The 138443-nt window shown below is 51.7% G+C and overlaps 4 protein-coding genes and 2 long non-coding RNA genes across 22 annotated transcripts in view; 3 read left to right on the top strand and 3 right to left on the bottom strand.

The window, feature by feature from the left end:
- IFT46 (intraflagellar transport 46) overlaps nt 1–6711 on the bottom strand; it is a 17870-nt gene extending 11159 nt beyond the window's left edge. Inside the window, exons 1-3 of one of the 2 annotated variants that reach the window (XM_046014128.1) lie at nt 6520–6711; nt 5748–5844; nt 2620–2694 (exon numbers count right to left, since the gene is read on the bottom strand). In XM_046014128.1, the coding sequence (XP_045870084.1) occupies nt 2620–2659 (40 nt within the window). In that variant the 5' untranslated portion in view covers nt 2660–2694; nt 5748–5844; nt 6520–6711. Of the gene's footprint in view, nt 1–2614; nt 2695–5747; nt 5845–6519 lie in introns of both variants that reach the window. The other variant, XM_046014127.1, reaches the window with a different exon arrangement.
- A 5674-nt stretch (nt 6712–12385) lies between these two features.
- Nucleotides 12386–41135, top strand: ARCN1 (archain 1). Its single transcript, XM_046016112.1, has 10 exons — nt 12386–12532; nt 23612–23875; nt 24391–24570; nt 24701–24906; nt 25731–25895; nt 30130–30295; nt 33703–33850; nt 34209–34317; nt 36741–36945; nt 39331–41135. Exons 1-10 carry the CDS (start codon nt 12530–12532, stop codon nt 39418–39420), a joined length of 1536 nt encoding a protein of 511 aa, XP_045872068.1. The 5' UTR covers nt 12386–12529; the 3' UTR covers nt 39421–41135.
- Nucleotides 41136–45913: 4778 nt separating this feature from the next.
- Nucleotides 45914–91005, top strand: PHLDB1 (pleckstrin homology like domain family B member 1). Of its 14 annotated transcripts, none has more exons than XM_046016911.1 (27): nt 45914–45993; nt 51508–51588; nt 52242–52365; nt 53323–53493; nt 60462–60587; nt 62023–63371; nt 65779–66051; nt 66475–66615; nt 66730–66867; nt 69457–69585; nt 69951–70106; nt 73499–73609; nt 73799–73888; nt 74463–74606; nt 76148–76318; nt 76732–76872; nt 78658–78798; nt 78946–79048; nt 79485–79529; nt 80107–80401; nt 80486–80576; nt 82313–82459; nt 84300–84416; nt 84655–84757; nt 88673–88758; nt 88894–88926; nt 89645–91005. In XM_046016911.1, exons 2-27 carry the CDS (start codon nt 51529–51531, stop codon nt 89783–89785), a joined length of 4626 nt encoding a protein of 1541 aa, XP_045872867.1. In that variant the 5' UTR covers nt 45914–45993; nt 51508–51528; the 3' UTR covers nt 89786–91005. The 14 variants fall into 14 exon arrangements, with proteins under 14 accessions (XP_045872867.1, XP_045872864.1, XP_045872863.1 ...); XM_046016908.1 differs by lacking the exon at nt 45914–45993 and adding an exon at nt 48120–48239; XM_046016907.1 differs by lacking the exon at nt 45914–45993 and having other exon boundaries at nt 62026–63371.
- A 194-nt stretch (nt 91006–91199) lies between these two features.
- TREH (trehalase) lies at nt 91200–106709 on the bottom strand. Of its 3 annotated transcripts, none has more exons than XM_046016925.1 (16): nt 106553–106671; nt 101273–101327; nt 96217–96317; nt 95939–96083; nt 95771–95858; nt 94901–95001; nt 94657–94749; nt 94413–94529; nt 94183–94305; nt 93925–93974; nt 93633–93827; nt 92861–93078; nt 92448–92559; nt 91955–92067; nt 91628–91685; nt 91200–91385 (listed from the first exon to the last, which is right to left on the bottom strand). In XM_046016925.1, the coding sequence occupies exons 2-16, from the start codon at nt 101323–101325 to the stop codon at nt 91249–91251; spliced, it is 1704 nt and encodes a 567-aa protein (XP_045872881.1). In that variant the 5' UTR covers nt 101326–101327; nt 106553–106671; the 3' UTR covers nt 91200–91248. The 3 variants fall into 3 exon arrangements, with proteins under 3 accessions (XP_045872881.1, XP_045872880.1, XP_045872879.1); XM_046016924.1 differs by lacking the exon at nt 106553–106671 and adding an exon at nt 102049–102102; XM_046016923.1 differs by lacking the exon at nt 101273–101327 and having other exon boundaries at nt 106553–106709.
- Nucleotides 106710–114116: 7407 nt separating this feature from the next.
- Nucleotides 114117–115443, bottom strand: LOC123949527. Its single transcript, XR_006820055.1, has 4 exons — nt 115373–115443; nt 114877–114989; nt 114545–114602; nt 114117–114302 (listed from the first exon to the last, which is right to left on the bottom strand). It is a non-coding gene; the product is annotated as an uncharacterized LOC123949527 (long non-coding RNA).
- Nucleotides 115444–117082: 1639 nt separating this feature from the next.
- Nucleotides 117083–118160, top strand: LOC123949944. The gene is made up of 4 exons (XR_006820102.1): nt 117083–117431; nt 117583–117675; nt 117797–117912; nt 118020–118160. It is a non-coding gene; the product is annotated as an uncharacterized LOC123949944 (long non-coding RNA).
- The last annotated feature ends 20283 nt before the right edge of the window (nt 118161–138443 follow it).

Below are 138443 nucleotides of genomic sequence, written 5' to 3'. Positions count from 1 at the left end.
ACACAGATTTATTATACATGGATAAAAATATATGTTAACTACTCTGTAATATGTGTGTGACAAATAGTTACACAATTTATTTAGTGACTACGACCTACTGGTATACATGGATAAGCATCTCTTAATGTGTTCCTTTCTTTTTTTCCTAAAGAAGAAGAATGGGGACGGGCAGAAGAAGAGAGAGAATCTTAAGCAGACTCTGGGCCCAGAGCAGGGCCGGTGGTGGGGGCCAGGGTTCCGATTTCACACCGAGATTATGACCTGAGCCAAAATCAAGAGTCTGATGCTTAACCAACTGAACCACCCAGGCACCCCAAATTAATCTTTCTTAATTCAAAATCTGTCAAAGCTATCCTTGTTTGGCAAAGGGATCTTTTTAAGAATACTGATGGTCAATTTAAAGGTCATTCAGAAATATATCCTTCCTGCTGATTCTGGTTGCACACTGAATTAGAAAGATAAATGAGTCTTGAATATTGGCCACCGCATGATGCAGACTAGTAAATTTAGGGTGAATATGCAAAATTAGGTCAATTTAGGAAAACTGCTCAATTTTTTTTTGTCTGCTTCTTCAAAACTGTGCTTTACAAAATCTCTGATCTAAAGGCTTTACATGGCATAGACTAATGCCTAAAAAATTACTTTGTGGGTAAGGTGTTAAAACAGCACACTAATCACAAGTGGGAATACTTTATCTACTTAAAAAAAATTTATTTATTTGAGAGACAGAGAGAGAAAGAGAGAGAGCATGAGCGGGGAGGAGAGGGAGAAGCAGGCTCCCCATTGAGCAGGGAGCCTGATGTGGGGCTCAAAACTAGGACCTGCGATCATGACGAGAGCTAAAGGCAGATGGTTAACCGACTAAGCCACCCAGGTGCCCCTACTTACTTCTTAAAAAAGATTTACTTATTTGAGAGAGAGTGCATGTGCATATGTGTGAGTGGGGGGTGGGCAGAGAGACAGGGAGAGAAGCAGACTCTGCTGATCAAGGAGCTGGAGGCCGGGCTCCATCTCACAAACCTGAGATCATGACCTGAGCCAAAATCAAGAGTCCGAAACTCAAATGACTGAGCCACTCAGGTGTCTCTACTATTTTTAAAAATACCTTATTTAGGGGCACCTGGATGGCTCAGTGGGTTAAAGCCTCTGCCTTCAGCTCAGGTCATGATCCCAGGGTCCTGGGATCGAGCCCCGCATCGGGCTCTCTGCTTGGCGGGGAGCCTGCTTCCTCCTCTCTCTCTCTCTGCCTGCCTCTCTCCCTACTTGTGATCTCTATCTGTCAAATAAATAAATAAAATCTTTTAAAAAAAATACCTTATTTATTATATTTTTTAGTAATCTCTACACACCCAACGTGGGGCTCGAACTCAGGACTCTGAGATCAGGAGTCACATGCTCCTCCCACGGAGCCAGGTAGGCACTCCAAAGTGGGACTCCTTTAAAATGTGACCTTTCAGGCTTTTTATGCTATCAGTCTACATTACTACAGCTTTTTGCCCTACTTCAAATACCCTTCTTCGCTTGTTTGCAAAACTCTTGTTGTTGAAGGACAATTAAAATGTAACCATTGGGGTCGCCTAGGTGTCTCAGTCAGTTAAGCCTCCGACTCTTGACTTAGGCTCAGGTCATGATCTCAGGTTTATGATCTCAAGGTCATGAGATAGAGCCCTGTGTAGGGCTCCCTGCTGAGCAGGGAGTCTGCTTCTCTCCTTCTCCCTTTTCCTCTGACCCCCTTCTCTCAAACAAATAAATCTTTTTTTCTTTTTTTAAGATGCTACTTATGTATTTGACAGAGAGAGAGAGCACAAGCAGGGGGAGTGGCAGGCAGAGGGAGAAGAAGGAGCCCGATGGGGGGTTCGATCCCAGGACTCTGGGATGATGACCTGGGCCAAGGGCAGATGGTTAAGGACTGAGCCACTCAGGTTCCCCCTCGAATAAATAAATCTTAAAAAAAAAAAAAAAAGTAATCCCTGGATTACGTGCTAAGACCGAACACAGTGGCAGTCAAGCAGAGCATGTACACAGCTTCAAGGGCCTGCCTAGAGCCTGCCTAGAGCTGTAGATATCTTTCCAGCTTTCGTTCAGTAACCTCCAGGTTCACAGAACAACAATGAAGAGACAACTTCAAAATTAAAGTCTCTTTCACAAAATATTGGCAATATCCCAAACGCTGACAAGGAACAGATGCTAGACCAATAATTCCAAACTTGCTTTACCATAAGACTTACTTGGGGTGCTTGCTAAAAATACAAATTCTCAGGCTTTTACCTTCAAGATTCTGATTCAGTAGTTCCAAGTGGGAACTACTGGAGAAAGTATTGTTAAAGATAAGTATTCTACTTGATTCTTAAGCCCACTAAAGTTTGCAAAACACTGGCCTGTATCATATGAAATTCTTCACCAAAAAGTCAGCTGTAACAGTAGGCTTTACTCCTGAAGAAATCACAATCTTAAGACTCTTGCTCCTGATTTTCCCACATGAGCTCAAAGGTACCCAATCCAGCCCCTGGAGTTGAGGATCCAAGAAATGTTTACTACTGAACGACTGTCACCTCAAACTAGCTACCAACAGCTCAAAGCAAGAAAGTGCGAGAAGCTGTGGCTTGTACTATACCTTGTTGTTGTCGTCTTCATACTCATCACTGCTGTTGTCAGCCATAGTCTTGTTAGGAAGATCGGTGGAATGAAGAAGTCCTTAGAAGACAAGTTTTCCCATTAAATTATTAAGATTTTATTTTTTTTAATCCACTGAGCTACCCAGGCGCCCCGGGATTTTTATTTTTTTTAAAGATTTTATTTATTTATTTGACAGATAGAGATCACAAGTAGGCAGAGAGGCAGGCGGAGACAGGAAGGGAAGCAGGCTCCCCACTGCAGAGAGCCCGATGCAGGGCTCGATCCCAGGACCCTGAGATCATGACCTGAGCCGAAGGCAGAGGCTTTAACTGAGCCACCCAGGCGCCCCTATTAAGATGATTTTTAAAGAAATATTTTTAGTTTATAACATTTTATGTTCTGTTTTATGGAACAGTGTCTATAAGAACATCTAGTTAAAGGACAGGGGACTGAATTCTAGCCATGGCTCCGTCAACTCAATTCAGAATACATTTACTAAGTATTACTGTGTGTAAGGCATTAGATTAGACATCATACTAGTCAATTATCTGCCATTACATAAATCATAAAATCTTCCCTTGGTTTACACATTGGTAAGATGAGGTTAGTAATTAATAAAGTGACAAGAGGGCTGGGTTGATGGTCAGAAGACTGAGATTAAAGAATAAATCTAGGGATGCCTGGGTGGCTCAGTCGGTGAGGCGACTGCCTTCAGCTCGGACTGTGATCTCAGGGTCCTGGGATCGAGCCCCGCATTGCATTCCCTGCTCAGCAGGGAGCCTGCTTCTCCCTCTTCCACTCTGCCTGCTTGTGCTCTCTCTGTCAAACAAATAAATAAAATCTTAAAAAAAAAAAAAAAGAACAATTCTCTGACATGTATAAAATGACTTAGCCTGAGTCTCAGTGTTCCCACATCTGAAGGGAAGCACTAATATTTATCACTCTGAACTGCTATGAGGATCAAACGACAAAACTCAAGTGAAAGGAACTGACCCAGGAAATGGCAAATAATAGTCACAGGTATAAATCTGAATCAGCATCCATATGATAAGAGGAATAAAAATATTCTGAACAATTAAAAGTATAATCAGATGTAAGAGAGTAACTTGCATGAAAACCATGTTCAATGATTGCTTTTTTAAAAAAGACTTATTTATTTATTTTAGGTAGGGGCAGAGGGAGAAGGAGAGAGAATCCCAAGCAGACTCCATGCTGAGCGTGGAGCCCAACCTGGGGCTCAGTCTCATGACCCCGAGATCATGACCTGAGCCGAAACCAAGAGTCAGACACTCAATCAATTGTGCCACCCAGGCGCCCCATGTTCACTGAATTCTAAATCAGATTAATGCAAATTAAACACCACTTTTCAGCCTACTACATTACCCAAACTGAAAACAAATGATAATGTCCATGGCGGCAAGCTTATATACATGCGCAAATCAAAAACCTTGTCTGTGTGTTTATGTGTATATCTCCCCCAAAAGACTGAAAGCAGGAACTCAAATAGATTGTATGCCCATGTTCATAGCAGCAGAGTCACAATAGCCAGAAGGTGGAAAAACCCAAGTATCCATCAACAGACAAACGGATAAACAAAATGTGGTTATACATACAATGGAATATTATTCAGCCACAAAAAGGAAGCAAATGAACACAGGCTACAGCATGGATGAACCATGAAAACATTATGCTAAGTGAAATAAGCCAGGCAAAAGGGCAAATGTTGTAAGATTCCACTTTTGTGGAGCACAGAATGGATGAAGTCATAGACACCAAGGAGAACAGAGGCTACCAGGGCCTGCCAGGGACAGGGGAATGGGGAGCTATTGTAGAACAAGTACTTTCTGTTCAGGATGATGAAAAAGCTCTGAAAATAGATAGTAGAGATAGTTACACAACAATATGAATGCATTTAATGCCACTGCAATGTACACTGAGAAATAATTAAAATGGCAAATTTTATGCTGGGTATACTTACTGCAATAAACAAGCAACCCCAGATGTCATCCTTGATTTCTAACTCAAGAGCCAAACCCAACCCATCAGCCATTTACAACCCAAATACATTTCTTGTATTTGCCTCCACTCTTTATTCTTATCTTCCTCACCATATCCAAGTCACTGTCACCTCAGCTCAGCCATTGCAACAGTCCTTCCAACTGCCTCCTGACTTTCATCATTGCACCTTTCAATCCAAGACACACACACCAGCAACATGACCTCAAAAGCTCCTCTTGTTAGGCCTCCTGCCGACCTCTCGTCTACCTCTGCCTACCTCTTGCCTGCCTGCCTTTGATACCACTCCTTCCTACCATATGCTGGTCTCTGTCCTCAAACGAACCCAAGTTCTTTCTGGCCTGAGGTCCTTTTCCCATTTCACTGCTGCTCCCTTTTCCTGGCCTACTTCTCCTCAAAGTCTGTCTGGATCCTTCCTATCTTTCGGTCTCAAGCGTCAGCTCCTCAGACCTTCCCTGCCCAATCCCATTAAAGTAGGCCCCCCTCCTCACCATTATTCTCCATCACATCAAACCCTGTGCCTCCATCAACGCACTTACCACATTTGTAATTATGTCTGTTTACTCATTTGTCATCGATGCTTGTCTCTTACAAGCATCAGGATGGCAAGGTCAAAGTCTCTTTTAATACTGTATACCTAGTGCCACACATAAAGCTGACATATGGCAGGCATTCAAGAAATGTCTGCTGAATAAATGACCGTGTCAAGTCCTGTTAAAAGATTCTACTGAGATTTCCATTGGGATTGCAAGTTAAGGGCAGGTTACAGAAGCATCTTCGAAACTGAGCAAGACAGTTTTGATACGTTCAAACCAACCAATCAACCAGCCAACCAACCATGAATCCCTGGCAGATTGTGAGCAGAGCATATCATGAAGCAAATGGTAATAGGGAACACTGGTCATGTTGGAGGAAAATCCTGAATCTGGGGGGCTGTGTTTTCTCCCCCCTTAACTAGTTAGAAAACACAAATAATGGCAAGTGTTTGCCAAACTGGACTCTGAAAGCCAACATTTGCTATTATAAAATGGGAACTTCTTGGAGACCATCATGGATCCATCCTATTCTTTGTTCTGAGAACCATTTCTCTTCTTTCCTCTTTATTCCTCTCTTACCTGTGTGTCTTGGGGTTGGAGTATGAATACTTGCAACCTCTTCAGAGTCGTTAATGTCTAGACGCTCATCATACGTCTGGTTTTCAACAATCTTGGTCTAAATGAAAGGAGACATGACTACATAGCTCATATCACAGGATATGAGCTGATTCCTGACCAGCCTTGGTTCCTCCTCCTTACCCAAATAACCGGTTTTACATGTAAACTTCACCCCCATTCAAACCATTCTGCTGCCGCTCTTATTTAGCAACTGCTGGCAGGCAGGCTGAGGAAGGAGGGAATCGTGGAGGGAAACGACAGCTAACTTAGGCAGCAGCTCCCCAAAGCTGTAGATATACGCGCAAGGGCGGTACAGTATTCGTCTTAGACCGCAGCTTTCTCCTTAGGTTCGGTCAGTTTTCCCAAGGATGTTGGGGTTTCTCGGGATAGGCGGTGGGGTGAGAGGGGGCTGCAGAGGCTCTAGAAAGGGTTCTGTCTCCGGAGTCACCTGGTTTACCAGAAGAGAGGGTGAACTCCGGTCTCTCGGTCCCATCCATTAACCCCAAGAGCATCATCCCCATCTCCGCCCCCTGTCTTGGGAGTCGGATCCCACTTAAGTTTCTTGGGGAGTGAAGGAAGCAGAATTATTGCTGGTGGCGTGAAGAACGAGGAGAAGGAACGGTTGTCAAGGAGATGGGAAGAGATGGGGAGAGTTGGAGGGAAGGAGTCCCTTAAGATTCCTCTTGGGAGGGAGAAAGGCAGTGCGGTTTCTGCTAGGGAGAGTACGAATTACCTGTAGCCCCTCTGAATCCGTCTCCTCTATATGGGAAGAACCCCAGCCTAGGGCCGGGGTCTCACTCCAGTATTAAGCCACTTGAGAGGCTTCGACGTGGAGCTACCGGCCTTGTTGTCAGTCGCTAGGCAAAAAGAAAAAAAAAAAAAGAGAGAGAGAAAAAGAAAAAATCGCGAGACTTGCTTTCAGTCTCGTGAGACTTATCCACTCGCGCTTTGCGTCTCTTCCAGCGGCAAAGGGATCCGAGAAGGATCTGGCGGCGTTTGGATAAAGCCTCTCTGGGCAGGCTAGTCCCGTTTTTCTATGGTTTCAGGAAATGCGTTTGTGGCGGCATCTAGCGACCACGTCTTGGCAAAGCCGGCTGATGAAGCCCTCCGATCGGGAAATGCGGTGCACGTCTCTCCCCCAGGACAAGGCAGTTTTTCCTCAATCAGTCTCTTAAGAATTGAGGCCGACTCTCGAGGGAGCATCCCTACAGCCCTTCGTATGTCCCTTTACAGCGTTTGTATTACAGTATAGTCCGTTCCTTTCACGCTGTCTCATTGTTTGGGACATGTCATACATGCTATATCAAGAAATTATTCGTTATTTGAGATTTACATTTAATTTAGTTTCCTATATTTTTATTTGCGAGGAAGACAGCTGCTTTAGACAGGGTCTGTGTCTCATTTTTAAGTTCTTTGTAGCAACAGTGCCTTGCATAAGTTAAGCACTTCATGCTCGTTGGATGGGAATGAGTGGATGAAGATGTAAGGAAAAAATATTTCAAAACTAGAGGCCTAGTTAATTTGGGGAGTCAGAGAGAGAGAGAGAGAGAAACAAAGAAACAAAGTATTGAAATTTGACCCTGAAAACCTGCCAGAGAAAAATGGGATGTCACTTTAAAAAGGAAAATGAGAGACACCTCTTCTGAGATATTTCGCGTTAAAAATGGAACTGCAAAAAGTTTCAAATTTTTGTGTCACCTGTTATTGCTAATAACAATGCATACGTCTTGTTGAGCACTTACTATGCAGGAGCCCTTAGATGATATAATCTTATTTATTAATATATTATCTAACTTCACAATCTTATGGGATAGATGTTCCTGACAATCGACAGATTAGATAAAAGTTACTTGCCTGGAGTCGCTGAGCTAGTAAGCGGGCAAAACGGAAGCCCAACACAAGTCTAATTCCCAAGTCTTGGCTTCTAACCATTATGACATACAGCCTCTAAGGCGCTCCTCAGGAAGCACTTACAGGGGTGCTATTCTTATGCAGTGTAATTTAGCTAATGTCTTATTTCAAAAGAATCAGCATCAGTTGGTCTTGGCTGAGCTTCGGTGGTCCATATCCAAGGCCCCTGGAAGCTGCCACAATAAAACGATAATTCCAGGCAAGATTTTTACTTTTTTTAAATTAAGAATTTGTCTTTTTTACAATATATTTTTAAAGATTTTATTTATTTATTTGACAGAGAGAGAGATCACAAGTAGGCAGAGAGGCAGGCAGAGAGAGAGGGGGAAGCAGGCTCCCCGCTGAGCAGAGAGCCCGATGTGGGGCTTGATCCCAGGATCCTGAGATCATGAGATCATGACCTGAGCCGAAGGCAGAGGCTTTAACCCACTGAGCCACCCAGGCGCCCCATCTTTTTTACAATATTTTTTACAATATTTTTATTTTTAAAAATTTATTTGAGAGAGGGAGCATGACAGAGAGATCAGCATGAGAGCAGGGAGGAGGGGTAGAGGAAGAAGCAGACTCCCCACTGATCAGGGAGTAGAGTGTGGGACTCCCATCTCAGGACCCCGGGATCATGACCAGAGCTGAAAGCAGACACTTAACAGACTGAGCCACCCAGGTGCCCTACAATATGTTTTTTTTTTTTTTTTAAAGATTTTATTTATTTATTTGACAGAGAGAGATCACAAGTAGGCAGAGAGGCAAGCAGAGAGAGTGAGAGGGAAGCAGGCTCCCTGCCGAGCAGAGAGCCCGATGCGGGACTCGATCCCAGGACCCTGAGATCATGACCTGAGCCGAAGGCAGTGGCCTAAACCACTGAGCCACCCAGGCGCCCCTACAATATGTTTTTATAACAAAAATATAAAATACAGTTTGACATATATCCTCCCAGACATGCCAAGTTTTAAAATATGTGAGCTTCTATAACACAGTGCTTAAGAGCACAGGTTCTGAAGTTGAATAGCCTTTGTTTGAATCCTGGCTTTGCTACTCTGTAACCCTGACATCTGTGATAGAATAGTTTTCCTCTTTCTGTTTTTGTTTTTGTTTTGTTTTAAGTAGACTCTGCGCCTACTGTGGAGCCCAGCTGGGGCTTGCACTCATGACCCTGGGTCAAGCGTTGAGCTGAGATCAAGAGGTGGATGCTTACCCAGCTGAGCCACCCAGATGCCCCTAGGTTTCCTCTTTATGTCTTGGTTTCCCCACCTGTATCTCAGGTCATGATCTCATGATCTCAGGGTCCTGGGATCAAGCCCCACATCGGGCTCTCTGCTCAACGGGGAGCCTGCTTCCCCCTCTCTCTGCCTGCCTCTCTGCCTACTTGTGATCTCTCTCTCAGGTGGGATAATCCATGAAGACTTTAGAGTAATGCCTGGCTCATTTTAAATGTTCAGTAAGCATTAAGGAATACACAAGAGATAAAGACAGTGTCATCAGGAGAAAAGCTGGCTTTGAATTCTGACTCTACCATCTACAGGCTGTTTGAGTTTGGAGAGGTGTTTAACTTCTTTGATCCTCAGTGTCTTTATCTGGATTGTTGTAAAGGGTTGGAGATAACGTATAAAGTACCTGACATAAAATAAACACTCAATAAAAGAATGCTGTTTATCCATTTCAGCAGTGGATGAGTGCTGTAGAGTCAAGCCAATGATACGGGATGAAATGACATAGGATGTCTGAAAGAACTGCTTAATCAGGTCTATTCAAAGTCTGATTTTTGGCTTTGGAGAATTGCTGACAGAATCAGAAAGCTGGATCTAAGTTTTATTTCCATTATAAACTGGCTTAGAACTTTGTGTAAATTTCTTTTCTTTAAAAATTTTATTAATGGGGAGCCTGGGTGGCTCAATGGGTAAAAGCCTCTGCCTTCGGCTCAGGTCATGATCCCAGGGTCCTGGGATGGAGCCCCCATTCTGACTCTCTGCTGGGCAGGGAGCCTGCTTCCCCCCACCAATTGCCTCTCTGCCTACTTGTGATCTCTATCAAAAAAATAAATAAAATCTTTTAAAAAATAAAGATTTTATTTATTTATGTGAGAGAGAGCAAGAGAGAGAGCATGCGCTGGACAGAGGGAGAGGGAGAAGCAGACTCCCCAGTGATCAGGGAGCCCAATGCAGGACTCAAATCCAGGACCCTGGAATCATGACCTGAGCTGAAGGTGGACACTTAACTGACTGAGCCACTCAGGCATCCCTGTGTAAATTTCTTAAACTTGTCGTCATCTTCTTCATCTACGAAATATCCTTTTTTTTTTTTTTTTAAGGGATAGAATTTAGGAGCACCTTCTGGCTCAGTCTAGGAGCACCTACTGTTGGTAGAGCATATGACTCTTGATCTCCGGGTTGTGAGTTCAAACCCTACATTTATTTAAAAATAAAATCTTTATTTTTAATTTAATTTTATTTTTAAAATTTTATTTATTTGACAGAGAGAGACACAGCAAGAGAGGGAACACAAGCAGGGGAAGTGGGAGAGAGAGAAGCAGGCTTCCCACAGAGCAGGGAGCCCGATGTGGGGCTCAATTCCGGGACTCTGGGATCATGACCTGAGTCGAAGGCAGACACTTAACCACTGAGCCACCCAGGCACCCTAAAAATAAAATCTTAAAAAAAAAAAAAAAAGATCTAAACCATAAAAATTCACTCTTTTTTTTTTTAGATTTTTTTTTTTAAATTTAATTTTTTTTTTTTTTTGACAGATAGAGATCACAAGTAGGGAGAGAGGTAGGCAGAGAGAGAGAGAGGAGGAAGCAGGCTCCCCGCCAAGCAGAGAGCCCGATGCGGGGCTCGATCCCAGGACCCTGGGATCATGACCTGAGCGAAAGGCAGAGGCTTTAACCCACTGAGCCACCCAGGCGCCCTTTTTTTTAGATTTTATTTATTTATTTGACAGATAGAGATCACAAGTAGGGAGAGAGGCAGGCAGAGAGAGAGAGAGAGAGGAGGAAGCAGGCTCCCTGCCAAGCAGAGAGCCTGATGCAGGGCTCGATCCCAGGACACTGGGATCATGACCTGAGCTGAAGGCAGAGGCTTTAACCCACTGAGCCACCCAGGCGCCCCCAAAATTCACTCTTTTAAAGTGTATAATCTGTGTGCTCGCTTCGGCAGCACATATACTAAAGTGTATAATCTGTGGTTTTTAGTATAGTCACAAAGTTGTGCAACCTGCATCTCTAATTCCAGAACATTTTCTTCCCTTGAAAAAACAAATCTTACTCCCCATCCTTTCCCTCTCCTAGTGTCTTGAAGCTCTATTTCCTGTCTCTATGGATTTGCCTACTGTGGACATTTCACATAAATGAAATGGACATTTTCAGAGCAAGTCCTCCCATATCAGATATGGTCTTTCATGACTGCCTTCCTTCACTTAACATAATATTTTCAAGGACAATCCATGTTGTATTACGTATCAGTATCTTTTTATGGCTGATACTCCACTATACAGATATACCACATTTTGTCTTCCATTCATCTATTGATGGACATTTGCATTGTTTTCACTTTTTTGGCTATTATGAATAGTTTCTAGGAACATCATTGTAAAAATTTTGTATGAACATATTTTTTTTTAAAGTTTATAAGTCATCTCTACATGCAACATGGGCTCAAACTCACCACCTGAGTCACATACTCTTCTGACTGAGTCAGCCAGGCACCCCTGTATAAACATGTTTTTAATTCTCTTGAATATATACCAAGGAGTGAAACTGATAGGTCATATGGAAACTCTATGTTTAATTTTTGAAAAACTGCCCAACTGTTTTTCCAAGCATCTGCACTATTTTACATTTCCACCAGCATTGTGAGAGGGTTTTAATTTCTCCAAATTCTCACCAACACTTATTATTAATAGCCATCCTATTGGGTGTGAAGTGGTATCTCATTGTGGTTTTGATTTGCATTTCCCAAATAACTAAGGATGTTGAGCATCTTTTCATGTGCTTTTTGGTTATTTGTATACTTTCTTTGGAGACGTTTATTTTGCCCATTTATTCATTTATTTATTTAATATGTATGTATGTACGTATGCAATGTCTACAGCCCGCATGGGGCTTGTACTTAGGACCATAAGATCAAGAGTCACATGCTCTACAGACTCAGCCAGCCAGCCAGACATTCCTATTTTGCCCATTTTCAAATTAGCTTTTTTTTTTTTTTTTTTAAGATTTTACTTATTTGAGAAAGAGAACAAGTAGGGGAAGGGCGGAGAGAGACAAGCAGACACCCTGCTCAGTGGGAAGTCCCACAGTGGGCTTTCATTATGGCCTTAGCCAGAGTCAGAGGCTTAACCGCTTAACCCACTGAGCCACCCAGTCACCCTAAAATTACCTTATCTTTTTATTGTTGAGTTCTAAGAGTTCTTTATATATTCTGGATACTAGTCCGTTAGACACATCAGTTTGTTTGTAGATTAAGTGATATAGTGGCTATGAGAGCTTTATAAACTGTAAGAGGTGTCACTAATTAAACGAAGGTGATTACAGACAGTGAGAGGACAACAACATGAAGTCCCACCGCTATAGACAGAGCCCCCACACCTCCTCGGCAAAACCTGCCCAGCAGCCGGGTACCGGCACATTCCCCACCCCACGGAGCTCCGCCTTCCGCCCTTTGACCCGCGCCATTTCCGGTTGGAGACGTGGCTCGAGGCCGCCATCTTGGCAAAAGGCAAAGCGGTAGCGGCTCCTGATAGGGGGGCAGCTGGTCTGGAGCGGCCGGTGCTCCCCTTCCCCTGACCCCAGCCTCAGTGGAGCGGGAAGCGCGGGTGAACCCCCCACCGTCCTCACCATGGTAAGACCCGAGCCAGGCCGAATTCCGAGGATCTGGCTTCGGTCGGCCGCTCTGCCTGCCGGACGGCCTGGTGCTGGAGACGAGGAGTCCCGCCCCGAGGGCCTGGAGCCGGGCGCTTCCCTCAGGGATCAGCAAGCAGTGTGGCCTTCCCCGCCCTGTGTCCGACCTCCCGGGAGATCCGAGGGACCTGCCTGCAGTGCCTCTCCCGTTGCTCCCACACCCCTTCCCCACCCCCACCCAACTGGGCACCCTTCTCTGCTGGGCCCGGGGTGTTTGCTGTTCGAGAACCTCTCGGTGGTGTGGCTTGGACCCTCGCGCTGCAGACCTCGCCCCTCGGCGCTAGTGTCCACCGGGTTTTATGGGCGCCGGGCTCGGTCATTGGGCTTCTCTTGTGGGGGTGGGGGTGGGGGCTCCCTGTCTTAGGGAATCAGCTCTCCTTTGGTAGGCCCGGGATACTCGAAATCCAAATCCATTGGTGTTCAGGGCTTCTTTTGTTTGCTCGGAAGGGGGAAATAGAGGAAAGTTGGAAAGGAGGCGTAGAACAGGAAGGAGTAACTTCTAACACGAATCTGTAGGACCCAAGTGTCCCTGAAACCTTCCACTACTACAGAATTTAGGTGTGTCCGTTTGTCAGTGTTAGTATCTGCGGTGTATGGAGCGTTGGGAAAAGGTGAACGAATCCTAGAGAACACGGGCTTTCTGTTTTCAAGGAACCTAGGGTTCGGGTGAAGTCAGATGTGTTGTTGGCATATCGTGATCAGAAGTCTCAGAGAGGAGGAGGAGGAGTAAGAAGGATTATACCGGGGGACCCGTTACTTGCCTTCAGATGCGTGATCTTTGTGTTCTCATCTGTGGTAGAGGGGGGAAAATTAATGTGTGTGAGGATGGGACCGACAAAACACAGTGCTGACTCCACGAAATCTTGCTTTATCACAATTTGCGGGCATCTATGAAGTAGGAGAAATTCTTTGGTTTCAAATGAGCCAGTAATTTATGTGTTTAATGTACTTTATGCCTTTCAATCTTTTGAAGGATTTTCTTATTTTCTAGTTAATAGATTAATAGTTGATTTAAAGCATCTTCCTACATACTTGAGATGAGGTGTAATTTGCTGCTGGTCATATTAAGTTCTGCTGACACCCTTTTTTTTTTTTTTCCTTTTTAAAGATTTTATTTATTTGACAGACAGAGATCACAAGTAGGCAGAGAGACTGGGAGAGAGAGAGGGGGAAGCAGGCTCCTCGCCGAACAGAGAGCCCGGTGTAGGGCTCGATCCCAGGACGGTGAGATCATGACCCCAGCGGAAGGCAGAGGCTTTAACCCACTGACCCACCCAGGCGCCCCAGCTGACAACCTTTCTAGATGGGATGGTGGTGAGGTGGGATTCATGCTTGGTCTTTCAACCACTGAAAGGTTGTTTTCAGCTTCAGGCAAATAAATTGCATCTAGACTGTTTGCCTCATAAAACTTTACTGTTGGACATAAACTTTCCAAAAACTCCTTTGTTCATTTCCACTAGGAGTCTCAGTATTTGGATGGTGATTTTTAAATTCCTTTTCTGTTTACATCCTGGTTGTATTTGTAGTACATTTTGGAGGATATTATAATTTTAATAGCAAAATTAAACCCTTGTATTATATAAAGCGGATATAATCTTTACAAAAATCTTGTTTGTTGAAAAGTTCTTAAACTTAATACTTTTAATTCATTGATAACTGAGAGATGGTAAAGCCCTAGGTGTTAAGTGATAAACATAAAATATGTTTTGCATGTCATTTGGATATCTGTACATACACATACAGTTGTGTCATGTATAAATATTCATTTTAAAAAAATTATATGGGACTTGACCCAGATTGCTGTATTCTGGAGAAAAACCCAGTACATTCTGCTCTGTTGCGTCTTAAAAGTTACTAAGTAGTATTTCTGTGTAATGTTTTTGGGTCTTATTCCTTTACAGAGAGATCCTTGGACAGTGGAATTGTCCAAATAGGGTGACATTTTGTAAGATTTCTTGGATCTAAAAGTTGTATGAAAACTTCTGAAAGTTGGGGTGCCTGGTTAGCTCAGTCGGTAGAGCATACGACTCAGTCTCGGGTTGTGAATTCAAGCCCCACATTGGGGTGTGGAACCTACCTAGAAAAAGAAGAATAATAATAAAATAAAACTTCTGAAAGTTGATTTTTCCTCAGCACTGTATTATAAATTTTAATTTTTTTTAAAAGATTTTAGAAATTTATTTGACAGAGAGAGCAAGAGCAGGAGCACAAGCTGGGGGAGTGGGAGAGAGAAAAGCAGGCTTCCTGCTGAGCAGGGAGCCGGAATTGGGGCTTGATCCCAGGACCCTAGGATCATGATCTGAACTGAAGGCAGACGCTTAGACTGAGCCATCCAGGCACCCCAAATTTTTCAAACATCTAGAAAAGTTGAAACAACTTCACAGTGAACACCCATATGAGGAGTAGCTAGATTCTGTAACATTTCACTATGGTTGTTTCATCACTCATTTAATCATCTGCCAGCCAAGCCTCTTTTTTTTTTTTTTAATTGGATTTCAGAGTAAATTGCACATATCAGTACCTAAATGTTGTGTGTGGGTTTTTGTTCTGTAGCTATATCATGTCCTTATTTCAAATTTGTAAAGTTGGTACACAGTGGTAGCATAAGTTTCGAGTCGGGGAGTCTAGGTCGTGCGGTTGGTTGTGTCCAGGCCTTGGTTTCTGCTTGGGTCATGATCTTGGTGTCCTGAGTCAGGCTCTGTGCTCATTGTGGAGTCAGCTTGGGACTCTCTGTCCCTCTTCCTCCTGCTCCCTACTGCTTGTGCACTCTCTCTCAAATACATAAATCTTTTTTTTTTTTTTAAGATTTTATTTATTTATTTGACAGACAGAGATCACAAATAGGCAGAGAGGCAGGCAGAGAGAGAGGAGGAAGCAGGCTCCCCATGGAGCAGAGAGCCCGATGTAGGGCTTGATCCCAGGACCCTGGGATCATGACCCGAGCTGAAGGCAGAGACTTTAACCCAGGTGTCCCTCAAATACATAAATCTTAAAAAAAAAAAAAAAAAAATTAGTTTCAGATGTAATAAATGTTGATTTTTGAAAAATAAATTACCTTTGGCTTTAGCCTAAGATCTTACCTTAGCTGAAATTAAGAGTTGGATGCTTAACCGACTGAGCCACCCAGGCGCCCCAATAAATTTAAATTTGAGTAAATGACATGAAGTCTCATGGTAGCAACAGTTTGTAAGATCTTTGCTTACCTACAGAATGCTGTTCTTATTCACTCAGTAGAGCAGTGAATGAACTGGAGTGGACACATTCAATATAAATAATAGTATTCAGTTCCAAAAGTCATTAGTTATTAGAAAGCTAGATTTGGGTTTGTGTGGATGATCTGTACATACTGAGGGAGAAACTGAAATCCTACACAGTAATATCAGTCCCCAATTAGGGGGTTGTTACTGCTTTCATTTTCTTTTGTATATAATACAGCAGCTGCACAGCTTTTGTTTTCTTTATGTATCTTTTTGATTGTTGTTTGAGAGAACAGGAAAGAATGAAAATGATTTTCTTGAGTTTCCATTGATTTGCCATCTACTTATTCTCCAAATAGAAAGTTTACTGCAGAAACGAGAACACTGTCCTTTTATTTTTATTCTCTACCAGAAACTTGTGATGAGCTTAGAACTCTCACTGAGTAACTTTCCAAGTTTTAGGTTTTGTATGTGATCTAGATTTTATTGTAATTTTCCCTCTGCTTCTCTCATGCAAACAGGAAAGACAAAATGGCCCTCTATGACACTTGTAAAAACTACCCTTAATATGATCATGAATCATATATATGAATATACATATATATGACATATTTATATACATATCCTTATTATAGTGAATTACAAAGGAGAAAGTGACTGCCTAAATCTGAAAGTGAGAAATATGAAAGTATTTAGAGCTTCGAGGAACTCTTTGGCTTTTTTTCTTAAGAGAATCATGCGTGTTTATGCTGAATTACTACCTGTTATTTTCAGGTCTCTGTCACTAGTGAGGATGAAGGAATGGTATACAGCAGCTTGTCTCACATACCTACTGTGCACACTCATGATTTGTTTAGATGAGGTACTTGCTTTTAGCAGCTTAGTGTTGCCGCTGGAGCAGTGGGTGTAAAGTGGAGGTATTGTACATTTTTAGTTGCTGCAAAGTTTTCAGATGCTTAACTTGTAAAATCATAAAGATGGGAAATCACTTTAGATTCATATGAACTAATCTCGATTTTGGGGAAGCAGTTAAGTGACTTATGCAATACACAGTGATAGAGGCAGAACAGAAACCTAATTCTTAGGTTTCTTTTCTTTCTTTCTTTTTTTTAAGATTTTATATTTATTTATTTGACAGACAGAGATCACAATTTGGCAGAGAGGCAGGCAGAGAGAGAGAGAGGGGAAGCAGGCTCCCAGCCCAGCAGAGAGCCTGACATAGGGCTTGATCCCAGGACCCTGGGATCATGACCTGAGCAGAAGGCAGAGGCTTTAACCCACTGAGTCACCCAGTCGCCCCTTAAGTTTCTTTACTCAAAGAACTTTCTGATTTGTGTAGTTAAATCTGGGTGTAAGAGAGTTGTTATTTAATCCAAACATAAATTATGATATATTCAAACTGCTTAAGTATTAATAGAAGAAAATTTGTCTGACAAAGCTCAACTTAATGTTTTGTTTTGTTTTGTTTTGTTTTTATTAAACAGTCCTGGAGAGATCATCTAACTTTTGGGCCTTCAGTATCTACATCTATAAAAACAATCAAGGGCTCTTGATGGGTCCTGTTATGTCTAAATGTTCTTTTCCAAAAATGAAAAAAAATTAAAACAATTTTATAGAGAATCATACTTACTCTTCCCCAGAGAAAATCAGATCAAATTACATTTGGAAAAATTAAGTTACCTTTTAGTGTATACTGGATTTTAATAATCGTTAAACACTGGTAAACCCTGATGTAAAGGGAAGCTTTATTATTTCAAGGCATTTAAGGAAATGAATATTAACTTAGAATAGGTTAAGTTTATCTTGTTTAGAGGTGACCTTATGTTCCAGAGGTGACATGAATAACATAGTGAATAGAAACCTGTGTCAACTTTATGGTCTCTCTGATTGTGGTATCTTGGGTATTTCGAGGCTTAGAGCCATACTTAAAGTGGGCACTTTGATGCTACTTTGGGAGCCTTATTTTGCTTGTAGCTGTGTAATGGAATGACTCAAAGTCTCAGAGTTTTCCAGCTTAGGTCCTACTAAAACCCCAGTGTTTCTTCATCTTTACACACTCAGATCCCCTAGTTAATCAAAGCATAATTCTTTTTTTATGGGAGAGGCAGGGGAAAAGGGAGAAGTGGACTCCCCACTGGGCAGGAAGCCCAACAAGGGACTGGATCCCAGGATCCCTGAGATCATTACCTGAGCCAAAGACCGACACTTAACCACCTGAGCCACCTGTGTGCCCCAATCTTGTGACCAAGAGTCACAAGCTCTACTGACTGAGCCAGCCAGGTGCCCCTGCCCTCCTTTTTGTTTTTAATTGAGCTATAATTTACATACCATAAAATTTAGCCTTTTATTTTATTTATTTTTAAAGATTTTATTTATTTATTTAACAGAGAGTGATTACAAGTAGGCAGAGAGGCAGGCAGAGAGAGAGGGGGGAAGCAGGCTCTCTGCTGAGCAGAGAGCCCGATGTGGGGCTTGATCCCAGACCTGAGCTGAAGGCAGAGGCTTAACCCACTGAGCCACCCAGGTGCCCCAAATTTAGCCTTTTAAATTCTATGATTTATAGAATCATTATAAAATAGATGTTTTAATATATGCACAAAGTTGTACGACCATCACCACCGTCTAAGCTTAGAACATTTTCATAACCCCAAAGAGAAACTCCATACTCATTAGCAGCCACTCATTTCCCTTTCCCAGCCTCTGGCAACCACTAATCTACTTTCTTCTCTGGATTTGCTATTCTGGATATTTCATATAAATGGAACCATGTAAGATGTGGTCTAGTTTCTTTCATTTAGCACAATATTTTCAAAGATCATCCATGATTGAGTAATATGCCATTGTATGGATAAGCCACATTTTGCTTATTCATTCATGATACAGTAGACTTGGGTTTTCACTTTTTAGCTTATTTTCATTATTATGAATAATGCTGCTATGAACAAGTCTTTATACAGTTACAGCTATTTTCTCAGGGATAATTTTGGAGCAAAATTCTTACCTTCTTTGGACATAATGTGGCATAACGTAAGCCTTCATTGACCAGCACAGAGACTTACCTGTTTGTCAAGTGTAAGCTTGAAACAGTGATGGGATTTTTACCTAAAAGAATTTTTTTTTTTTGCCAGAAATATGTAGATGGTTGAAACATGAACCTCCTATAAAAATTAATGTGAAATTGAATTTCTTGAGTACATTTGGTTTTAGCCTTCTGAACAAATAACTTGGCCTGGTTATAATTTTAGGTCAGTTTTGTCTCCTTAGTGATTAAAATATTGCCATTATTTGTGTACCAAAAATTATCCCTCCCCTTATCTGAAGAAATATTTATTTCGTATTGCTAATTTAAAGTTAAAGACAGGGGCGTCTGGTTGATTCAGTTGAGCGTCTGCCTTTGGCTCAGATCATGATCCCAGGGTCCTGGGATCAAGCCCCACATTTCGGAGGGTGGGGGGTCCCTGGTCATCGGGAAGCCTGCTTCTCCCTTTCCCACTCCCCCTACTTGCTTTCCCTCTCTTGTTATGTCTGTCAAACAAATAAATAAAATCATAAAAAAAATACAAAATTTGGGGCGCCTGGGTGGCTCAGTGGGTTAAAGCCTCTGCCCTTGGCTCAGGTCATGATCCCAGGGTCCTGGGATCGAGCCCCGTGTCAGGCTCTCTGCTGGGCTGGAAGCCTGCTTCCCCTCTCTCTCTCTGCCTGCCTCTCTGCCTACTTGTGACCTCTGTCTGTCAAATAAATAAATAAAATCTTTAGAAAAATATGTATATATAAAGTTAAAGACAGGGAATTGCCACAATGTATACTTTAAATATCTTATGCTTTTATATGTCATTTATATCTTTTTTTTTTAAGATTTTATTTATTTATTTGACAGAGAGAGATCATAAGTAGGCAGAGAGGCAGGCAGAGAGAGAGAGAGGGAAGCAGGCTCCCTGCCAAGCAGAGAGCCCCATGCGGGACTCGATCCCAGGACCCTGAGATCCTGACCCGAGCCGAAGGCAGCGGCTTAAACCACTGAGCCACCCAGGCGCCACTGTCATTTATATCTTAATAAAACCAAATTAAAAAATAAAAATCTAAACCCAAAATAAAAATAAAGACATAGAATGGAGGATTTCTTTTGAGAAATATGTGTTATAACCATTTTGCATTTTTATTCTTTCTCTGATATCCTCTACTATACTCAATATATCCTCTTTCCTCATACAAAGGTGATGGCAAAAACCTCCCAACTGATTAGTGATGGGAAAACTACATTTCTTGAGTACAAAACCATTTATTTTAAATAAATATAAATATCTGGGGGAAAGTGACTGGTTTTGGGCTTTTTTTTTTTTTTAAGATTTTATTTATTTATTTGACAGACAGAGATCACAAGTAGGCAGAGAGGCAGGCAGAGAGAGGAGGAAGCAGGCTCCCTGCTGAGCAGAGAGCCCGATGTGGGACTCCATCCCAGGACCCTGGGATCATGACCTGAGCTGAAGGTAGAGGCTTTAACCCACTGAGCCACCCAGGCACCCCTGGTTTTGGGCTTTTAAACTAGCTTATTTGCCCTTCTTAAAGTAATCAACTGGTAATTTTTATTCTCTGTACCTCTCTAAAGGCCTAAAACATTTTCTGCTCTTTTAATTTATTTTAATTTTAATTTTAATTTATTTATTTGACAGAGCGAGCACAAGTAGGCAGAGCAGCAGGCAGAGGGAGAGGGAGAAGCAGGCTGTATGCTGAGCTGGAAGCCAGGATCCCAAGACCCTGGGATCATGACCTGAGCCGAAGGCAGCTGCTGAACTGGCTGAGCCACCCAGGCGCCTCTGCTCTTTTTAAAAGTAACTGATTTACAAAACAAGATTCTTCCTAAGAGTATTTATGATCTAGGACTTTTGAAAAATGTATTTATTTGGCAGAGAGAGAGCACAAGCAAGGGGAGTGGCAGGCAGAGGGAGAGGGAGAAGCAGACTCCCTGCTGAGCGGGGAGCCCAAATCAGGACTCGATCCCAGGACCCTGGGACCATGACCCAAGCTGAAGGCAGACGCTTAACTGAGCCACCCACTCCCCCTGATTTAGGACAATTTAAAAAAAATTTCCTGTACTTTTAATTCCTTTTCTTCCTGCTTTTGGTTTTATTTGCATTTATTTTGTGCAGAATTTACTCCCAGGCCCTAAGTCCTTGCTTCTTCAGGGGTATTTTTTTCTTCTTTGCAGCCTCCTTTTCTGGTTTAGGAACAGCCTCCTGTTTTTCAGTAAGGATCATCTCAGTGGGGCAGAGTGAGCTCATGTCTGGGTAAATCCGACCATGGGCTCTATAAGTTTTTTTTTTTTTTTTCCCCTAAAGATTTTATTTATTTATTTGACAGACAGAGATCACAAGTAGGCAGAGAGGCAGGCAGAGAGAGAGGAAGGGAAGCAGGCTCCCTGCTGAGCAGAGAGCCTGATTCGGGGCTCCATCCCAGAACCCTGGGATCATGACCCAAGCGGAAGGCAGAGGCATTAACCCACTGAGCCACCCAGGTGCCCCGGCTCTATAACTTCTTGCTGCAACTTGGGGGCTTTGTTCCATTGGATGTGCTCAGTGACCAGATAATCTGTGTCTAAACCCTTAAGTTCAGTATTACTCTGCAGTTTTTAGCATTTGTAGTAAAAATTCAGCACTCTTTGGGCCACCGACCTTGTGTCCAGCCCCACCCACTGTTTGGCTTGGGCACATCTACCAACTCCACCAATACAGTGACAGGATGGCACACATTGCTTCTGTAAAGTGACAGCCTTCAGGTACTTGGTGGCTTTCAGATATACATACCCTTGATGACTTGGAAGGTTTCACATGTGTTCTTAAAGTGAACACAAAGATGTAAACCTCTTGATTTCCATGATTTTGTAGGGTTGTCTGGGTCAAGTGAGTAGTGAACCATTTTCAGAGATCACCTCAGGCTGCTTATGGGAACATCTAAAAACTTTTTTATTTATTTATTTTTTATTTATTTATTTATTTAACAGGCAGCGATCACAAGTAGGCAGAGAAGCAGGCAGAGAGAGAGGAGGAAGCAGGCTCCCTGTGGAGCAGAGAGCCCGATGCGGGGCTGGATCTCAGGACCCTGAGATCATGACCTGAGCCGAAGGTAGCAGCTTAATCCACTGAGCCACCCAGGCGCCCCTCTAAAAACTTTTTAATTCTATGCAGCATAAAAGTAACTTTAAGCTGGGATAATTAAATTTCTGTGTAGAGTTGATAGTAGCAAAACCAAAAATCTATTTGATAGAGGGAAATTATTTGTACAAGATACAGATCACTTTTCTAGTATAAATTTTTTTTTTTTTTTTTTTTTAAGATTTATTTGACAGAGATCACAAGTAGGCAGAGAGGCAGGCAGAGAGGCAGGCAGAGAGAGAGGCGGGGCGGGTGGGGCGGGGAGCAGACTCCCTGCTGAGCAAAGAGCCAGATGCAGGGCTCATCCCAGGACCCTGGGATCATGACCCCAGCCGAAGGTAGAGGCTTAACCCACTGAGCCACCCAGGCGCCCCAGTATAAATTGTTTTTACATAGCTGCTTGGAAAGAAACATGATGGTAGTTATCTCCCAAATACCTAGTTACCTATTCTTGATGGATAAGGACATTGTGTTCTCCTATTATTATTATAGAACTATTTTGGCGTACTTAGACTATAAGAATATTTGAATTGACTAGTTTTTTCTTCCCGTTGCTCACCTGTAGAGGACAGGTTTCTGTATAGCTGAGAAGCCTGACCAGTGGGATGTGGATATTTCAGAGGTTGTATTGTAGCATTGAGGCTCCAAAATGTCACTCGTATTTGTGAATTCTTGGGATCCTGCACTGCAGAGACGACTAACACTGTACTTAATTTCCTTACTCCCTTGCTAATGACATTTGAGGTCTCTTGTTCTTCCTTTGGTGCTGCCTTTTTTTTTTTTTTTTTTAAAGATTTTATTTCTTTATTTGAGAGAGGAGAGAGCAGGATCGCACAAGCAGGGGGAGTGGCAGAGGGGGAGGCAGGCTTCCTGTCGAGTAGGGATCCTGATGCGGCTCAGTTGCAGAACCCTGGGATCATGATCTGAGCCAATGACAGACACTTAACCGACTGAGCCGCCCAGCCTCCCCTGGTGCTTGGTTTTGTTTAATGAATGCCAGAAAAAAGGCAGTTCGTCTTTATCATTGACCGGTGTCAAAACCTGTGTGAAACATTGAGTCACTTAGTTTTTCATTTTATAGATTGTTTACATATGTAGAAGTAAGATAGTGGGATGGGGTTTATTAATCAAAGAACAAAAGATAAATTTGGACGTGCTAGATTAGTTCCATGTTCTAGAAAGAAAAAAAAAAAGAAAAGCTCAGGGGCATATTTATGAACCTTTAATCTGTCTGGTCAGACCTCTTTTTTTGCTGTGGAGATTTCTGTTCCAAGAAAAAGTTTGAACTATTCTTTATGGGTCTGCCAAAGCAGAAAGCAACCTATTTCTGAGTCATAGGAAATGTGTTAACAAATGTATTTGTAGACTTGGCAAAAGTTTTGTTTTTTTTTTAAACTAAGTTTTTCTTGAGGTAAGTTATTGAAAAATAGGACTGATAGTTCCATTTTGCTTCACTGTAGTTTTATGAATTACGTACTAGAATTAAAAGAGCAATGAAGGAGAGTTTGAAAGTCAGCATTCTAGTAGTCATATCACTAGGTAACTGCGTGTGTCATCCTTTGGACGATCTGAGGGTGCTAAAAGAGAACAGATGTGAAGAAATAATTATATGTGCTGCCGAAGCGAGCACGTGAAGAAATAATTAGTACTTACTTAGACGTATGTTCCTGGCAGGTGCTGTTGGCAGCTGCGGTCTGCACGAAAGCAGGAAAGGCTATTGTTTCTCGACAGTTTGTGGAGATGACCCGAACTCGGATTGAGGGCTTGTTAGCAGCTTTTCCAAAGCTCATGAACACTGGAAAACAACATACATTTGTTGAAACAGAGAGTGTAAGATATGTCTACCAGCCTATGGAGAAGCTGTACATGGTGCTGATCACGACCAAAAACAGTAACATCTTAGAAGATCTGGAGACCCTAAGGCTTTTCTCAAGAGTGGTAAGAGTCTTTTTGTAATCGTGGGCATAGTTTTCTGCTTTAAATTTTCACTGTGAAGCTCTTCTTTCCCCAAGCAGCTGATGCTTACCAGTTTGCATGCTGTATACTTCCCACCCCAACAGTTTATTGTTACAGCTGTTTATTCATTCAGCGGACACTGTGTGTCCTCCTAGGCTAGGGTACCCCAAAAGAGAATGTGCAAACTGACCTTCCATTTCTTAAGCTGTTGCTTCAGTCTGTTTTTGTGGTTCTGACACTTGTTTGTCCGTATTCTTAGATAATATTCATTAGGTAAGCCTTCTTGATACAGACACAACACACACAAACACACACTCACACACTTTCTCTCTCTCTCTCTCTCTCTATGTCAAAGTCTTGCTAACTTGCTATTTGGGTTCTTTGAAATTTGTGTATTTTATTTTATTCTAAATTTCTGTATTTTAAAGGATAAGACTTAGGGAACATAAAGGCTACTAAGTCTTAAATGTTTCCTTTCCATCTCTGCCCACGATTAGATCCCAGAGTACTGCCGAGCCTTGGAGGAGAATGAGATATCAGAGCACTGTTTTGATTTAATTTTTGCTTTTGATGAAATTGTTGCCCTGGGATACCGGGAGAATGTTAACCTGGCACAGATCAGAACCTTCACGGAAATGGATTCTCATGAGGAAAAGGTGTTTAGAGCGGTTAGAGAGGTAAATACATAGGGTCTTCTTTGGAACTTCTTGTTTGTGTGTCTTTCTTTTAGGCTTTACTGTTTTCCTGTTCTCATTTGCTAGTCTAGACTGTACTCAAAGCCACGTCCACGGATGTCTCTTTTTGTAGACCCAAGAACGTGAAGCCAAGGCTGAAATGCGGCGTAAAGCGAAGGAATTACAACAGGCCCGAAGAGATGCAGAGAGACAGGGCAAAAAAGCACCAGGATTTGGAGGATTTGGAAGCTCTGCAGTGTCTGGAGGCAGCACAGCTGCCATGATCACAGAGACCATCATTGAAACCGATAAACCAAAAGTGGCACCTGCACCAGCCAGGTATAATTCAGTGTATCACTGGCAACCCTAGACAGGCAGATGAAGGCTGTAAGTGTCTATTTTGGAGTGATACCTCATTTCTGGGCAAGTTGAAAATAATGAGTGACTTGATGTAAGATGTAATACTGAATTTGGCTACATAATAAAGGGATAAGGGAGAAATGTGGTGGGGGATTTTTTGTGTAAAAGAGACTTCTTTTATGGATTATACCATGAGAGTTGGCTTATATATTTTGGGAGAAGAGGGGATATTTAACTGTTCATAGAAAATGGATTTTTTAATCTTGGTGTGAATAGATTCCTGGGAGAATCTGTCAACTACCTGGAAGTATATGCCAGAGTTTTTTAATGCACGGGTATATTTATCAGGATGGAAAGTACAAAGTTTTCATCCAATCATGCATGCTTTTATAAATATACCTTTGGTCTTTAGGTCTTTGAAGCTTATGTATTATTTTATTTTATTTTATTTATTAGAGAAGGAGAGAGAGAAAAAGAGGGAGAATGAGCAGAGGGGAGAGGGAGATGCAAGCTTCCCACTGAGCAGGGAGCCCAGTGTGAGACTCAGTCCCAGGCCACTGGGATCATGTCAGTTAAGCCTAGGCACCTGAAGCTTACGTATTAATAGTGACTCAGCTGCCAGTTTGGGCAGGGAATAGTCTACTGTTCCACTAAACCCTAGGATGCTTGAGTTTTTCCTTTGATATCTTCACTTTGATCTTAAAGAACAGTTTCAGGGAAACCTTGAATGCTATGGGGTTATTAATTAATGCTTTTAGTTGTGATGTTTTTCTTATATTGTTATTTCTTCTTATTTCACCTAGGCCTTCAGGCCCCAGCAAGGCTTTGAAACTTGGAGCCAAAGGGAAGGAAGTAGATAATTTTGTGGACAAATTGAAATCTGAAGGTGAAACTATCATGTCCTCCAATATGGGCAAGCGTACTTCTGAAGCCATGAAAGTGCATGCGCCACCCATTAATATGGAAAGGTAAGCAGGAACTTTTTAAATAAGAACAGATCACATAATGTGTAAAAATGTTTATTTCAGTGCATTACAAATTTTTTGTGTATCTTTTAATTTTTCCTGATTTAAAAGACTTAGAGTATGTCCTAGATTTAACATGGCATCTTTTTTTTTCACTCCCATTACCATGATCGGGGGCTCTCAGCTATTTATTTTCTGTGGAATTTAGAACTTACCTTTCATTAAGTCTCTGCTGGCTACGTTTTTGTTTTTATTTTTCTGGTATGTGTATGGAGGAATGCAAAGGGAAAGGGAAATTGTTTTTTAAGATTTTATGAGCGAGAGAGTTCATGGGCACAGGTGTGGGGAAGGGCAGAGGAAGAAGGAGAGACTCTCAGGCAGGCTCGGCGCTTAGTGCAGAGCCCCACTGGGGGCCGCAGGGGGCTCGATCTCAGGACCCTGATATCATGACCTGAGCCAACAATAAGAGTCAGACACTTACCCAACTGAGCACCCCAGGCCCCCAAGTATGCTGGGTAAATTTAGTAATAACTTGTCGTGGGACCCCTGGCTGGCTTAGTTGGTGGAGCACGCAACTCTTGATCTCAGGGTTGTAGTTTGAGCCCCGTGTTAGATGTAGAGATTACTTAAATAAATAAAACTTTATTTAAATAAAAACTTGAGATAAAAAAATAATAAAACTTAAAAAAAGAAAAGTAATTTCTTGTTATGCCAAGTGTATGCCTGTTCTCTTAAAGTGTACTTGAATTAGAGCGCTAGAGCTGTGGTGTCCTCTGTGCTGTATTTTGGCAAGTCTTCTTTTAATTAAACTTTAAGGGGACCCAGTCTTTAATACAAAATTTATAAATATCTCTAACAGCAAATTAACATTATCTTTTGCCTTTTCAGTATTTAAACCCAGTAGAGAGGTTTTTTGTTTTTTTTTTTTTTTTTTTTTTTTTTTTAAGATTTATTTATTGGGGGGCGCCTGGGTGGCTCAGTGGGTTGAAGCCTCTGCCTTCGGCTCAGGTCGTGATCCCAGAGTCCTGGGATTGAGCCCTGCGTCGGCCTCTCTGCTTGGCGGGTGGGGAGCCTGCTTCTTCCTCTCTCTCTCCCTGCCTCTCTGCCTATTTGTGATCTCTGTCTGTCAAATGAATAAAATCTTTAAAAAAAAAAGATTGATTTATTGGACAGAGAGATCACAAGTAGGGAGAGAGGCAGGCGAGGGCGGGGGTGGAGGGGAAGCAGACTCCTTGGTGAGCAGAGAGCCCCATGGCGGGGCTCAATCTCAGGGCCCTGAGATCATGACCTGAGCTGAAGGCAGAGGCTTAGCCCACTGAGCCACCCAGGTGCCCCGAGAATTTTTTTTTAAGATTTTATTTGTCAGAGATAGAGAGCAAGTGGACGGGCAGAGGGAGAAGCAGGTCCCTGCTGAACAAGGAGTCTGATGCAGGACTCGATCCCAGGACTTTGGGATCATGACCTGAGCAGAAGGCAGATGCTTAACTGACAGCTACCCAGGCATCCTGAGTTTAGAATATTTTGATTTGTCTCTTATGTCAGGACTGGTCCATAACATATTTAGTTACCAAGTTCACATATTCATGACTCAGATTTCTTCACTTGAAGCCCAGGCTTCTCTGTTGCTGATAGTTTTGGGGTCAAGTGAAAGATGAGTCTGAGGGGCGCCTGGGTGGCTCAGTCGGTTAAGCGGCTGCCTTCACGCTTAGGTTGTGATTCCAGGTCCTGGGGTCGGACTCCCTGCTCAGCGGGGAGCCTGCTTCTCCCTCTCCCTCTCCTTCTTCCTCTGCCTGCTGCTCTGTCTATTTGTGCTGTCTCTCTCTCTCTCAAATAAATAAAATTGTTAAAAAAAAAAAAGAAAGATGAGTCTGAGAGGGTACTTTTATCAGGTGTGTGCAAGGTTATCTTGTATTTCCTGTTCTGTATGAGGTCAACAGGGCATGGATACAAATCTGAAGTCACTACAGCCCCTGTGCTGCTCCTAGTGGCTTTGAGTGAGACAGAGGCTTGACACTGTTTAAAAAAGATGTTGGAGGGGTGCCTGGGTGGCTCAGTGGGTTAAAGCCTCTGCCTTCAGATCGGGTCATGATCTCAGGGTCCTGGGATCAAGCCCTGTGTTGGGCTCTCTGCTCAGCGGGGAGCCTGCTTCCTCCTCTCTCTCTCTCTCTCTCTCTCTGCCTATTTGTGATCTCTGTCAAATAAATAAATAAAATCTTTAAAAAAAATAAAAAATATTGGAAACCATCATGTATCAGAAAGGGCTTGATACTCTTTTTAAATGATGCAATGTTTCTTGAGCATGGAGCAAACTCTTGTGAAAGTAAATGGGATCCTGTGTGTGTGATCAGGGGAGGGGGCGGAGATAGAGGGGCAGAATTGTAAGCAGACTTGCTGCTTCGTGTGGAGCCCAGTATGGGGCTCGATCTCACGACCTTGGGATCATGACCTGAGCTGAAACCAAGAGTTGGAGGCGGAACTGACTGAACCACCCAGGTGCCCTGCGTTGTTTTAAGATACACTCCTTTGGGGCAGTCCTGTTGGGACAACTCTCACTCTTGAGAGCTTTTTCTGTATCTCCACCTAATAAACTTCTGTGGCTTTACTCACTAAAAAAGCCAAACCAAAACAAAAAGATACACTCCTTTGTGGTCTTATGTATCATGCCTTTGTTTCTGGGAAGACTTTTATATGTTGGAACAAAGTAGGATGCCAGAGTATTCTTTTTAGTGTCTGCAGTTCACCCAGTTAAAAATAGCTTTAGTAAAAAAAAAATATGGATAGATTGTAATTAGTAATTGCCTAGAGCAGTAACACTTTGCATTTTACTGATTTTTTTATTAGGTTATACATTCATATAGTTCAAAATTTTGAAGGTTCAAAAAGTATCACAGAGGCCCCTGGGTGGCTTAGTCCGTTAAGTGTCCAACTCTTGATTTCGACTCACGTTGTGATCTCAGGCTCGTGAGACTGAGTGCCGTGTCAGGCTTATGCTCAGCATGGAATCTGCTGGTCCCTCTGCCTCTGCTCCTCCCCCTTCCTATTTAAGTAAATTAATTAAATTAAATCTAAGGGGAGAAAAAGTATCACAACAAAAAGTCTTTCTCCCCCCCCCATCCCGGCAAGTTTCTCTTTTTGGAGGCAACTAGTCTTAACTAGTTTTTTGGTATATTCTTTGGAGAAGTATAGTCTGTATGTAGGTGAATAAAAACATGTTATCTTCTTTTTTTTTATACCTAAGTGGTAGCATACTAGACACATTTTCCAATTACTTTTTTTACTTCCTTGTTTTGGAGATGAGAATATCCTTATTTGAAGCTATACAGACATGACATCTAATAATGCTTGATCATAGATTGGATCTTGTACTACTTTATTTTTTTTTCTTTTACAGCTTTTGTCCCTTTATTTATCTCATAGAGACACTGAACATGCTTGAGTGGGGGGAGGAGCAGAGGGGGAGAGAAAGAGAGAAAATCCCAAGCAGACTGCACTGCGCGTGGAAGCCAATGTAGGGCTCGATTCCAGGACCCTGAGATCATGACCTGAGGCGAAATCAAGAGTCAGACACTCGACCGACTGAGCTGTCCAGGCGCCCTGGGATCTTGTACTACTTTGAAGGACATTATTAGGTCAACTGACAGAACTGGCATATGGATGGTAGAGAAAGTATCGATGTCAGTTTGCGAAGTTAGTAACAGTGCTGTGGTTATGTAAGAGAATCTCCCTAGTCTCACACGATGTACTCTGAAGTGTTCAGGGGTAAAGGGCCAAGAGGTGTATAATCTGCCTGTGAGTGAATCAGGAAGAAAATAGTAGTTGCAGAGAGTATGCAAATGGTAAAACAAATAGTGGGATAAAATGTTAATTTATATTTAGTTTAATTTTAATTTTTTAGTTTTTGAAATTATTTTCAAATGAAAAGCATTTTTTAGTTTTTTACCTCTTTTCACAACTGCTTAGGATTCATTTTTGTGGATATACCTTAATGTATTTAAGCAGCTCCCTATTAATGGACATCTGTTTCCAAACTTTTGTAAACAGTTCTTCAGTGAATAACTACTATTGTTTGCACAGGTGGGAACTTTTCCGTGGGATAAAAGGTTTAATGTTTTAAATTCTGGGTATACAGCAACAGCATCTTAAAATAAGTTGTTGATGGCTAATCACTGTTAAACGCTGAAGAAAGGGAATTCTGGTTTCTGCCTTTATGAACAAATTTATTACTTTTTCTCTACAGTGTGCACATGAAGATTGAGGAGAAGATCACACTGACTTGTGGACGGGATGGAGGATTGCAGAATATGGAATTGCACGGCATGATCATGCTTAGGATCTCAGATGATAAATTTGGCCGCATTCGTCTTCATGTGGAAAATGAAGATAAGAAAGGGGTGCAGCTACAGGTGTGTAGAGGCTTTGGATAAGGGAGTATTAAGACTTCGGTTTGTCTGGGATGCCTGGGTGGCTCGGGCTAAATGTCTGCCTTCAGCCCCCGTCATGATCTCAGAGCCCTGGGATCCAGCCCTGTGTCAGATTGCCTGCTCAGCAGGGAGTCTGCTTCCCCTTTGCCTTCTGCCCTTCCCCCCAACCTGTGCTCTTTCTTGCTGTCTCTCTGTCTCTCAAATAAGTAAATAAAATCTTTTTTTTTTTTTAAGATTTTATTTATTTATTTGACAAAGAGATCACAGGTAGAGAGGCAGGCAGAGAGGGGAAGCAGGCTCCCCACTGAGCAGAGAGCCCAATGCAGGGCTTGATCCCAGGACCCTGAGATCATGACCTGAGGCAAAGGGGGAGGCTTAACCACTGAGCTACGTGGGTGCCCCTAAATAAAATTAAAAAAAAAAAAAATCACCTAATGACTTCAGTTTATTTGCCTAGCACAGTCTTTTTCAACTGGAGTTTCTCATGTGAACCACAGAACACAGAAAATTAATTTAGGTAGCTAGTGCCATTCTAGATGCCTAGGAAAGAAGTTAATTTATTACATACAGCAGATACCTTGAGGCAGTATATCTATTACCAGGTGGGTTGAGAGCAACTGACAGTTGTATTATGATACACTTTTAATAGTAGAATTAAATGAAAGGTCATTTTGAAATTGAATTAATGACTTCAAATCTTTAAGAAAGATACAGATAGATGCTTTTTTGTTACTGTTATGCAAAGAGTAAAATAGTTCAGGATATTGCTTGAAATACAGTTTTTTAAAAATGGCAAAGTTTTTTAGATTTATTTATTTACTGAGAGTGCGTGTGAGAGCAGGGGGAGGGGAATAGAGAAGCAAACTCCCTTTTGAGTGCCGAGCATGCTTTGGGTCTCAGTCCCAGGACCCTGAGATCATGATCTGAGCTGATGTCAGAAGCTTAACCAAATGAGCCACCCAGGCGCCCCTGAAGGGCAATATCTAGTGGTGTTTTTGAAAAGTTAATAAATATGTATGTTCTTCTACCTGGGTATGTATGAAGCTTCTTTGTATTATTACAGTTGTTTTGTCACATTTTATTTAAATGGTTGATCTTGTATTTCTTGTCATAAAAACAAATCATTTTCAGGGAAGGATATCTTTTTGTCTGTTTTTCCCCCATAATCAGCACAAAGTTGCCTTTTGGAAGTACTGCTTTATAGTTCTGATAACAACTTTGCTAGCACTTAAACTATATGTAGGCTACTGTCCAGGAGTATTTCTTTTCCCTTTTCTGTCTGTCTGTCTCTTTTTTTTTTTTTTTTAAGATTTTATTTATCAGAGAGAAAGAGAGGGTACAAGTGGAGTGAGGGACAGGAGAAGCAGACTCCCCACTGAGCAGGGATCCGTCACTAGGCTTGATCCTGGGACTCCAGGATCATGACCTGAGCAGACGTTTAAGTGATGAGCCACCCGGGCGCCCCTCCCTTTTCTGTCTTAATCTGACTTCTTTTAAAAGAACAACTTAGGGGCGCCTGGGTGGCTCAGTGGGTTAAAGCCTCTGCCTTCGGCTCAGGTCATGATCCCAGGGTCCTGGGATCGAGCCCTACATCGGGCTCTCTGCTCCGCAGGGAGCCTGCTTCCTCCTCTCTCTCTGCCTGCCTCTCTGCCTAGTTGTGATATCTCTCTGTCAAATAAATAAAAAATATTAAAAAAAAAAAACACAACAAAACAACTTACTGCTGTGCGCAGAATTGCAACTAACTTTCCACAGAGCTTTTCTCTCTCCTGCCTTCTGACTGTAGGGCCAGGACTGCTCTATGACCCAGGCATCTGATCAGTTGTGTTCTAGTTGGCTTGCTTGGCTCTACCAGGATGTTGCTTTCTATGAAGTATTTTTAGAAAGGACTTGGTTACAGGTTTTTAGCCTTTTAAATTACAAAATTATTAACTTGTCCAGTTACAAACAAAACACCTTAGAGTTGAAGTTACTTTTTTAAATTACTATTTTTTAAAAGATTATTTATTTTATTTATTTTTTAAAGATTTTATGTATTTGATATAGCACAAGTTAGTGGGTAGAAGGAGAGGGAGAAACAGGCTCCCGACTAAGCAGGGAGCCCAATGTGCAGCTTTGTCCCAGGCCCCTGGGATCATGACCTGAGCTGAAGGTGGATGCTTAACCAACTGAGCCATCCAGATGTCCCTAAAAGATTTATTTTATTTATTTATTTTATATAGAGAAAGTGCACTTGTGAGAGTTCAGGGTGGGGACGGGGACAAGGGACAGGGAGAGTGAGAATCTTAAGCAGACTCCTGTCAAACACAGAGCCCGATGCAGGGCCTGATCCCGTGATCCCAAGATCATAAACAGAGCTGAAATCAAGAGTCAGCCACTCAATGAACTGAGCCACTCTGGTGCCCCCAGTTCCTATTTTCAAAATGTCTTAAATCTTTTTGAAAGTCTTTAAAGAAGGGACATCTCTCTTTAAATCAAAAGAAATTGACATTCTGGGGCGCCTGGGTGGCTCAGTGGGTTAGGCCGCTGCCTTCGGCTCAGGTCATGATCTCAGGATCCTGGGATCGAGCCCCGCATTGGGCTCTCTGCTCGGCGGGAAGCCTGCTCCCTCCTCTCTCTCTCTGCCTGCCTCTCTGCCTACTTGTGATCTCTCTCTGTGTGTCAAATAAATAAATAAAATCTTAAAAAAAAAAAAAAAAGAAATTGACATTCTTTTAGGTACTCTATTTTATTTTATTTTTTTATTTTTTTAAAGATTTTATTTATTTATTTGACACACAGAGAGAGATCACAAGTAGGCAGAGAGGCAGGCAGAGAGAGAGAGGAGGAAGCAGGCTTCCTGCTGAGCAGAGAGCCCGATGTGGGGCTCGATCCCAGGACCCTGAGATCATGACCTGAGCCGAAGGCAGCGGCTTAACCCACTGAGCCACCCAGGCGCCCCTCTATTTTATTTTATTTTTTTTTAAGGAATTTTTTTTTTTTGAGATTTATTTATTTATTTGACAGAGAGAGAGAGAGATCACAAGTAGGCAGAGAGGTAGGCAGAGAGGAGAAGCAGACTCCCTGCAGAGCAGAGAGCCCAATGTGGGGCTCGATCCCAGGACCCCGAGATCACGACCCGAGCCGAAGGCAGAGGCTTTAACCCACTGAGCCACTCAGGTGCCCCCCAGGATTTTGTTTTTTAAGTCATCTCTAACACCCAGTACAGACCCTGAAATCAGAACCCCGAGATCAGCAGCTGCGTGCTCCACCACCAGCAGAGCCAGCCAGGTGCCCCGTGGTCCTCTATTTTAGATGTTTAGATTATGGACCATGTAGGACCAGAGGGAGTTTGTTTCCTATCTTGTCATGTCTGAACTCAGAAGTTTTTCTTTTACTTTTCATTTCAGACCCATCCAAATGTAGATAAAAAACTTTTCACTGCAGAATCTCTGATTGGCTTGAAGAATCCAGAGAAGTCATTTCCAGTTAACAGTGACGTAGGAGTGCTAAAATGGAGGCTACAAACCACAGAAGAATCCTTTATTCCACTGACAAGTAAGTGCTTCTGGTCGGTCCCACTAAGCTGGTCTGCACGGAGAACAGAAATAGCCCGGCCTGTGCATGCTTATCTTCATTGCTGTAGCAAAATTCTTGTTGACAAAATGGCTTTCTTTCAAAATGGGCTCAGTGCTGCATTTTGTGTATTTTAATCACAAGTTTTCATTTTTTAATAGCTTTAATTTTGAAAGTTTTTTATAATAGTTTATATGAAGTTCTGCAGCTAGCTGTCAGCTTTCATTTGCCATTTTAACTTTTCTCCACTTTTTTTTTTTTAAAGATTGAGCCACCCAGGCGCCCCACTCTCCACTCTTTTTCTAATATTCAAGTATTCCTGCTTTGCTTTTCTTCTCAGTTAATTGCTGGCCCTCAGAGAGTGGAAATGGCTGTGATGTCAACATAGAATATGAGTTACAAGAAGATAATTTAGAACTGAATGATGTGATTATCACCATCCCGCTCCCGTAAGTGGTATCCCCCACATAATCATTTTTTCCTGTCCTGGGTTCATAGAAATAGTCTTTTGGAACTTGTTTTGGAGACAGCATTTAGTTGGCCTTCTGTTCTAAGATATCTGCTTCTTAAAATGTCCAGTTGTAGAAGAAACCAGTTACAAAAGTCCACAGTACCATATGCTCATATGACATTGGGACAGTGTTTTTCTCTTGGAACAGAAATCAGGAGGTGGAGGGGAAGGTGGTTGACTGCAACAGGGCACAAGAGAACTTTCGAGGACAGGGAAATGTTCTGTGATTTGACTGTGATGGTGTTTACAAGCTTACATACATTTTTCAAAGTGTGTTGAGCTGTATATGCTAAAAGGAATGGAGTCTACTGGTTTTAAAACCAACTCAAGGCCCATTGTAGTAGAGCTGTGTTTCCAGATGTTGGGCCTGTGTTTGTTCTTGTAGTAATGAAGACTTCCAGAAGGAGGAGCCACTTCTCAGTCCAAAAAAAAAAGGTCTTGGTTTTGTTTTGCAACTGAGAAATTGAGTCTGTCAGACTGAATTTTTTCTCTTTCACTTGGCTCACTAAACTTTCAGCTAAAGATGAGAATATGTTTTCAGGGGAACTACTGATTCTTGCTGGAGCACATATTTACATTAGTTTTCATAAATTTTCTAACAGTTTTATTGGTGTAACTGGCATACAGTAAACTACACATATTTAAGATGTACAGTTTGATAAGTTTTGACATGTATATACCTGTGAAACCGTCACCACAGTTAAGATAATGAAAATGTCCAGCATCCCCAGAAGATCAGTTCCAATAAGTTTTTATTTTTTATTATTATTTTTTTAATTCCAGTTAAGTTTTTAATGTGTGCTTAAATGGCCTACTTTGTAGGATCATCTGGAAATACTCTTTCCTTCAAGTTTATCTCACTAGCATTTCCAGTGAGTGGGCCCTGTTATTATGTCCCCGGTGAATCCGGCTCCTTTCTTCCACCTCTCAGCACCTGCCCCTCCCACGATTAAGTACAGGGTGTAATTATGAACACGCAATAAATGTATTCTTAGTGTATCTTTACTGTTATATTGCTTAATTATTATTGTAGAGAAAATGATATTGATTGGTCATTTTGTTTCACTTTTGATAATTCAGCCATTTACACGGCCAGGTCTGGTTTTTTCCTCATAATTTTCCATTTTAAAAAATATGCTCTATTATCAGTCTGTCCTTGATTGGAGTAACAGTCTTATTCTTCACAGCTTGGTTACTCTTTCAGAACAATAGGTGGCTGCCTTGAACCATTGTAGGGCTTGGGCATTGCTGACAGGTGTGGGTTTTGTTTTGTCAAGATTTATTTTACTAGGCTATTTTTAGGATGCCACAATTCTTAGGCCTCTCCATCTACCCTATAATTGTGGTTATGGTGGTTTCCTGTGTCTTAGTTTACTTTTGCAATAGTCTCCAGAAGAGACCCTTCCTTACACAACATTTTACCCTGTTATCCAGAACTGATCAAATCTGAGAGATCAGAATCGGAAGAAGAGCAGAGAGAAGAAACATGTATACAGTTGGGACCATAGAATTGAAAGGGGAGAGCTGATCATGTTGTTAAGTTCTTCTCTTTGTCTTCCTTATTTACTCTGCCCCTAATACAAGCACTGAATGGCACTGGGGAATGAAAAGATGGTAAATTTGCAATGTGTAGGAGTGGGTGACGCCGCCTGTCAGCCACATGTGAGGGTGCAGAGTACATCCTAACTAGCCCTGGGTCTCCGGCTGATTAAGGACAGCTGTGTGTCTCTTTTTCCCATCATGTTCACATACTGGGCAGGGCTGATTGTGTTTTCACTTATCCTGTAAAAGTCCACTTACTGGATTGTAAATCAGACCCACTGGCGTCAGCTACAGGTTTTGAAACATTCTAAAATCTTTTGAAGACATCTTCCCACAGGCCCAAATTCATCTTCATTTTAATTCGCCATGTAATGATGTGTGAGGTTTTGCCCTGCTACTATCAACCTGTTTGCCCCCATGATCACCAAAGAGAGCTGCAGTATGGTGAAATTCCTTCTTGACAAGGCAACAAACCCTTGGTGCAGAATTTTTGAAAACATATCCTACTTCACACATTTGTCAGTTTCAGTCCCCTGCTAGGTCGGGATCTAATCCACAAGCTGGAGCTGCCCATGGATATCTCTGCCAGTTACCTGTGGTTGCATGTGTCTGTATCTATAAAGCCAGTGAGTGAGATCCTTGGCCAAGGTGCTAGGACTTTGTTTGATCCTTGAAGTTATTAGGGAGCCTCATTTTTTTCTAGAACCATAAAAAAGTGGGCAGAATTTGAGGAACATAATCAAATTCAGGGCTGATTTTCCTTGGCAGAGTTCTTCCAGCTTTGGACAGCTAAGGTGACACAAGTGTTTCTCATGACAGATCTGGGGTGGGTGCCCCAGTGATTGGGGAGATCGATGGCGAGTATCGACACGACAGCCGACGAAATACCTTGGAGTGGTGCCTGCCAGTGATTGATGCCAAAAATAAGAGTGGCAGCCTCGAGTTCAGCATTGCTGGGCAGCCCAACGACTTCTTCCCTGTTCAAGTCTCCTTCATCTCTAAAAGAAACTACTGTAACATACAGGTATTCCCTTTTAATCAAGAGCACATAGTAGGATGGATGCCAGATAAACAGAATGGCATCAAAAGTCAGAAAAGCTGGGCGCTTGCCTGGCTCAGTCCATAGAGCATGTGACTCTTGACCCTCAGGTCATGTGTTCAGGTCCTGTGTTGGGCTCAGAGCTTACTTTAAAAAGAAAAAAAATTAGAAAAGCTAGTATTCCCTGTGGATTCCATTATTGAATTTCATTGTATGATCTTAGTCAAATTCCTCTCCTGCTTTAACTCATTTTTTTTCTCTAGATTGGACATGGTAAAGAAACTGAATATGAATACATGTAAAAGTATTTATGGATTGTGCAGGATTTGTATATCTTAGTTGCCTATTTTAAGAAAATAATCTCATGCATTTTAAAAGCTGTTGACCAGAACAGCCAACCCATGGTTTTATAATGCTTCTTATTTTTAAATTTTATTTATTTATGGTTTTATTTATTTATTTGACAGAGAGTGCACAAGCAAGGGTAGTGGCAGGCACAAGGAGAAGCAGGCTCCCCATGGAGTAAGGAGCCCAGTGTGGGGCTTGATCCCGGGACCCTGGGATCATGACCTGAGCCATCCAGGCACCCCTATTTTTTAATCTTTAAATTTTTTAAATTTTTGTTTGTGTTTTGTTTTGTAATGTCTTGTATATGTTACTTGGTTTGAACCCAAGGATGGAAAGAAAGTTTTGTTTCATTTTGTTATTTATTTATTTATTTTAAAGATTTGTTTATTTGAGAGAGAGAGGGAGAGAAAGAGCACGAGCGGGGGTGAGGGCCAAAGAGGGAGAAGCAGACTCCCCACTGAGCAGGGAGCCTGATCTGGGCCTTGATCCCAGGATCCTGAGATCACTACTTGAGCTGAAGGCAGATACTTAACAAACTGAGCCACCAGGCATCCCCAAGAAAGTTTTTAATTTGGAAGGTAAAATTACTTCCCCGCAAAAATGATTCTAATACAAATGAATACAATATTTGGACTATTCGGGGCACCTGGGTGGCTCAGTCGGTTAAGCATCCAGCTCTTGGTTTCAGCTCCAGTCATGATTTCGGTCGTGGGATCAAGTCTCCATGATCAGCATGAAGTAGGCTTCTCCCTCTCCCTCTGCTACCCTTCTCGCTTGTGCACATACTCTCTCTGAAATAAATAAGATCTTTTTTAAAAACCCACAGTAGAGGGGTCTGGGTGGCTCAGTGGGTTAAAGACTCTGCCTTCGGCTCAGGTCATGATCCCAGGGTCCTGGGATTGAGCTCCGCATCGGGCTCCCAGCTCAGCAGGGAGCCTGCTTCCCCCTCTCTCTGCCTGCCTCTCTGCTTCTGATCTCTGCCTGTCAAATAAATAAATAAAGACCTTTAAAAAAAAACAACCAATATTTGGATTATTTATGTTGCAGTTTCCCTTTGTTAATACAGAAAATCATGAGCCATTTCTGTTGCAGACCTTGTCCTTTAGATAAGCAAAGTGATGGATATTTGTGAACCCTTTCTTTAGATCATTATTTTTAACTCATTGCTCCTCTTCTTTTTGAAGTTGCATTACAAGGACCCAATTTATATTTTTATTTTCTCCTCTGACTTGTTGATTTGCTGATTGTGGCACTATCTTGTCTTCCCAGATGGTCTCTATCTCTCCTATTAAGTGCTTAGGAGGTTACAGTTTCCTTCCTGTGTTGGATAATTCCAAAAAGCACTTCTCTCTCCACTCTCAGTTATTGGCATAAGCCCATGATTATTGGGAGTACAGGCTTGAAACCAACACATGAGATAGAAATGGGTACATTTTCCTGTTTGGGACAATTCGAAGAGTAGGGCTCTCTGAAAACCTCATTAGAAAATCAGTGGTTCAAGCTTGTATTGATGCCATTACAGGCACTTAGTGTTACAGGTAATTCATTAAACTAGACATTTACAGTGAAAAAGAGAAAACAAGATCTCATCGAAGGATCCAGCCATGTCTAGAAATAAGTGTGATAGGGCAGTTTAGTGAGACTTGGAGAGCAAATCAGACAAATGAAGTTGAAGAGTCAGAATATTGCATTTTGGGTCAAAATATTAATCGATCAGCCTAATTAAATGTCTGTGAACTTTCCTTCGGGGCAGGACCTGAGGAGTGGCCACTTATTCTAGATCTTTTACTTGATAGCACTGTACATCTCATGCAAACAGTTGTCTTTTCTGCCTAGAAAGTAAGTTAATCCTGTTGGTGGGAAGAGTGATGCTGTAAGCCACAATTGTGAATTGAACTTCTTAGTGTTTTTGCATTATTTTTAATATTGCTGTTAGGGAGTTTGTTCTGTCCTGAGAATATATCAGCACCATGGAGACTCGATCTCCTGCTGCTTTACCTCACTCTTTGTTTGTTTCCCTAGGTTACCAAAGTGACCCAGGTAGATGGAAACAGCCCCGTAAGGTTTTCCACAGAGACCACTTTCCTAGTGGATAAGTATGAAATCCTGTAATACCAAGAAGAGGGAACCAGAAAAGAAAATTTTCAGATTAATAAAGAAGAAGCCAACCGTGGCTGAAGAGTTTTTTCCAAATCTACAAGCCATTGGAGACCCTTTTTTTCTGGTACAATGCACGATTCTCTGCGCGCAAGGACCCTCAACTCACCCTCAGTGTTCAAGTGTCACAGAGACGTTCTTTGGCAAAGAAAGACAAAACATAAAGGGAAAGGCTGCTGATTTCTTTGGCAGATTTTACTGGCCAGCAGGAAAGCAAGCTCTCCAGAGAAAGCCCCCCAGTTAAACAGCTTCTCTTCCTTTGCCTCATTGTTGCTCCTTTGTTTTAATCCCTAAATGTGGTTACATTTCATACTTCATTTTTAAAAAGTTTTCTCTGCAAATTTTCTTTTTTTTTTTCCTCTCTTTTTTCTCTGCAAATTTTAATCTTTCATACTCCTTTCCTTTACCTTCAGTTTTTCTCTTTCTGTACCTCAGTCAAGTGCTAGGATCATCGTATATAGGCATTGTATTCGTTTGGCACTCCTGGGAACTGGTTGAACTAATGCATCCTCGATCTTTGGACTATATAGGCAAACTGCTTAAGGGGTATGAGGTCTAGAAGTTAACAGATAAGGGTGTACTTTGTCCTTTTCCTATGTCTACTCGTCCCTCCATTCCTTTGCATGTTGTTTTTCTTCCAGTTGTGTCCCTCTAGTTTAGAACAGTACTGTGAATCCCACTTGTGCCAGTAGTAAAGACCACTGAGAAGCAGCTTTTGGTGGCACAACCCCCACTTGCAAGATGTCTGAGAGGTGAATGGTTATGTCCAGTGAGGGCTTTCACATCTGCAGGTAATCCTGTCTGCTGCTGGCGCTACCCAAGCTTCTGGTTCTCAGCACTCTGGGTACTTCAGCTAAAACATAAAAAACTCACGGTCTTTGTAATCCATTCACATGTCCTTGAATTCACCACCTCCTTTTTCCTGGCTCTTCTCTGTGTTCTCAGTCCTTTCCTGTCTTTTTTCCTGTCTCTGAAGTCCTTCATTTTTGTCCCTTGAGCCCTCTTTGATGAGTGTCCTCATGTCCCCTCTTATCCATTACTTGTGCAGTGGAGAAGGCTGCATCAGGCAGCCCAGCGTTGGCTTTCTAACTCAGTGTTGCACTTGGTAGGGTTGCTGGGGCTACTGCTAGGCTGCAGCCCCAGGCCGGGGAGGGGGGGGGAGGCAGATGACGAGATGACCTGCTGCACTTCCAGCTGGCTGGAGAGGACCACTCCCACTCCCACTTGGGATGACATCGGGCCTCCCCTGCAAAGAGTGTACTGTCCTCGAAGCAAAGCAGTCACACACAGATGGCCATGGGTGGAATTGTTTGCCAAAGAAATTTCTGGCCTTTCCCTTTCCCTTAACTGCATCAGGGAAGAATCCTTATCTCTGGCTTGGTTTCCACATGAGGTTTTTTTTGAGGAAGGGGACTGGGACAAGAAATCTGTCATGTAGTTAAGTAGGCAAGAGATCTTATTAATCCAGTTTTGTTTGAAAGTTGCTTGTCCATATGATTTTTTTAAAGTTGTTTAGTTTCACAACTTTTTTTTTTTCTGAAATTACTTTTGGGGTAATATTTAAAATGAGAGATGTTTTGTAACCCTGTAAAATACATAGGGAATATAACATTCCAGTGTACACAAAGAAGGAAAATTCTTTAATCAAATAAAGAGTATTATAAAATGAATGTTTATTAGATTCTTGACTCTCTCATACTCTGGTGTCTCCTTGCTAATTTGAGATAATGTAATGGGATCTAAGTTTAAAAATTAATGATATTTTTTTTTAAGAGAAAAGAATCTCTACCTGAGAGTACTCGCTGCCTTTCCCTACATTACAGGTACGATGCCTCCGCGTGTGTTCTCTGTGTGAGCGTGCACATACGTACACACGTGTGCTCCGGTCCGTGGAGCTTCTCAAGTTGATGCTACTTAAGCACTTTTGGTTTTAATTTTGTCAGGGATAGTTGTAGAGTCAGAAACATGAGACTTCGTCTGTAAAGAATAACAATGATCAGTGATCTCTCAGAGCATTCTCTTCCCCATTAGAGCAACGGTGATAAGAAGTAAGTGATCCCGCGGGGGGGATAGATGCTTGGGGGGGGGGGGGGGGTTTGCTAATTCCCTCAGGAAAGATTTCATCCTAACTTTGTTTTTATTTAACTTAAAAAAACTATTGACTGTCAGCAGATTTTTTGGAACACAAATTACTCTCTGTAGTGAGTGGGAATGATGAAGTTTTTATCTTCATGGTGAAAGCCAAGAGTGAATTTTTTTTCCTTAAGAGAATTAATTAACAAAGTCTCTGGTCTCTGCAGCGTGTTGTGGCTCCAACAATGTAATCCTAGCCCAGGGAAGCTCACCAGGGCGGAGCGATGGCCCTGACTGGCAGCTAAGTCCCACCACCTCATCCAGTGGACTTCTTGTTGGCCTCCTGTGAGGGAGACTAACAAAATAATTAGATCTGACTGAGCATTCTGTTTAATGTAGGAGGTTTGTGCTTCCTGCTTTGAATTAATTAATTCCACACAGAGGAGGTAGGGAACACACCTCGTGGTCAGGAATTCCTTTTTAAAAAGATCTGTAAGTCATCTACTTACAGATCCCCTGGATCTATCAGCCGGTGCATCTGGGGCTCGGGAAGCTTTGCCGTCCAATTAATGGGAAGTTCTTCACACTGAGTAGCGCGTCCAATTAATGGGAAGTTCTTCACACTGAGTAGCGCTTGGAGAGATTTCCAGGGTTGATACAGAGTAGCTTTTTTAAGCAGTTCACATCTGGTTGGGCTCATTGGAGGAAGACAAAAATAGAAAAAGCCCCTATCCTCAAGAAGGTGAAAGTCTAACTAGAAGCAATGGCTGAATCTGCTTACAAAACCTCTTCGCCTCAGGTAGACCAGTGTTAACCACAGCTGGTCTCAGTGAGGGTGAGGAATATCTGCCTTCTAGGCTTCAGAGGAATCTCTCAAAAGTAAGTAAAAGCTCGGGGTGCCTGGGTGGCTCAGTGGGTTGAGCCTCTGCCTTCAACTCAGGTCATGGTCTCAGGGTCCTGGGATCGAGCCCCACATCAAGCTCTCTGCTTGGCAGGGAGCCTGCTTCCTACCCTCCCCGCCCCAACGCCAGCCTCTGCTTGCCTCTCTGCCTACTTGTGATCTCTCTCTGTTAAATAAATAAATAAGATCTTTAAAAAAAAAAGAAAGTAAAAACTCGGAATTAACTCCCCTTTATGCACATCTCATTGCAACCATTCTCTCCCTCCATTCCCTCCCCCAAGCCCCCTTTGGTAAATCTGTTCGCAGCTACAGAGCTCTGAAAGTCCTAGAAGCTCCACAGCAATTGCGTGCTGTAAGTTGCTCCTACCCAAGGTGAGAAAGCCTCCCCCCAGGTGTCGGTCTCCCGTCTTACCCTCGGGAGTTAGGGGTTTACGTGGCGCTAGACCTTAGGAAGACTGTACCTTTCCAAACTAAGCTGCTGCCCACTCTGACGCAAGAGGTCAGGCAACCAAGCAGTTTTCAGGAGCTCGGGTCACTTCTTATTCCCCCACCACCCACAGACATTTTTTTTTTTTGCCTTGCTGCTCATAGGGCAGGGGTTAAATGGTTATTAAGGGCTTAGTCCAATTCTCGAAAGCTCCCATAATCGAACTCGGTGTGATCAGGTTGCTAACCAAACGGGCTAGTTGAAAAAGAGGCATTATAATGTCAAGGCAATGAGGGAAGTGGAAATGGGTCTTGTTTCCCATTCTTTTGCCCAAATCAGTGCTTGTTCTGTTCAGCTCATGGGAAGGTCCTGAGCCTACATGGATGTAGATGAGTCTTCCCCCATGACCCAAACTGCCCACTCAGCTCCCGTGTCTCAGCTTTGGGTCTAAGCGTGGATTGTGCAATTTTTAGGACAAGCTGAGGAGAGACCTGCTGAAGAAAGGTTTGAACTTTTCCTCAAGTTTGATGCAGGGAGGAGTCACTTGATTGCTGTCACTGCATCTACACCAATGATGCCTGAGTTCAGGATCCAGAGAGGCCAGAACGGAGAACTTGAGAAGATGTGACTCTACAGGGTTTGCCTGCTGTAATGAGCAACAGCGGCCTCCTCCTGGGGCTGGAGGGAGCACGGTGCGAGAGGAGGGACAGAGGTGGGAAGAGGGCCTAGGCGAAGGCAGGAGGGATGTGGAAATAGACTCCTGACATTCATAGCCAAGTGCAGAGGGCCTTTGCAAACCCGCTCTTCCTTCCACACCCAGCCTTTGCCCTCTCCCCCCTGCTTCCACTTCGGAAAGTCTGAAGCATGCTTGGAAAGCTGTTTTCTGCTTTCTTCTCTCTTCCTCCCCCTTTCCTGAGCTCCCAGCTGCTCGACCTCTTGCGTAATTGTGAGAGAGCACTGAGTTTTTTGATGGGCTCCAGATGTGCCGCGGGTGGGGGTGGAGGGTGGGGCGGTAGGTCCCTGGTCCCCTGAGTGCTCTAACTGTGGGAACATAGGGCCTCAACCCAGCAGGAGGACACATTGCACAGAGCGTTGGGGTTAGCTGGTCCCTGAGTGGGAGGATAGAGAAGGTGGGTGCTGTTTCACCCCCTTCCTCAGCATCAGCTGCCTTGTGGCAGGCTCCATCCTTCCCTGAAATTCCTTCCGACCGACCGAGATGGTACAGAAGATCGGGGAGTTGTGAAACAGTTACGTGAAAAGACTCCGAGGTACCCCGGAGCCCCTTCTCTCAGATGCTGGGTCTTGGCATCTAGGATACAACAGTTTGGGTTTTATTTCTTTTTCTTTTACCAGAATAGTCTGAAAATTACTGTTGTGATCAGTCTCATGAAAGGTGGCCAGAGTTAAAACACTTTCATGAGCTTCAAACAGTATGAAGAGAGGAAGAATAAGAGGCTTCCTCCCCATCCCCCAAATTCTGAGGCTTCCTGGTACCCACGATGCCTGCTGGAGCCTTGCTTGTTTGACCTCTGTTAGCCACAGCTGGTAAGTGCAGTGTCTTTCCCCTCCCCCCTCCTGTCTACTGCCTGGCTCCAGTCAGCCCCAGCCTCCAGCAGTGGGGGGCCCCCCTGCTAATGCTGGCCCTGTCAATGAGTGACCAAAGACCTCTGCAGTTCAGCCTCCTGCTGTTCCAGGGTTAGGGAAAGAGGGCACAAACTGAAGCCACTGAATCAGAACAAGGTATGTTCATCCCAAAGAGGGCAAATTATTTTCTGCTCTCTGCCCCAGCTAGAAGCCTTGGGGGTTTTCTCGTCCCTCATTCTGTGAGGAGGAGTCTCAGGCTTCCTTGAGGGCAGGTTGAAGAGGTCTAGCCTAGCTGAGGTCAGCTCCCTAGGGCCTCCCCTGTCAGTCTCTTGGGGCAAGAGCTAGCTTTGCAAGGTAAGGGTCCACCATCTGAGCTGGATTTTGGGGTGGGGGTTGAGATGAAGAATGACCTCAACCAGGCTCAGTTTCTAGACTCCTCTTAGGTTTTTAGTCCCTCCTTCTCTCTCTCTTTCTTTCCTTCTTTCTTTCTTCTCTCTCTCTCTCTCTCTCTTCCTTTCATTTTAAAGATTTTATTTATTTATTTGACAGAGACACTGCAAGAGAGGGAACACAAGCAGGGGGAGTGGGAGAGGGAGAAGCAGGGTTTTCCATCCCAGGACCCTGAGATTGTGACCTGAGCCAAAGGCAGACTATTAATGACTGAGCCACCCAGGCGCCCCAAGTCCCTCCTTTTCTTCCATATTAACCCCCTACTCCTACAGAGACCCAAATTGCTCTAGGATGGTGTGCTCAGTTGTCTGCCTATGGCTTGCCTCGCCCCAGTTGTACGTCAGCAGGCCGTGGTAGGATGGATCTACGTGGATGGGGGCAAGTTCAGGTTTCTGTGCTTTACACTTTCCATGGCACTTTAACATGTCTTCCACCTCTCAGAAAAGTCTGTGAAGCCGGATGTGGAGGGTTATCAACCCCATTTACAGCTCTTCATGGCAGGGCTCGGAGGTGAGCACAAGGGGGTGAACCTGGGTACCTTCAGCAGATATTTTCTGGAATACTGAGACCAGGCAGGAGGGCTCTACGACCACGAGGTTCACTGGGAGCTACGGAGGACTCAGGCACCTAAGGTTTAAAAAAGAGGGGCGTGCAGGGGGAGAGAGTGAGAAATTGTCAAAAAACACCCTTTCAGAAGAGCCTTAAGGCCTTGGGGTGGAGGGTGGTCTAGGGGAGTCGGAAGGGGAGGGCAGGAGGGAGGAGGGGTGTGCGTGTGTTGATGGTAGTGGAGAGCCCAGCTGCAGAGAGGAACAAAGCGGGCGCTGTGCAGGCAGGGGGGTGGGGGGGCCTTGGGGGAGGTGCTGCTATGGGAAAGGGTGGGTGGGGGGACCTTGGGCTCCAGTTCCACAAGGGCGTCTTTGGCTGGCCTGGCAGGACGGGACGGGGGACGGGGGGTGGGGACTGGGGGGCGGGACCTTCTCGCTCTCCTCCCACTCAGCGGGCTCCCAGGGAAAAGCAACAGTGTCCTCCAGAGTCTGAGGCCGCGGCGGCCGCGCAAGGCGAGGGAACCGGTGTCCCCCTCTCCCCGCGCGAGGTAAGGACGCTCTCTCCCACTAGGCCCGTGGGTCTCGCTGGCTGCGCTGCTGGGACTGGATAAGGGGAAGTCCCAGGGCCTGGCGGGAGCCCTCAGATCAGCTCTGGGCTGGGGGGCCCAGAAGAAACCGTGTGGGAGGAGGGGGCGCCCCAGGTGAGCGTAGTGGGGTGGGGGGCGTCCAAAAGGGGTTTTGTGGGGAGCCGGCTTTTCTGCCAGCTGCTTGCTTTTGCCCTCCGGAGCCCCTGTCCGCGCAGCCGCCAGAGGGGGCCCTCGCGCTCCTCCCCGGAGGGACGCTGGTCCTTGCCCCCATCCAGACTCTCCTGCGGGCACCCAGATGGCCGGCCGGGCGGACACTCGCGGAGTCTCGTCCGCCTGCGCCGCACTCCTCCCACTCTCCGGCTGACGGCAGGCAGAGAGCCCTGCGCCGGGCGAGGGGGCTCTCCTGGGCCAACTCCGCTCCTGCCCCGGCCAGGCCGCGTCTATAGACGAGGAATGTGTGTGGAGTCCAGCCCGGAGGCGGTGGGAATCCGGGAGACACTCCTGTGTGTGTTTAGGAGACGGGAGGCACGTCCCGGGTCTCCCCAGCTCTCCTCCGAGGCCCCGCATCTTTAGGGGTCCGGGAGGCCGGATGGGGCACGCTTAGGGGAGGGAGCCCCAGGCTCTTGCCACACCCGTAGGGTCCGGATTCGCATCCCTAAAGGAGTTCCCCAAGGCGGGGGCTGAGCCAGCCATCCGGGTTCCCCCGGGATGGGGAAGTGCGCGCGGGCGGGTGGCCGGGGACTGGGGGCCGGGGGTGGCGCGGCCCAGGAGGGGCCGCCCGGCGCGGGGTTGCCGAGGCGCCCGACGCTTCCGCGGGAGCTGGGGTGAGCCGGGGCCTGGCCGGGCGGGTGACCGCGCGGCCCGGCTGGGGACCCAGGGAGCCGGGGCGGGGCTGCATTCTGGGCCCGTTAGCTCAACCGTCCCGGAGGCTCCCGGGCTGACTCATCCGACCGCCCGCAGACAAATACAAGCTCCCCACCACGTCAGGCATCCCACGCGGCGGACACGCACCGCGCCCCACCCCGTGTCACCACGCGCGCGCCCGCCGGGTCTCGGCCGCCGTCGCGCGTGGGGCAGCCTCCCGCACGCCGGGACCTCCGCCCGCAGTCCGCACGCGCTGCGCTCCCGGCACCCCAAGCCGGCGCTCACACGCGGGGCCCGCCGCGCTCACGCAGTTCCCGTCCGCACACCCGCCGCTCACACTCGCACCTCCCGTGCACCCTCGGGCCCCCCTTCCCGCAGCTGCCCCGCGGGGAGCGGGCGGTGTCGCAGCGGCCGCCCCTTTCCCCGGCCGCGTAAACAAGCGGCTCCTTCTCCCCGCCCGGCCAAAGAAAGGCCGCTTGTCCGGCGTGCGCGGCGGGCGGGGCGGCCCAACACTGCGGCCTTGTCCCACCTGGCGGCCCTGGGCAGCACAGGCTCCGGGCCAGCGAGGAGCCGCGCCCCGGCGGCAGTCCCACCCCGCCCGCAACCTCGGAGAGGGGCGCTCGCCAGCACCCCCTTCTCTCCCCCAGGAGAACCGGAGCCCCTCTCTCCCGCCTCCTCCTGGCTCTGCCCCCTGGGGCCTCTGCCGCCCCCCTGCGGTCCCGCCCCAACTTCAGGCCCCGGCTGCCCTCAGCCCCCCTGCTCCTCCCTTCCCCTGGTTCCCCGTCCCTCCGTTTCCCCCTCCACTGCCCTCTGTACCTTCTAGGGCTGCCCCTGGCCGTCGTCCCCTTTACTCGACGACCTCCGTGTTCTCCGTCTCTCCATCCCCTTCTTTGTCCCCCAGGCCCTCCGCCTCGCTGTCCCTCCGTCTCCACCCAGCTCTGAGTCCCGCGGAGAGGTTCCCCACCTTCTTCCCCTCCTGACAATCTCCCCAGCTCTCATTTTCTCTCCATCCCTCAGTCTCCGTCTTCCATCCTGCCCCTCCAATCCTGCGTCTCCCCTTACCCTCCTGGTCCCGCCGCTGAGCCCTCCTATCCCCCCTTCTCAAGTTCTCCCCACTCGGCCTTTCCACGCCCTTCCCCGGCCCCCGCCCTCCGGGCTCCCAGCCTCAGTTTCCTTCCCGTCCCGACTCCCTCCCCTGCCGGCCGCCCTTCCTTGAGGGCGGATGTGTGTCGGGAAAGCGAAGGCGGCGGCGGGCGGAGAGGGTCCCAGCTCGGCCCCTCAGGCCTCCGGCCACGGCCATGCGACGCCTGGGGCGAGGGTCCGGCTGGCCCCACCGGCCACAGGTGAGGGCTGGAGCGGCCCCGCGGGACTCCGGGGAGCGCAGGAGCGGGGCACCGCTGGGGGACTCGCCTGGGACCTCTGGCCAGGGGCCCGATTTGGAGCCTGGACTTCCTCCAGCGCCTGTTGGTTACAGGCCTTTTTGGCCCTTCCTCGGGCCTACCTTCCCCCTAGTTCGGGTGCCAAGACCCCAAGCGGTGACTCTGGACACCCACGAGGCGGAGAGGTCTGGGGACGGGCTGATCCCGCGTGGCCTCGCTGCCCACGCGTCCCCGCTGGGCGAGGAGGCCGGAGGGCCCGGGCCTTAGCGGGGTCACTCGCGGGAGCCCCGGCCTCGCCTGCCACGGGGTCCCCCCCCTGTTGCACGGCGGCTCCCGGCTCCCAGCCTCCGCCGCCCTGTCCCCAGGAGGTGCGGGAGGGCTCCGGAGAGCCGGGGCTGACCGCGGCGCCTCCCTCGCGTCCCTCCTTCGCGGGAGCCGGCCTTGAGCCGCAGGGGCCTTTTTTTGGCAGCGGGGCCGGGCGGGGCGCTCCGAGTGGGTAATTACTGCCGGGGGTGGTGGGTAGCCCTGTCCACGGAAGCGGGTTGGCCGCTGAGGGCGCCCGGACGCAGCGCCGCTTCGCGATCCGGGCCCGGGGTGGGGTCCGAGGAGAGCGCGCCCCCAGGTGGCCGCGGGACAGTCCCTTTGTCAAAGCGCCGCCGGGGTGCGACTGGGACGCGTCGGTCTGCTGTAGCTTTCCACTTCACCTGGGTTAAGTTTCTGAGCTGGGGCCACGGCCGCGAACCTGCTGATTTCTACATCTTTCCCGATCTTCTCCGTCTCTCCCCACACCCCCCTCCTGGTCTCCCCCTCTCCTTCACATTATTATTCCCTCCTCTCCTCGCATCAGTCTTGTTCCCCATCAACCTTATTCCTTTACGATCTTTATCTCCGCTTGAAATTCTTTGGTGCAAATAAATGAATAGGGTGATGGTGACGAATTTGATAGAAAAGGGGAAGGGACTTGTTCTAGATCTTGAAACCCATACTCATAACTGGCATGTTTATGGTGCTTTGCTTCACACAGTGTCATTTAATATAAGAGCTGAATCTCCAATCTTAAAATAAAGAAAAGAAAAGAAACCGTTTTATTGGGGCACCTGGGTGGCTCGGTTGGTTAGGTGTCTGCCTTCTGCTTGGGTTGTGATCCTCCCGTTCCAGGATCAAGCCCTGCCTTGGGCTCCCTGCTTGGTGGGGAGTCTGCTTCTCCCTCTCCCTCTCCCTCTCCCCACACCCCACTTGTGCTTTCACTTGCTCTCTCTCAAGTAAATAAAATCTTTAAAAAAAAAATAGGGCGCCTGGGTGGCCCCGTGGGTTAAGCCTCTGCCTTTGGCTCAGGTCATGATCTCAGGGTCCTGGGATTGAGTCCCGCAGCAGCATCATCGGGCTCTCTGCTCAGCGGGGAGCCTGCTTCCCCCTCTCTCAGCCTGCCTCTCTGCCTACTTGTGATCTCTCTGTCAAATAAACAAATAAAATCTATACAAAAAATAAAAAAAAAGTTTTATTGAGGTATAACGTATATATCATAAAATTCACTTAATTAAAGTGCACATTCAATGATTTTTTAGAGTATATTTACAGTTTCGTTTGAGAACAATTCCCTCACCCCAAAAAGAAATCTTGTGCCCATTTATAGTCACTCTCCATCCTACCCTTAGCCACAGGCAAGCACGAATCCAGACAATCTTTTGTGAAAAAGTCACTATTCCACTTTTATAAGAATGACTTGACACCCAGAGAATTTAAGTAACTTGTCCAAGATCCCACAGCTAATAAATCATAAAGTCAGGGTGAGAATTCAAGGCTCTTGCATCCCAGCCTAAATCTCTTTCCACCAAATGGTGATGCTGTTTCCTTCCCCAATATTTTTTTTTGTTTTCTTTTCTTACTCCCTCTTTTATGTAAACTCCCCATTCCCAGCCCACTCTCTCACCTCCCTTTCGTTGGAGAATGCTGAGGGCTTTCCCTGAGTGTAAGGAAACAGGACAGCAGGCAGGCTCTAACCCTGGAAATTCTTCCCCACAGCCAGATCTCCTGGGGAGGTGCCAGGCCAGCTTGGAACTTGGTGTAGGTTAACTGCCTTTGCCTTCCCTCTTCCCAGGCGAAGCTGGGGTGGGCCCCAGGCCGAATTCCGGTTTTTCTTCCGCCAGCTTGGGTGGACACAGTGACGGACATGATGCCGTCCAGGTCCGGAAGGGTGGAAGCTGGGAGGGTAAAATTAGTAACTCTCTAAGGCTGAGGCTCTTGGGCCCCATGGCTGGGGTCAGGCACTCCTTGGAATGCTGGCTCCTGCCCCCACTTCCTAAGTCACTCGGCCATGGTCGAGGGTTGGAAGAGAAAGTGGAGGGAAACCCTGCCTTCCTGGGTCTCCCTCCCACCTGGAGCCACTCTCTCTCCGTCATCCCCAGCCCCATGTCAGCAGCAAATGGGAAGCTTGTCACCTTAACAAGATGATCAAGGGACAGGCACACAGGCCCACATTCGTACCCAAAACCGTGTGCGAGGGAGAAAGGGATGCATGGAAAGAGCTTCAGTTCTGGCTCTCGAATCTACTCTACCCTTGGTTCTAAAGACCTAAGCTTCCTACCACACCAGATCAGATGAAGAACCCTAGAAAACTGTACTCCTGTTATTAGTCACCACTGAGGGGTTTTTCGCTGATTGTCTGGGAGTGAGGCTGCTTTCTGGGGAAGAGAAGGTGTAGGAGTTGAGACATACAGAAGGCGGGAATGGCTGAGTTCTTCCCGTGGTATCTCCTTTCAGCAGACACCCTGTGGAGACCCCTGGGGAAAAGAGACAAAGGGAGAGGCCGGAGAGGGTCTGAGGAAGGGAGTGCCTCAGCCCCGTCACCCACCTGGGAGGGGTGTCTCTGGCTACCAGTGTCCCCGGGGGAGTTCTTGGACCCCGGCTTCCCTGACTGAGGTAGATTTCCCCCACCTTACCTCTGGCTCCAGACGTCTCTGCCATGGAAGCCTAGCTCCTGGGTGTCTGAGGCAAGAAAGCATAGACATACAGGCGGGGCCTCTAGGGGTCTTTGGCTAATGGTGGCAAGGGTGAGGACTGGTGTGCTGGGTGTCTGCCCCTGAGCTGCTTCCACTTTTTCCTCTGCGTGAGTCTGCTGGGAATGAAGGTGACTGGTACCGCCCCTGCCCCTGGGGGCATGGCCCCAGACCCTATTGCTTTCTCTCTCCACCCTGGCCTCCCCACCAACACCTGCCTTCTGCTGTGTCCCCAGGAGCCGTGGAGCTCCAGGACCATGGAAGCTCTTAACAGGAACCAGGGAGGCCCCGGATGCAAGACCCAAGCAATGGTCAAGGTGAGCAGGTCAAGGCCAAGTGGCAAGAGGGCTGTTGGAGAGGGTGGGTTTGGCTCCTCTCGGGCCGGTGGCCCCAGCCCAGGGATGAGAGCAGCCACTCCTCTCCGCCCTTCCCCAGGTCCCAAGCCTATTAACAGCTGAGTCTTTATCTGAATCAGGTTAATTGGTTCACCCAGAATATACCCTTTGGAAGTCAGGAGCCGGTTTACAGACTGACCCCGGGCTGTGTCCCTCTCCTGGATCCCAGGCTCGGTCCTCCACTGTGATTCAGTTTCGCGGAGGCGAGCAGTGGCCAAGGGGATGGCCACCGACAAGTCTACAGGGACAAGTCTGCATTGGCCCCTTCTCCTCTCCAGCACCCACCTGCTCCTCTCACTTTCTCCTTTTTTCTGTCTTAATAGACAAAGGGGGCAGTTAAGCCAAGGCTTGAGAGAAATCCAGTGGGACGAGTTAGTGGCCTAGATTCAGATCTCATTTCAATTTAGTGTCATAATGCTCCATGCAAGATTTTGGGCTGAGCCTTTCGACACCCTCAGAGCCCTTTGGAGAGGGCAGGTGCCTGCGGGAGTGCCGGTGTGACGGGGACTCGGGGTGCTCGGGGTTCTGGCCTGAGGGCTCTCATGATGCTCATCCCTCACCCCCACCACCTGCAGAAGGGGCCCTTGGACTTGATTGAGACAGGCAAGGGGCTGAAAGTGCAGACGGACAAACCACATCTGGTGAGCCTGGGCAGTGGGCGGCTCAGCACAGCCATCACCCTTCTGCCTCTGGAGGAAGGTAAGTCTGGGGGGGGGGCGGCCCCTCCACCCCGCCACCCCTCTGTCCTTAAAGACATTCCTCATTCCTGCCCTGGATCCCAGGCACGCGCGGGAGCCCTTCTGCCCGTTGTCAGCCGTGTTCGCCTCCCCCAGATGTGAGGCCGCGCCACCAGCTCGCCCCCCTCGTCCTGGCCTCCCCGGACTGCCTGGCCCCCTTTGGTAGAGCATCTGGCTCCATGACTGGGATTAAAGATCAGTTTAGAAACAAGGAGGAGAGCACTGAAACAGGAGAGCCCATTGCTCTTAGCAACCAGTGTGGCCAAGAAGGAAGGGGCCCCATTCCAGGCCGATGCCTGGCGTGGGAGCAGCTACCTGTGAGGCGTGGAGGGCTGGGAGGTGGGGGGAGCGACCTCCTGAGATAAGGCCCTGGCACGGCCCCCTTCCGCTGGCTTCTGCCTGGCCTCCTCGGCCTCCTCGGCCTCCTCTGTTCTCCCCGGCTGCACTTGTTGCCTGGGTGATTCTACATTCCCCACATTCTCCAAATACCAGTCCCAGGGGCTCTGCCAGGGGGAGAGCTGTGTAAGCCTTAGCACGGAGGGGAGCCAGGGAGAGCAAGGGGTGCAGGTGCAGAAGGGGGGGAGAAGAGATGGGCAGAAGAGCAGGATGAAGGAGGAAGAGGACTTGGGGACGAGGAGGTGGAGGGATTAAAGGAAGGTCTGCAGGAAAGAAGTTCCCCTTCTCTGTCGGTAGAGCCTGGCCGCTCTGTGTCCTCTGGGTTCCCCCATCTGTGAGCCAGTTTTCTCTGCCTGGCGAGAGCTTCTCCCACTGACCTTCTCCACCAAAGGGGGACACCAAAGGGGCCCCAAAAGGGTGGCCGGTGGTGGGCAGCAATCCTTTGTGAAGGAGGAGGTGGGCTTCTGTCTCCTTGGCCGCCCTCCTGGCCCAGCCTGGGACTCAGTTTGCCCTCTGTCTTCAGGGAAGACGGTGATTGGCTCCGCGGCCAGGGACATCTCCCTGCAGGGTCCCGGACTGGCCCCAGAGCACTGCTACATTGAGAACGTGCGGGGCACCCTCACCCTCTACCCTTGTGGCAACGTCTGCAGTGTCGATGGGCTCCCTGTCCGGCAGCCCACCCGGCTCACTCAGGGTAAGGTGTGCTGCCCCCAGCGGGAGGCGGAGGAGGCTACGGTCTCCGTTGAAAAGCCTGGGCTGGGGCGTTGGTGGGGGGGGGGGGCGCGCCTGCTGTGGCGGTTGCCATGGTAACACAGAGCTAGTGAGAGGCTCAGGGGCCTCTCCATGTGCCTCAAGAACACCCCCAACTCCTCTAGGATCCCGATTTGTCTTCAGCCTGCTTTTCTTCTCGGGTCACCTCTTGGCAGGGAGGGGAGACGTCCTGGTGACCTCATTCAAAGGGCAGGCCGAGTGGTGCAGCGGTTAGGTCATTAGTGAGAGGGTTAAGGGAGGGCAGTTGGAGCGACAGGACGACCACGGGGTTGTTTCCTGATGCCAAGAGGGGGGGTCACTCTGAAAAGAGGCGGGGAAGTGGGGAAGGAGGCTGTTCCCTCCGGACAGGGATGGAGCAAAGGTGAGACTGAGGACATGGGCGCTCCGTTAAAACACCGTCCACAGTAGCTCTGAGGTCATGAATACGGTTAGCACCCTGTCCCCAAAAGCCACAGGCCACTCTATTGTGTCAGGTGGCTCTGAAAACCGGGCCCCTTATTCTTGTGACTGGGCAGTTCAGGGGTCAGCCCAGGTGGTGCTTTGACAGACCAGGTGTGTCTGCCCTGGGCATCCATTTATGCACTGAATCGTCACATTAGGGGAGTGAGGAAAGCAGGCCTGGGGTGGGGGGCAGAGGTGGGGTTGATGTGAGGTTGGCAGCTGTGGGCCAAGCCTGACTCTGAGTGGCTGAAAGCTCCTCGGCAGTGGAAATCCCCCTCATTCCTTTGTTTCCCTCTGTCCTTCTGTTCATAGCCCTTAAACTCTCTTTAGATGCCGCTCCCTTCACAGCTGATCCAGGAGACCCAATCTGGCCCTACTCCTTTCTTCCTGCTCTTGGGAGTGTGAGGGGGCCACGTGGCTTCAGGGACCCAGGTCCACCAGCAGCAGCGGCAGGCCCTTGCCTCTTCTAGGGCCTCAAGTTCTCCACCTCCAACTGAGGGGAGGGACCCCCACAAATTGGGGCTTTGGCTGTGATGCCAGTCTGGTTCCTGACAGTCCCTTTCAACCTCCCAGAGACCATCTTCCCCAAGGTTGGCTGTGTGGAAGTGAGCTGGTCTGGCAGCAGGGAGAGGGAGGGGCAGAGTTCAAAGGAGGCTGGAGAGAGAGCCCAGAGCTCACTCCCCCAGCCCCAGATCCCTCCCTCGAATTCAGGGGTCCGAACACGTGTGTTGTGAGCGGGGTGCAGGAACGGATGCTCTGAAGGGCCCTCTTGGGCAGTCTGCCCAGAGCATCCTCTAGCTCCCTGAGAAGAGGGAGCGCCTGGGTCAAGATGGAATTCTTAGGCATTTCCTGTGGCCCCGGTGACCCCTAACTCTTCCCCAGCCAAGGGCCCACCCTGCCAAGTATGTACCCTCCCACTCTCTTCTGACCCTAAACCCCCTTCCCTTTTGCTCCGTCCCACTCCCACAGCCTCCTTGTCTGGGCTTGCCTGTCTCAGGAGCTTGGCAGCCCCAGGAGGGGTAGGCAGAGGCACAAAGGAACGGGTGTTCTTCTCCCTAGCACTCCCCCTCCCCTGGGCTCCCGGGAGCTGAGGCTTTCCTTGTCTCATCTCTGGAGTAAGGCACCAAGCCCAGCCCTGCCTGGCCCCACTCCGGACATTCTTGGGAGTGCGTTTCCCTGGAAACTGGGTGGCTGTGGGGGGGCGGTGGTGTGCGTGGGCTATCTCTGTGCGTCTGTGTAACTGGAGTGTGTTTATATATCTCCGGATGTGTTTGTGACTCGGGGCTTGTGTATCGCTGTTTGTGCCTTTCCTTGTGTTTATGGATCAGCGTGTTCACGTGGGGGCCCGGGGTGAACTCAGGACTGATGGTACCAGAGTGTCCATGTACGTAGTTCCAGGTGGATCTGAGAACTCGCTGGCCCCGGGCCTGTCTGTGGGCATACGGACAACAGGATCGGGTTCCCTGTCTCGTTCCCGACCCAGGCGCATAGGAGAACCCTCCTCTTTGAAAACAGAGGGCTACCCTACAAAGAACAAGAAGCCCGTTCTGGCTGGGCCAGGCCGTCCATAGGTGCGTCATTCTGGGCATTGTGCCAGCCAGAGGCAACATGGACAGGCACATGTCAGGAGGAGTAGAGATGGCGGTGACAGGCTCTTCCAGCAGGACCTTGCCGGGGCCTGGGGGTGAGGGGGACAGGCAGAAAGCAGAAGCCGGCCTTTGGCTCTCACTAAAGCCATGGACACGGCAGCGTGATGGGAGGGAGGCGAGGACAAGCCCGATTCCACCTCCGTACCCCGGTTTTCTGGCACACCTCGTACTGCCCTCTTCTCTACGGAGCAAGAGCTGGAGATGGGAATGTGAGCAAGGAAATAAGAAGGAATCTCAACCGGGCTGAGGCTGCCCCACCCTGGGACCACAGCGCCAGACCACATGAAAGCTCCGGGAGGGGACGGAGCAGGGGAGGACCCAGAAAGCCACACAGATCGGGGCCCAGGCTGTCTAGACAGTAGGTCCCCGTCCACTCCCAGCATTCGCTGCCAGCCTGGTCTCCACGTCTCCTTCACTCCCTAAGCCCTTCATTGGTGGGTAGGGGCTTGTGTGAAGGCCAGAAGCGAGGGAGCTCCCTGGAATGTGGCCGGGGAGCCTGGCTTCCTGGGTAATCCAGCCGGCTCCCTCTGGGATCCTGGACACTGGGCCTCTTCCTCTCCCACCCAATTCTCAGTTATTCCTTCTGTGAAATGGGAGTGAAGCTCCCAACCGTGCTCTGCTAGAAGATAAAGATCAAAAGAAGGAGAGAAAAAGCAAAGGCTCCTAGCTGCTCCCTTCTTTGTGCCTGCCTCCTGCCCTATTTCTCACTGGCGGGTATCCTCCGTGTCTGTCTGGGTCTGTCCAGCTGGCTGTCACAGTTTCCAGACCGATGAATCATTCTTCCTGAGCAGATTTTTTTTTTTAAGGCCTCCCCCTATTTTGCATTTAACCCTACATGGTTCTCCCATTTTCCTTCAGGAGAGTGAAATACATGTGCGCGTGCGCGTGTGAGCGTGTGTGGAGTATGGCAGTGTGGGTAGGTGTTTAGCAAGGGTGGAGAAATGATTTTTTTCTCTAAGGAAGTTGGCTTTTGATTCCAGAGTCTCTCCAGGGACTGAGTGAAAGGATGTCTGTGCCTGAATGAGCGTGTAACCAAGAGGGGTGTTATGGGGGTGAGAATGAGCACGTGTCAGAGACGGTGTGTTTGTGTGAGTCGGTGTGCACAGCCGAGGTGTGGTGTCCGTGTGTTGGTGTGTGTGAGGCGTGGCAGCCCTGAGCATGTAGAGTACGTCTGAGACAGTGTGTCCCTTAAGGTTCTGGTGTCCAGAGGGCAGGTTTATGGAAGATGATGAACTCTCTGGGGCCTCGGGCTGGTGGTCGGTGCCCCTGGGGGCTCCAGAGGCAGGTGGCACTGTGTTTTCTGGGTGGGAGGGTGCCTCACTGGGGTGGGAGAGCTCTTGTAGGAGACTAGCACAACTGGTGGTAGGGGTTGGGGGCGGGGAGCTGAGCTGAGCTGCTGGGGGTGTGGGGAGCAGGGGCAGAAGAGGAAGTGTTTAGGATGGAGACGGGAGCAAGGCTCAGTGCTGTCCAGCCTAGGCCTGAACTCCCAGCCCAGGAGTGACCTTGTCACAGTGCCCCAGGGAGGGCAGGAGCTGAACCTAGTGACCTAGCTGGAGCCCTGGGAGCCATGGAATGTCAGAGCTTAACCTTTGCTGTCAATGAGGACAACCTCCTCATTGGTAGACAAGGGATCTGAGGCCAGAGGGTGTGATTGGCCCCAGGTGACCAGCCAGCAGGTTAGGGGCTGGCCCCTTCGCAGGCCTCTTGGGAGGCCAGCCCCAGAGGGCTCTCAGTGAGACCCTGCTTCTCCTCACTCCTGCCTTCCCACGACGCTTCACGCTCCGGCCTCCACTTACCTCTTCCTTTCCTTCCGTCACCTCCCCCGCACCTTTCCTCGGTCTCACTTCTGCTCCCGCACACCCCCCCGCCCCGGAGTCCCCGGCGGCTGGCCGCCCGCACCCTCCCGCCCCGCCCTCTCCATCCCGCTCCCCTCTCCTCTCCTCCATCACTTCCTCTTCCCCTCCTCCTCTCCTTTGTCCCTCCCTCCCTGGCTCCCTTCCCCCGCCGGTGGCCGGCCCGCCCCTCCCCGGGCCCTGGCGGCTGCTGGCTGCCGGGCGGCAGGCTGCTCCGAGCCCGGGGCCTGCGGCGCGGGAGGTCGGCCCGCCCCCTCGCAGGCCCGGGGCGGGCGGGGAGCCCCGAGGGCCCGAGCTAGCGGGGGCCGGCGCTGCGGAGGTCCGGCTCGCCGGTGAGTGCTCCGCCCGGCCGGCCGCAGCTCCCGGGCCGCGGGCGCCGAGGGGCTGGGGCGGGGGGCTGGGAGGGGCGTCTGCGGGCTGCGGTGCGGGGACTCGACCGCGGGCGGGGGGGGTCCGGCTCACCTGGGGGAGCTGGGGGGGCGGTGAGACTCGATGGCATGTGTGCCCTGAACATGTGAGTGGGAGGTCTGGGCTCGGGGCCACCCCTCGGCCGGCCAGACCTCGCCTTCCCTCCGCGCTCGGAAGTCCTCTCCGTGGACCCGCCTCCGGAAGGGGTAGAGGGGTCCTGGTGGGGATGGGGAAGCCCGTGCTGGGGCCCAGAGGGGTCTCTGATGGAAGGGCGGGGGCCCTTCCTCGCGTCTCCCCACACCCCAGCCTCCCTGTGGCCGGTCCATTCCGTTTGTGTGGCGGCTGAGCCGTGCCTGTCAGTCCGCGAGCGCGGGAGCCGGTTGCCTCTCTGGGTGTTTCTGGCCGCGGGTATGTGTGCGAGCTTGCAGGAGAGCGTGTTTGTGTGTGGTGTTTCCCCTCCGTGTCTCTCAGAGATAGGATCCGCCCTCTCCTTTGCCCTGGTTTCCACCCCCCCAACCAGGTTTGCAGCTTCTCACCCACCCACCTGCACACACACAGCTGGGCCCTTTGGGGATGGCGGCTCGGACCACAACTTTGACGGGGAGGAGAGGTTCTTGGGGTTCCCCGAGTGGCTGGCCCTTGGGGGTGCCGGGCAGGAGTGGACCAAGGAGGTTTCCTCCCAGAAACAGGCCAGGCAGGCCCTTGGGGCAGGAGTTGGGGCCACGCCTGGGGCCCTGAGTTCAAATAGAAAGTTAATTTGGGCAGGAGGGAGCTGCTCTGAGGCCTGTTGCCCTCCTGCCCGCTCTATTAATACAGATCGAGCTCTGCTGCCTGGCATCACCTATTTATAGCCTGAGGCAGCCAGGCCACACCCCCTCAGTGCGGGAGGCTGAGGGGCAGAAGAGGGGGCGGGGAGCTCTCAGCTGTAAGCCAGGACTGAGGGTCCCTGGGTGCCCACCACCTCCTTGGGTGGGCCTGGCAGGATGGGCTGGAATCCACTCAGACTCCCCACCTCAGTCCAGACTGGGCTGTGTGATCAGGCTCCCATATCCTTCCCCACCCCACCCCTCCTCACCCCTCCTCACCCCCATCAATCTAGAATTGACTGGGTCTGTCTGGACCCTGCGAACTCGTTATTAATTAGCTTGTTAAAGGGCTGAAAGGAGGGGGAGGGGCCAGAAGGGCTCTTTCTGAAACAGCTGTGGTTGTAATTAGGTGTAAGTGTGGTTGGCTATTATTTATTCCGGTTATGATTACTCTGGAATCAGCTCCTCTGATTGGCGGCTTGGTGGGGAAGGCTCCCCTCTGGCCTAACCACCCAGCAGTCTTTAGAATTGTTGGTGCCCGCCGGCTTGGGAGAGTCTCTGGGCGTGCCGGGGCGGTGGGTGGCTTTGCCCACTCCGGTTATGTGCTGGGGACTGCTCAGCGGGCTAGCCCCTTCCCTGACAGCGAGGGCGGGCTCCTGAGCTTCTCAGTGGGGGGCCCTGCCACGATCTCCACGTGGCCTGGATGCCCCTTGCCCTCGTGGCTTGCCTGAGCTGAACTGTCTCAGCGTCCAGGAATGTAGACTTCCCTGCCAGTCTTAGCTCCGACTGGCATGAAGCTTCGGGGGTGCCAAGTGGCACCAGATTGGGTCAATAGGCTGGGGGCATGGGTGTGGACAAGTTGGGAGGGTGGTTATTAGAGGGCCCTGGGCTCTGGTGTCTCCCAACACAGCATCTTTTGCAGAATCCTGTCGCGTGGCCAGGAGGAGGGGTGCCGTGAGCCCGGCTCAGGTGCCCGTGGGCACACCTGCTGCTGCGCACACTCTTGGTGCCCCTGGCTACATTTTTGGCGCCCACACACCCTCCCCTCTCCATGGAGTCACACTTACTGGGCAGGACTGGGCTTGTGTCTGCTGCCTGGGAATGTGCTTGGCTGAGGCAGGGCCCATTGGCCCTCGGCTTGGCTGGATTCCAGAGAAGACCAAGGAGCGGGAAGATGTCAGGCCAGAGGGTGCTTTGTCCGAGAGAAGGAGGGTGATGGCTCTCCGCAGGCCGCGCAATGATGAGGAGGGTGATAAGGAGTGGGAGCCAGGAAGCAAATTCTGGTTCCTCCGGGGGGGCATCTAACTGTCCCCTGTCTCAGAGCTTTTCTTGATCCTGGAAATTGCTGCCTCTCAGACTGACTTTTCCACCCAAGGGGCAGATGGATGGATCATTGATACAGCTTAGGGGGGACGTGGGCGTCTGTGTTCTCTGAAGAACCTCTGTTCCCAGGACACCCTCTCATCCATTGTCTTACTAACTCTGCAAGGTCCGTGGTACTGTCCTGGTTTCTCTACGGAGAGAACCAGACTCGGAGGGGAATGTGACTTCACCCAAAGATCTCACCACTAGCAACGAGAGTTAGGACGTGGGACTCACACACCAGTGCTCTTTCCACGCTGCCGCTGTGGAAGGCACAGTGCGGGGGGCGGGGCTCTTCGGAGCCCGCTAGTGCTTCGGGGTGTCGGCTGCCTCAGCCCTGCCTGCCCTTCTCAGCATTTGCTTTCTCTGTAGGCTGTATGTTGTGCCTGGGCCAGTCCACCTTCCTCCGCTTTAACCACCCAGCCGAAGCCAAGTGGATGAAGAGCATGATTCCGGCAGGGGGCCGGGCCCCAGGGCCCCCCTACAGTCCTGGCTCAGGTAGACGCCCAGTTGGGGCCGGGGGTCGGGTTGGCGGTCCTCCTGGACTGTCCTCCTCCCTGCCCCTTCCAGCCATGCTTGTGGTGTCAGGGCAGGACAATACCCACGATCTGGGCTTGCTGCCACCTGCCATTGGGCCACTGGAGGAGGATGCCAGGCAGTCTGGCTACTGGGAGAGATCCAAGAAGTGCTGCTTGGCTGGGATTGGGGAATCATGTGCCCAAAGGGACAGAGGGCTCTGCCAGCCCCACTGCCCGGGAAGATGCCACCTCAGTGTCTGGGACCCTAACCACTAGGTGCCTCTTGTGTCACCACCGGGAACCTCACCCTTGACAGTGGTCTTAGGGGGAGGAAGAAAGCCTTAGGTATAACCCTTGCAGGTGCTGGTGGGTCCCACCTGCTGGTGATTAGGTCTGTGGGCCCTGCCCCTCCCCAGACCAAGCCAGCCGATGGCCCAGCAGACCGGCTGCAGTCGGTGTGTGAATTGTCGAAGCCCAGAGACTTGGTGCTTGTTGCGGGGGGACCAGCGCCCCTGAACCCAGCTGCCTAGGGGGTGGGGCTGGATGGACCAGGAGGCCGCCAGTGAGCCCAGCACCCAAAACTCTGCACGGGCATTCAGAGGGCTGTGGGATGGCAGATGTCAGTGTGGTAATGGGACAGGTGTCCACCTGTGTGACCTGTGGCTGTCAGGTGAGCCCCTTGGGAGCCTGGGTTCCCAGTCCACACTCTGGCTGGCTTTACCGGACTCTCACCCGCGCCTCATCATGCCACTCCCACTTTCCGGGGCAGCGGTTCCAGGGACTTCTGGTTGGTTGGCGAGGCCTGGGGCGGGGCAAAGGCAGTCTCCTGCTGGCGTGGCTCAATGGGCTGATAATTGGAGGCACTGATCTGCTGGCCAGCCTGGCTTCCCCTCCGACTGCACAGAGGGGTGTGGGGCACGCCTCCTGCCCAGCGCTGGAGGTTCGGTTTGTGTTTTTCCCTGGGTTTCCGCTGCTGTGCTGGGAGGCCCTTGTGTCCTATTAGACTGGATCCCCCCACCCCAGACTTCTGGCCAGCTCCACAGCATGCCCCCGGCCCCTTTACAGAATGTCTGTCTGCTCTTCCTGAAGGAGAGGGATGGGAGGCGGGAGAAACCAAGGCAGGGAGGACCCTCATCTTGGGGTGAGCCCACCACCACCAGGCCTAGGAGTGCCTGGCATTGTTAGCAACCCTGCTGTGAGTCAGGCAGAACAGCCCCCATTCCCTTCCTCTATAGAAAGGGGAACTGAGGGCAGGTGATCTAAGGCTGCCCAGCAGGCCAGGGGCAGAGAAGCACCCAGATCACCTGGCTTCCCGGCCCCTGCTAGGACAAGGCCAGAGAGCGCCCTCATACTTGTGCACCTGTAGTTCTCCAGAGTGGAAGCAGGGCCTGAGGCATCTTTGCATTTCTCACCAGCAGAGTCCGAAAGCCTGGTGAATGGGAACCACGCCCCACAGCCTGCAACCCGGGGACCCTCCGCCTGTGCCAGCCACAGTTCGCTGGTGAGCTCTATTGAGAAGGACCTGCAGGAGATCATGGATTCACTGGTGCTAGAGGAGCCTGGAGCTGCTGGCAAGAAGCCTGCCACGACTTCCCCACTGTCGCCCATGGCTAATGGTGGGCGCTACTTGCTGTCCCCCCCAACCAGCCCTGGCGCCATGTCTGTGGGCTCCAGCTATGAGAACACCTCTCCAGCCTTCTCTCCACTCTCCTCACCGGCCAGCAGTGGAAGCTGCGCCAGCCACTCACCCAGCGGGCAGGAGCCAGCACCTTCCATGCCCCCGCTGGTTCCCGCCCGTTCCTCCAGCTACCATCTGGCCCTGCAGCCCCCACAATCCCGGCCGAGCGGTGCCCGCACCTCTGAGAGCCCCAGGTTGGGCAGGAAGGGGGGCCATGAGAGGCCTCCGAGTCCTGGCCTCCGAGGTCTGCTGACAGACAGCCCTGCAGCCACTGTCTTGGCGGAGGCCCGCAGAGCCACCGAGAGCCCCCGGCTGGGAGGACAGCTGCCCGTGGTGGCCATCAGCCTGAGTGAGTACCCGGCTTCCAGTGCCCGAAGCCAACCCACCAGCATTCCTGGCAGCCCCAAGTTCCAGCCTCCAGTCCCTGCTCCCCGAAACAAGATTGGCACACTCCAGGACCGCCCTCCCAGCCCTTTCCGTGAGCTGCCGGGCACCGAGCGGGTGTTGACAACCAGCCCCTCGCGCCAGCTGGTGGGCCGAACCTTTTCCGACGGGTCAGCCGCCCGCACCCTGCAGCCTCCCGAGAGTCCCCGCCTGGGCCGGCGCGGCCTGGACAGTATGCGAGAGCTCCCTCCGCTGAGCCCCTCTCTGTCCCGACGGGCACTCTCCCCCATGCCCACCAGAACGGCTGCAGATCCCAAGCTCCCCCGAGAAGTAGCAGACAGTCCCCGGCCCCGGCGCTGGGCCGCCCACGGGGCCTCGCCGGAGGACTTCTCACTGACCCTGGGGACTCGGGGCCGGAGGACACGGAGCCCCTCACCCACGCTTGGGGAGTCTCTGGCACCCCGCAAGGGCAGCTTCAGTGGCAGGCTGAGCCCAGCCTACAGTCTGGGCTCTCTGACAGGGGCTTCGCCCCGCCAGAGCCCCCGCACCCAGAGGAAGCTGTCCAGTGGGGACTTGCGGGTGCCTGTCACTCGGGAGCGGAAAAATAGCATCACGGAGATCAGTGACAATGAGGACGACCTCCTGGAGTACCACCGGCGCCAGCGCCAAGAACGGCTCTGGGAGCAGGAGATGGAGAGGCTGGTGAGCGGATGCCGCGGAGGCACCACTGTCCACAGCAGAGTCTCTGCCAGGGCGCAAGCAGGCCAGCTCCGGGGCGGGGAGGGGGTGCGGCTTGGAAGGGCCTGGCCTTCTCCAGCTTTTCTACTTCCAGGGGGCGTCTTAGTGACCTGTAGCTCCAGGGTCTGGTGCCCTGAAGAACTTTGCTTGCAGTCTCAAAGGCTTTACTTTAAGTTCTTGTTAATTTTGCTTTTCTTTGATAACACAGCATTTGTTTTAATGTATAAATTGGATTTCGTGTTGTTGATCTATGACAAAGCTATAGGAAAATGCACCATATTTCTGGTGAGGCCTTGCACCTCTCAGTCTGAGAAGCCGGTCTTAATGACGACGAGGCTGAGGCGGAGAGAGGGGAATAGGTGTGTCCAAGGTCACACAGCAAGTTCTGGCAGAGCGGGAATTGGAATCTCCTGTCTTTCCAAGGCTTGTTTTTTTTTGTTTTTTTTTTTGTTTGTTTTTTTTTTTTTTTCAGAAAAGCCCCTTTTTCTTTAGAAAAGTTCCTTCTTTCTTTCTTCTTTTTGGTTTTTTTCAAATGGGTGGGAGCTACTCACCGTGGCCCAGGCAGGATCCTCTGGGAAGGTGGGTGGCAGGGAAGGGCAGCCCCAGGCCTGTGCGATTGTGATTGTGTGCATTGGTGTGCGTGCATGTGGCTGCATTTGGGGGCTGGGTGTGGCTCTGGGCAGCTGTCCTGGAGCCGGCATCTGAGCTGGGTGGGGGCCAGGATTCCCGGGATAGCGGATAGCGCAGGGAGCTCATGGGGGCTCTACACGTGGACAGGAGAATGGATTGTGAGCAGCGTGGGGTTGCTGGGGGGCCCAGCGACCGTGAGATTGGTTTGAGGAGGAGAACCAGAGATGAGGTCTGTCTGGAGGGCTTTTCAGAAGAGGTTGGGACCGCTTTGGGTGAGGTGAGGGTGCGGGCCAGTGTGTTTGTGTCTGGTCTGGGAAGAGCTGAGGCCAATGAGGCCGGATCCCCGGTGTTTTCTGGTGCTGTATCTCGTCTTCACTGTTGTTGCCTTGGCCTGGAGGGGCGCGCTTGGACCACCCTGGGGGCTCAGCCTGGAATGGGAGCAGTGAGTCTGGGAAGGCAGAGTGAGGGCCCCCGCCTCCCCACGCCCAGGCACCAATACACACCTCATCACTAGCCCTGACCTGCCTCACCTGCCACTTTAAATCTTGGAGGCTGCCACCCGCCAGGCCCTTCCCACCTCCAGCCAGCTGCTTATCTGGGTCCTGGGGCAGGGGCGGGGCACTGGCCCAGCCTCCCGGGTGCCGTGAGGCTCCGTTCCTGGTTTTGTTTTTGACATGGACCTGAGCAGGCAGCAGGAGGGAAGCTGGGTACGTGTCTGGGGTCCCGGCCACACCGTGCAGTGAGAGACCCCTGAGGTTGAGGTCCCCTGCAGAACCGTGGGCTCCTGGAGGGGTGGAGCTTCACGATTCTGGTGCTGTGGATGACAGAGGGAGCCACAGATCATGAGCATGATTGCACGGTCCCTCCTTGACCCCATGGGCCCCTGAGAGGTATCCGGCTGGGGCTGTTTGTGGGGTGGGGGGTGGATGGTGGCAGGCACTCGGAGCACCCATGGCTGGGCCTGGGCGTTCAAGGGCAGGCAGCAACTCACCTGGCTGGTAAGACATGGGGGGCTGCCTGTGAGGGCCTTCTAGCCGGGACGGGCAGGAGGAGGACCCTGTCCCATGTCTGTCCGGCCTCCTGTACAAAGGCTGAGCGCAGCGTTGCGGGAACCTGAGCTCCCCAGCTGCCTGTGGGCCTATTTTCCCACCCCGTCTAGGTCCGTGCCCACCTGTCTGCACGCTAGACTGTGTTTATCTGCGTGAGTGTGTGCCGGCGTGCATCCGTGCATGCCAGGGCTGGTGTCTGTGTGGGCCTGCCCGAGTGTATGCACAGAGCACGCACGTGTTGTGTCCTTGTGGGTCAGGACTGGTGGGGGGGGGTCTGTGTACCTTTGTGTGTGTAGACGTCTGTAGATCCGAGTCAGCCCGAGTATCTGCGTGTTTGTCAGCATCTCCTTGGGGTCCTTAGCCTGCTTCCTGGCTTGGGTCGCTGGGTGTCCACAAGGAAGCCCCCTCGGGGACAGAACGAAAAGGGAAAGGAAACAGGAGGATGGGAGGGGCCAGCCACGTGGGCAGGTGGCACAGTGGCCTGGTTCCTCCCACCTGCTCCTGGGACACCCTCCTTACCTTTGCTTCCTCCAGCCTTAGGTTTGGGGCTCTCTTGACTTCCTTCTGAGCCCCTAGAACCTAGAGTCCTAGTTCTCTTTCCTGATGGCTCGCTGAGCCTGGCTGCGGCTCCACGAGGACCCGACCTCCCTCCTTCCTTCCCTCTCATGCCCTGCTCTGTGCATCCTCCCCAGGAACGCCAGCGCCTGGAGACCATCCTGAACCTGTGTGCCGAGTACAGCCGGGCTGATGGGGGCCCTGAGGCTGGGGAGCTGCCCAGCATTGGGGAAGCCACTGCAGCGTTGGCGCTGGCAGGCCGGAGGCCCTCCCGGGGCCTTTCAGGGGCCACTGGGAGGAACGCCGAGGAACCTGGAGGGGCCACCCAGCGCCTATGGGAGTGTGTGGAGCGCTCTGACGAGGAGAACCTCAAGGAGGAGTGTAGCAGCACGGAGAGCACCCAGCAGGAGGTGGGGTGGAGGGGCACCTGGTGAGAGGGGCTGGGTCTGACCCACTGGGGGGCCGTGGGGGGCAGAGGAGGCCACAGCAGTGGAGGCCAAGGCTCAGTGTGGGGGAGGTAACGGAAGGGGCAGGTTTGGGAAGAAACTGGGTAGGAGAGGCGTAGAAGCAGGCTGTCCTGGTGCATTTCCCAGGCTACGGAGATACTTTCTGACCTGCCTTTCCTTGGGGCGTCCTCCAGGCCTGGCCCTCAGTGGTGAACCTCCGCTGCCTTTAACTGAGCGGGTACTGCTTCCCTTGCGGGGAGGGGAGTTGGCCTCCTTTCTCGGTCTAGCTACCCCTTCCAAGAGCCCTGAGGAATGGGGCTCCATTCCCGGAGTCTGATGGGGGAAGGCTCCAGGCTTCCGCAGCTGAAGGCTTCCCTCCCCGCCCAGCATGAAGATGCCCCTGGCACGAAGCTCCAGGGGGAGGTGCTGGCCCTGGAAGAGGAGCGGGCCCAGGTGCTGGGGCGCGTGGAGCAGCTCAAGGTCCGCGTGAAGGAGCTGGAGCAGCAGCTGCAGGAGTCGGCCCGAGAGGTGAGCCAGGAGGGCCCGGGCCGCACTCTTCCCCGCGCAGCATGAAGGCCTCCGGAGCGGCCCGAGTCCACCTGCCCTGACGGGCCTTGCCGGGGACCTCGGTGTCTCCCCCAGGCCGAAATGGAGCGAGCACTGCTGCAGGGGGAGAGGGAGGCAGAGCGGGCACTGCTGCAGAAGGAGCAGAAGGCAATGGACCAGCTGCAGGAGAAGTTGGTGACGTTGGAGACCGGCATCCAGAAGGAGAGGGACAAGGTAACGCACAGCTGGCCTGGCCCGGGGCTGGCTCCCGGCGGCCTGGGAGCGGGGCAGTGCCTCCTCTGGGCCGCCTACCCCTTCCCTCATCAGCCATTCTGCAGACCTGGTGGTCCCTGTGTCGCCCGGGGCAGGGGGCCTTGTCTTCTGTGGAAGGTACCAGCTCGAAGGGCACTGTCAGGGGCTGGGCTGGGGTCTGGGATCTCCTCTGTCTGGGTCTCTGTGCTACCTCTGGGCGCCTGCCATTCGCGGTCCTTCGTGGCCCTTCTAGGCAGTGCCAAAGCCGCTTCGGGGCAGTGAGCACAGCCTGAGGGACTGGTGCTGGGAAGTGGCTCGGGATGGGGTCCCTCCATCAAGAGGACATTTCCCTCCGGCATGCCTCGGGTGCTCAGGATGTGATCTCTGGGAGATGGCCCTCACGTCTCTGCTTCCCCGAGCCTTCAGGATCTGCAGCCTCCCATCCCAGGTGGTCCCAGCTCCCGCCCCTGCCCCTGTCAGAGTACGGGCCAGCCTGCAGGGGGCGCACCGTCCCACAGCGGCCCTGCCGCCAGGCCCCAGATGCTCAACCACGTGCCAAAAGCTAGAGCGTGGAGAGGGGCCATCTCTTTCTGGACTGGACAGTATTTTTTCCAAGAATTCATTTTCCTTTTGAATTTTTTGAGAGCATCTTCCTCCTGTCCCAGTTTTGAGAGTCTTAAAAATTCTTTGACACCGCCCCCTCCCCCATTTTCTTTTCTTTTTTTTTTGGAGCTCTGATTCTGGCCCCCAAAACCACACTCCCAAATTCTGTGCCAAAATTAACTCCATGCTTACCAAGCAGGCCTGCACTAACGCCCCCTCTAATCACTGTCCTGGGTTTTCCGCATGCCCCTAACTGCCACCCAGGCAGGGCTGAGCCACGCCTGCTTTTGTACTAACTCCAGGGGCACCACTGTGCCCTTGACCTCTCCCCATCTAATTCTGCCTCCTTCGTTTCTTGGTGTGCGACCCCAGGGTTTTGATCGGAAAGGAATGGACAGGGGCACAGCTCAACTTTACTTGGTGGTGCATTGGCAGGAGGGGTAAAGCTTGGGGGAAATGCCTGGCTGAGAGCTCCTCAGCCTGAAGAGCGCCCCCCTTTGGAAGAGCCCCTGGGCACTGCCTCCATAGACTGTGGGCGGTTTCCTACACAGCAGGGAGAAGCTGGCTGTCCGCCAGCCATCCGCCTCCCTTCCCTCTCTTCCTTCCGGAGCAGCCGAGGGTCTGGAGGTACAGCCGGGGTGACGTGGCCTGTGGAGGGCTTGGACAGGTTCCCTGTGCCACACTGTGGCTGCCCTTCCTAGCTTCCCCCACTGGGGTTTCCCAAATTGAGATACCCCAGCCAGAGGGTAGGAACGGCTAGGCCTCTCCCCTTCTCCCACTCCTGAGCCATCTGGAACATAGGGTGTTGTAAAGGCTGAGTCCAAGGAGGGGGAATTGCTTGGACCCCAGGAACTGGGCTGATGGGGTCCTCCTTTCCCTAGATGGGGGGGTGGGTGGCTGGGTTGGGAAGGCGGGGCAGGATCCCACAGAGGGACTTACTTCAAGTAAGCTCAGCATTTCCGGGGGAAGCTGCCTAACTTTATGTCTCACTGATCTGGCATCGCCTGGAGTCTAGGACTTTGCCTTCTTCCTGGGCCCAGTTATTTGAAGTGGTGGTGGGGGGCAGGGGGAGGAGGTAGTGGCCGTGGGGAAGGTTCACTCGGCTTTCCTCCCCAGCCCATGGCCCCACTCTGGTTTTGGAATCAGTAATCATAGTTTCTCCTCTGCCTGTCCTTCGGAGGGGTGACTCACCAGATCCACCCCTCGTCCCCCTTCCCGCCCTCAGAGGTGTCATCTCGCCCCAGACAGAGCTATGTACCTCCTCTCTGTACCCACTCCTGGGGCTCCTGTTGCCACGGCAACGGCCGAACTAATTGCAGCCCTCATCCCGCTGGAGTTCAGCCTGCAGTGCCCCAGCCCCCCCACCTCTACCTTGGGCTGGAGGGAGGGAGGCCCAGGGAGTCGGGCTGGGGTCCCCGATGCCTTGCACTGCCCCAAGCTTTAACATCTCCCGCTGTGAGTCATGACTTAACCCTCACCGGCTCTACCCTTTGCCCCAGGGTGAAATTTTGGTCTCCAGGTGGCGGCAGGGGGAGAAACAGCAGCCAGAGGCTGGGTGTTTGTGACGGGTTTGGAGAGAAAACAGAGGGCTTTTCTTCGGACCCCCCAAAACAGTTTCTAGTCCAGGGGACTCCAAGAGACCAAAATTTCTGCCCGAGACCCGCTCCTCTGGCTGTCTCACGCGGCCCGTGCACCTGCGAGTATCCCGTCTCCCACGGCAGCTCCTGGCCTCTCCCGCTCTTCACCTCGTCCACGTGCCTTCCCCCCTCTCCTCCTCTCTCCTCTCGCTTCTCCTCCTCTGCTCCTCCTTGGCTTCTTCCCCCTCCCCCACCCCCTCCCCGCTCTCTCTCTCCCGCCCTGGCCGCACCCCCCCACCCCCCACGGCCGCACAGCCTGCGGGCCGGAGTTGAGGAGTGTGTGTTCTGTTTCTCCCCTGTGCCCGCCCTCCCCCCACCTCCCGCCGACCAGGAGAGGGCGGAGCTGGCCGCGGGACGGAGGCACCTGGAGGCCCGCCAGGCGCTCTACGCCGAGCTCCAGACGCAGGTCGATAACTGCCCCGAGTCAGTGCGGGAACAGTTACAGGAGCAGCTGAGAAGGGTCAGTTTCACCAGCCCCCCTTCCCTGGCCCCCGAGGGCCACCCACCCAGAAGAGAGGAGAGCGGTGGGACGGGACCACCTGGGCCCTGCAGTACCTGCCGGACACCAGGGTCGGTGCTGTGGCTTGGAGGGGACAGGGCAGGATGGGGGGAGTGCTTCTCTCCTTTCTGCTACTCCAGGCGCTGAGGCCCCGGGCAAGGGGCAGAGCCAAGCAGAGGAAAGGGGGTTGGGTGGGGGGGGGGGGCAGGTCCCTTCCCCGATTTCCCTGGGGCCAGCCCTCAGAGCTCCCACCTCTGTGGCCTGGCCTTCCAGGCCCGGAGCCTATCCTGAGCACCACCTGACCCTCTCTGTCACTGTCGTTCAAGGAGGCCGAGGCCCTGGAGACGGAGACAAAGCTGTTTGAGGACTTGGAGTTCCAGCAGCTGGAGCGGGAGAGCCGAGTGGAGGAAGAGCGGGAACTGGCGGGCCAGGGGCTGCTCAGGAGCCAGGCAGAGCTTCTCCGCAGCATCACCAAGAGGAAGGTGTGTCCCGCCTCCATCCCCTGGGGGGAGGGACACCTTAGGGCCAGGTTGGGGGGTTGGATGCCAATGAACTGGATCCCAGCTGATGATCCCCCGTAAAAGCTAACTTTACCTTTCTGAGCCTCAGTTTGCCTCTCTGCAAAACAACAGGCTGTGGAGAGAATGCAGCAGGATAGCGTGTGGGGACAGCACGGGCTTTGAGGGTAGAGGGCAGGACTGGCAGCAGCGGGCAGGACGGGCAGCAGCGGCTGTCAGCGACTGTGGGCTCCCAGTGGAGAGTGGATGGGGCTCCCACTCGGAGCTGGCCGTGGCTGGGCAGAGAAATGAGAGGTTCAGACGGGGTAGGAGGAGGCTAGGGGGAGGCTTGCTGCTGCCCTTACAGGTCTCTCTGTCTGGTGGGCGTGCTGGGAAACATACAAGGGCCTGGGATCTGGACGCTGACCCAGCCAGGGGTCCTAGGAAGCGTATCCCCTGGGCTCCAGCTGTGGCTCAGCCTTAGCTCTGCTGAGCCAGAAAGCCAGGGGATTGTGGATGGTGTCCTTATGGGTTCTGGAGCTCCAGAGGCAGAGATCCTCTGCTCCTGCTCTCAGCCAGACCAGAACAGGGCGATGGGGCAGAGGTGTGTGTGTGTGTGTGTGTGTGTGTGTGTGTGTGTGTGTAATACATTTGGGAGGAGGAAGCTGTTAAATCAGGGAGGAGAATAGGGAGGATGGTTAGCAGCTCACTTGCCTGCGGCTGAGACAGCTGAAGTGAGTGGGTGGGAGGTAAGGGCAGGGAGATCAGGGGAGGGGTGTCGAAAAGTGGTGGCTGGCGTCTTGAAGGCTAGCCTGAGCCTGGTGGTATGCGGGGAGCTCCTGGACCTGCCCCTGCGTTCGGATCCCTTGCCCCTCTCCCGAGTCTCTCTGCCTTCCAAACTCATCTGCTTCTGGACGGAGACAGATGGAAGGAAGAAAGGAAGCGCGCATTTCCCGAGGACGAGGGTGTGTGCCAGGAGGCTTTCTTGGGTTAGCTTATGCCAACCTCGCGATGGTCTCATAGGCCAGTGCTCTTATCCTCGTTTCATAGACAAGGAAGCAAGGGCTCCAAGAAGCCCCATGTCTGCCCCACACCTCAGCTTATAAGCTTCAGAGTCAGCATCGGACCCCAGACCTGCCTGGCCTGGAAATCTCTCTTCTTTATGGTGTACTGCCCTTGGGCCAGGGGCTGGCCCTCCCCCAGCCTCTTCCTCTTCCATTTGAGAGGATGCAGCAGGGAGCCCTAGATCCGCTCATCCCATCCCTTTGAGGTCCTGGTGGGTGTAACCTCCAGGGACTTTGGGAGGGGTCCACTGACTGGGCTCCTGTTCTCTCCTCCCCATGCCCATGTTGGCTCCTGGGAACCAAGCTCAGCCACTGAGACTCTGTGGGGTCACATTCTTCCCTTTGCCTTCTCTTGACCTGCTCAGCCTCCTCCCCTCCTCCCTCAGCTCCCAGTGTCCCACCCATGCCAGGCTCCGTCTGTCCTGGTGTCCAGTGCTCGTCTAGGCTATGAGGCAAGAGTGGTTCAGAGGACTGGTTTTGGAGTCCCAACAGATTCGGTCTCATCCCAGCTCTAGCACTCATTAGATCCTAAATATATCAGTGTTCTTTTTTTTTTCCCAAGAGATTTTATTTATTCATTTGAGAGAGAGTGTGGGCAAGTGTGTGCACAAGTGGGGGAGGGGTAGAGGGAGAGGGGGAAGCAGGCTCCCCGCTGAACAGAGAGCCCGATGTGGGGCTCAATCCCAGGACCCTGAGATCAAGACCTGACCCGAAGTCAGAGGCTTAACCATCTGAGCCACTCAGGTGCCCCTGTGTCAGTGTTCTTAATTGTAAGATGGGTGTAAAAGAACCTGCCTCAAAAGAGGATTAAATGAGGTAACAAAATGCAGAGTTCTTGGGTCCTAACAGTTTCTCAGTAAACAACAGATCTTGCTGTGGGGATTAACCCCTGGGCTGACCCCAGTTCTGGGGCAGCTCCCTTCTACTCTCCTTCCGTTCAGGTTTTAACTCTTTTTTTTTTTAAATTTTTAAAATTAAAAAAAAATTTTTAAGATTTTATTTATTTATTGACAGAGAGATCACAAGTAGGCAGAGAGGCAGGCAGAGAGAGAGGAGGAAGCAGGTTCCCCGCTGAGCAGAGAGTCCGACGTAGGGCTCGATCCTAGGACCCTGGGATCATGACCCGAGCCCAAGGCAGAGGCCTTAACTCACTGAGCCACCCAGGCACCCCCAGGTTTTAACTCTTAATGGTGTTGGTTTAAGGAAGGCCACTTCTTTCAGGAAGCCCTCCTGGGATTAACCCAGCCCGTTTTTTTCCCCCATCCTTCTTTCTCACGTTATTCTCTTTTCATTTCCTTTTAGCACCTGGTTGTTGAGCCAGGCACTGGGCTAAGTCCTACTGGGGATTTGGAGACAGTGACCCTGCCCTTGGATCAGACAGCGGGGGAGGGTGTGGTGATGGAGACACGTGTTGACAAGTACCAGTAGTATGAGGCAGAGGGCGCTACAGAGTCATCTGAGCACAGAGGGAGGAGCCGCGAAATTGAGTGGTGATTGAGGAAGGTGTTGGGAGAGAAGGTAGGGCTCTGCTGGCCTTGGAAGCTAAGCGAGCTCTGAGTGGTGGAAAGTCGGGGCTGCTCTGCCGCGCTGAGGGGGGCAGTGTTAGGAAGGCCTGAGAGGATGCAGCTGCACAGCTTACTGTACCCCACGGCCAGGCTGGGGGGGACTCAGGGGCTGAAGAGTGTAGGCCCCGTTCTGGGAGCCCTCGAATGCCGGCTTCGGAGTCCCTGCTCTGGCCTGTGAGTAATGAGGAGTCACTCAAAAGATTTTGGGGAGAGGAGTGACCTAACCTTACTTGTGGATTTTAAAAAAACAATATTCAAGTAGTACGTATATATTTTTAGAAGCGTTCGAAAATTCAGAGAAGCAAACAAAAACAAAGCTCCAGAGCCATTTTAAGAAGGTGTTTGTGGCAGTGGGGGGGGGGGGGGGTGCACCAGACAGTCAGAGAGTGGGAGCAGGAGGCTGGTGAAGAGGTCCCAGCCGGGAAGGCAGCTGACTTCAGGGGTGGCCGTGGGCGTGGGGGCAGGTGGAGAACTCTTCAGTATGCCCTGGGTTCTGGACTTGTTGGCGGCGGGGCGGGGGCTTCTGGCGCGGGAGCCTGTAGGCACAGGTGGCGCTGGTTGAGGCAGGGGTGAGGGGAGGAGCTGACTGTTTGCCAGTCCCCCCCTCCCCCCCCCCCCCCCCCCCCCCCGGGGCGAGTTGAAGCCGAGGGGAAGAGCTGGTTGGTGCCCTCCACCCAAGCCATGGGTCTCCCCGTGGGCTCAACCCTGTCGTCGCCCAGGCCCGACCGACCACTCCCCTGTCCTCCAGGAGCGTCTGGCAATCCTGGACAACCAGGCGGGCCAGATCCGGGCCCAGGCCGTGCAGGAGTCCGAGCGCCTGGCGCGGGACAAGAACGCCTCCCTGCAGCTGCTGCAGAAGGTACCCCGGTCAGGGTGGCGGGGCGGGGGGGGGGGGTCAGGGTCAGGGGTGGGGTGGATGTTGGGGGACGGGTGTGGAGGGGCTTCGGGGGGGCACTCTGCTGGCCACGCGGGGCCCCCTTCCTTGGCCTTCCCCCCACCCCCGCCATACCCCCTACCCCGTGCTGACTCGGCCCATTGGGGCTTGCAGGAGAAGGAAAGACTGACTGTGTTGGAGGGGAGATACCACTCGCTCACAGGAGGCAGGCCCTTCCCGAAGACCACGTCCACCCTCAAAGAGGTAACGAGCTGGGCTCAGCCCTAGCTTCCGGCCCAGCGGGTCTCTCAGGAGGCTCCGGAGTCACAGGGGGGCACCTTCGCCCGGAGGTTGAGTATGGGGACATTTTCACAGACTGGAGAGGTTGAGTGGAAGTGGCCCTGACGTCTAGGATTTGACCCTCTGTGGCTACCAGCTGCTGCTTTTCAGATCCCTTCCTGATACTGCCATTTGGGGGATTAAATACACCTGGGGGAGTCAGGCAGCCTGACTGGGGAGGCCGGGCAGCTGCAGGTTTGGTAAGGGCCGGGGCTGGGCAGACTCCCCGTGAGGGGGAAGCACAGGACTCTAGGGGGTCTGAGCTGGGCGCTCCTTGGGCTTCAGTCTAGAGCTGGGCTCTTGGCCCAGAAGTGGGCACTGACGTCCCTTAAGCCGTTCTTTCCCGAGGCCTTGCACGCTTGGGGTGTACGGCCCAATGAGGACGTGCCCCAGTTCCCAAGCTCTTTTCCCCGCCTCCCTGCACGAGCCACCAAGGCCCGGGGCTGGGTGGCTGGGCTGTGTGAGGGGAGAGGCCCCTCACCACGTACCCTCTCTGTAGGCTGAACTGCTCATCTCCGAGGCCTCAGAGATGGGGCCCGGGTCTGCGACTCTGGTCCCTTTCCCAGGGTCTTCAGAGCCTGCGGCCTCCTCTGTCCCCCTAACCCCACCTGCTTCCACTCAGCTCTGCCCCAGAGCACAAGAGGTAATCACAGCTGACTGCCTGCTCTGCCGTGCCCACTGCCTGCCTGCCTGCTTGCCGAGCTCCTGCCTACAGCTTCTCCCGCGGGCCTGGCTGCAGGGCGTGTGGCCGTTACCCTCTGGCCAGAGCTTGTGAGAGTCTGAGCGAGTGTGCCATCCCACTCTTCTGGAGGGGCCTGTGAAGCCCATGCAAAACCAGAGCACTGATTTGCATATTAATTTGCATGCCTTCTGCATGCCATTCATCAGTTCTCACAACCCACTGGACCCTCCACCAGCTCATTTTCCTTTTCCCTGACCCTTGGAGGACAGTTGCCCTCAGGAGCGAGGACAGGCTGGGGCTCCTTCTGGGTAGGGCAAGCTCAGGCTCCCGTGCACTCCGCATGCATTCTGGATGCCCCGCCTGCAGCACCTAGAGGAGCCCCAGGGGCTGAGGATCTGCTCAGGGGCTGTGCCAGGCCCTGACCTCCCGCCCCACAAGCTCACGTGCTAGTATCTCTCCAAGTACTAACCCGTGGGCACTGAGCCCATGTTTCTTCTTGGGCTTTGAGCTGTGTCTCTGTCTCTCAGAGCCCATCTAGCTCACCCCTAGTGCTGTCTCCATCCCGCCCCTTCCAGCTCCTGCCCCAGCAGATGGGGTGCGAGGAGATGCTCCGGAGTGGTGGCCGTGTCCGTGCTGTGTGTGTTTGTGTGTGTGCCCCACGGAGGATGCCCAGGGTGTCGGAGACAGGAGGGTTGTCTCGGGGCTGGGTCCTGACCCTCAGTGGACTCTTGGAAGGCCTCTCGGCTTCTCCTGTCCGCAGCCCAGACCGAACCCAGGGGTGGGCCTTCAGGGTCTGCGTGGGGCAGCTTCAAAAGGTAGAGGTCAAGAAGAGCCTTCAGACCATTCTCCCTGCCCTTTTCTGGTCTCCTGCCCGGCCACAGCTGTCTCCAGGCACAGTGGGCCACTGAGCTCCCCGCCCCTGCTCTGGATCTTGCATTGACTGGAGTGATGGCCCTAAGGCATGGAGTTTGGGTGTTGGGTACCTGGTCGTACCCTGTTAACCTCTTCTCTGCCCACCCCTCCCCCGCCCACGGGGCCCCTAGGAGTATGTGAGCCTGGCAGAGGTCCTCCGGCTGTGCTTCCGCTCCGACCCCCATGCTTCTGCCGCCTCCCCCGGCGCGCTCGCCCGGCCCCTGCCTGACAGTGAGGTACCAGCCACGGAGGGAGCCCACCGGTGCCTCCTCGTGGGTGCCCAGATGGTGCCTCCGGCCTGGGTGGGGCTTGGGGGACAACAGAGTCTCTTCAACAGTGTGGGAGAAGGGCCGCTGGCATAAGGGGGTTGGGAGTGGTTCCCTCCCTCCCCCGGGGCCTCGGGAGCATCAGCTCCTGGTGGCTCAAAGCGGGGCAGGCCAATGGGAGGCCTCGCCTTCCGGGTCTCAGAGTGCCTCTGCGGCTCTGTGCTTCCTGTGATTACCTTCCCTTGCCCATGGGCAGGGCTGGCACTTGGGTCGCAGTTCCATTAACCTCTCGTATTCCCTCCCGCATCCTGGCCTTCCCCCAAGTACGTGACGCTTGAGCAGCTAAAGGCGATGTGGGGCTCCTCGCCCATGCCCACAGCCCCTGCGCCAGGCCTGCCTTTCTGGGCCTCTGCCTCCCGGGACCTGGTTCCCACCACCTGCCTTCCTCCCGTGCTGCCCTCTTCCTCCTCCGCTTCTCTCACGCCTTCACCCAAGGTTGGTGGTCTGTGTGTTCCTGCCGTGCCCAGCGCACTGCTGGTGTGGCTGTGTGTGTATGTGGGGGTGTGTGTCCCGCCCCTGCTTCCCAGCTTTGAGCTCCACGCCAGCCCCCGGGGAGTGCTCCGTGCCGGTGGGCGCTGGCCGGCTGGCATCGTGGTTGGCATAGCACGAGTCTCTGGTCTGGGAGTTGTGTCCTGACTGTTCCTCTTTGCCCTCGGCGTGTTCACAGCAACTGTTCTCTCACTGTTTTTCTCCTCCTTCTCTTACGCTGTCCTTCCTCCCTTCCCTTCTCCGTCACCTTCCTGTCCTGCCTCCCATCGTGGCCGTGGCCGCCTTTACTCTTCCTCCAACCTTCCCCTCCCTTCCCCTCCTCACCCGTTCTCCACGCCCCTCCCCGCGCCCCACTCCAGATGGAGGAGCTGCCGCCCCCTGCTGTAGACTTAGAGCAGTGGTACCAGGAGCTGATGGCCGGGCTGGGGACCGGCCCCGCTGCAGCCTCCCCGTGCTCCTCTCCCCCGCCTCTGCCCGCCAAAGCTTCCCGGCAGCTGCAGGTAACCCCCTGTCTCCGAGCCCTGCTTCTCTCTGCGCTGCGTACCTCCTGCCCATCCAGCGGCCACACAGCGCCACCTCAGATGGGGTGGGGAGGTGGTTGGTGGTCAGTCAAGTCAGGGCAGCAAGGGGCCTCTGGGCCCTGACATTGCCTCACGGGCAGCCGTCCCGGCCCTTTGGGCAGCTGGAGGGCCAGCCTCTGAGTCCACGGACGAGATGAGGATTGCCAGTCCAGCAGAAGGGCCTTCAGGAGCAGCGGTCAGGTTGGGATGGCTCTGGTACCTTGTGCTAGGGCAGACCGTGGCTCTGCTCTGTCCCCAGCCGCCCTCAGGCCCGGAGTCTCTCACTTCGTCTGGGGGCCCCGACGCCCTCTTGGGCCTCTTGCAGCTGGAACTAGTGTGGCCGGCATTTTGCTCTCCGGGTCTCCCCATGGGTGACAGGCAGGGGCAGTACTGGTGGGGCAGAGAGACAGCCCTGAGGACGTGCCTGGGCCTCCTCAGCGTCTCTGTGCAGGGCATGGGCCTGCCTGTGGCCAGCTGCTGACCGTGGGTGGGGGAAGGGGTCAGGGCGTGCTCCGCTGACCTGTGGTTGTGCCCAGGACCCCAGCGCTCAAGATTCCCTCCTGGGGTGCAGGCACTGGACCTCTGTCTTTGTGGCCTCATCTCGAGTTTCATGTTCCCTTTGGGAGGAGTTGGATTCTCCTAGCATGTGAGGCAGCTGTACTTCATGTCCAGCTGGTTAGAAGTTTGTTTATTTATTTATTTATTTTTATTTATTTATTTTTTTAAAGATTTTATTTATTTATTTGACAGAGAGAAATCACAAGAGAGGCAGGCAGAGAGAGAGGAAGGGAAGCAGGCACTCCGCCGAGCAGAGAGCCTGGTGTGGGACTCGATCCCAGGACCCTGAGATCATGACCTGAGCTGAAGGCAGCGGCTTAACCCACTGAGCCACCCAGGCGCCCTAGAAGTTTGTTTTTTAAAAGATTTTATTTATTTGAGAGAGCAGGAGCAGAGGGGAGAGGCAGGCAGAGGGAGAAGCAGGCGCCCCACTGAGCAGGGAGCCCAGTGCGGACTCGATCTCAGGACCCCAGGATCATGACCTGAGCCGAAGGCAGACGCTCAACTGACTGAGCCCCCCAGGCGCCCCGAGATTTGTATGTGTTTTGATTCATGTGACCATCAGCAGTTCACTCTCTGCTTTCACAGAGCCTGCGCTGGGGCTCGGAGGAGTCAGTCATCCCCCCAAGGCCCCACGACTAGGAAGTGCAGGGCTCGTGCTGTGAGTCGGGGTTCTTGCCTCCAGACCCCGTATTCAGCCAGCGTGAAGGCTGGGAGGGGGCTGGACAGCTCCTTCGGCTAGTGCTGCTCCCCATCCTTTTGCAGATAAGGCAGCCAGGGCCCAGAGCTGGGAGGTACACAGCCCAAGGTCACAGAGCCTATTAGCGGCCAGGCGGGACCTGAAGGAAGCCTGACCTGCTGTTGGTCTCCAGCACAGCCCTGCCCAACAGATGTGAATGCCTCCTCCCAAGGATCTTCTCTCAGACCTGGGGTGGGGCCGGGGATTGGCCCAGAGAGGAGCTGCCTGGAAGAGGCTTGGGGGCTGCCTGTAACACCTGTCCCACCTGTCCATTGGGCTGGCCCAAGAAGCTCAATGCCATTGTCTGCTGAAACAGCCTGGGAGTCCTGGTGCCAGGGCAGGACCTGCATCACAGCTGGCCTAGGTGACACGGGGGTGGCAGCCGGTGGGGGAGCCAGAGCTGACCAGGCAGGATCTCTTCCGTCCAGGTTTACCGCTCCAAGATGGATGGTGAGGCCACCAGCCCCTTGCCCCGGACCCGCAGTGGCCCCCTCCCCTCTTCCTCTGGCTCTTCTTCCTCTTCGTCCCAGCTCAGCGTGGCTACCCTGGGCCGGAGCCCCTCTCCAAAGGTCTGAGGACATTGGGTGGGCTCCTTGTGTGTCATGGCGGGGGTAGGGACGGGGAGGGTGTGCTATGAGGTCAAGGCCACCCAGGAAAGCTTTGGGAGGCGGGGTCCTCCGAGAGCCGGGTCCCAGTGCTCCGTTCCCCCACCCCAGAGTGCTCTACTCGCCCAGAACGGGACAGGCAGCCTTCCTCGCAACCTGGCGGCCACGCTGCAGGACATCGAGACCAAGCGCCAGCTTGCCCTGCAGCAGAAGGGTGAGTGGCTGCTTTCCCAGGGGCCCTGGATATCTGCCCCGCGCCCCCCACACCACACTTGCCGCGACGTTTCTTTGCTTTAATGGAGTTGTAGGCAAGCGCTGGAAATGTTTAGATTGAGTATCTGAAGAGCTTCCTGGACATTTATCAAGAGACTGAGGGCTGGGGGCCATACAGTCCTTCCCAGAGAGCTCAGCAAAGAAGGGAGATGCTTGTCGGCCTGAGCTGGGATGGAGGTCGCCCTGTCTGGAGATGGGGGTGGGGAACCCGATGGCCTCCAGAGCTGGTTCTCTGAGATACCAGCTCTGGGGACCCAGGAGGCCTGGTTGCCTGTGTGCATCTTGGTTGTTCTGAAAGCCCATGTCTGTGCCTCTCCCTCGTCTCATCCCCTCTGTGTCTCTCTACCCCTACCCTTTGCCCGGGGCCCCCACACCAGGCGAGTCGCTTCCTGCCGAGCCCCCCCCAGCCGACAGCCCAGCAGGTAGAGCGGTGGTCGCCGGGGGCATTGCTTTGGCCAGGCGGCCCCACCTGGGCATCTGCATGACATGTCCCTCGCAGGGCCTTGCTGCCCCGCCCCGGCCCCCTGTGGCCTCCCCGGCTGAGCTGGGATGGGGTGTCCGGCTGGCCGCACCCCCTGAGCCGGACTGGCCCCCGCCTCAGCTGTGCTCTGCCTCGTCTCCCCTTCTTCGCTGCTGGTGTCGCTCTTGCTTGCGTGTCACTGCGGGCGCTGCATGGACACCCCGCTCACGGACCCCGCCCCCCTCCCCTTCCCCTCCCCGGCAGGCGGGTGGTGCATGCGTCCTGCCCTGCTCTCCAGGTGATGATGGTGAGCTGGAGGCACCGCCCGGGCAGGGTCTGTGCCCCGCGGGGCCCAGGATGCAGAAGGAGCGCTGAAGTCACACGATGTGGCCGTGTCCAGTCGTGCAGGCGACCGCAGTGCTGGCGGGGCTTTAGGGAAGCTGGTGGGGGCTGAGGGCTGGGCTCACCTCGTCCCTCTGTGATGCTGCCCGTGTCCCCCAGAGGGCCCGCTGTGACACCCCACCCCCCACCCTCCGCAGGACAGCAGGTGATTGAGGAGCAGCGGCGGCGCCTGGCGGAGCTGAAGCAGAAGGCGGCGGCCGAGGCCCAGTGCCAGTGGGACGCCCTGCACGGGGCGGCCCCCTTCCCGCCGGGCCCCTCCGGCTTCCCCCCGCTCATGCACCACTCCATCCTGCACCACCTGCCGGCCGGCCGGGAGCGTGGGGAGGACGGCGAGCACGCCTACGACACGCTGAGCCTGGAGAGCTCGGACAGCATGGAGACCAGCATCTCCACGGGCGGCAACTCGGCCTGCTCGCCCGACAACATGTCCAGGTACGTGTCCCGAGGGGGCCGGCCCCGCCTCTGCCAGCCCCCTCCGGCCTCCTGACGCCCCCGCTTTCCCTCTCCCCCCCCCAGCGCCAGCGGCCTGGACGTGGCCAAGATCGAGGAGATGGAGAAGATGCTGAAGGAGGCGCACGCCGAGAAGAGCCGGCTCATGGAGTCCAGGGTGAGGCGGACCCGCGCGGGTGACCCAGCCTCTCTGCCCCCGGTGCCTCGAGACCTTCCCTTGAGGGAGAAAGGGTTTAAAAGTTCACGTTCCTCAAGTGGAGGAGGCCTGGTCACGTGGCAGGTGTCCCAGCTCTCAGGACAGGGGCGGCTGCACGGTCACTGCCAGGCGTGTCCCGGACAGGAGCTTCCGGCCAACTGTGTGTGCGGCTCAGGGGTGTTTGGCTGCCACGGGAACTGATTCTGGTCTCCCCCAGGGGCAGGAAAGGTGGGAATGGGGGCCTGAAGGGTCGGACTAGAAGAGCAGGCAGGTGTCCAGGCCAGAGCAGGGGTGTTGGTGGAGGGTCCGTGGGGAGTGTGGGGGGTGGGGGTGGGGCAGAGCGAGGCCGTGGCTCCTGCCTACAGGCCTGCAGGTGGGACCAGTGCGGCATCCCAGGCACAGCCAGGCTGAGGGCCCAGACCTGCGGAAGGGTGTTTAGGGGTCTCTGCAAAGGCTGTTCTGTCTTTACCCGCTGGGCTCTCTGCGTCTCTGGAGGGGTGAGTGGGGCTGGGGGCAGGAGGCCGCGGCTAGGCCAGCCAGAAAAGAAGGTCTCTCAGTGGTACTCCCACCGGAGGAGGGTACATTTGTAAGCAGCTCTTGGCAGACGGAGAGGAAGGAGACTCTGGTCAGTTTGGGGCTGGGGAGAAATAGCAGCCAGGAGCGGACGGTGCTAAGGTCCTCACTGTTGATGAGGACACAACACGCCACGGATGTGTTCTGTGTTTGAGGATTTGTTCTAATGACTTAAGCCCTTTTTTATTTTTATTTTATTTTTTTTTAAAGATTTTTATTTGTTTATTTGACAGACAGATCACCAGTAGGCAGAGAGAGAGGAGGAGGCAGGCTCCCTGATGAGCAGAGAGCCCCATGTGGGGCTCGATCCCAGGACCCTGGGATCATGACCTGAGCCGAAGGCAGAGGCTTTAACCCACTGAGCCACCCAGGCACCCCCCTTTTTTATTTTTTAAAGATTTTATTTATTTATCTGACAGAGATCACAAGTAGGCAGAGAGACAAGCAGAGAGAGGGGGGGAAGCAGGCTCCCCGCTGAGCAGAGAGCCCGATGCGGGGCTCGATGCCAGGACCCTGGGATCATGACCTGAGCCAAAGGCAGAGGCTTTAACCCACTGAGCCACCCAGGCGCCCCACTTAAACCCTTTTAAGAATGGCTTCTGTAAGTTCGTGTCTTTTTTCCCCAGAAAGTTCGAAGTTCAACTAGGAATGCTTGTATTTTGGTTTCAAAGGTCCTTAGTGGTTCGGGAGGGACTATCGAATATACTCAGTATTACAGAAAGTCAGGCAGCGTGTGTGTTAGGAGCCCAGGTAAAGCGTGACGAACCCCGTTTATCTGGTGCTTCCGTGCTGCTGGCATCTGTGATGGGCATTTAGCTACATGACCTCGTTTATATGTGGGGCTCGATCCCAGGACCCTGAGATCATGACCCGAGCTGAAGGCAGAGGCTTAACCCACTGAGCCACCCAGGTGCCCCCCCCAAAGCCAGGAGGTTTCACATCAAAGCATTTAACCTGACTGGCGAGGTGCCTGCAGAGGGTGGGTTTTGGGGAGAGGCTCTCTGGTGCCGGGCTGCCCCCTGAGGTGGGTACTGCCTGTGGCTCTGTGCCAGCCTGAGGAGGGGCAGCGGGGGAAGGGGCGGGAGAGGGCAGCCGTGGGCGCTGACCCCTGGCTTTGGGGGCAGGAGCGGGAGATGGAGCTCCGGAGGCAGGCCCTGGAGGAGGAGCGGAGGCGGCGTGAGCAGGTGGAACGGAGGCTGCAGAGCGAGAGCGCCAGGAGGCAGCAGCTGGTGGAGAAGGAGGTCAAGATGCGGGAGAAACAGTTTTCCCAGGTGCGTGGGTGCTGGGGTGCGCTGGGTGGTTGGCTTGAGGGCTGGTGGAGGGCCGGGGATACCCCGGGCTAGTCCTGCGGGGTTATGCAGCTTGTTCTCCAGGAAAGATGGCTGTTGGCTCCGTACGAGCAGAATTCTGTTTGAGACTCGTTCGGCCCGCAGGAAAGAGACCTGGGTGTGTGTGCGTGTGTGTGTGCATGTGTATTTCGTGGCTGTCCTGGCCCTCCCCCGCTGCCCCAGACTCGGCAGCTCCAGGCGCCCCCCACTCCCAGCAGATGGTGTCACTCTTTCGGTTTGCCTCTCCGGGAGAGAACTGTATTCGTTCTGGGACGGGAATCCTGAGCTTTTTCTTTACGCAGAAGGTTTGAGTAGAACGGTTGAAGGCGGAAGGAGAAGTCAGGTTGTATAGGGAGATTTGCGATGTCTCTGGTCTCAGATCCTGGCCCCTGACTGTGAGAGCCTGTGGGACTCAGACAGGCTAGTCCTGTTGGGTCTTACAAGCTCCACTCCAGGGTGGGGGTCCGGTGGGATCTTCCCCAGCAGCGACCAGCGACCACAGCTCCCTCCCTGACATCCTGTGAGGCAACAACATGAATTCTAAGGGGGTAGCCACCTGAATTGGGTTTGGGAATTAAGAAATAACCAGGGGGGGCCTGGGTGGCTCCATCAGTTAAGCGTCTGACTCTGAGTTTCTGCTCAGGTCACGATCTCAGGGTCGAGCCCCACGTCGGGCTCCGTGCTGGGTGTGGAACTGGCTTGGGGCTCTCCCTCTGCCCCTGCCCCCTCACACTCCCCCTCTCTCTCTCTCAAAAAAATACAGACGAAATAATCAGAAACTCTTGAGTTTTCCCTCCATGCTTGGGATCTCTGTCAGGCGTCCAGTTCCCCTTTCCGGCCTCAGTCAGTGGCCGCTTCACATCTGTCTCCCCTCACCCCCTTCCCTGGGGCTCAGACATTGCTCCAGGGACAGCGGTGTCTGCTGTGGGAGTGGGTGCAGCCAGCCCGTCTTCGGGGGCACCTCCTGGAAGCTGTGCATTTTGTTTTTTCTCTAGATAATTTATGGTGTTTCCTTTTCTGGCCTTTCTAATGTAGAGGAAGAGTAGGAAAAAAACATTCCAGTGGACTGAGGGGTCTAGCTGGTATCAGAATTCCTGAGATGGAACAGACCTTAGTGATTATCTAGTTCAAAGCCCTTGTGTTACTTTTTTTTTTTTAAAGATTTTATTTATTTATTAGACAGAGATCACAAGTTGGCAGAAAGGCAGGCAGAGAGAGGAAGGGAAGCAGGCTCCCTGCCGAGCAGAGAACCCGATGCGGGGCTCGATCCCAGAACCCTGGGATCATGACCTGAGCTGAAGGCAGAGGCTTTAACCCACTGAGCCACCCAGGTGCCCCCCTTGTGTTACTTTTAAGGAAAAGGGAAGCCCAGAGAGGCCACGTGATCCAAACAAGGTCCCATGAGAAGTCTGAGGCCAGATGGCTTGTTGGGCTTTCCTTCCCAGAGCGTGCCCACCTCAGGCCTCTTGCTTTATTCCGCTCAGTCCAGGAGGGAGACGAGGGGCAGGGAGAAGACAGGGATGGCTGTGTCTTGCTCCTAGGTGGGGAAACTGAGGCATGGGGCCACTCAGTAGTTCGCCCAGGCCAGGGTTGCCTGGACGCAAGCCTGCTAGGTCTCTGCTTTTGTCATGAGCACTGTGAAACCCTGTGAAACCCGAGTGGTAGCCCCGGGGGTGGGAGGCGTGATGGCAGCAGTGGGGGTTTGGGACCGAAGCCCAGGGACCTGGACAGGGCTGTGACACGGCGAAGAGAGAAGACTGCTGACACTGCCCTCTGCTTCCAGGCACGACCCCTGACCCGCTACCTGCCGATCCGGAAGGAGGACTTTGACCTGAAGACCCACATCGAGTCCTCGGGCCACGGCGTCGACACCTGTCTGCACGTGGTGCTCAGCAGCAAGGTGTGTGGCCTGTGGGGCCCCGGGGTGTTGGGAGGGGACCCCGTAGCCTGGGCACCTCCTGGGCCCTTGGAATAGTGGCCCCAGTTCCTCGCTAACACTGGAGGTCTCCGTCCCGGGGGAGCAGTGGGAGCCGCAGCCCCCCAGCATCCAGGCAGTGACGGCTTTTACAGTGCCGTTCCGGGAAGAGAGGGTCCAGGGGCTCCGCTCTGGGTCCTTCCTCACCCCCGCTCCTTGGCAGGTCTGCCGCGGCTACTTGGTCAAGATGGGCGGCAAGATTAAATCGTGGAAGAAGCGCTGGTTTGTCTTCGACCGACTCAAGCGCACCCTTTCCTATTACGTGGGTGAGTTCCCGTCAGACGTCTCGGAGCCTGGACCCTTGGGCTGTCCGCAGGGCAGCTGGTGTTCACCAGGCTTCCCAGTGGGGGGCGGGGGGGGCCTGAGCGGGGCCTGTCCTCCCCTCGCTGACGGCGCACAGGCTGCACTTGGTCCGCCTGCTCAGTCTTGGTCGTTCACGTATTTGGCGACATCGCCGAGCATGGAGTCAGTTCTGGGCCCTGCCGGAGGCCTTGGTGACGGGCCGGGTGGCTGCGGCTGTCCCTGGAGCTGCCGTCAGGGAGGCAGGTAGTGGCCAGACTGGGAAGGCCGGGCAGGACGGGTGTGCTGTAGGGCTGCGCAGGCTCTGTGGGCGTGTGGCGTCCTGTGGATTCTGCCCCGGGCACGTTCCCTCAGAGACTCTGATGAGCAGCTGAGCCGTGCCAGGAGCGCTCGGGACAGCCCTGGGGACAGGCCCCCCGGTGCATCCTATCCCCCTGCTCCCTCCACGCTGCCTTCAGCGTCGCTGCCCGTCCTTGGGGTTCCCATCTGGACGGTTCCCACGTTGAGTGCAGGACACCGTGTGGCACACCGGCCCGGAGAGGCCAGGCTGCGCTGTGGGACAACCAGTCCTCAGATCCCAGGGGCTCAAAACCGCAGTTTCCTTTCCTGCCCGATACGTGTCCGTGTACCTTGTGGGCCAGTGGGGCCCTGCTCCCCTCTGCATCAGTGTTCCCTTTGTTCGACGGCATGCATTTTTAGAACGTTGCTGGCCACGGGGGCGGAGGGTAAAGAGAAGCTTAATTGTGACGTGCATGGGCATCAAATGTCCTGGTGGGGTCTGTCCTCAGGTCACTAGCGGGGCTGCTCAGCCAGTCACCCAGCTCTGCCCAACCGTACAGCAGTGAAGAGCGATCCCGTTCCAAGCCTGGAAGGAGAGGGCTAAAGTGTCTGGTGGCAGAGACACCCAGACCCAGAGTGCCTGCCTCTGATCTAACCTGGTCCCTGACCAAGTGCCACCCTCTCCAGGAAGCCTTCCCTGATTGCCTGGGCCCTGGATGGGAGACAGGAGAGGCCAGAGGAACATGTGTCCCCATGTTTCCACCTGAGCTGGGAAGGGACTTTGGGCAGTTGGGGGGGGGGTTCCATTTTAGGCATATTGAGGTTGAAGTGCCCCTGGGCCATCTCAGTTTAGGAGAAAGGTCAGGGTTAAAGTTGAGTGTGCGGGATGATAGTTGTAGCAGATCATACCTACTGAGCGCTGCGCGAACCGGGTGCTGTGCTAAGCACTCTGCGTGCCTCATCTCATTGACTTTTCGTCATTGTCTTGGGCAGGAAGCACTATTTTACACCCATTTACAGATAAGGAACAGAGGTTCAGAGAGGTTAAGTAAATTGCCCAAGGTCTCACAGCTGCTAAGGCACAGAGCTAAAACTGAACCTGGGCAGTTGGACTTCAGAGTGAAGAGGGAAAGGGCTGTACCCTGGGGAAGGGGGAGGAGGAGTGACTGGCGAAGGGGTCGGTCGGGCAGGAAGTGGGAAGCCACAGGCCAGGTGCTGGGCTGGTGCTGGGCAGTCATGACCTTCCTGAATGTTTCTGAAATGAAGGAGGATCACGTTCTGATGAGGGGTGGAAACGGGGAGGGAAGCCAGCCGAAGGATCAGACATTTGCAGGCAGGGAGTGTCACCAGCGATGAGGGACACTGCAGAAAGGCCAAGAATAACATGGACCCAGAGGCCCTTCCATTCAGAGATTGGAGCTGCGTCCAGGGCGGGAGCCAGACTGCACAAGATGAGGAGAGGTGGGTGGTCAGGAAGGGGGGGCTGCAGAGCTGAGACTTTCTGTGAAGGAAGAGGTGGGAAGGAGCCGCTGTTGGAGGGATGGCCAGGCCTGGGGGCGGGGCTGGGGCTGTGTTCTTGTCTTAAGAGTTAAGTGTCTGATGGAGGCGGGCCTGGGGCCTCATCAGGGCCCTGAGTGTGACTTGGCTGCTCCTGCCCTGAGCTTGTGTTTCTTCCTTCCCTGGCCCCTCTTCCCACTGACTTGGTGGAACCCGTCTCTGCCACGGGGTCCAGATCAGATACAACCTCTGTGAAAGCTTCCCTGGCCCCGCCTTACCGGGAATGGGGTCCTGCCCTCTGCTCTGTAGAACCCTCGCCTCATGCAGGCTCTGCCTGCCCTGTGATCAGAGGCCACGGCAGGTGCCCGACGCTGTACTGACCACCTCCTGCTCGCGACAGCCTGACGTGAAGGTGCGCTCGTGCTGTTCCTAGCCATGCTCGAGGTCACATAGCTAATACAAGGCCGTCCGTCTGTGCTTTCCACCCCACTAGAGTGTAGGTTCCTAAGAGAAGGAGCTCTGATTTGGTGGTGCCACTGCCTAGGACTCATTTATTCAACACTGAGCCCCTGCTGTGTGTGCTAGGCACCTGGTTGCTGCTGTTGGAGGAGGCAGACTTGTGATGGGTAGAGGATGGCTCAGACTCAGCAGGGTAAGGTCTGTGGAGGAACGTCCGTGCTGTGGGACCACGAGAGCACGTGAACGGGCACCGTGGTGGTCACATTCGCAGCGGGTCTTGAAGACCATGTAGAGCTTGCCGGGGGAATGGGCCGGAGACCATTCCAGTGTACACAGAGCCCCCGGTGCAGGGCCCAGGAGAAGCTCCGCCTGGCAAGAAGGAACTTGGCATTGGTGCAGGGGAAGGATGTGAGATGGTCCAGGGGGTGGTGTGGGCAGCGGCCTGTGAACAGCCTTTGCCAAGCCAAGATGGCAGCAGGGTCCCAGTGAGGGAGCAGGTTTCGAATTGCTTGAGGAAGCTCACCACCCCCTTGTCTTCAGGGAAGGGGAGTCAAAGGGGCAGAGGGTGAGGTCCCAGTTCCTGGCTTGGGGACTCAGGCCTGAAACGACACAGGTGGCAGGGGGCAGCAAGCATGCACCCCAAGGGGCAGGCTGTCAGCTGTCATCATCTGAGCCTAGGGACAGCGTGACCTTTCGGTGAGAGCAGGGTTTGCCACGAGACGAGACGGCCCAGGCCCTGGGCTTCCCCTTGGCAGTGCACAGTCCCTTCCTGCGGGCGGTCACCTCTGCCATTGGCTCTGCTCCTTCCTGTCCCCCCCCCAGCTTCCAGATGCTACATCCTTCCTTCTGGTTTTTACTCTTGGGCTTGAGTAGGCTCAAAAGTCAAAGCACATGGAAGGGTTTGGAGAATCATGCCCCTGCTCCACAACAGCTCACCCTTTTACGACTCTCTCGTGTGCCCTTGGAGCTTCTTTAGAACGTCAACGCGGAGCTTTTGCTCCTTTCCTTACACAAAAGGAGGCATCTGCTACGCTCCTTGTTTTACTGCTGACAGAGCAGATCTTTCTAGAAGAAATGTGTCTGCTACATCTGAAAGGTGTTTCTGAATCTGCGTCTTTTCCCCCCTTATCCACCCCTGGGAGATATTTCTGTATGGTTTAGCAGAGGTCTAGCGTCCCGTCACGGGCTAAACTCTAATTTATTAACCCGTCTCTGCTTGATGGACTTGGTTTGTTTGCAAACTGCGAACACGGTTGCGGTGGACAGTCCCGTAAGTTTGTCGGTTGTGAGGTGATTGTTCGTGAGTGGGATCGTTGGCCCAGGGGGCAAACACTTCCTCATTCCCGTAGACCCAGCCCATCCTCCTGAAGGGCTGACGCTGTGCACGCCTCCTGGCGTCGGTCAGACCAGCTGCTTCTCCAGCCTTGCCCAAAGCGTGCCGTCGCTTTTTCACCTATTTTTGCCCTTCTGACGGGCGGGAAGCTGATACTGTGTGCTCTGATTCCGAGCAAGGCTGGGCGCCGACCATCTCTTCGGGCTCCATGCCGGGCTCCATCTTGGAGTCCTGGGGACCTGCCCGTTTCCAGCGTGGGCGCCTCGCCGGAGGGACGGCAGGCCTCCTCAGCCCAGCCCTGTTTTCTTTGTAGACAAGCACGAGACGAAGCTGAAGGGGGTCATCTACTTCCAGGCCATCGAGGAGGTGTACTACGACCACCTGCGCAGTGCGGCCAAGGTGAGGGCGGGCCGTGGGGACGGGGGGCGGTGGGCTTCTGGGAACGGCCACCTCCAGCCCATCTTCTTGAGTCCTGGACCCCTTCCTTGATCTCTGTGTAAACTCTCTTTCCCTCTCTCCCTCTCCCCTTCCCAGAAGAGGTTTTTCAGCTTCACTGTGGTGACTGAGGTACCCCTCCCCCGACCTCTAACCAGAACTACTGCACATTGATGCCTCCTGTCGCTTACTGGTCCCTGACCCTTCACTCTCCCCTCCAGCCCCCTCTCCCGGGCCCGAGGGAGGAGCGGCAGGGGCTGCAGGGAGCCCCCGTGGGCCCGAGGGGCTTGCTGACCCCTCCTGAGAGGACAGCAGGCTGGGCCCCTGTGGGGCCATCCCAAAAGGATGGCTCCGAGGGGAGGAAGGGGTTCTCAGGGCTGGGGTGGGCTGAGGGGATCGGTAAAGGGGACACATTTGAGGCCTGGGACCTCTGCCGTCACGCAGATCAGCCTCCCCCAAGCCCCTGGTGCCGCCTCAGCTCTGACCTCTGCTCGTCTGGGGTCCTGGGCCCAGCATCCCACTCACAGCTCTCCACCTGCCCCTCTGACGCCGAGAGGAGGCTCTGGTCCTCACGGGCAGGGCCCTCTGTGGCCGATTCTGTTGCTACTCACTTCTGTGCCCGCGGCTGCCCAGAAACAGGGCCCCTACATGGCAGAGGCAGGGTATGGCCCTGCCCGGGTCCAAGGACGGCCCGGGTGTGACGAGGGGAACATCTCGGCCTGGGGCCCCCTTGACGGGCGGGGACTCAGTCTCAAGCTCCAGGGCACCCTGGAGCCGGGGGTGGGGGGCAAAGGGCAGATGGAAGGTCAGAGGTGAGCCCTGTCTTAGACCTTCCTCTCTCCCTGGGCAGAGCCCGAACCCGGCCCTCACCTTCTGTGTGAAGACCCACGACCGGCTGTACTACATGGTGGCGCCGTCGGCGGAGGCCATGCGCATCTGGATGGACGTCATCGTCACCGGAGCCGAGGGCTACACGCAGTTCATGAACTGACCGTGCCGGTCCCGGCGTGGGCCTGCTGCACTGCCCCGGGGGACAGAGTCGCACTCTGGGCCCCAGGCCGCGCGGCCGTGCTCCCAGAGGCTCTGGGAGGGCTCTCGTACAAGACTTCGTACCTTTCTGTAAGGAGCTGGTCCTGTGAATGTCTGCGCTCAGGGCCCCTGAAGAACCAGCCAGCGGATAAGTGGGGAGGCTCCTGGGGATTCAGAACTGGCAAGAGCCCTTCACGGTCCGGCAGCCCCAGGGCTGCCAGGGCTGAGCAGTTGGCAGAGCGGGCCCAGCTCTGACCTGGCACCTGCGCTCCCCGCCTAAGTTCTCTTTCGCAAAGGACAAATTATGGTACCAGAATCTGCCAAAGATCCCTCCTTGCCTCCGCGCCGCCCCCCCTTTGCAGGGGCCTTGGGGGCTGAGGACAGCCACATCTGGAGTGGGGTGACAGCTCAGGCGGTGTACTCCTCAAACCCCGCTCTACCCTGCTCTCCTGCATTTTTGTTACTACCTTGTTCAAGGGCCAGAGTTCTCAAGTGTCATCCTTGAGGTCCCAACCGCATCCCCTTTTTGCAGACCCCAAACCCTGATCTCCACAGTGACTGCTTCGTCGCCATGGTTACATACACACTCCTGGCCCCGGCTCTGTGGCTCTGCCCACGCTTCAACCACAGGCCCGTCGGAGGGTACGTCCTGCCATCTCTCCAGCCCCGGACCTTCTGCATCTCATGCTGGGGCGGGGGGAGGGACCAACCCCCGCCCCGCTGCCCCCTGCCTCCAGGCCCTGGTGCACAACCTGCCGGCCCCCCCCATCGCCCTCTCCCTTCCACTCGTGCCTTGCTTAGAGCCAGAAGGGACGAAACTCGGACATCCAGCGACTGGAGGAGGAGGGAAGCAGATGGGAGAGGCGGCTAGATGGGTTGTACAGGCTGAGTTCCTAACGGGGCTGGAAGGCTGCTCAGACACCCCCAAGGGGAACCTGAGCAAGAGAGGAGGCGGCGGAGTGAGAGGACCCTGAGGTCTGGCTGCCCTCCCTTTAGCCTTGGAAGGGTGACAGAAATGGAGAGCAGAGGACCAGGCCACCAGCTATCTGGCCTCGGCCCTTCACGCCTTAACACTAAGCCCACCTCCCTGCCCACCACTGGGCCATGGCTGCTGGGCCCCGGGCTGGGTGATGATCAGTATTTGTAAGCATCTCAACAGAATAATAAACCATTTGGACTATGTGTTTGGGAGCCAGACTGTGTGGGGGATGGGACTGGGATACAAGGGGAGGAGGACCAAGTGTCCCCACAAAACAGGATTTCCTCCTCACTGATGTTCCCGGAGGCACAAGGGCCCAGCCCATGAATTCTAGGTCCCTACTCTGACCCCACTCCAAGGACTGGCTGGGGGTGGGGGATGAAAAAGCCAGAGAAGGTAGGGACTCACACAGAAGTTTAATGAGGCAGACGGGGCAGGGAGGCCCATCACTGTGGCAGGAGGCTGAGCAGGAGGGCAGCTGTGAGGCAGTGGGGCTCCAGGAAAGCTGTCTGGGTCCCCGAGGTCAGCCGGTCACCGTAGCGGTCCAGGAGCATCAGGACCACTCCATTGGTCCAGCCAAAGCCTCCTGGAGAGAGACAGGACCAGTGGGGCAAGATCTCTGGGGAAGGCCCCATAGCCTTTTAGGGCCTGTGAGATCTCCACCCAGAGGCTCTAGCACTGCCTAGCCCCAGGGCTGCAGGGGAGCTCCACTCAGCCTCCCGGGGACCCACATCCATGGGAGGAAACACAGGCCCAGGCAGGGAAGGTCATGGCCAGGTGTGGGGACAACACAGCCCTGTCCTTCCCAGTAGGGTGTGGGCCCACTCACCTGAACTTCATACTCCCCTCCTCCACCTGGCTGCCCACCGTTGCTGATGTCATACTGGGAACAAAAGCACAGGCTCTCAGTGGGGCACGACCCCAGGCTCCCGACTTCAGCCCTCCAGGGGAGCAAGAGAGGAGAGCCCCTTTGGGAGAGGCTGCTCTGTCCTGCAGCTCTGACCCCTGCAGTGCCCAAGAATGGCCACCGGAGGTCACCACTGTCCCTGGGCTTAGAAAAGCCTGGCATTCATCCCTGTACACCCCCCCCCCCCCCCACACACACAGCCACCTCTCCCACTCACCATGGGGCACCACTCAGGAGCAGCTCACCTTCTCAAACATGACTGACTTTTGGGAGTAGACCTCAAAGTTGGTTCGGATCCAATTCTGAGCCAGCTGGAAAGCCACTTCCTGGGCCCGAGGTGAAGGAGACTTGGCCAGACCTAGACGCCCCCCCCCGCCCAGGCAGGACCCTGAATCTCCTGAGTCCCCATCCCAGGGAGCAGAGGCCTGAGCCTTACTCTCCTCAGGGAGGGAAAGAGGCCTGGGCCTTAAGACCTCCATCATGGGCCGCGTGAAAAGCCAATGTGCTCCTTCCCCAGGGCCTGGGTTTGGAGGGAGAAAGGAGGGCTGGTTCCCTTGACAGGTGGGGTGGACACACATCTGCTGAGTGGGGAGCCAAGAAACCAGAAGAGCCAGAGAAAGACCCACCTGCTTTGTTCACACCTCCCCCACACCCAGAGGCTGACCCTCCAGGCTGACCAGATGCAAGGAGGGGACGGTCCTGGGATATATGCCCCATCCCTGCTTCCCTACTCCCTACCTCTGATGACCAGGTCCTGCAGGGGGGCCCAGGCATTGGGGAAGTCCCACTGCTGGCCTGTCTTCTGGAGAGAGGTCGGGATCCCATACTGGTATGTCAAGATCTGGCTGTCCTAGAAGGTTTCAGACATTTTTAGGACTGTGGGTGGGGGCTCGATGAGGAGCCAAGAGGCTGGGCCCTCCTCAAGACAGGTGTGTCCCCCCCCCACCCCCCACCCCCCCACCCCCCGCGCACCGCCCCGCTTTCTCTTCTTGCTCATGGCTGCCCCCTGGTGGCTTCAGCGGGACCTGCAGGTTCAGACTCGGGAGTGGAGGAGGGGGTTGGCGGCCACTTGCCAGAGGTCCCTGGCTCAGACGCAGGGAGAGAACAGGTGGTGCTGCCCCCAGTAACCCGCCTGCCCTGCTGCCCCTCACCTCCAGATACTTCAGAGCCTTGTCCACGGCGTCCGGGTCAGAGAAACAGCCAGACCACAGAGGAGTGAGGTTGGATGGGTAAAACTCTAGGTTCTTCTTTCCATTCTCAAGGTCATAGTCAAACCAGGCCCCTTTCTCTTCATCCCACAGGATGGCTCTCATGGCAGCCAAGCGCTGTTGCTGCAGATTTCTGTACTTTGTGGCTTCACTGTCATTCCCTGGGGTGAAAATCTCTTTAGGCTGAGCTACCAGGAGGCCCTGACCTTGGGTCCCATGCCTTCAAGGAAGAGGCCAGATTTGGCCTCCCCCTGTTGTCCTCCCTGAGGGCTAGAAGTCCTGACACCAAGGGGACATGCAGACCTGGAGCCCACATTTCTGGCCTCTAGGAGCTAAGAGTTCCTGAGCTATGGCCCTGCAGGACTTTCTAGACCCACACCTGCCTGCTCCTGGGTCCATCCTAGGAGGGCACTGGCCATGTGCATTTCCCTAGCTCTGAGAGGTCCGAGGGCAGTTTGTTGGGGAAAGAGAATGGAGAGAGTTTGAAAGCGTGGACTCAGGTGTCCTCTCACAGACCCTTGTAGTCCCTCCCAGTAAGAAAGGGAGGGCATGTGGAGAAGGGGCCCCCTTTGTACTCTTGCCCTCGAGGTGAGGTCCGGAGCCAGCCAGGAGGCTGGAGGCCCCTCAGTCAGGGTCCTACTTCCAGCTCCACAGCCAAGGTTGAGGTAAGACCCCAGCTGGGAGAGCTCCCCCCTCCCCCCACGGGGCTGCTCACCCAGCCTGGTGTAGAAGTTGCTCATCAGCGCCTCTGCCTGGCACAGGAAGGCATTGAGGTCAACAGGCACGAATTTGCTGGTCCGGATGCTGCTGAGCGATGTAGAGTTTGGGCCTCCGATGAGCCACCGAGAAGAGAAGTCCCAGCCAGACTCAGCCCCAGCCTTCAGCTCAGCCCACAGAGCCACCTGGTCCTCTGTGAGGACAATGCGGCAGGGAATGAGGGACCAAGACCTGACACCCAACACCAGACTCCCTGCCCCACCCCGGTTCCTGTGCTTGTCGTTGCTTACCTTCTGGCAACGTGTCTGCCAACTCAAAATCCTTGCTGTAGGCCTCTGGCCTGGAAGAGGAAAGTGGGCATCCTGGCACCGGGAGGCTCCAAGGCCAAGCTGGAGTCTGAGCCATGCTGCTTCAACTGCCCCTGGATTGCCCTTGGTGGGCCCTGGATTCCCAGGGCTTTCGGTATCGGCATCTGAGAGGTAGGGCTGTCATGGCCCCCAGACCAGAGTGAGGAGCAAGAGACCGAGAGGCTGGCAGCGGCTCCTTACCTGGGGCCCCCATAAGGGACAGCATAGTGGTTCAGGACGTAGCTCTTGCCCCCCGAGCTCACAGAGATGGTCCTGTTCTTCATCCAGAAGTCCAGTTCCAAGGCTAGGGTCTCTATGTTGTCCCTGGGGTGGAGCCAGGCACTGTTTCAGCCCAGGCACACCCCTCAGTCCCGCCCTGGGAGGGCCCAGGTCGGGGGGCCTGCGGGGCAGCAGGGGGACTGGGGACCCACCTGAGGAAGGCGGTGTCGTTGGTGTGGGTCACGTAGCGGTCCATCATGAGAGTCAGGAGGGGAGGCTGGCTCCGCTGCAGGTAGTACACACGGGCCCCGTTGGGGATGTGTCCATAGCTGCCAAGAAGGACACCTGCTGAGGTGCATCTGCCCAGCGGCCAAGGCCAAGGCCAAGGCCAATCCAGCACCAAGCCCCAGGCCCGTGCTTCCCCGCCCCAGCCTGGAGGGGCCCAACCCCGCTTACAGCCGCACCAGGTCCAGGAAGTTCTGCAGCATGCCCTTCACCGTCTGGGGCATCTCAGACAGGAGCAGCCCCTCCATCACCCAGTAGGAGTCCCTGCGGAAAGGGACAGCTTGAGCACCAACCCCCCACACCACCCCCCTCTCTCGCCCTGCACACTGGGCCAGTCAGGTTCTGTCCCCCTCTGCTCAGGACAGCCCGCCGCCCCGGGCTCCCCGACTCCTGCCCTGAAGCCCTGGCCGCTCACCAGTAGTAGAATTCAACAAAGCGTCCGCCGGGCACGATGAAGGGGTGGGCCGAGTAGATGAGAGAGAACTGCTCCGGGTGGCTGAGGACCTCTGGCTTCACCTGCAGTCGGGAGGGAGGGCACAGGGAGCCCACAGGCCCCGTGGTGTGGATGCATGAGTTCGGGCTCTGCTGCTGGTCAGCCGTGTGGCCTTGGTCAAGGCCAGAGGCGCTGGGAGCCAGGTCTGCTTGGCCCCCACATGCCGGCCTCTGGAGTTCCTGCTAACTCAGCCTGGCCTTGGCAGGGGCTCAGCAAGCAGCGGCCAGTATTAGGACCAGGTAGGGGGACTGTTTCCTCCACTCCCCTTCCCCCATCCCTGGCTGCCTCGCCAGCCCCAGAGGCCCAGGGCTCCCATCCTCTGGGAGGACAGGTGCTGTGCAGCCTTGAGCAAAGCACTGCCCTCTCTGAGCCTCAAAGGAGAGAGTGTCTAACAGATTGTCCTGACCGCAGCCCACTATCAAGTGACAATTGTTCCTGAGCAGAATCCTGACCTGACTAGCTCTGGGAAGAGAGAGCCTAGGTGGGTGGCCTGGAGGTGGCAGGTGAGGTTAGTTTTGCATAAGCAGCAGTTGGGGTGGCAGGGGGGTGGGGGCCGGGGTGGGTGGGTGGGGTGGTGAGGGCTTCCAGGGGGAGGTAAGAAGGTAGAAGTAGATGTTCCCTTCTCTCCCTCCAGAAATTCTTTCTAGAGAGCTGCATTCACGGACCCAGTGGGTGGGGGTCTGCCTTCTCAGGAAATGCATTCTAGTCTGTGATCTAAGGGCAGTGGGGGCCCCAAGCTCGTATCCCCGTCTCCCAGCTCTATCCCCTGGCTGAGATCCAGGACGCGGATACCTTCTTTCCCAGTTTCTTCCAGAGCCGGTGAAGCTGCCCTGCCCAGGCTCTCAGCTTGGGGTCCGAGATCTTCTGCAGCAACCGGGGGCTGGAAGAACACCGACCCCGCGGGGTTCAGGGAGGCAGGCCTGCCCGAAGGCCCCCTCCTGTTTCCTGTCCAGGTAGTACCTGTCCTTCCAGTCCTCGGGAGTCCAGGACAGCAGCTCCTGCCCCGCGGCCTGGAAGTGCTCTTGGACGAAGGCCTGCAGCTGCTGCTGGGGGATGCGGTGCTCGTGGGCAGCCGCCAGCTCACGGAAGTCCTGCAGAACCTGGTCTGGGGTCCGGGCGGCAAGGAGAGGTCAGGTGGATCCCAGGAGCCCCGCCCTGATAGAAGCTCTTTGCCTTGTCTTGCCCTCTGTTATCTTTGGTGCAAAAGCTTCAGGCAGTGGGGTCCCCTGGTGCCTTACCTGGAGCCAAGGACAATGGCATGTCCACAAACTGCTTGTCATCCCGGTAGAGTCTGGCCATCTGCACTTGGTGCAAGAGCTCCCCATGGCAGTAAATCTGGCTGAGGACAGTGTTGGGAGGCGGGCAGGTCAGGTCACCAACATTAGGGGCGAAGAAAGGCTCCAGTCTGGGCCCATTCCCTGGCCTGGGGCTACGTGTGAGTGTGCCCGGAGAATGTGTGTGTGCCCATGTGTGGCAGGGGCGTGTGGGTGGTGGGGACACACCCCGCTGAGAGAATGAGGAGTGCCCTCTGCAGTAGAGGACCTAAACAAGGGCCCAAGGCCACACTGGTGGGTAATTTGGCACAGTGGACACCCAGTGAACAAAAGGAAAGGACCACTTGAATCAGAGACATGCTAGAAGGGGTGGGACCGACTGCACAGCGGCCCCTGGGGGGGAAACTGACCATAGGGCTTAAGGCGAAAGCCTGTAGGTTACACCCAGTGGCAGCTGCTGAGACCTCCGGTGCGGGAGATCCACGGAAGCCGCACCGAGCCTTGAGTGATGCACATCATCCAGGAGGCAGTGACTAGCCTGCTACTGGGTGTTTATAGGAACCACCTCCGTGCCTGGAGCAGAGCAAATATTCCTGCAACCAGAGTCCCTACTGGGTCCTGGGGTGCCGTCTCCGATGAAGAAGGTGGTGCCTCCAAAGAGTTCCTTCATATACAGAAAGGGTTTACCCGGGAACAGCTACACGGGGACCGCATGGGCAGGGGGCCTCTTCCCACAGGGCGGAGGGAAGCACCCCAGGAGCCACAGGAGAGCCCTGCTGTGGCTCTCCATGACTGACAGAGCTGCTCGGCCACCGACGGCAGCGCCAAGGCGCACAGACAGTACCTTGACAGGAATCTTTGAACAATGGAAGAACAGACCAGCTCAGTGGGCTGAACTGTGTGCTCTTTCCCTCGCAGTGATGGACACTGAATATGAAAAGCTCCCACACTGGTTTTAAGTAGGCTCCGTGCCCAGCACAGAGCCCAACATGGGGCTTGAACCCACGACCCTGAGATCATGACCGGAGCTGAAATCAAGAGTCGGACACTTAGCTGACTGAGACACCCAGGCGCCCAAGTTGGGCTGTTTATGGACTCAGGGACAGGGAAAAACTGGACTAGGAAAGGGGGTGCCCTCATGGAGCATGAACCTCAGGAAGTTACTCCGGAAATTCAAGGGGTCCACGAGCATTTTGCATTAGCTTTGCATTCCTGACTGTAGACAAATACGCTTAAAATACTATATCGGAACAGAAGACACTGCGCCAACTGGGTCAGCCCGTGGCTCCCACAATGGGCCAAGAGACGTGTCAAAAGGACTCACGTGCTGTGTCACCCTCCGAGCACTGGCTCGATACAGACCCACAACAGGCAACTGACACATCTGAGGTCTGAAACAGGCAGAGAGAAAAGCACGAGGGGCGTGCTTACCCAGCGACGCAAGTGTGTGCTCACACTCAATATGGGGTGGGTACTTATATATGAAAAAGAGGGTCCCCACTGGCTAGATTCATCTGCTTTTCTGGGGGACATGAGGAGAGGCTGAGAGCAGGACAACACAATTTTTTCCCACATCGTCCTACTAGGACCCGCCCTGCCACTGTGGTGTCAGACGCATGAATGATCCTTTAGTAAGAGACCTTAGCTCTCTTTTCAAATCCTGATGCCACAATCCCCAAGTGCCTGATCGGGCAGGGTGTGGCCACGGCCCATGTGGCTAAGTGGGGGCTCCCAGTGAATGCGGCTCTGCTGCCCAGTGGGAGGAATACCCCCCTCATTCCAGGCCCTGTAATCCTATCCTCTAGGGCCCTCGCAGAACTGGACATGCTGTCGGTGACCTGGACGGTAACAGTGCCCGAACCTGACGTCCCTTCCACAGGGGGGAGGGGGGAGGGAAGAGCAATGCCACATGGAGAGAGAAATGGCAGCTGAGGGCAGAGAGAGGAATATGAGAGTATTTAAGGAAAATGGGAGATCTGGCGCACCACGAGCGCCTGGACGGAGCGAGAGGTTACCGCGTCCTCAGCACAGTCCTACCGGTTGCATGAAATGGTGGGGCCCGTGGAAGCCTGCAGACAGAGCTGGAGGGGCTCTGGGAGACACTGTAGTCTCAGGAAAGGACGCTGAGCTGGGCTACCTGCTGATGCCTGAAGCCAATCCTAGTGATGGGCCAGTGTCTTTCGACTTTAAGTTTTTAGATGTCATTTGGGAAGGAATTTCCTGGAACTACTCCCCACGGGGTCTTTGGACTGGGTGGTCTACAACTCTTGGTAGATTAATTGCCCTGGAACTATAAACCTTGAAAATCAAATACTTAGAAAGGCCCCTGATTTGGGGGTGCCTGGAGGGCTCAGCCAGTTGAGCACCTGACTTTTTTTTTTTTTTTTTTAGAGAGAGCGTGAGTGCGAATGCAGGGAGGGGGCAGAGGGAGAGAGAGAGAATCTCAAGCAGACTCCACACTGAGTGCGGAGCCTGAGGCGGGGCTCGATGTCATGACCGCCCAACCGAGCCACCCAGGCGCCCCAAGCGTCTCACTCTTGATCTCAGCTCAGGTCTTGATCTCAGGGTCGTGAGTTCAAGCCTCAAGTTGGGCTCCATGCTGGATGTGGAGCCTGGTTTAAAAACAACATCCCCCGATTTTAGTGGACAGAACAGAGCAGCACGTGCAGTGTTGGGAACAGAAAGCTAGTCCACAGCACAGAAACAATGGGGTTCTCGTGGGACGAAAGCAGTAGGCATCATACAGTCCGTCCAGATCCCCGTGGGGAATAACCCCACCATGAGAGGAGGAAGACCGTGGGAGCCTCACGGCGTACTCACAGTAAACGGGATCCAGCTGTAACTACCACTTATCTCAGCCTAGCAGGGGGCACCTGCCATTTCTGGATACCAAACCTGCCTCTCAGAGGCACTTGGGCTTTTAGTACCTAATGGCAACAACGTACATGGTAGATTAAACAGCACTGGCCCATGAGCCATACAAGGGCTGCGGGGTGGCTGGGTGGCCCAGGCAGGTAAGCATCCGACTCGGTTTCAGCTCAAGTCACGATCTCAGGGTCGTGAGATCGAGCCCTGTGTTGGGCTCAGCACTGAGCATGGAGCCTGCTTAAGAGTCTCTCTCCCTCTCCCTCTGCCTCTCTCCCACGTGCTCTCATTCTCCCTCAAACAAAGGTGGGGCTTTGCGGGAGATGGGTCCCCCATGGTGGAACAAACTGAATTTGATTTTAATGAGGAGAGACATTCAGAGAAAAAAAAATAGTAGCTAGAATCAGCAGACTAGAAGGAGTTTTCTTCCAAGAAGAGGCAAAGCCTGGGAGTCGGGCTGGATGGATGATGAGGCTTTAGTGAAGTGGGTCAGGCCAACGCAACAGGCAAGGCTGAGGAATCCCAGAGTCCAGCACTGGGAGGGGCCTGCACCGTCAGCCAACAGAGCCTCCTGACTGTTCTAATGCGGACTGAAGCCGAAGTAGCCACAGGGCGATGGCTGTGGGAATCTTCTAGACTGTGGACACTGTGGACACGTGTACTCGAGCCTGATAAGCTACGACTGCCCCTGCTCCGGGAACAGATCAGAAGATATGCCCTGTTGTACAATCGGCAGGGACCGGAACTATTCTGAAGGCCACCTGTGTCCTCCCCCAGGGAGCAGGTGCGCCCTGCTACGTACGGAACAGCACCCATGGAGACCAGTCTCCGTGCCGGCCTGGGAGCTGAGGCGGGGGTGCTGGCTTTGCCTCCAACTGACACAGAACCCGGAAATAACAAATAATAATTGGTTGTAATAAGTAATAAAGTCATAACTACCTGTAATGATGCCTGTCCGTAACAATATTTGGTCTAAGGGCAAGGTTCGAGTCCCCAGAGAAGGCGCAGAGGAAGCTCTGGAACTCTTCCAGTCCGTTCTATAACGGACCCCACTGCACTATGACCACACCGGGATATGGTCTACCACTGCTATTACGAGTATGATTCCACCAGCTCGTGTAAACAAGGCATGTGGTGAACGGAAACTGATGCCTGCATAGGTTCGGAGACAGAGCCAAAGCCTCCTCAGAATGTCAGACCAACGGGAACCGACTGGCCCGAGGACGGACTGGGTTTAGCGAACTTCTGCGCTAGGCAGCTCGGCACAAGCCTCTCAGTGAGACACAAACAGGGGGGGCACCTCAGTGGCGCAGTCTGTTGAGTGTCTGACTCTTGATTTTGACTTGGGTCATGATGCCCGGGTCCTGGGATCGAGTCCCGCGTGGACTCCTTGCTCAGCGGGGAGCCTGCTTCTCCCTCTGGCTGCCGCTCCCCCTGCTTGTGCGCGCGCACACTCTGACAGGTAAATAAAATCTTTTAAAAAATCATTCTCTAACCAGCAATGCCGGTGTATCACCATCTCACACTACGGCAGGCATAAGCTGGAACAGGAGGGTCAGAATTACCAGAGTCTCATACAGTCACGATTAGTTTAGTCCAGCCTCATCTGGCCAGAACCTCTCCGGACGAGGCCACTCAGGCTTGCCGGCTTCTATCTGCCCTTGTCGGGCTCCAGAGCCGGAGAAGTCTTGGCAGTACATACGGTCACCCCCTCGGGCACACGAAACGGAGAGGCAGCCTCCCTTCCAGCTCTGAGCCTCCTTCAAAGCGTCATTGCAACAGCGGGTTTCTCCCACATGACCGTGGGGCCGTGCATTCAGTACTTCACTGTCAGCTACTGTTTCTCCTTCTCCCCGTGTATACCCAAGCTGCTCCAGCTTCCGGAAGGACGCTGGGTTTGGCTGCTGGGCCAGACTGCAGCAGTGATACTAGTCTCGCGAGTGCCTCCCCGCAGTCCCCTCCCGCTCACGGGGACTGGGGCCACGAGGGTTCACTTCGAGCGGGCCATCCTACCCCCGGGCCTGCGTGAGGCCTGAATACAGCCCTTTCCAGTGACCCCCTGCATTTGGCCAGATGGGGCGAGGGCACAGTGTGCCACACCAGGCTCCTAGGGGTTCAGACCTGGCAAGTTAAGGGTAGAGCTCCGCCTTCTTACCTAGGAACCATCCCTGCTTCGGCCACGTGTGGCTGCTGCCTCGGGCCCAGCATCTCTGCATCGGGTAGAGAAAAGAAGGCTGAAGCGATTTGGGGGAGAAAGAAAGCAGTGCGGTCTACTGTGGTCTTCCTCCCACGTGGGAAGAGCCTCTTGGGTCATACCAGCCTCCCCTCCACCCCTCCCCTGCCTCGATCGCCCCGCCCCTGTAGAGGCGGAGCCATCTATCCCCGGAGCCCCTCACGCCTGAGTGTGGGCGCACACTTGGGAAGCTGTGTCAGCCAGCCCTTCACGTCCACATCTGCCCTTTTAGGCAGCCACTGTTGTTATGGCCCGGTTCCAGCTCCCTATGGAACCACGGCTCAGAGGGGGAGTGTGCTCCCTGGTGTGACAAGATACATTCCGGGGGGCCAGACAGGTGCAGCATCTCCTGGTCTGGTCCTCTGACAGTATACTGAGTATTCATGGCGACACCTAGGTCAAACTACTTGCTCCCACCGGGGTCTCACCGACCAACCCCATGCGTGTCCTCTCCCCCAGGGAACCTGCCCTGTAGCCCATCTCTTCTGCTGACACAACAGCTCTTACTGGCACTTTGTGCCTCAGCTGGTGCATCTAGTTCCGGCCCACCTTGGCATGGCTGCACCCCCCAACATCCCATCGGTTCACGACCCCACGTGGCCACCTCACATGAACACACTGGGATGCCCACTTGCTGGCTCTAATCACTTTTCGATCAAGGACAGAGGTTCCTCTAATGGGTATCAAACGTGTTCTACCTGGGCTGCCTTCAGCTCGGGTCATGATCCCAGGGTCCTGGGATCGAGCCCCGTATCGGGCTCCCTGTTCAGCGGAGAGCCTGCTTCTTCCTCTCCTGCTGCTGTCTACTTGTGCTCTCTCTCCCTGCCAAGTAAGTAAATAAATAAAATCTTTAAAAACAAACAAAAACCAAAAGTCTTCTACTTTAATGAACTTCTCAGATTCCCAGTGACTTTCGTAGGACTGTACCACACATGGGCGATGTTTCTATACACCACTTCCCCATCGCCCTTCTGCCTGACCGTATGGCCAGGATGGTGGCCACTAAAAGCAGATTAGACCCCAACACAATGGCAAATACTATGCAGTTCAGCCCACTGAGCTGATTTGTTTTTTGGTTTTTTAGATTTATTTGAGAGAGAGAGAGGGAGCAGCATGAGCAGGGGAGGAGTAAAGGGAGGAAGAGAGGAACAAGCAGACTCCATGCTCAGTCTGACGCGGGCTCCATCCCACAACCCTGAGATCATGACCTGAGCTGAAATCAAGAGTCAGATGCTTAACTGACTGAGCCACCAAGGCGCCCTGGTTTTCTCACTCCTGGCCACAGAGGCAGCCCTTCAGTGCTATCTGTTCACCTGGGAATGGCTATCCGTGAACCAAGCACCTTTTCTAGGGAACAGAGTCTCCCGCTCTCACATCCAGGTCATGGAATTAACTCTACATTCTCCCAGCAACATGCTACTGGACAAACCCTTTCCATTGCATTATGGAACCCTTCCGGGCACTGCCCTCCCTCTTAGCTCATTTCTCCAACATCACCCAAGATATTATGGATGTTTCGGGTTTTAAGATTATCTTAGGTCTTGGGGCGCCTGGGTGGCTCAGTCGGTTAAGCCTGTGACTTTGGCTCGGGTCCTGATCTCAGGGTCCTGGGACTGAGCCCTGAGTCCGGCTCCCTGCTCAGCATGGAGCCTGCTTCTCCTTCTCCCACTGCACCTCCCACTCCACAGGCTCATGCTCTTTAATAAATAAATAAAAACTTAAAAAAAAAGATATTCTTATGTCCTTCAGAGGGGCAGTCTCAATGTCTGATAACTAGCGAGTAATTGCCTCTCAAATGGACATTTTTCTAGTCCAAAGTCTGGCAGGAGTGCTGGGAGGGGCCCCGAGGCTCCTGCTGTAAGCCGCCCTCGACACTCCACAGAAGGGTGTGATCTGTGTGACCTCAGGCAATTTTACTGGAGCCCATTTGGAATGTCCAATTAATACAAGAAGCGAGAGCATAATGGGCAGATTCACAGGCCTTTTGTTGTACATCACTAGAGACTGGAAACACCCGTGCTTGGATACAACATCCACCCCTGTAATGCATTCAGGCGAAGTAAAAGCAATCACTTCACAAGAAAAGTGTTCAAACACCAAAGCAGCTTTCATCTCAGCCCCTTTGACCCTGGTGTTCCTAACCACGGCTTTGCTGACAGGTTTGGGTTTTCCAACACTGGGTAAGGGTAAGTGTTCCCTGGCCAGACATGACAGCCACATCTGAGACACATTCAGGAGAAGGAGAAACCCCTTGATATCAAGTCTGTCTAAATATTCCAATTTCCATCCAAACATGCACCCAAAACCCACCAGCTCTTGCACTCTCTGTCCTCCCAACCTGACCGTCACCCATTTCAGGGTTTTAACCACGCATCTGCTACCACGGTGCACGGGACCCCACAGCACAGAGTCAAGAATCTTCTCCATCCTCTGACCATTTTGCCACTCATATGCATAACGTTTTGAGCCCCCAGCAGGGACACAGCTAAGGGACTCTAAGCTTTTCACCAATCTTTTTTTTTTTTTTTTTTAGATTTTTATTTATTTACTTGACAGACGGAGATCACAAGTAGGCAGAGAGGCAGGCAGAAAGAGAGGAGCAAGCAGGCTCCCCGCTGAGCATAGAGCTGGATGTGGGGCTCGATCCCAGGACCCTGGGATCACGACCTGAGCCGAAGGCAGAGACTTTAACCAACTGAGCCACCCAGGCGCCCTACCAATCTTTATCTTGATTAAATTGTGCAACCTCTGCCTCAAGACATGGGAAGTCAGGTTTCTCATTACCATCTTCGCCTTGCAAAGTTTTTTCCTAATTCCTCCAAAGTAAGGTAAATAAAACAGACTTTGGTCCCTTGCATTTTGGGGGGCCTACAGGAGCTCCCAGTGGCCCATTCAATTTCTAAGAAGTGCTGCATTAACACATTTTGACCCTAGCCACATACGTTTTATTCACCCCATTTCTCAATAACTGTTTAAAGACTCTACCCTGCTGGGACGAGTCCATTGGCTCCTTCCGTCTATCCTATTCTTTTGGAAATCAGTCTCGCCTGCTTCATTATTTGTTGTTTTAGAATAATTTTTTTTTCTTTTGGAAATGGCTCTAAGATTAATGGACATACCTCAGGCCAGCCAGAAATGGGATCCTGTCCCCCACACTCCTTAGGCAAGGGCCTGAGAAGAAGAGAGGCTGAGGTTTGGACTGGCCAAAACATAGGCATGGCCCATCTCTCACTTCCATGCTTGCTATTATAGGATAATAATAACCCAGGGATTGCATTTTTAGATTTTTTTCTTATTATTCTGCATTTTCTTAAGCATCCACGGAGCCAACACTCTGGGAGATGGACCCATCATCTCCAAACTCCGTTGATAACTTTCACCTCCAGGACCCGACCACAACACAGCTGCCACTCCAAAACACGGGTGACCCTTCAGCCAAGCAGGAACCAAAGGCTGCTTATCCCCTGTCCTTCCATCTTGCTTTCCCTGAGCCACATGTCCCAACCAGGCAAGGTCCTCCCAGCAAATCACACATTTTCTGACATTCACCGCAGAACTGCAATCCAAACGTGGTACTAACTGATGAGCTCAGGCCACGGCCCAGTCCCCCACAAGATGGCCCTTGGTCCAGCTAGCAGGGGCCGGTTTGAGGGGCCCGAAGCTATACCCTCTTTGGACCACCTGGCTACAGACTGGGAGGTTCCCCCAAACCCAGGTTCAGTATAATGCACCGACTCACAGAAGGACCGAGGGCCACCCAGTATCACTCAGACTTAGAGACCTGGAGACTGAGCAACCAAGATGGGACACGCAGATACTCCCCGCCTCGGTCACAGGCCCCGGTTGACAACCCTGAACGTGAGGCCCGGGTGACCTTGTGCATGATGTCACGCAGGTTGCTGGGAAAGTTAGGTGCTGTTCATACAAATCCACTGGAAGAGGACAGCTGGAGCTTTTGTTTCTTCTCTCTTGGACTCTGCCCTATGTGCATTTTACCTTTCTTGATTTTAATCTGTAACCCTTCACTGGAATAACTATTTGGTGAGTAGCAAGTCACCAGCGCTGCGGGTGGTCTTACCCCTGACCCAGCAGCCTTTCCTTGCTGTTGGCAACTGACCTCATGCTTGACGAAACTCTTGATCACACAGCCTCTCCGAAATCCTTATTACAATTTCTCAGAATAAAATCTATGAATCATCCCGAGTAATCCCTTTCCCTTTATACTCCTCCTTCATCAGCGAGTCCTGCAAAATATCCCTCATCCTGAATGACTTGTTACCTGTCTGGTCCTACCACTGGCACCCGAGCCCTGCCTCCTCTCTCCCCTGGCCTGTTCCCACCTCTGTCCCAGCCACAGAGGACTTCTTCCTTGAATCATGACCTCAGAGCCTTGGCACGGCCATGCCCCTGCCTCCTTGCCTGGACAGTCTTCCAGATCCACACAGAGATGACAGTTCCTTCCACAGTTCTGCTCAAACGTCTTCTCCTCAGACACCGTCCCTCCCCATCCCCTCGGACACCTCCTCTGCTCACCCTGAGCGGCTCCCCCACTGTCTCTGACTTCTCTGGCTGTGCTTCGGTCAGTACTGTCCTTGCTAATTACATAAGGTCCCCAAAGACAGGGACCTTGTTTCTCTTGTTTGTTGCCGCAGGCCAAGAGACACAGTGAGAGCTCAAGAAACCCATTTAGATGAGAAATGGATGACGTCCTGTGAGCCTGGGAAGCAGGACCCGCTCACTCATCTGTCTTTTTGGGGGATGGAACGATGGTTCTGGAAAGAGGTCTGACTTGGCTCTTGGTCACCAAGGTCAGAGGTTAAGCTTAGGAGGGCTTTCGGGCCCTGACACTGCCTCTCACCTCCTGGCTGGGGAAACTGGAAAACTGGAGAACTGGCAGAAAGTTTCCCAGAACCACCTGAGGAAAGCCCCGCACGGTCTGAGGAGGAGTTTGGAGCCAGGGGTGGAGGGAGGGAGGACACTGGACAGCCGGCGCCTCCATCAGAAGGCAGCACCCCCTTTCTCCAGCACTGGAGGTCCGGCGGTGTCTGGCACAGAGCCCGCCTGCCCCCCTGGAAAGCTACTTTCTTCCCTCCACTTCCCTCCCCAGAGATGACCCCCCCCGCCCCCAGCACCTGAGATGTGATCCCAACCTCCCGACCCTGGCCTTCCTGCCCCAGCCCCAGCCACCTTCCCCACTCCTACCTGTCACAGGGTGGGGGCAGGGTGCCCTGGGACCCCAGCCCCAACAGAAGCAGCAGACACAGCTCCGGGGTCCTCCCCTGCATGGTGGCTGTGGCCGTGGCACAGGAGTCCGCTCTGGTACCTCTTATGCGCTGAGGCGCAGCCTGACTCACCCACTTACCAGGGGCAGCCAAAGTCCACATGTGGGGCGTGGCGGCCCGAGGGGCTGGATGCCGGGTCTGTGCACTGCAGCTCCCTGCTTCTGCGCCCAGCTCACAGAGGCCAACCCCTGCCCCTACCTTGTCCTTGTTCTCCTCTTTCAGTCTCCACAGAGGCCACCAGCACAGGTCCTTCCCTCAGTCATGTGGTGGGGTGGCAGCGGGGGCAGCAGTCACAGGAGTGTCAGGGGCACAATTAGTCACACATCTATGACCCAGAGGGCCCCAGGACCCCCACTGCGGACCCCCACTGCGGAGTGCTACCTTTTCCTTGAACACTTCAAACAGAATGGTGTAACTGTTCCTCGGAACAATGTATTACTTAAAATATAACCCGTGGGACATTTTACTAGTTACCAAGCACGTCAAGAAAAACACATACTGGCAACAGGCCTCTGGGGGAGAGGCCGATACGTGGCCTTGAAGCCGAGCAGTGGGGAAGCCCCGGCCCCCTGGCCCGCTCTGGGCTGAACTCAGGGCTGAACGCGGCCTGCTGCATTTTTCCTGCATTTTCCCGTTATCCGCCCCCCCCCCCCCCCAACGAGAGCGCCTGTGGCTAATTAGGTAAGTCCTTTGAATGTGCTTGCTCAACTCTAAACTTTATACTGCTTGACCAGACATATTTTGCCTTCCTTCTTGTCTATCTACAAGGCCTATGACCAGTGTTTGGCCTTCTTCGGCTCGTCGGTGGGTTACTGTTTCTATCTAGTAAAATCGGGACTGAGGAGTTGTTCGGGGCCACAGTCCTCTCTACTGTTGTCCCCTGCTCCCTTTCTCTCGCAGCTGACTTGTTTGTGCCTCACTCTTCTCCCGTGCGCCAGTCAGGAAGCAACAGAATGGCTCACGATTCTGGCCCAGGTGTGGCATGAGGCCCGGCCACGCGAGGAGGTCACTGCGTGCTCGTGGACTGATGACTCAAGCCTGAAACGACAGGGCGGTAGGGGTGGGAGCGTGCACGGTGAAGGGTGTGCTGCGAACTGGTCACGCCCTGAGATTAGTGACTGTGGGACCTTTCCTGTAGGACTCAGGCTTGTTGTCCACACCCGAGTGGGGTCTGCCACAGGACAAGATGGCCCTGTCCCTCCCCAGCAGGTCACCTCTGCCCTGTTAGTGCCCCCCTCCTGCCAGCCACCCCTGCCTCCAGATACACGCTTCCTTCCTTTTTTGGTGTATTTTTAAAATCTAAATTCAATTACTTAACATATAATGTATTATTCGTTTCAGAGGTAGAGTTCAGTGAGTCACCAGTTGCGTATAACACCCGGCGCTCACTCCATTACGTGCCCCCTGCATGCCCATCAGCACCCAGTGACTCCATCCCTCACCCCACTCCCCTCCAGCAACCGTTTCTTGCTAGAGTTAAGAATCTCTTATGGTTTGCCTATTTTCATCTTATTTTATTTGTCCTTCTCTTCCCCTATGATCCTGTTTTGTTTCTTCAATTCTACATATGAACGAAGTCATAGAATTCTCTTTCTCTGACTTATTTTGCTTAGCATAATACCCTCTAGTTCCATCTACATTGTTGCAAATGGGAAGACTTCATTTTTGATGACTGAGTAATATTCCATTTAGTGTACATGTGTGTACTCGTAAGTGCACACATGTATAGACAAACACACATCTTCTTTATCCATTCATCTGTTGATGGGCATCTGGGCTCTTTCCACAGTCTGGCTATTGTGGACATTGCTGCTATAAACCTTCGGGTGCATGGGCCCCTTCAGATCACTACATTTGTATCTTTACGGTAAATACCCAGTAGTGCAATTGCTGGGTTGTAGGGTAGCTCTATTTTCAACTTTTTGAGGAACCTCCATGCTGTTTTCCAGAGTGGCTGCACCAGCTTGCATTCCCACCAACAGTGTAGGAGGGTTCCCCTTTCTCCACATCCTCGCCATCATCTGTTGTTTCCTGACTGGTTAATTTTAGCCATTCTGACTGGTGTGAGGTGGTATCTCACTGTGATTTTGATTTGTATTTCCCTGATGCCAAGTGACGTGGAGCACTTTTTCATGTGTCTGTTGGCCATCTGGATGTCTTCTTTGCAGAAATGTCCATTCCTATCTTCTGCCCATTTCTTGATTGTATTATTTGTTTTTTGGATGTTGAGTTTGATAAGCTCTTTATAGATCTTGGATACAAGACCTTTATCTGATAAGACATTTGCAAATACCTTTTCCCATTGTTTCCCATTCCAAAACAAAATCTGTTTTGTTGACTGTTTCCTTTGCTGTGCAAAAGCTTTTTATCTTGATGAAGTCCCAATAGTTCATTTTTGCTTTTGTTTCCCCTGCCTTTGGAGATGTGTCTACCAAGAAGTTGCTGCTGCCTGTGTTCTCCTCTAGGATTTTTTTTTTAAGATTTTTATTTATTTATTTGACAGACAGAGATCACAAGTAGGCAAAGAGGCAAGCGGAGAGAGAGGAGGAAGTAGGCTCCCTGCCTAACAGAGAGCCCAATGTGGGACTCGATCCCAGGACCCTGAGATCATGACCCAAGCCGAAGGCAGAGGCTTAACCCACTGAGCCACCCAGGCACCCCTCCTCTAGGATTTTGATGGATTCCTACCTCATCCATTTTGAGTCTATTTGTGTGTGGTGTAAGAAAGTGGTCCAGTTTCATTCTCTGCACATGGCTGTCCAACTTTCCCAACACCATTTGTTGAAGAGACTGTCCTTTTTCCATTGGACATTCTTTCCTGCTTTGTCGAAGGTTAGTTGACCATAGAGTTGAGGGTCCATTTCTGGCCTCTCGATTCTGTTCCATTGATCTGTGTGTCTGTTTTTGTGCCAGTATCATACTGTCTTGATGATGACAGCTTTGCAATACAGTTGGAAATCTGGAATTGTGATGCCGCCAGCTTTGGTTTTCCTTTTTCAACATTCCCCTGGATATTCAGAGTCTTTTCTGGTTCCATGTAAAATTTAGGATTATTTGTTCCAGCTCTGTGAAAAATGTTGATGGTATTTTGATAGGGATTGCACTGAATGTGTAGATTGCTCTGGGTAACAAATATTTTAACAATATTTGTTCTTCTGATCCATGAGCATCCTTCCTTCCTTTTTAAAAATATTTTTCTTTTTTAAAGATTTTAGTTATTTGACAGAGACACAGCGAGAGAAGGAACACAACCAGAGGGCGTGAGAGAGGGAGAAGCAGGCAGCCCAACATGGAGCTCAATCCCAGGACTTAACAACTGAGCTACCCAGGCGCCCCCTAAAAATATTTTTCTTGTGGTTAAATAGAGATCACATAAAATCTGCCATTTCAACCATTTTAAAGAACAGAATTCAATTTACATTATATTCACAATACTCCCCAACTATCACCACTATCTATTTTCAAAAAAATTTTTTAAAGATTTATTTATTTTAGGGGTGCCGGAGTGGCTCAGTGGGTTAAGCCTCTGCCTTCAGCTCAGGTCACGATCCTGGGGTCCTGGGATCGAGCCCCGCATCGGGCTCTCTGCTCAGCGGGGAGCCTGCTTCCCCTTCTCTCTCTGCCTCTCTGCCTACTTGTGATCTTTGTCAAATAAATAAAATGTTTTTAAAAAAAGATTTATTTATTTTAGAGAGAGGGATGGGGGGCAGAGCGAGAAGAAAGAAAGAATCCTAAGAAGGCTCTGCTGGTACAGAACCTGATGAGGGGCTCAATCTCATTACCTTAAGATCACTACCTGAGCCAAAACCAAGAGTCAGATGGATACTTAACGAACTGCAGCACCCAGACACCCCATCACAACTTTTATGATTCCAAAGATACATTCTATAACATCAAGCAGTAAGTCCTGTTGTCTCTGGCCCCTGGAAACCACTTCTCTGTGTCTATGAATTCACCTAGTCTAGATACTTCATGTAAGCAGAACCCTACAATTTGTGTCCTCCTGTGACTTTTGCAGCATTCGGTGGAGAAGTCTTTCATCTCCTAGGATAAATTTATTCCTGGGAATTTGATTTCTCAGATGTCTGCATGTGTGGTGGCTTCTTCAGTTTCATTTTCAGATTGTTCTCAGCAGGCGTATACAAATGCAACTGATTTCTGAGTATTAATCTTCGACCCACAGCTTTGCTCAACCTGTTTATCAGACCCAGCAGCTTTGCTGTGGATCTTTTGGGATTTTCTATGTATAAAATCATGTCATCTGTGAATAGATAAATTCTTCCTTTCCAATTTGAATGCCTTTTCTTTTTCTTGTCCTGTTACTTTGGCTAGGACTTCTGGTACAGTGTGGAAGAGCAGAGGGGAAAGTAGACATCCTTGTCTCATTCCTGATTTTAAGGAGAAAGCTTTCAGTCTTTCACCATCAAGTGTGATACTACATGTAAGTTTTTTCATAAATTCCTTAAATTGCTCTGAAAAACTTCCCTTTTATTCCTAATGTTTAGAATGTTTTTATCATAGAAGGGTGTTGGGTTTAGTCAAATATCTTTTCTACATCAATAATCATGCAGGGCTTTTTCCTTTGTTTTATTAATGCAGTGCATTGTATTGATTTTTTAGAAAAGATTTTTATTTATTTATTTGACAGACAGATCACAAGTAGGCAGAGAGGCAGGCAGAGAGACAGAGAGGAGAAAGCAGGCTCCCCGTTTGAGGAGAAAGCCCGATGCGGGGCTCGATCCCAGGATCCTGAGACCATGACCTGAGCCAAAGGCAGAGGCTTTAACCCACTGAGCCACCCAGGTGCCCCTGTATTGATTTTCTTAAGCTGAACCATCCTTGCATTCTTAGGATAAATCTCACATGATGTACAATCCTTTTATTATGCCGCTGGATTTGGTTTATCTTTAAATTTTTGCTTGCATGATTGTGGAGGCTCACAAGACCAAAATCTGCAAGCCGGAGACCCAGAAAAGTCTAAAGGCAGTCTGTTGGTCAGAATCCCCTCGTCTTCTGTGGAGGTCAGTGTTTTTCTGTTAAGGCCTTCAATTGATCAAACGAAGACCACTTACAGTATGGAGGGTATGAAATGAATAAAGGAAAATACCACTTCAAAATACAGTTCGGAAGTCCTGAAGGGGGCATGCTCACAGAGGTGCCACTCTTCAAAGCTAACTTTCCACATCCTAGCAGGAGTAAAGGTTTTTCTCTTTGACCAGCAACCCAGCCAATGAGAACCATCACAGCTCAGCCAATGGAAAGTCCCTACAACCATGAATTCTTGCTCTATTTGGAATGGAGTCTCATTCCAAACTGCCCCTCTCAACTTCCTTCTCTCTTCCATAAAAGAACACTCCTCTCCTCCTTTGTTGTCTGGACTTGCCTATGGTCTGCATGCCCTGAACTGCAATTCCTCTGCTATTTCCAAATAAACTCATTTTCTTGTAAGCTAATTGGCTCTTTTTATTAAGGCTCACAAGGTTGATCTACTCTAAAGTCTCCTGATTTAAAGGTTAATCTCATCTAAAAATACCTTCCTAGAAACATCTAGAATAGTTTTTTTGAAGATTTCATTATTTGAGAGAGAGACACACAGCGAGAGAGGGGACACAAGCGGGGAGGTGGGAGAGGGAGAAGCAGGCTTCCTGTCAAACAGGGAGCCCAATGTGGGGCTTGATCCCAGGACCCTGGGCTCATGACCTGAGCCAACGGCAGATGCTTAACGGCTGAGCCACCCAGGTGCCCCTAGAATAATTTTTGACTGAATATTGGGGTAGCTTGGCCTAGCCAAGCTGATGCATAAAATTAACCAGCATGGAGTTTTCATTGTTGGGTGTTTTTTTAAATTATTATCTCTTTACCTGTTATAAATCTGTTGAGATTCTCTATTTCTTTTTGCATCAGTTTGGGCAATTTGTGTGTTTCTAGGAATTTGTCCATTTCATAGTGGTTACCCAATTGTTGGCATACAATGTTCATAGTTTTCTCTATTTTTATAAGGTCTATAGTAGTGTCTCCATTTTCATTTCTGATTTTAGTTGTTTGTATCTTCTTTTGGCCTTTGTCATTTTTTTTTTTTTTCCATAGCTAAAGATCTATTTTCCTGGGGTGCCTGGGTGGCTCAGTTAAGCATCTGCCTTTGGCTCAGGTCATGATCTCAGGGCCCTGGGATGGAGCCCCACATCAGGCTCCTTGTTCAGTGTAGAGTCTGCCTCTACCTCTCCCTCGGCCTGCTGCTCCCTCTGCTTATGCTGTCAAATAACTAAACAAAATACATTTAAAAAAAAGAAATTTAAAAAAAAAAAGATCTATTTTCTTGATTTTCTTTTTTTCAAAGGAACTTCTGGCTTGTTTGATTTTCTCTCTAGATTTTCTATTCTCTGTATTATTTCCTTATGCTCAATCTTTCTTTACTCTTCTAGTTTTGGGTTGCCTGCTTTCTTCTAATTCCTCAAAGTATAAAAACAGTTATTGATTTAAGATCTTTTGTAACGTAGACACTTGCTCCCGTAAAATTCCCTCTGAGAACTGCCTTTGCTGCATCCCATAAATTTTGGTATGCTGTTTCCTTGTTTTCATTCATCTGTAAGTATTTTCTAATTTCCTTTCTTTGTGATTTCTTCTTTGACTCTTTGGTTGTTTAAATGTCAATTTCCACATTTTCCAGTTTTCTTTCTGTTATTTATTACCAGCTTCATTCTATTATGGTTGGAGAAGATACTTTCTTTAATTTCAATCTTTTAATATTTACAGAGACTTATTTTGTGGCCTAACATAAGATCTGTCCTGGTGAATGTTCCACGTGCACTTGAAAAGAATGTGTATTCTACTGTGGTTGGGTATGGGTTTCTATATATATTAGATCTAATTGTTTTATGGTGTTGTCTTCTATTTCCTTCATGATCTTCTATCTAGATGTTCTGTCCATTAAAGTGGCACTGAAGCCTCCAACTATTAACACAGAACTCCTAGCCCTTCAATTCTGTCAACTTATACTCTCACCCTGGGATGACAGTGGTCTTGGCAGGGCTCCCTTCCTCTCTGAGCAAAGCTCACAAAGTGCCAGTATTCCTGTATTGTTTTCAGAAGTGCCCAGGGGCATAAAATGATCTAGACTAATACATTCAAATTTGGACTTTTTTGAAAGGATAGCTCAGAGAGGCAGTGTTTGATCCCACCTCGCTGCACTCCTTCACAGCACTTGGGGCCCACTGTAGCTGGGAAACCAGGACCGGGTGATTTTCAGTATTTGTAAGCATCTCAACAGAATAATAAACCATTTGGACTATGTGTTTGGGAGCCAGACTGTGTGGGGGATGGGGCTGGGATACAAGGGGAGGAGGACCAAGTGTCCCCACAAAACAGGATTTCCTCCTCACTGATGTTCCAGGAGGCACAAGGGCCCAGCCCATGAATTCTAGGTCCCTACTCTGACCCCACTCCAAGGACTGGCTGGGGGTAGGGGATGAAGAAGCCAGAGAAGGTAGGGACTCACACAGAAGTTTAATGAGGCAGACGGGGCAGGGAGGCCCATCACTGTGGCAGGAGGCTGAGCAGGAGGGCAGCTGTGAGGCAGTGGGGCTCCAGGAAAGCTGTCTGGGTCCCCGAGGTCAGCCGGTCACCGTAGCGGTCCAGGAGCATCAGGACCACTCCATTGGTCCAGCCAAAGCCTCCTGGAGAGAGACAGGACCAGTGGGGCAAGATCTCTGGGGAAGGCCCCATAGCCTTTTAGGGCCTGTGAGATCTCCACCCAGAGGCTCTAGCACTGCCTAGCCCCAGGGCTGCAGGGGAGCTCCACTCAGCCTCCCGGGGACCCACATCCATGGGAGGAAACACAGGCCCAGGCAGGGAAGGTCATGGCCAGGTGTGGGGACAACACAGCCCTGTCCTTCCCAGTAGGGTGTGGGCCCACTCACCTGAACTTCATACTCCCCTCCTCCACCTGGCTGCCCACCGTTGCTGATGTCATACTGGGAACAAAAGCACAGGCTCTCAGTGGGGCACGACCCCAGGCTCCCGACTTCAGCCCTCCAGGGGAGCAAGAGAGGAGAGCCCCTTTGGGAGAGGCTGCTCTGTCCTGCAGCTCTGACCCCTGCAGTGCCCAAGAATGGCCACCGGAGGTCACCACTGTCCCTGGGCTTAGAAAAGCCTGGCATTCATCCCTGTACACCCCCCCCCCCCCCACACACACACACACCGCCACCTCTCCCACTCACCATGGGGCACCACTCAGGAGCAGCTCACCTTCTCAAACATGGCTGACTTTTGGGAGTAGACCTCAAAGTTGGTTCGGATCCAATTCTGAGCCAGCTGGAAAGCCACTTCCTGGGCCCGAGGTGAAGGAGACTTGGCCAGACCTAGATGCCCCACCCCACCCCAGCAGGACCCTGAATCTCCTGAGTCCCCATCCCAGGGAGCAGAGGCCTGAGCCTTACTCTCCTCAAGGAGGGAAAGAGGCCTGGGCCTTAAGACTTCCATCATGAGCCTCGTGAAAAGTCAATGTGCTCCTTCCCCAGGGCCTGGGTTTGGAGGGAGAAAGGAAGGCTGGTTCCCCTGACAGGTGGGGGTGGACACACAGGTCTGCTGAGTGGGGAGCCAGGAAACCAGAAGAGCCACAGAAAGACCCTACCTGCTATGTTCACAGCTACCCCACACCAAGAGGCTGACCCTCCAGGCTGACCAGATCCAAGGAGGGAAGGTCCTGGGATATACACCCCATCCCTGCTTCCCTACTCCCTACCTCTGATGACCAGGTCCTGCAGGGGGGCCCAGGCATTGGGGAAGTCCCACTGCTGGCCTGTCTTCGGAGAGGTCAGAATCCTGCATTGGTAGGTCAAGATCTGGCTGTTCTAGGAGGTTTCAGACATTTCTAGGACTGTGGGGGGCGGGCTGGATGAGACATCTGGCCCTCCTCCAGCCAGATGGCCCCATTCCTGGGCTTTCTCTTCTTGGCTCACAGCTGCCCCCTGGTGGCTTCGCCAGGACCCGCAGGCTCAGACCGAGGGGTAAAGGAGGGTGTTGGCTGTCACTTGCCAGAGGTCCCTAGCTCAGACTTAGGAGAGAGCAGTTTGTCTTCTATACCAGCCTGCTCTGCTACCCACCTCACCTCCAGTGTCCACGACACCCAGGAGTAGCAGTTGTCCCCAAAAGAGGTGTGCCTGAATGGGTAAAAATCCCAAGTCCTTCTGTGTTCAAGGTCATAGTCAAACCAGGCACCTATCATAAGGAGCCTTCAAAAATAGTCCAGCACTATTTCTGCAAATTTCAGTAATTCATGGCTTTGGTTTAGACAGAAGGCCCCAACGCTATCCTTCTGCAGCTCTCTAGAAAGAAATTCATGGGCCCGGGGGCAGGAGGCTTAGAAGGGGAAAACACTAACTCTTTACCTCTTCCCTGAAGCCCTCACCAGCTTCTCCCCAGGCAAACCTGGCCTGTCCTGCCACCTCCAGGCTACTGAGACCTGCCTCTTACACCAGTGGTAACTGTTCACTCCCCAGCAGGGCTCTCCATGCCCTGAGTTGACCCAGCCAGCCTCTGCTTGGGAATAATTGCCACTGCTGATCGCAGCCTGTGGTCAGCACAGTCTGTTAGAGGCTTTCTCCCTTTGTCTGAGGCCCAGAGAGGGCAGTGGTTTGCCCAGGGCTGTCCTCCCAGCCAGGCCCCAGGCCCTGGCACCTGCTGGCACCTGGCACCTCTAGGCTCCTTCCTGGCTTGGGCTGCTTCCTCTCCCAGCCAGCCCCACAGGAACAAAGCCAAGCTCTGTTCCCCTCGGTTCCCCATGACAGCTGACCCCTCTCCCACTAAAACCACACTCACTAGTATAGAACCAGGAGGAAATGGACAGAGAAGATACCTGGCAGAGGCAGGTCCTACCATTGCTCTCCCGACACCATGGTCATGCACGTCTGCCTCACCGGGGAGACAGTTTGGGGTTTCCTTCTGTTAAAAATAACCTTACAAAAAAAAAAAAAAAAAAAACTGCCAGTATTTTTCCATCAAAAATGGGTTACTTTGGACTAGCTGAGATCTGCAATCTACAACAAAGGAGCTACAGGCAACTGAAGGACAAGTCAGCATGACGCTGGAGAGCCCTGCTCTTTGTGGAGGAAAGGGGGGGGGAGAAGGCTGCTATAAACAAAAAGTCCATTGGCGTAAACTGGGAGTTCTGAGTATAGTAGCTTTCCATTGGCTGAGCTGTGGCTGCCGCTCATTGGCTGGGCTGTTGCTGGGGCAGAAGAAACCTTCCCCTCTTACGGGGATAGTTGGACAACAACCACCTGGAGGTTTGGGTCTGCAATTGACAAAGGGTGGTAGGGCAGGAAAGCTTCACCTGCCGGGCTCCCGACTCCATTCTAAATGAGGTCTCCTTCCATTAATTTTCATACTCTGCACCTGGGCCTGAGGATGGGAGCTCCTGGGCCTCTGGGGCTGGCGTGGCAGCCAGGGATGGGGGGAGGGGAGTGGAGGAAACAGTCCCCCTACCTGGTCCTAATACTGGCCGCTGCTTGCTGAGCCCCTGCCAAGGCCGGGCTGAGTTAGCAGGAACTCCAGAGCCCGACATGTGGGGGCCAAGCAGACCTGGCTCCCAGCGGCTCTGGCCTTGACCAAGGCCACACGGCTGACCAGCAGCAGAGCCCGAACTCATGCATCCACACCACGGGGCCTGTGGGCTCCCTGTGCCCTCCCTCCCGACTGCAGGTGAAGCCAGAGGTCCTCAGCCACCCAGAGCAGTTCTCTCTCATCTACTCGGCCCACCCCTTCATCGTGCCCCGCGGACGCTTTGTCGAATTCTACTACTGGTGAGCGGCCAGGGCTTCAGGGCAGGAGTCGGGGAGCCCGGGGCGGCGGGCTGTCCTGAGCAGAGGGGGACAGAGCCTGACTGGCCCAGTGTGCAGGGCGAGAGAGGAGGGTGGTGTGGGGGGTTGGTGCTCAAGCTGTCCCTTTCCGCAGGGACTCCTACTGGGTGATGGAGGGGCTGCTCCTGTCTGAGATGCCCCAGACGGTGAAGGGCATGCTGCAGAACTTCCTGGACCTGGTGCGGCTGTAAGCGGGGTTGGGCCCCTCCAGGCTGGGGCGGGGAAGCACGGGCCTGGGGCTTGGTGCTGGATTGGCCTTGGCCTTGGCCGCTGGGCAGATGCACCTCAGCAGGTGTCCTTCTTGGCAGCTATGGACACATCCCCAACGGGGCCGTGTGTACTACCTGCAGCGGAGCCAGCCTCCCCTCCTGACTCTCATGATGGACCGCTACGTGACCCACACCAACGACACCGCCTTCCTCAGGTGGGTCCCCAGTCCCCCTGCTGCCCCGCAGGCCCCCCGACCTGGGCCCTCCCAGGGCGGGACTGAGGGGTGTGCCTGGGCTGAAACAGTGCCTGGCTCCACCCCAGGGACAACATAGAGACCCTAGCCTTGGAACTGGACTTCTGGATGGAGAACAGGACCATCTCTGTGAGCTCGGGGGGCAAGAGCTACGTCCTGAACCACTATGCTGTCCCTTATGGGGGCCCCAGGTAAGGAGCCGCTGCCAGCCTCTCGGTCTCTTGCTCCTCACTCTGGTCTGAGGGCTGATGGTTGGATGCTGATACTGAGGATGTGGGTGCCTGTGTTGTCAGAAAAGAAGGGCCAGTGGGAGCCATGGGAGCAGTGTGGCCCCATGCTGGCCCAGGTGTCTCCCCACTCCCTCCTCCCCTAGGCCATGTAACACCCACAGGAAGGCTGCAGAGGAAACTTGCCCCAAGGTATTGGGGTCGCAGTGGCAGTGGCCCCATTGCTACTCTCCTGGGCTATCCGTGGGGCAGAAGAGGCCCCAGAGGACAAAGACACCGGGCGGGGCACCACCAGGACTGGGGGCTGGGGCCAGCAGAGACAGCAGCTGCTGGAGAGCTCTGTCCTGGCAGGAGAGGGGCAGCTGGCAGACAGAGGACACAGAGGAGGATGGCAGACCAGAAAGACCACCGTGGGGGCTTTGCTTCTTTGCTGCTTGGCCACCAACCTAGGCTGCAGCGCCCCCCTGTCCTCCAAAGGCAAGACTCACCTGCTGGCCAAGGCCTGGAGCAAGGGCAGGAGCCTCAAGGCCCCACCCCCTCCTCTTGTGCTCAAACCACAGCCATCTGGGGATCAAAAACATCTCTCTCTCTCTCTCTCTCTTTCTCTCTCTCTCTTTTTTTAACCCTGAGTTACCTGAAAGATATGCATGGTTGGGCTGGGGCTTAGTCACTAGGGCCGCCTGCATACACGGGAGGGTGGAGGCTGACTCCCGAGTGCTGGCTCTCAGACTTTGCACGTTTCTGTATTTCTGCACAAGGCAGCAATTTTTGCAAGCAAGGGTGAAGAGGGTGCATCTGGGCTAGGGACCAGCCTGCTGCAGCTGCCTGTGGCTGCCTCTGCCCACCCAGGGCAGCCTCACGTTCTCACCTCAACCGCTGGGACTTCCGCTCCCCGTGGGAACAGGGCCCCAGGTCGGAGGCTCCCGCTGCGCCCGGCCTACTGGGCATCTCCGTGCCCGGCCAGGAGTTCCACAGACACAGCCCGATGTCAGCAATGTTCAGATGCTCCTAGGTGACCCGGACCCAGGGCCCTGCGAGCAGTGGGTTCAGCAATGTTTATAATGTCTATGAGACATGTTTTATTTTTTTAATTTTTAAAATTTTTTTGACATCCCCAGAACTATTTATTTATTTATTTATTTGTGCCACACATTTCTTTTCTTTCTTTCTTTTTTTTTTTTTATTAACACATAATGTGTTATTAGCCTCGGGGGTACAGGTCTGTGAATCACCAGGTTTACACACTTCACAGCACTCACCATAGCACATACCTTCCCCAATGTCCATAACCCAACCCCCCTCCCCCCAGCAACCTTCAGTTTGTTTTGTGAGATTACGAGTCTGTTACGGTTTGTCTTCCTCCCAATCCCATCTTGTTTCATTTTTTACTTTCCTACCCCCCAAACCCCCCCACTTGCCTCTCAACTTCCTCCTATCAGGGAGAGCATATGAAAATTGTCTTTCTCTGATTGACTTCTTTCGCTCAGCATAATACCCTCTAGTTCCATCCACGTCGTCGCAAATGGCAAGATTTGGTTTCTTTTGATGACTGCATAGTATTCCATTGTATATGTATACCACATCTTCTCTATCCATTCATTTGTTGATGGACATCTAGGTTCTTTCCATAGTTTGGCTATTGTGGACATTGCTGCTATAAACATTGGGGCAGACATGTCCCTTCAGATCACTGCATTTGTATCTTTAGGGTAAAAACCCAGTAGTGCAATTGCTAGGTCATAGGGTAGCTCTATTTTCAACTTTTTGAGGAACCTCCATGCTGTTTTCCAGAGTGGCTGCACCAGCTTGCATTCCCACCAACGGTGTAGGAGGGGTCCCCTTTCTCCGCATCTTTGCCAACATCTGTCGTTTCCTGACTTGTTAATTTTAGCCATTCTGACTGGCTTGACATGAGACATGTTTTAAATCAGGTCTGGGTCCCAAGAGATCCTGACTGCGGACTCGACTATGCCATTATAGGTTCTGTGTCCTGGCAACTCACTCTATCATCCTAGGCCGCTGGTGTAGGAATTGGAGGCTCTGTTCTCCATTAGGGGTTGCTGGTAACACAAACATACTGAAATACACGGGGATAAGGCAACAGCAGTAGGAGAACATCATCTTGGGGAGCGAGGGGGACTAGGGTGAGCTGGCTGTGCTTTCCTCAGTGAAGAAAGTCTCCATTGCAGAAGATGGTTGACCTAAGGCAATGCGGGCTCCTTATTTGCTAGATCTGATTTTTCCAAAAGTGGAAACCCATATTTTGATGCAAAATATGCCAATTTTTAAATGTCTCAATGTCCCAAGTTCTGACTGGGAGTGGTTCCTTGTGGGAGTGAGGGGTGGTGAGGAGGATGCCTGACCCCATCACGGGGGCCCCCCTGTTCTCCCCAAAGTGTTCGGGGCCCTTCCCACCAGTCAGACCTTGGCCTGCATTGTTGACTCTGGACCATCGGTGCCCCTCTACTCTGAGGTACTCTGCACGTGGTGCAGCCCTCTATAGAGGGAACTCTTAGAAATCAAAATAATAATAAAATAAATTTTACAAAGTCAAAAAGTAAAAAATAGTACTGTCATACTTAGAAAAAAGCTATAGAATAGCTATGGATGGTGGATAGATGTAACACTTCGGTTGTTTTTTTCTGGATCGGGATGGGCCTCTGCCCACGAGGATGCAGCTTTTGGCTGATCTCGGGGGGGTCTGCGCCTCGACCGTATCAGATGCCTCCCTCAAGTCTTAACCACGTAGCCTCTCTTAACACATTCACTAACAGGTGCATCATTGGTGGGAAACAGCACTTTAAAACATTTATTCGGCTTTGATTTTGCAGTGAAGCTGCAGGCTGTGTGTGAGAAGGGGTCCGGAGAGACGGCTTACCCTTTCCTTAGTCCTTTGTAATCCAGCTCTGGGCCCAGACTTGCAGCCCCACTGAACCGGAGCCCTGGGGACTTCTTACTGGATCCACCGAACTTGGGAGGCACTGGTCAGCAGGGGGCAGCGCAGCGGTCGGGGGGTATGTTTTCACTTCCCGGACTCCAGAATTTTTCTTTGAGGAAGAACACTACGATTTCCCTTCTCAGTATCTATTCTTGGGGTGGTGGTGTGACCAGCTCTTTTTAAAAGTTGATTTCCCAAGCTCCCCTGCAGTTAGGGGTGGTTAAGGACACAGTTGTGACAAATGAGAGGTCACTGGAAGAGGCTCCTTGAAAGGGGAAAGACTCAGCGGGCTTTGCCCTTTGCACTTCCTCTTCCAGCCCACCGGCCTTGAGCACAGCCGGAGTCCTAGGTCCTAGGAACGGCGGAAGCCACCTTGCAACAATGAGGCAATGAACCTGAGGCTGAGAACCACATGCTTCAGACGGCAGAGTGGAAAGTGGGAGACGGCCTGTCCGCAGCACCTGAGTCATGACAGCCCCCGGGCCCCTGTTATACGAGGAAAACAAACCTGTTAGTTGTTTAAGCCACAGGCTTTCAGTGTTTTGCCACTTCTGGCTGGAAAGTCTCAACCAGGTCCTTCTGCTAAGGCCTTTCAGTCAGGACACATTCCTTTGTTCCCATCACACGTCCAACCATGTTCTGATGTCCCAGCCGTGTTGTGGGGCTCTGCCTGCTTGGCCTCATCCCAGGGGTGAGGAGCAGACCGATCCATCCAGCTGTCTGTCTGTCTGTCTGTCTCCCTCCCTCCCTGGATCCATGTATCCATACATACCCGGCGATGGCAAGCTTGCACATCGGCTACCTCCCTCCCAGCCTTTTCTCCCCGGAAACAGCCCCACACCCCGGACTTCTCATCAGCCTGCATGCAGGCTCCTCCTGGAGTCTCTGAGAGCCGGGAGGCCAGCACGGGGTGTGCCTGCCGGCTGGAAAGTAATACCCAGCTTCTGGTGTACTGGTGAGGTTCCATTTCATGACCCAACGACCAGCTGTTTGCTGGTGTGTGCGCTGCTGGACGCATTTTACTCCGTTTCCTCCATTCTGCATTAGTTCATAATAAAATCATTTGGAAGCTTAAGCCAGAGTCCATCAGCCTGCCTGGTGTGGCCCATTTGGCTCCAGGAGGGGAAAGGGCCTGTGGCAGCAGCGGCGGGGGCTGGGACTGTAGCAGCAGCAAGGCAGCCTGGGGCCAGAGGGGGGCGGGGCACCGCCAGCCGCAGAGGCTTTGGAGCTCTCAGAATAGCCGCCCACCTGCAGATAAGCAGTTTCTATTGTGGTGAGGAGATAAGAAAACAGAAGGGCAAAGAAGAACAGGCTGGTCTGTAAGGCGACAGCCCTTCCCAGCTGTGCGCAGACTGTGCCGCCTCGAACACCGCCCACTCCTGGCCTCGCTGGCTGCAGCCTGCCAGCCAGGGTCTCGGGCACCTGCGCCCCGGCCCGGAGCCTGGTGCTGCAGGGGAGCCCCCACCCCCAGACCCAGCCCCCAGCCCGCGGTCTGGATCCCGCCAACTGACGCTGCCTCCGAGCCTGGTTCTGCCACATCTGGGGTCCAGGAGGGCAGGCGACTCGTGCTAACTCCTTTAGCATCGGTTTCTTCGTTCGTGGAGTGGGGACGGCAGCTCTTCGAGAGGCTGTCGTAAGAATTGGCGGTGATGTGTTTTAGGCATGCAGGTAGCCCGCCCAGGGTCCTGCCTGTCTGGTTCACTCCCTCCCAGCAGCTCAAGGCCGGGCGAGGGGCCGGGTCCCTCACTCCACCACGCAGGCCCGATGCGGCAGAGCCCACAAACATGCCGGAGGGCTCCAAAGAAGGTGCTCTTAAGGCCAGGCCTTGGCTGGAGGAGCTGCCCGTCAGCCAGTCACCCTTCGTGCTCGAACCCTGTGTGACACGAATCTGTGGCCGGAGGATGGACAGCGGGCAGCCACCCAAGCATTACTCCCAGGGATAATGGGGGATCAAAGAAGCCAAGATTAGCATCAAGGCAGGCCTCACAGTCACAAAATAAGACTGCGCTTGGGCAGGAGACTGGGTGAGCCTCTTGCCTCTGCCATCTGCATAGCAGTGAGGAAGGACGAGAGGGACTGCTCAGAGCAAGCCCAGCCACAGAGGCCTCGGCTCAGCACAGCCGGGGAGACCCTTGTCAGAAATGTGGGGGTTCATCATAGTCTATGTAGCATATAGTCTTCAGGAACACTTCCCCGTTTCCCCACGGGAGGCAGCCTCAGGCACCCTGAGCTCACACACAAGGCTGGCCTGTAGCTTGGGTTCCTCAGGCGGTTTCTTTGTCCTCCCACTGCGGGGGATTCGTGCAAGAAGGATGTGGTTTGGTCAGTCTGGGGAGGGTAGGCCTGGAACTCCCAGGCTCTGGTCCAGACTCGCCAAATAAAGGAGGCAGCTCAGGTGACATGAGGAGTGTGGGTGCTTATCCTTAGGGTCCTGTCTCCAAAGAGGCCTTGACAAGCATAGGGCAGGCAGGGCTGCGGTGTGATCCTCCTTAGCAGGCGTTCATGCTACCTTGTTCCTTCAGATGACGAAAACCTCAAAGCATATTAAAAATCTTAGAGTAGGGACGCCTGGGTGGCTCAGTGGGTTAAGCCGCTGCCTTCAGCTCGGGTCATGATCCCAGGGTCCTGGGATCGAGTCCCGCATGACCTACTTGCTCGGCAGGGAGCCTGCTTCTCTCTCCACCTCTGCCTGCCTCTCTGCCTGCCTGTGTGCTCTCTCTCTCTCCTTCTCTCTGACAAATAAATAAAATAAAATATTTAAAAAAAAAAATCTTAGAGTAAGGGCGCCTGGTTGGTTCAGTTGGTTAGGTCTGCCTTCAGCTCTGGTCGTCATCCCAGGACCGTCCTGGGATCGAATCTGGTATCGGGCTCCTTGCTCAGCTGGGAGCCTGCTTCTCCCTCTGCCTGCCACTCCCCCTGCTTGTGCTCTCTCTCTCTCTCTCTGTGTCAAATAAATGAAATCTTTTTTTTTTAATGAAATCTTAAAAAAAAATTTAGAGTATATTAGGGCCCCTGGGTGGCTTTTTCTGATGAGTGTCCAACGCTTGGTTTTAGCTCAGGTCGTGATCTTAGGGTGGTGGGATTGAGCTCCAGGTAGGGTTCTGTGCTCGGCGGGGAGTCTGCTTGAAAATTCTCTCTCCCTCTCCCTCTGCTCCTCCCCCCCCAAAAATAAAATAAATCTTTTTTAAAATGTTATAAAATCGGGGCACCTGGGTGGCTCAGTGGGTTAAGCCTCTGCCTGCAGCTCAGGTCATGGTTTCAGGGTCCTGGGATCGAGTCCCACATAGGACTCTCTGCTCCGTGGGGAGCCTGCTTCCCCCTCTCTCTCTGCCTGCCTCTCTGCCTACTTGTGATCTCTCTCTGTCAAATAAATAAAATCTTTAAAAAAGTTATAAAATCATTAAAAAACTAATGACGAGAAACACGCATGTCTCCCACCTAGCTTTGTCCTATTTTCTTCATAATTTATGGAATGGGAACACCCAGGGGCCATTGCAGCATCTTGTCTACTCCTGCCCACCAGCATTCCTGCCCCCCTCGGTGTATCTGCCCTCCCAATGTTGCAGTTCACTATTCTCATGCCTGTCTTTATGCTTTGGCTGGATACACCTACAAACTATGTAGAGTATTGCTTTGCATGTTATTTTTATTGTGGTAAAAGACACCTAACACAAAGTTTACCGTTTTCGCCATTTTTACGCATACAGTTCAGTGGTATCAACAGAGTGCCGAGCCACCATCCCTCCACAGAACTTTCTCATCTTCCAAAACTGAAACTCTGTACCCATTAATCAATAACTCCAATCCTCCTCCCCACAGCCCTGCAATCATCACTCTAGTCTGATTCTGGGAATTTATGGTTTTTTTTTTTAATGATTTATTTATTTATTAGAGAGAGAGAGAATGCAAGTGGTGGGAGAGGAAGCGGGAGAGGAAGAGAATTTCACATCGTGAAGCCCAACGCTGGACTCGATCTCACGACCTTGAGATCATGACCTGAGCCAAAACTAAGAGTCAAACGTTTAACCGACTGAGCCACCCACGTGTCCCTGTGCTTCTTTATATAAACAGAATTACACGATATTTGTCGTCTTGTGTCTGGCTTATTTCATTGAGCATAATACCCTCTGGGTCCATCCGGTTGTCACAAACGGCACGATTTCATGCTTTCTTATGGCTAAGATTCCTAGGCTGGAATCACAAGATCAGAGGGTTCACAGATGTTAAGCTTTTGATACAAATTAGATGACACTCTCTTTGAATAACAAAGAGCGGAGGCCTTTGGTCCTGGCAGAGGACAGCTCTCAGGCCATAAAGTAAAGCAGCAGGGTCAGAGGTCGTGGGCAATGGGGAGGTCTCACGGGGAGGCAGGTCACTGCAGATGCTCTGGGAGGTGTGTGCCTGGGGCCCCGTGTGCTGCCCCTGGACGTGAGTCTGCGTCCATAATCCCACACATTCTGGATCGTGGGGGAAGTGGAGAGGCTGCCGGCACTCGTGCTGGCTGTGGCCTTGCCTGTCGTACAGCACGGCACACAGCTGCCGGAAGCCTCTAGTTTGTTTGGACTCCTCCAGAACACACGTGACTTCTCGTGGTATGAGCTGGCAGACAAGGAGACCTCCAATGCAAAAATTTCACTGTGTCCCAGAGAGGACACCAAATGTAGTTACTTCCCTGCGGGGTGGATCCACAGCTTTTGTGGGGCCTGAAGATCAAACAATTTCTGGGGTGGGTGGGTGGGGGGTCTGTCTTTAAGAAGCAAATTATGAACGCACAGTTAGGTATGGGACTGTCAGGGGGCCCTGTGTGCAGGAGGGGTCCTGGGACTGAAGTGTAACCAACTTCATGGGACAGCTGCCCCTGTTCCCCTGCTGGGACTGGGCCGGCCCTGCCTAGGAGCCCACTTTTGTTTGTTTCCAAATGTATTAAATTATGTATTTTCCTTTCTTGCCTTTTGCAAGTGTATGAAGATTTAAGAATTGAGCAATAAAATACTTATTCAATAAAATTGTCATTTGGGAGCAAATTTCTCTAGTTTAACCCTTCCTACCCAAATTGCTAACATGCATCTTTCATAAAAGATGTCTCAAACACACACACACACACACACACACCCAGCCTCATCTGCAGTGCGGAGCCTGGTACACTGAGAACGGTGATGGGACTGTGAGAGAGTGGGAGGCGGGAGGTCCTTCCAGCATTTACTGAGATTGTCTGCACAGGCACTGTGCTGGGGGCTTACATTGTCTTAGTTCACCCTTTCGCCTGGCATGGGGCAGACCCTCCTAGGGGCCTCAAACAGCTCCCATATAAGGGGGCAGGGGGAAATGCCAGGACACCACAAATTGAAGGTTAAATATGAAACTGTTAGAGTAATTTTGGCATCAAACCCAGTGCATCAGTCAGTCTCCCAACAGGAAACAGACGGCATGTTCAAAATAGGATAATGAGGAGGGTTTATTTACAAAAATGATGTGGGTGTCAGGGAACCACACGGATAGGGCAGGCACCCAAGTTCAATAGCAGCTGAGCACTGCCACCGTGAGGCTGGAAGGGATGAGGGAGGGGATGGCCACTAGCCTCCACAGGGAGAGAATGGCACCACAAGGCCACTGAGAGAAGACGTAACCTTGGTTGAGGGACACAGCCCGTGCATGGGGAGGACCTCTCCCCTCTCTCTCCCTCTCCTGTGGGGCTCTCCCAGGACACAGAAGACATTGGATGTGGCCCACAGTCGGCCTCCTGGGGCAGAGGGCGGAGTGGAGAAGGTGACAGGGGTCACAGTGGATCTAAAGGGCAAAGAAAAGGTCAGTGGCACAGTCTACCCTTTGGACCCTTAGCATCCACCGCAGACCTTTTTCCAGGTGAAAATCTTTTCTCTCCAACACAGGGGACCTGCAATGTTCCACCAGCTATCACGTCGTCATGCGGTAATGTTAGCTGGTCACACCCCCAGCTGAAACCACTGGTGTTCCTCAAAGTAAAAGGTGAAAGGGAGACAAAGAAATATGGCCATGGGGCGCCTGATGGCTCAGTGGGTTAAGTCTCTGCCTTCGGCTCAGGTCATGATGTCAGGGTCCTAGGATCAAACCCCGCATCAGGCTCTCTGCTCAGCAGGGGGCCTGCTTCCCCCTCTCCCTCTGTCTGCCTGCCTCTCTGCCTACTTGTGATCTCTCTCTCTCTGTCAAATAAATAAATAAATAAAGTCTTAAAAAAAAAAAAAAAGAAAGAAAGAAAGAAAAAAAGAAATATGGCCATGATAGTCTCCACCTATGGCTGGCCCCAAGGCCAAGGTAATCCTAAATGTCTTCTTATAGCTCCCATTCTCTGGTCTCTTTCACCTCCGCCAGCACTTTTTGGGACAGGGTTTGTTACTGAGTGGGGTGACTCGAACATTCATTCTTGCAGGATCTGAGTCCTTGGTTGCCTTGTTTTTAGGGTTACCCCAGTTTTCCATTACTAGGACTATCAGATGCAGGACTGCTCCAGTCATGCCCCTCATTTCAGACACTGTCCTCGATGCTTCCATTCAGTAGCAGCAACCCTGTTTCACCCTTGTGGCCAGGATCAGTCCCTCCACCCAGGAATGTGAACCCCTCTCTTTGCCTGTTGGATCAGTGGCATGAGGAGCCCCAAATGAGCTAGGACCATTTCAGATTCTGATTCATCAGAATCGTGACCATGTTCCCTGGTAACAACTTTTCTTCTTACGGCACCAGAAGCTCCAACTGAGCAATATCAAGGCAGTGGAGAGATAGGAGGCAAACATTTTTCTATAGGGTTATTAGGAACAGTAGTGAAAGAGACCATTCTTACCTCCATCACATAGTTCTTGGACCCACGTACAGCACCCTATATTGGCCACTGGTTTAAGGCACATACTGTGTCTTATAGGACAGCACCCCAGTCTTGCAGAATGTTGTCTCTCAGTGGAAAATTCCACCACCCCATCAAGCCAGAGTCTCCCAGGGGGCTTAATGAGACCAGGTGAAAAAAATGAATCTCACTGTAATCAATAAACAATACTAGCCACCAGTAGAAACCTCCCTGGAAATCATGAGAGCCATGGTTCTAAAGCAACACTATTAATCATTATTTTTCACGCCACGACCAAGAAGGGGTACCCTGCAAATGCTTTAGCTAAACAAACAGCTCGGGCCAATCCCAGGTCTCCTCCATTACCTGGTCACAAGGAATACCCTGAGGCCACAGGTGTCTTAGTAGAGAACCTATAGTCATCTGGCCACTGCCACAGATCTGGATGTTTCAAAACACTCCATGGCCATTGTTGACCTCAGTAAAGAGGTAAACAGAGGTACACCGGAAAAACAAGTTTATTTGGGACGAGCAGAGGAATTCAGGACAAGCAAACCGTAGCAAGCCACTGATGAGTCTGTTGAGGGTTTGGGGTAGGTTGTATTTATGGGCAGGGAATGTAAAGAGGGGGTAAGCTCAGTGTGGATGAGTTCAAATAAAAAACGAACGGAGACCAGCCTTGAAAATTTCCTAAGCAGACTGCATCAGTCAGGCAGTCACACAACCAAACCTCAAGTCAGCCCGCTTTGTGAGACCAACCCCACCTGGGTCATCTCCTGTCCATGCCTCTGGTGAAACTTCCTGAGGTGGTTTCGACCTCTGATCAACCTGCCATCATCCAAGAAAATTCCAAGACTATTTTCTTCAAATCAGACATTTACTGGGGCGCCCGGATGGTTCAGCTGGTTAGGCGGCCAGCTCTTGATCTCAGCTCAAGTCTTCATCTCAGGGTCATGGGTTCAAGCCACACCTCCCCCCAAATCAGACATTTATAGAAAATCAATCCTTTAGTCCCTAAGTTTTGTCTTTCTGAGGGAACATGAGATTCTCCATTTTATATCCTCCATTTCTATTTTATTGTATTTTTATTTATTTAGTTTTACTTTTTAAAAAAGATTTTATTTTACTTATTTGTCAGAGAGAGAGAGAGAGGGCACAAGCAGGGGAAGTGGCAGGCTCCCACTAAGCAAGGAGCCTGATGTGGGACTCGATCCCAGGACCCCAAGATCATGATCTGAGCCAAAGGCAGAGCCACCCAGGCGCCCCTATTTATTTAGTTATAAGACAAGCTGCTAGTTTACTCAAATTGTTTAACCTGGTGTTTACAGGCTGAAGTTAAAGCTATATGTTGGTTTGCGAGTGAGTGGTGATGATAAAAATCATCCAAAATAATGAGTCACTAGATACTTGAGCTTTAAAAAGATACCACAGTCCTAAAAATAACAATTCTTATCTTTTAGGAATCGATCAAATTTAAATACAAGTTTTACATGCTATGTTTCGGTCTATCTCGTTTATTGCTCATAATAGTTTTTGAAAACTACCACCATTACAGGGTCTCTTTCACAGAGGGACTTACCCAGTGAAACCATCATCGAGCACCACACACGTCACCACGCTTGATCTCACACGGGCTCCCGGTCGCCCCTTCTGATCGCCACACTCTTCCACCCTTAAGAAAATTGTCATTTTCATAACCACTCCCCAGACTATGGGGTCTGTCAAACCTCAACCCTCTTCCTGCCCCATCCACTGCTCCCCACTCCCACCCACACATCCTTTGTTACAAATTAGTACATGCATCAAACAACCTTAAAGAATTTTAAATCTGCCCTTCTGTATATCAAGTAGCTCTTTAAAAACCTCGGTAAGTATGAAGTCACCCAGAGAACTTGTTGTTTGAGGCAGATTTTCATGTCCACTCTCAGAGCTTTTAATTTCCTAGTTCTAGGCGAGGAACCAGCGTGTTGGTTTATCTTGAATCTTCGACATTTTAATTTCATGCGTCCTGGTGTGGCCCTCCTTGGCTTCACCTTGTTTGGGACTCTCCATGCTTATGGACCTGGATATCTGTATTCTTCCCCAGGTTAGGGAAGTTTTCAGCTATTTTTCTTCAAACAAGTTTTCTGCCCCTTTCTTCCTCTCTCTCTTCCTTCTGGGACCCCTACAAAGTGAATGTTTGTTTGCTTGATGCCATCCAAGACATCCCTTAACCTATCCTCATTTTTAAAAATTCTTTTTTTCTTTTTTGCTGTTCAGTTTGGGTGCTTTCCCTGACCCTGTCTTCTAGATCACCCACCTGTTCTTTTGCGCCCTCACATCTGTTAATTCCCTCTTGTGTATTTTGCATTTATTGTGTTCTTCAGCTCTGGTTGGTTCTTTTTCATATTTTCTACTTGTTGAACTTCTCACTGAGTTCATCCGCTCTTTTCTCTAGTCTGCTGACATCTTTATGACGGGTCCTCTAAACCCTTTAGCAGGTAGATTGCCTATAGCTGTTTCATTTACTTCTTTTTCTGAAGTTTCATCTTGTTCCTTTAAAGCATATTCTTCCAAATTTGGCTCGACTCCTCATTTGACTGTGTCTATGAGTTAGGTGGGTACAGGTACTTCTAAACTTGAAGTAAGAACTTTAATCTTGGGGCACCTGGGTGGCTCAGTGGGTTAAAGCCTCTGCCTTCAGCTCAGGTCATGATCCCAGAGTCCTGGGATCGAGCCCCACGTTGGGCTCTCTCCTCTGCAGGGAGCCTGCTTCCTTTCTGCCTGCCTCTCTGCCTACTTGTGATCTCTGTCTGTCAAATAAATAAATAAAATCTTAAAAAAAAAAAAAAACTTTAATCTTGTGTACACCTGTCTCCTGTGTAGACTCATGTGCCTGGTGACTTTGGCTGGTTGGCTGGAGCTGTGGCTGGCATGGGCTGGAGGCCCTGGGGCTACGCTGGTGGGATAGCTGGAGCTGAAGTGGGTGCAGACTGGGGCAGTGCTGGGGCTCTCCACACAGAGGACACCCTGGTGGGATGGCTGAAGCTGAAGTGGGTGGAAGCTGGGGTACCCCAGGGCTCTCCATGCAGGGGTCCCCTGGCAGGGCAGCTGGAGCCAAGGTGGGTATAGGCTGGGAGTTCTGGGGTGTTCTGCTCCGGGGGTGCCATGGCAAGCCTCCTGGAGCTGAAGAGGTGTGAGCCTGGAGTGTTCTGGGATGTTTTGCACCTGTGTCACCTTGGGGAGGTGGCGGAGCTACAGTGATCGCTGATTAGGGGTACCCTGGTGTACTGAGCTGGGGCCGCCTTGGTGGGATGGTGTGGCCTTGGGGCCCCCCGGGCTCACTGAGGAGGCAAGCCAGCTTTGGCATCCAGACCCTGCTTCCACCTGTGCGATCAAGGTAGACAGGGGCACTCGCCTAGCTCCTCCAACCAAGAGAAAGTTCTAGCAGCTCCCCCATCTCTCAACAGGGTTCTAGGGCTAGTTCTTCTATATTCTAGTTGCCCTTTTATTTATTTTTATTTTTTTGAAGATTTTATTTATTTGTCAGAGTGAGCACAACCAGGGGGAGAAGCAGGCAGAGGGAGAAGCAGGCTTCCAGCTGAGCAGGGAGCCCAATGCGGGGCTCCATCCCAAAACCCTGGGATCATGACTGAGCCCAAGGCAGACACTAAACTGACTGAGCCGCCCAGGCACCCCATCTAGTAGCCCTTCTAAACCACAGGTTTTTCCTATGCCCCACGGCAGGTCCCTCAGCCCTATCCCTCCTGGCTGCAGTTCACAGCTTGGGGCTAGGGGACACTTACCTTGCCTCCTGCTCTCTTGCCCTTCTCTGTATGGACCTTTTGTTGTGCTGAAGCTGTTCAGTCACCCCTTAGGTCTTCTTCAGGTGGACTTGCTTTCTAAGCAAGTGTAGATTCCATGTATCTGTGGAGAAGGTGCGTTCAGGGCCTTCCCGTGACGCCATCTTGCGCTGGAACTGAGCCCCCCTCCAGTTCTGTCAACGGAGGCTCTATCCCACCACGCAGGCTCCGTGGCTTGCTGTGGTAACTAACCTGTCTCTGCTGGTTAAGCACGTGGTCTTTGCTGCTCAAAGTCTCCATTATCCACTGAAATTAGGATCTCGCTGTCAGCTCCAGTGGCTATGATGGAGTTCTTCAGGAAGCTGGTCACTGACTGAAACCGTAATGAGGGGCGAGTCTTTCAGTTCTCCCAGAGAGTACGGGCAGGGGACGCTGAGCAGGTCGCATATTACAGATCATTCCAACGTCGTTACCTGGAGCCTTAGGAATTCTTTCCTGAGGAACTTAGGCCAGGGGAGACCTGGCGTTTTCACCTCACTGACTGTAGGCCGGTGTCTCAGTGTCTATCGCAATCACCTGAAGGGCTTCAGATTTGGGAGGTCTGGGTTGGGGTCGGTGAACTGCGTTTCTAACAACTTCTGAGGTGCTGCTGGTACTGCTAGTCCAGGAACCCCACTTTGAAGCTCTTAAGAGCCACTGCTGTGGCCACTCACAAGTCCAGGCTTTCATTAGCCAATTTAGCAAATTGCAAATGCTCCTCCAGGCTGCTCCAGCCAAACCTCTAGGGGACCACACCCGTATCAACGAACTGGCTGGATCCGGTCTTATATTCTGGCCCCTTTACTCTGATAGACCGAAAATACTCTCACTCAGATACTCTCACGTGTATCCCCCCAGGTTCTTGCTGATACAGATTAGCAGACCGTGTAACTCTTTGGTGTATAACCAGGCCTTGTAGTTGAGTTATGCTAGGGTCTGATGGTCGTCGGCCATCACGGGCCTAGAGGCAATGAGAGGTGAAGCCCGAGGAGAGTCCTACCTGCTTGCGAGATAATTAGCTATTGCAACTGGCCATTCAAAAGCCTTTATGTGGGTTAAGCCTCTGCCTTCAGCTCAGGTCAAGGTCTCGGGGTCCTGGGATCAAGTCCCGCATCCATTCTCTGCTTGGCAGGGAGCCTGCTTCTCCCTGCCTTTCTGCTTACTTGTGATCTCTGTCAAATAAACAAATAAAATCTTAAAAAAAAAAAAAGCTTTTATGTAGAGAAAAGTTTACTCCTTGGCAGGCAGGGTTAAGGAAGGTTGGAAAGGTGTGTTGGGGGGGTACTTTTAGGGGAATTTGGAGGCTCAGGAATTTAAGATTTCAAGAGGTTTTAATGGCCTTATACCATTAGACTCTGAAAGTGTCCCCGCCCAAGCCTAATTCCAAGAGAGAGCCATTTATAAGGTGTTTTCTTTTAATGTTTATCCATGTAATTACCCTTTTTAGTGTTTTTTATTTCCTTTCTGTAGATCCATATTCACACATTATTTTATTTCATTTTGGCTTTTCCTTTAACATTTCTTACTGTGTGGGTCCGATGATAATTCTTTTAGCTTCTGCATGTCTGAAAATTTTTTATCTAGTCTTCATTTTTGAAATGTATTTTAATGGGTATAAAATCCAAGGTTGGGGCACCTGAGTGGCTTAGTGGGTTAAGCCTTTGCCTTCGGCTCAGGTCATGATCTCAGGGGCCTGAGATCAAGTCCCGAATCTGTTCTCTGCTCGGGAGAGAGCCGGCTTCCCCTCCTCTCTCTGCCTGTCTCTGTCTACTTGTGATCTCTCTTTGTCAAATAAATAAATTAAATATTTTTAATTTTTTTAAAGATTTTATTTATTAATTTTGACAGAGAGAGATCACAAGTAGGCAGAGAGGCAGGCAGAGAGAGTGAGAGGGAAGCAGGCTCCCTTCAGTGCAGAGAGCCTGACGTGGGACTTGATCCCAGGACCCTGAGATCATGACCTGAGCCGAAGGTAGCGGCTTAAACCACTGAGCCACCCAGGCGCCCCAAATAAATTAAATCTTAAAAAAATCCAAGGTTAATAGTTTTTTTTCTTTCAGTATTTAATGACTGACTTCTCTCTTGAATTTTTTATAAGAAATCTACTCTTGGGCGCCTGGGTGGCTCAGTGGGTAAAAGCCTCTGCCTTTGGCTCAGGTCATGATCTCAGGGTCCTGGGATTGAGCCCCGCATCAGGCTCTCTGCTCAGCAGGGTGCCTGCTTCCCTTCCTCTCTCTCTGGCTGCCTCTACGCCTACCTGTAATCTCTGTCAAATAAATAAATAAAATCTTAAAAAAAAAAAAAAAGAAATCTACTCTCATTTTTATCTTTGCTCCTCTGTATATGTCAGAGTGTGTGTTTTTTGGCTGCTTGTGAGATTTTTCTTTATCATTAGTTTTGAGCAATTTGATTATATCTTATTATTTTTATCTTTCTTGTGCTTCGGTTTTATTGAGATTCTTGAATCTGTGGGTTTATAGTTTTAATCAAAGTTTTAAAATTTGGGCCATTATTTCTTCAAAAAAATTTTCAATCCCTTCTTTTTCCCCTCCTTTGAGGACACATATTATACAGATATTAGGCCACAATTGAAATTGTTCTGTAACTCACTGATACTGTTCATTAAACAAAAAAATTTTTTTTCATTTTTTTTTTTGTTTTTTAATTTTTTTCATTTTGGATAGTTTCTATTGCTATGTCTTCAGGATTACTCATCTTTTTTTCTGCAGTGTCTAATCTGCTGTCAATCTGCTCTGGTATATTTTTCATCTCAGACATTGTGTAGATTTCATCTCTAGAAGTTTGAGGGTTGTTTTGTTTTAACATCTTCTATCACTTAACTTTTGGACTATCTGGAACAGTTATAATTTTTTTTAATGTCCTTGTCTGGTGATTCTAATATCTGGGTCAGTTTTGACTGATGGATTATTCTCATTATGAGTCATACTTTCCTGCTTTTTTGCATGCTTTTTAAAAAACCAGCTGTCAGATATTATGAATTTTACCTTGTTGAGTGCTGCAGTTTTTATACTCTTACAAATATTCTTGAACTTTGTTCTTGGATAAACTATTTTGGAAAGTGCTTGATTCTTTCAGGTATTGTTAAGATTTGATAAATGGGGAGCGCCTGGGTGGCTCAGTGGGTTGAGCCGCTGCCTTCGGCTCGGGTCATGATCTCAGGGTCCTGGGATCAAGTCCCGCATCGGGCTCTCTGCTCAGCAGCGAGCCTGCTTCCCTCTCTCTCTCTCTGCCTGCCTCTCTGTCTACTTGTGATCTCTGTCAAATAAATAAATAAAATCTTTAAAAAAAAAAAATTTGATAAATGGGACCATCTGTGCTCCTTCTATTTTCCACTACCACGGCAGAACTTGTCTGAGTACCCTATCCCATGCCCTGTGAATCATGAAGTTTTCTAGTCTGCCTGGTGGGAAGAGGCCACTATTCCAGTCCCATGTGAGTACTGCGCATTCTTCCCCCTTATTCTTTTGAGTGGTTCTTTCTTCTGCCTCAAGTAGTTTCTGCACATGCTTGGGCTGATCTGTATTCAGCCAGATACTCAAGGGGCCCCTCTGCACATTTCTGGAGTTCTTTTTCTGTGCAGTACTCTTCCTCTCCGGTACTCTGTCCTGCAAACTCCATCTGCTTCATCTTTTCAGAATCAGCTCTTCCCTCAATTCAGTTTATTGGGCTTCACTTGGGTTCCTTCTCATACATCATGTCTGGGAAACTCTTTCAGGGCAGTAAGCTTGGTGATCATAACCATAGGGCTCATCTCATCTTTCTCATCTTCGGGTTTCACTGCCTTTCATTGGCTGATGTCCAGTGTCTTGAAAACTACTGCTTCATATATTGTCCATCCTTGGTTGTTTCAGGAAAGAAAGTAGATCTGGCTACTGTTAATTCATCTTGGCAGGAAGTGGAAGGCAGTAGTCCTCCTCCTCGACCTCCATTGGTATGTTCCTAATTGTACATTTATAGTTTTAAATTTCTTCTATATCCTCTAGGACTCTGTACTGGTCAGAATTATATCAAGGAAAGAGAACTACAATGGATATTACAAAGATTTTATTATAGAAATTTGATTTTACTTCAGTGGTTCTCAAAGTGTGGTCTCTAAACCATCAATTATCAGCATTACCGGAGAGTTATAAATGTAAATATCTAGGCCCAACACAGACCTACTGAATCAGAAGCTCTGAAGGTGAGACTCAGCAAACTGGTGTTAATAAGCCTTCTAGGAGATTCAGATGCATGTCGAAGTTTGAGAGTCACTGCTTTACATAATTGGAGGAGAGACTGGGGAAGTAATGGTCCAAATGAGGGTGTTGGAAAACCAGGGGAAGAATCACTAATCAGCCCTCTTAAACACTACCCTGGGTGAACAAGTGCTTTCAGGGAAATCTGGGAGTGAGGCACATCAGCGGCTGGAATACGATCACAGAATGGACCAGAGTAGATAACTGAAGACTGTTTTCTCTTCATAACTATACTCTGTGAATTCATAGCCAAGTGGTCTGGCAATAGGTCTGGGGTTGGTGTTGTTCAGCAGTACAACAATAAAAAAAAGAGCTGGGCATGGAGCAAGAACAAGGATGCACAACAAGGAAAAACAGCAAGATGATACTGGAAGTTTCTGGCATACCCTTCAGATGGTTAATGCAAGTTGTTTTAATCCCACCTCCCAAATCCTGTGCAAATTTTCTTTGAGCCAATGCTTACTCCTGCCCAAACAGGGAAGGGGATTCTGGGAAATGTATGTCTAGATTAGCTATGTAGGCAGATTACAAAACCATGAATTTCCATCCTATGTTAACCTGACACTTGGTCACACCTCTTTTAACCATATTTAACTCCAAATAAATAGCAAAGTCACACTTCTGATTAACCTACTTTATGGTTCATCAAAAAATCAAATCCAGGGGCGCCTGGGTGGCTCAGTGGGTTGAGCAGCTGCCTTCCGCTCAGGTCATGATCTCAGGGTCCTGGGATCGAGTCCCGCATCGGCTCTCTGCTCAGCGGGGAGCCTGCTTCCCTCTCTCTCTCTCTCTGCCTGCCTCTCTGCCTTGTTGTGATTTCTCTCTGTCAAATAAATAAATAAAATCTTTAAAAAAAAAAATCAAATCCAGGGGCATCTGGTTGGCTAAGTCGGTAAAGCACTCAACTCTCAATATCGAAGTCATGGGCTCAAGACCCACACTGGGCATGCAGCCTACTTGAAGGGGAAAAAAAAAAAAGGATTCAGAACATGGTAACCCTCTCCCCCAAAGAGAATACAAAATTCTCAGTTTGCATTATCTTCAAGTGATGTTCAAGCCTTTTCTAAAGTAGGTCAAGACCCTTCTGATCTCTATTAATACTTTTTAAGATTGTCAACAAGAGAGAAAATGAATCAGTTGATACATACCTAATAGGTTTATAAGAATGTTCAGTACTATTATACTCATTTCTACAACTTCCCATGTGGTCATAGATGTTATCTATAACTTCTTCCTTCTTCCACCACCCTTTTCCTATTTCCTTTGCCCTGTGCAAGTGCCTTGGATAGTCCTGATTCCTTGCCTGATTCCTTCCTGGAAGGACCCAAATCTTCATTCCTGAAGGGTCTGGGTTCTTACTAGTCCAGCTCACACTAAGTTGTAGTTTTCCACTAGCTTTTATCACATTTTATTGTAAAATTAAGAGCAGCCCCATGAGATCTGCTGCATTCCAGACATACTCTCCCTTACCCTCTTTGTGTGATCACAACCTAATTCCCCCTTTCAAATCTGGGTCAATCACCAGAAATCAGTCCACTGGTTCATTGCCATAAACCCAATGTAGCAATCTCATAATGGAACTTAGCCTGCTGAGTTCTCTGGAAGAGGCATTCCTTTCCAGGCAATTAAGACCACTGGACCAGCAGAACCCAAAGCTGCCTTATGACTTGATGAGTCAGGGAATATCCAATTCATGATGGGCAATTCAACTAATTTGGTAGCGCCTGGTGGTCAAGCATTCAGTCCTTCCTAAGCCCAATACCAAGCTAGAAACTTTCTCAAAAAGTGAAATACTTTTTCTTCAGGGTATGGCATAGCTTTTCTTCAAAATCCTGAAGGACTCTGTTGTCATTTACCAAAAGAAGCCTGTTAGAGGCTCTATACAAGTATCCCTACCTGCCACAGATAACATCAAGATCATTGGATTTGCTAGATCATAAGTCTAAGTGACAGAGCAACCTGTACTGAGCTTGGACCTGTTGCAAAACCATCTCTTGTTCTGGGCCACCCTTATAAATGGCAACAATTCTGATTTCTCACCAAATGAGTTAGAGTGACACACCCAAAGTATATAGTGCCTTCAAATTCCAAAGAGGCTCACTAGGCATTGTCTTTTTCTTAATGATAGGTGGCCAGATTTAGCAATTTGTCCTTCACCTAGAAAGGGGTATTACAACATGCTCTGGTCCTTCGGATCCCTAGAATTTCATTGAGGCAGGTCCGTGATTTTTTGTGAAATCAATTTCCTATCCTCTAGCATGCTTGAGTTTTACTGAAGTATCCTGGTGAATGCTATATTCCGCTCACCATGTCTATAATATTGTGGGCCAGCAGGATATTCTGCAGAATTCAGAGGTGATCAAAGTTTCTCTGGACCAGCTGAAGAGTAATAAAGCTTTGATATAAAATGACATATTGTTGGTCCCAATAGCTAAT

Source organism: Meles meles, chromosome 8 (assembly GCF_922984935.1).
Source record: "Meles meles chromosome 8, mMelMel3.1 paternal haplotype, whole genome shotgun sequence".
Classification (NCBI taxonomy): domain Eukaryota; kingdom Metazoa; phylum Chordata; class Mammalia; order Carnivora; family Mustelidae; genus Meles; species Meles meles.
The sequence above is the reverse complement of the archived record's forward strand: the minus strand, read 5'-3'. Positions and strand labels throughout refer to the sequence as shown.

Excerpts from the sequence above, each read along its gene's own strand:
- ARCN1 (XM_046016112.1), top strand. Across the intron at positions 24,907-25,730 it reads GTGGCACCTGCACCAGCCAG|GCCTTCAGGCCCCAGCAAGG; the intron begins GTATAATTCAGT and ends TATTTCACCTAG. Across the intron at positions 33,851-34,208 it reads ATCCTTTATTCCACTGACAA|TTAATTGCTGGCCCTCAGAG; the intron begins GTAAGTGCTTCT and ends TTTTCTTCTCAG.
- PHLDB1 (XM_046016908.1), top strand. The coding sequence starts at position 48,195 with ATGCGACGCCTGGGGCGAGGGTCCGGCTGGCCCCACCGGCCACAG. Across the intron at positions 48,240-51,507 it reads GCTGGCCCCACCGGCCACAG|GAGCCGTGGAGCTCCAGGAC; the intron begins GTGAGGGCTGGA and ends CTGTGTCCCCAG. Across the intron at positions 80,577-82,312 it reads GCCGGCTCATGGAGTCCAGG|GAGCGGGAGATGGAGCTCCG; the intron begins GTGAGGCGGACC and ends CTTTGGGGGCAG.
- TREH (XM_046016923.1), bottom strand. The coding sequence starts at position 106,635 with ATGCAGGGGAGGACCCCGGAGCTGTGTCTGCTGCTTCTGTTGGGGCTG. Across the intron at positions 96,084-96,216 it reads GCCATTGTCCTTGGCTCCAG|ACCAGGTTCTGCAGGACTTC; the intron begins GTAAGGCACCAG and ends CCCGGACCCCAG. Across the intron at positions 94,306-94,412 it reads AACGACACCGCCTTCCTCAG|GGACAACATAGAGACCCTAG; the intron begins GTGGGTCCCCAG and ends GCTCCACCCCAG.